The 102,353-nt window shown below is 37.4% G+C and overlaps 4 protein-coding genes across 9 annotated transcripts; 3 read left to right on the top strand and 1 right to left on the bottom strand.

Annotated features, from left to right (window-relative positions):
• Nucleotides 1-7,438: 7,438 nt before the first annotated feature.
• Nucleotides 7,439-31,373, top strand: FAM133B (family with sequence similarity 133 member B). 2 transcript variants are annotated; one of them, XM_058525514.1, is made up of 11 exons: nucleotides 7,439-7,538; nucleotides 14,505-14,602; nucleotides 16,416-16,494; nucleotides 17,432-17,506; nucleotides 17,902-17,934; nucleotides 18,367-18,429; nucleotides 18,905-18,997; nucleotides 20,563-20,613; nucleotides 25,605-25,697; nucleotides 27,586-27,633; nucleotides 29,582-31,373. In XM_058525514.1, the coding sequence occupies exons 1-11, from the start codon at nucleotides 7,515-7,517 to the stop codon at nucleotides 29,666-29,668; spliced, it is 744 nt and encodes a 247-aa protein (XP_058381497.1). In that variant the 5' UTR covers nucleotides 7,439-7,514; the 3' UTR covers nucleotides 29,669-31,373. The 2 variants fall into 2 exon arrangements, with proteins under 2 accessions (XP_058381497.1, XP_058381507.1); XM_058525524.1 differs by lacking the exon at nucleotides 20,563-20,613.
• Nucleotides 31,374-31,458: 85 nt separating this feature from the next.
• LOC131394292 (calaxin-like) lies at nucleotides 31,459-50,399 on the top strand. Its single transcript, XM_058525534.1, has 6 exons — nucleotides 31,459-33,183; nucleotides 42,460-42,615; nucleotides 43,658-43,762; nucleotides 45,927-46,078; nucleotides 48,420-48,524; nucleotides 50,326-50,399. Exons 1-6 carry the CDS (start codon nucleotides 33,126-33,128, stop codon nucleotides 50,380-50,382), a joined length of 633 nt encoding a protein of 210 aa, XP_058381517.1. The 5' UTR covers nucleotides 31,459-33,125; the 3' UTR covers nucleotides 50,383-50,399.
• Nucleotides 49,514-57,877, bottom strand: RBM48 (RNA binding motif protein 48). 2 transcript variants are annotated; one of them, XM_058525492.1, is made up of 5 exons: nucleotides 57,641-57,877; nucleotides 56,918-57,108; nucleotides 55,200-55,345; nucleotides 52,884-53,452; nucleotides 49,514-51,096 (listed from the first exon to the last, which is right to left on the bottom strand). In XM_058525492.1, exons 1-5 carry the CDS (start codon nucleotides 57,749-57,751, stop codon nucleotides 51,010-51,012), a joined length of 1,104 nt encoding a protein of 367 aa, XP_058381475.1. In that variant the 5' UTR covers nucleotides 57,752-57,877; the 3' UTR covers nucleotides 49,514-51,009. The 2 variants fall into 2 exon arrangements, with proteins under 2 accessions (XP_058381475.1, XP_058381484.1); XM_058525501.1 differs by lacking the exons at nucleotides 56,918-57,108; nucleotides 57,641-57,877 and adding an exon at nucleotides 55,966-56,154.
• A 186-nt stretch (nucleotides 57,878-58,063) lies between these two features.
• On the top strand, nucleotides 58,064-100,984 carry PEX1 (peroxisomal biogenesis factor 1). Of its 4 annotated transcripts, XM_058525472.1 has the most exons (25): nucleotides 58,064-58,238; nucleotides 58,508-58,582; nucleotides 64,362-64,505; nucleotides 66,672-66,755; nucleotides 66,953-67,067; nucleotides 67,166-67,932; nucleotides 69,859-69,978; nucleotides 73,021-73,144; nucleotides 73,380-73,483; nucleotides 74,659-74,741; nucleotides 75,917-76,049; nucleotides 80,163-80,259; nucleotides 81,803-81,973; nucleotides 83,470-83,624; nucleotides 85,751-85,940; nucleotides 86,156-86,322; nucleotides 87,710-87,844; nucleotides 90,518-90,582; nucleotides 93,333-93,475; nucleotides 93,559-93,662; nucleotides 94,484-94,660; nucleotides 95,789-96,019; nucleotides 97,433-97,630; nucleotides 97,916-98,046; nucleotides 100,474-100,984. In XM_058525472.1, the coding sequence occupies exons 1-25, from the start codon at nucleotides 58,110-58,112 to the stop codon at nucleotides 100,556-100,558; spliced, it is 3,927 nt and encodes a 1,308-aa protein (XP_058381455.1). In that variant the 5' UTR covers nucleotides 58,064-58,109; the 3' UTR covers nucleotides 100,559-100,984. The 4 variants fall into 4 exon arrangements, with proteins under 4 accessions (XP_058381455.1, XP_058381453.1, XP_058381464.1 ...); XM_058525470.1 differs by lacking the exon at nucleotides 100,474-100,984 and having other exon boundaries at nucleotides 97,433-97,625; nucleotides 97,916-98,003; XM_058525468.1 differs by lacking the exon at nucleotides 58,508-58,582 and having other exon boundaries at nucleotides 58,065-58,238.
• The last annotated feature ends 1,369 nt before the right edge of the window (nucleotides 100,985-102,353 follow it).

Raw genomic sequence — 102,353 nt, 5'->3', positions numbered from 1 at the left:
GCAGATGGAGCAACCAGAATATCCCATGGGATGTGGGACCAAGAGACTGACTGTGTCAATCTCTTGTACGTCTGTAAATTCAGGGCTGAAGGTGGCCACGTTTCTCCTCATGTGCACAGAGGATCATGGGGAGCCAGTCTGTGGAGAGAGAAGAAAATGTGCAGAGACGGAATCCAGACAGCCTTCTGGTTCCTGTTTCCTGGGCTCTGAAACTCCCCATATCCCTATAATGAAGTCTGCCTCCAGCTTTTTTTTTTTTTTTTTTCCTTGACTTAGGTAGCTCAAGTAAATTTCTATTCGTTGCAGCAAAAGCCCTAATAGAGCGGCCTGCTCCTGTCTATCAGCAGTGCAGCCTGGGGCCCCTGCTCTACATTGTAGTTTCAAGCTATTGAAAAGCTAAGTGGAAAAATAGTGTCTTTATTTAAGTGTGGATGAGAGCAAAATTAGTAGGGCCTGCATTTTTCTTTTTTTTCCTCTCTATTTCTTTTTTTGGTGAGAAAGATTAGCCCTGAGCTAACATCTGTTGCCAATTCTCCTCTTTTTGCTGAGGAAGATTGGCCCTGGGCTAACATCCAGTGCCCATCTTTCTCTACTTTATATATGGGATTCTTGCCACAGCATGGCTTGATGAGCAGTGCGCAGGTCCGTGCCCGGAATCTGAACCTGCAAACCCCAGGCTGCTGAAGCGGAGCATGCGAACTTAACCACTATGCCACCAGGCTGGCCCCAGGCGTGCACTTTTCAAATTGGAGTTCCCAGAAACCTGAGGTATACAAGGGAGGATACAAAGCTCCCAATAAACAAGGTCTACCTTCCTTGAGCATCAGTTTTACTTAAAAGAGAAAAATGTTTTTTATTAAAGAAAAAAGGTATTTTTAAACTGTATAAAAAAGACATTGTGGAATAGGATGCAAAATTCAAATTTTTAAAATAGTATAGATGACTTCAAAGACATTTTATGACTTTAATAACTGCATAGTACTATACCACCAGATCCCTCGGTACAATTCACTCTCTTGGGGAAAATTTTGAGAAGCACAGTATCAGCCAAGAGGAGACCTTAGTGCTTGGAATGGGGCCCATTGTTCTAAATGCTATACCTCTTGTGGTCTCTGGGATTCCTCATTGGAAAACGACATCAATTCTGACAGTGTATTCAGAATGCTGCAAAGGCAAGTCAAGTTTACTCATATTCACTGAACGTCTACTACTGGCCTCAACTTGAGGAAGATTAGCCCTGAGCTAACATCTGTTGCCAGTCTCCCTCTATTCTGTATATGGGTCGCTGCCACAGCATGGCTGCCAAGCAGTGGTGTAGGTCCATGCCCAGATTCCAAACCTGGGCCGCTGGAGTGGAGCATGTGGAACTTAACCTCTAGGCCACCAGGCTGGCCCCCTGGCCTCAACTTTCAAAGAGCATCTAATACAGCAGCAGATGTGTCAAGAGGCATTGGTTCAATAGTGATGGTTGATGATAATAGATCCTCACTCCTCCTCGTTGGATTTCATTGTGATACAGTTTTACTTAACTGTGGGTGGAGCAAAAATGGCACTCTCAAGAGGAAAGGGGAGGCAATTAACATTCAGTGAAACCCCCGAGTACCAGGCGTTCTGGTACAAGCCATACAAACTGTATCTTATTTCATCAAGTCATTCTTATCTCCAAGTGAGAAGCAGATGATGTGGTCAGCTCCAAACAGTTCTGGAATAAGGCTGCATATAACACATAAGAAGGAAATATGATTGCATGCTCTAGGGTCTAGAGGTGCCTGGAACAGAGTAGAAGTTCAATTAGTGTTGAATGAATGAGTGAATGAGTTTCCACTGATGGGACAACTTATACGTAAGTGCTGAAATAAAATGATTACATGCTTACTATAAAATACCTAAAGAATAGAAAAACTATGAAGAAAAAAATTATTACTTGAGGGGCCGGCCCAGTGGCGTAGCAGTTAAATGCCTGCGCTCCACTGCGGTGGCCCAGCGTTCGCAGGTTCGGATCCTGGGCGCCCACTGATGCACCACTTGTCAAGCCACGCTGTGGCAGCGTCCCATATAAAGTAGAGGAGGGGCATGGATGTTAGCCCAGGGCCGATCTTCCTCAGCAAAAAGAGGAGGGTTGGCAACAGATGTTAGCTCAGGGCTGCTCTTCCTCACAAAAAAAAAATATATATATATTACTTGAAATCTCACCAGCTGGATAAAATCACTGCTAATATTTTGATAATTTCTAGATACCTAGCTTTACATAGATACACATAAGATATGTGAATATAATTTTACACCATGAAGATAGGCTGTACACCCCATTCAATAAGTTGTGCTTTGGGGGTTGTTTGTTGCTTTACATAATATTCTGGATAACTTGTCATTTCAACAAATACAAATCTACATCGGGCCGGCCCCGTGGCTTAGCGGTTAAGTGCGCGAGCTCCGCTGCTGGCGGCCCTGGTTCGGATCCGGAGCCAGGGGCACACCGACGCACTGCTTCTCCAGCCATGCTGAGGCCACGTCCCATGTACAGCAACTAGAAGGATGTGCAGCTATGACATACAACTATCTACTGGGGCTTTGGGGGAAAAAAAATAAATAAATAAAATTATATATATAAAAAAAAAAAAAGAATCTTCTGTAGAGCCTTCACAACGATCATGGTCCTGCCGACACCTTGATTTAGGACTTCTAGCCTCCAGAACTGTGAGAAAATAAATTTCTGTTGCTAAAACCACCCAGTCTGTGGCACTTGGTTGTGGCAGCCCTAGCAAAATAATACAGTAATTCAACGGGGAAAGGACAATCTTTTCAACAAATGGTTCTGGAGAAATTGGATAGCCATATGGGAAAAAAATGAACTTTAACCCTTACCTCACACCATGAAAAAAAAAAAGTAATTCAAAATGATTCATGGACCTAAACAAAAGAGCTAAAACTATAAAACTTGCAGAAGAAAACATAAGAGGAAATCTTTGTGACTTTGGGTTAGGCAAAAATTTCTCAGGACACAAATAGAAAATTGATAAATGGCACTTCATCAAAATTTAAAACTTTAGCTCTTTGAAAGACATTCTTAGGAAAATGAAAAGGTAAACCACAGATGGAGAAGAAAAGATCCCAAAATGTATTTTGGCAAAGTATTAGTATTCAGACAAATAGTCCACTTTTTTAAATGGGCAAAAGATTTGAAATAACACTTCACCAAAGAAGATAAAACAAGTACTGAAATATGAACAATTGCATTAGTCATTAGGGAAATGTCAATTAAAATCACAACGAGCTATCACTACACACCTACTAGAATGTCTAAAATTTTAAAATTTGACAACACCAAGTATAGGTGAGGATATAGAATAACCAAAACTCTCACCATTGATCTCATTAATGCAAAATGATGCAGCCACTCTGGAAAGAGTTGGGGAGTTAAAGTTAAATGTACACTTACAATTCAATTCAATGTATTTACAATGTATTGTAAATACATTCTAGGTGTTTACTCAAAAGAAATGAAAACAGATGTGCACACAAACACTTATATATGAATCTTCATAGCAGCTTTATTCATAATAGGCAAAAACTGGAAACAATCCAAATGGCCATTAAAAGGTCAATAAATAAGCAAATTGTGATTTATAAATACTACTACTCAGCAATAAAAAGGAACAACTGTTGATACACACAACATGGGTGAATCTCTAAAGCATTATAAGTGAAAGAAATCCGACATAAAAGGCTACCTCCTATTTGATTCCATTTATATGAAATTCTAGAAAAAGCAAAATCATGGTGACAGAAAACAGATCAGTGATTTCCAGGGGCTGGGAGACAGGGAAGGGGATTAACTGCAAAAAGTAACAAGGAAACTTTTTGGAGAAATGAAAATGCTCTCTATCCTGATTGTAGTGAGGGTTACATGGCTATTTATTTGTCAAAACTCATCAAACTGTACGTTTTAAACTGGTGAATTTTATTATATGTAAACTATACCTCAATAATGCTGATTTTTTTTTAAATTAAGGGTGTTCTCTTTCAATGCTAACAAAAGCCAACCTGAAATAATTGGCCAAGAACTTTTATAGCTTGTGAGTCACCTCAACAGGGATGGAACAAGAGGAGAATTATAGTGAAACTATAATGCACTGATTCAGTTGAAGCTCTCATGAACATTAGGAATTTTCCTTTCTGACTCATTTTACTTGGTAACTTCCACTGCCTTCGTCCATTAACAGTACTGAACCAGGGGTTTATTAAAGTGAGTGGCTACTTGGTTTTCATGACTCAAATTCTTTTTCAAAAAATCCTCTTTATATTTTTTACAGTGAGAAATATACCAAGAGCACAAGAGCACAAGATAATCATGTCTAACGGTCATTGTTTTCTCTCTGTGTAGGCAAAATTACATCCAGAGGTTACGTGATGAGTGTGGAATCAGAGAAAGGGGAGTTGGTTAGCTGAGCAGTCTTTCATAAAATAAATCAGAAAAGAAGGGGATACGGTGAAAAGTAAAAATTCCTATGCTCCCCTCCAACTCATACTATTATGAAGCAACCACCACTAAGAGTTTCTTGTGTGACTTTTCAGATATTTTCTTGGACATATTCAAGCATATATATATGTAAGAAGTTGAACCACATGAAATTGCCATTTTTATAGGTTAGAAATTGCTGAATATCAACAATTTCATATGGTTCAACTAATATATCCTCTCATTAATACACATGCTCTCATATTCTATATACTGTTCTATAATTCTCTGTTTCTCTTAATAATGTATAGTGGCCACTTTTCCATATCAATACATACAGCTGTACATCACTTTCTAAATACCTGGATAGTTTGCTATTGCAGGGTTGTACCATACTTTATTCAATCAGTTCCCTTGTGATGGATATTTGTCTTGTTTCCTGTCTTTTGCTCTCTTGGTTAATATAGTTGGATGATCACAATGGCTATTGTCTTCAAACATGAAAGCTCTCTTCTGCCATCTCCAGTTTAGGAATATGCCCACCCAAAGAACAGATACTTGGGTTTGTGGATTGGGTTTCTGTGTCTCTCTCCATTGTTGAAATTCTTAAACATCCACACAACAATGGAAATTCAACTATATTATTAAATTTGAACACAGATCCCAGTTCGTCCAAGTGTACTTAATGTTAAAGATACCATTTGAGTTCAAATCTTTGAATGCTACTCAAGTGGAAAATCCCTCCCCCAGCGAACTGTTATTATTATTATTAGACTGCCACTATTTAAAGCTTTGCCTTTTATCAATGTTCATGTTACTCCCTTGTTCAAAAAGCTTTGCCTGCAGAATAAAATAAAACTTCTTCCCTTGGCATTCAAGGCCGTTTGCCCCCAGCTCCAATGTACCTTTCCAGTCTGGTTTCCCCTCTACCACATGTGGTCTGTGCTGCCACACCTGATCGCATGGCCTTTCCTTTTACTCAGGCTGTTCCCTCTGTTGGAAATGTCCTTCAGTCTCAGCTCCTCTGTGGGAAGTCTGCCTACCTTTGCAGTCCACCTGTAAAGCCACTTCTCACTCCTCCGGCACCCCTCCACCAGCAATGTGATGCTGTAAGGAAAGCACATGCTTTGTCACACTTGCGTTTGAATCCTCAGCTCCCCACTTTCTAACTATGGGAACTGGGGCAAATTACTTGGCTTCTCTTAGCCTCAGTTTTTCTCATCTGAAAAATGGAATCTAATCACTTGGTTTTGCCTGCAACATGTGGGAGGGCATGCGGTCCATAGATGGAAGATAAATGTGTTTATGAGCAGATCACACATGAATAGAGGATGGGTAAAGGATTTCTTTATTCTTCTCATTGAGTCACTGTGAGTGATATCCTGAGGAAGCCAGGACTGATCCAGTCTTTATGTAGTCCACTCAGATGAGCTCTCAATAGCTTTGGCATTCTTCATTACCTCCACACGCTTCTCAGTCATTTTCCTGTTTCTCTGTTCTCCTCTCGGATCCATGCTCCACCTGGGAGGGGCCGTGTATACTGTCAGAGGGGGAGACATCTACAGGAAACAAACCCTTCTGTTGACTTATAGCATTATTATAATTTTAAAAATCTCTGTATTCTGTATAATCAACCAAAGGAAGTGAAAGGTAAGAAAGAGCTGAAGAGGAAAAAAACTATATTCTCCCACAGGTGTTATCATACTATGTTGGAGTGTCAAAAATAATATCTGTAAAGTGTCTGGAACATTAAAAACACTATAACTGAGCCATGAAAAAAACCCTTAATATTCACAGGTTCTCCTCTTCCTCTTGTGCATACAGAGTTGCCTGTCTTTGGTCAGAGGTCCCAGCTTAAGTCAGGGGTAATGGAAGAGGAAGAGACATGAAGGACTGGAGGCCCACTTTACAGTAAAAAGCAAAGTGAGTTACTCAGGAGAATGAACACTCAGTGGGGAGTAGAACCACCAACGGCTGCATTTGAAAGAGTTTGGGAAAGTTTTGAGAGAGAAAATGGGAGTTGGGAGCATCTGTTGTGCAATGTCATGTGAGAAAGGGAGAGAGGGAGACAAATCGGGAATGATGATTTTAAGGAATTTTCTTGTATGTAATGAGTTTAAGCCCATTTTGCCATTTTCCAAGTGTCCAGAAAAGATCCAAATTAATTTTCAATTACTTCCTAATGACTATACTAAAATGGGCGCAGAGGGGCCCAGCTTTAACCAGGTCTATAAATACTTAATAAATATAGTGACTCCTCCTCTGGAGCCTCGATCACCTCCCTTGAAGTTTTAATACTATACTGACAATATTAGGACATGCCATGTAGTAAAGTTGGCCCTGTGTATGTTTATCTCCCCTACTAGGTTATAAACAGTCCCCTCGAAGCCTACCTTCGATTGTGTCTTAACCATCTTTGTGTCCTGCCCCAGATCCAGCTTCCAGTCACCCGGTTAGTGAATTGCACAAAGTAGATTTTCAAAAATTAGTGTGAAATGAATGCATGGGTGATGGATGAATCAAATTGAACTTAAAGGGCGATTTCGTTAGCAACATCTATGACAGCACTGTATTCTCCCCCTCACGTTCTACCTGATGGACTCTGTGAGGGACCACATCTGTCCTGGTCCTCACTTTATCCACAGCACTAGCATTACGTTAAGCACACAATAAGCGTTGGAATAATCTTTGCATTCCCTAGAATGCGTATTTCCACGTATCAGGAATGGAGGAGAGAAAAACAATCCAAGGCCAAACGGAGGTGAGATGCCGTGGTGAGGCTGCTGTACAGAAGAGCAGTTCCCGCCTGCTCCTAGGTGGGTGATAGGGGATAGGAATGCCCCAGGAGACCCCTGGGAACCGCGGGTGATTGCCGGCGCCGGTCTCTCCTCCGCGGCGGTAGATGGCGCTGTGGCTGGGCCCAGCCGCCCGGTCCGCACGGCGCCGCTCTCTGGGCGGGGTGGGGAGTCGACAGAAGGACTTGCGGCGGGCCCGCTTCGGCCGCCTTGCTGGCCTGGTCTGCTTCTTCGTGTGACTGTGCGCTCAGTCCGGCACCATGGGGAAGCGGGACAATCGGGTGGTGAGTACCCGGGGGTAGCAGTGGGGCGATGCTGGGCCCGGCGGCAGGAGAGTGGGACCCCTTGCTCTTCCCGGCCTGGCCTAAGGGTCAGCGGCGGCGCTCGGACCTCGAGCCGGGAGACCTAGCTCCCCCAACCGCCGCCGGGCCCAGACGCGCGTGCGCCGCGCATGCTGTTGGCGCCTTTTGGCCTCACAGCCTTTGCGCCGTCTTTCTTCTTGCCTCTTGTCCGCATCTATCCTCTGCCACCTCCAGTCTCGTCGCACCCTCTGGCAGTGCTCCCTGGCTCCCTTCCCTCCCGCTCTCGGGCCAGCAGTGTCCCTTTTTAAGAGCTGCAAAGGCTCAGGGAGACCTGTCCCCTCCAGTATGTTTGTGCAAAGTCTGAGGCCCATGGAGGCGGCCGGGACTCGCTCCCGCCTCAGGGTTGCCCACCCCATCTCCGCGTCCCTCTCGTGCGCGGGTGGGACAGAGGCGCGGAGGCCTCGGACGCGCTCCCTGCACCCGGGAGCCTGCAGCGCCCGCCAGATCTAGCGGCAGGCGTGCTCCGTTTGAGAACTAGGCTCGAAGCATTTGGCTTTTTGTACCCAGCGTCCAGCACTGCCTGGCATCTAGTAGGCCGGCCCCGTAGAAGAATGAATGGCGTGAAAATAGTTGAAAGTACTTTTGACGGGTGGAGATGGGAAGAAGGCACTCTAGATGGCTACTAGGTTGGTTTGAAAAGCCCAGGTTATGAATCAGATTGGATGGGCAGTAAACATGAGCAATTAGCAATGAGGTTAGGTTACAGCCTCACAGTTCCTGGGCTTGTCTGTGATAGAGTTTTAACCACTGAGTAGTAAAATGAAAAAAATATATGCAGTTAAAGCTCATGTACTAAATTTAATGAACTACCTTTTTAATTCAACGATTGTCTCCTTTGCGGTTTTTTGGGTGGGTGGGGAGTGCTACAAGAGCATTACTTTTACGAAATGATGACATTTTCCATCTTCAAAACGTTTGTTTTAATTTTATGTAGTTTTCATGATCAAAGATGTCTGGGAACCACAGTAGTGAACTTTGATTACAAGGTTGACTGACGAATGTTCTTTTCTCCTGCTTTCCTGGCTGTAGGTCAGACCTTGTTGTGGTATCCTGGTTCTCATAGAGTTGAAATGGTTTCTGCTGGAGCATCCTTAGGCTTGAAGTGTTGAGTGTTTTGGCTCTTTAATGCTCTTGGGTCTTGAATCTTGAAATTGCCAGACCTTGGATGCAGGTTCATACAGAGGCCTAAGATGTTTTGTTTTCCTGGGGAAAAGTGTTGGTTTATACGTCTCTTCAAAGCACTTGAAAAACTTTTCAAATGAGGTTTATTTACCAGAGCATTTTGATAATAACTCTGGGCTCTACTTATTATTTAGTATGCTGTCTTGGCACAGAGTGTTCTGGTAACGTTTTGTTTGCACTTCGAAGGTTGTGGGAATGAAAACATGAAATTAAGAGGTAGAACACGCAGATTGTTTAATTCTGTCTCCTCATTGCATGGAGGAGGAGATGGAACTGTTTAAACTGGGACTATAATTTGAGTCATCTGATGCTTAGTTCAGTACATCATAACTCTTGATTTTGAATAACTAAATGAATGTTTCCCTCTGAAAATACTGGCATTTTTTTCTTCTTACATTGATGATAAAATCATAGTTTTAAACATGACAGAATTGCTTTCTTAAAACACCATTAAATTTCAGTTTGAAAGTTTTTTTAAAAATAGACTTTATTTTTTAGAGCAGTTTTAGGTTCACAGCAAAATTGAGCAGAAAGTACAGAGAGTTCCCACGTACTTCCTGCTCGTAGTCCGGCACAACCTCCCCCATTTTCAACCCCTGCCCCAGGGTGGTACATTTGTTAACAGCGGACGACCCTACATTGATGTCATTTTCACGAAGTCCCTAGTTTACATTAGGGTTCACTTTGGTATTGTACAATTCTTGAACACTTTTTTTTTAACTTAACATTTTAATTCTCAAGATTCGTAAAGGGCTCTTGAATTCACGCTGGTCACCCTTTGTGCCCATTGTTTTACAGAAGTTTCCGTCATGTTCTTTTCTGTTACTTTGTGTCCTCTAAAACAGCTGTACCCTCTAGATAAAACTAGATAATCAAAGTAACTAATGAAGTTCTGCACATTTTGTCTTTAGCAGTTTTACTGCATTGCTCTTTTCAACCTGCCCACTTATATATTCCTTTGTGCCCAATTTGCCATCCTGAGTTTCAAAAACAAATTATTTTGTGTTACCCAAACTCATGCAGCAGTTTGGAGCCACAGACAATTCTAGTTACATACAAATATGAGTATTTGACTCTATAAGGTCACAGTACTTAAAGCGAATAAGTCATAGTGAGATGTTTCAAGAAATTGCACAATTTATTTATTTTAACTGATGCCTAACCACCCACCCCCTTAATGTTAGGAGCATTATTTTTCCCACTGATGGATAAGTGAAAAAGCTTTACCTTTGTAAAATAGTTATTTTTTTTTGTTTTAAAAACCTTTCTGTTGTGCTTAGGAAAAAAAAGCATGAGCATAAGCATGCTTTGATTATGAGCACAAACTAGCAAGTGTTTTGCAAGGAACCTAGCACATAAGAAGCACTTAAAAATATTGCTGTTATAATTGAAATAAATAATGGAGATATTTGGAGTGTACTTAGCAGACTGAGGATAGTGTTTATGGTCAAAAGCTTGTAAGTTAAGCCTTATTGCATACTCAATGATAGCTCATGTAATTGTACCATAAATTGTCTATAACTAATAGTCCTAGCATGCGAATATACTGCTTTACTCTTTAATTTTCCTCTGAAAGATAAACAGTAAGATAGGCCAGTATGTACTTTGGGAAAGCAGTTTCACAGTAGACATTAAGACACATAAAAATGTTAATATGCTCTTAAGATATATGCTAGAAAATTTGAAGACTGTAAAACATGGTAAATGTTGTGATTTTTTTTTTTAATTAGAATGAAAAATTACCACTGTACTATTTGTGAATTTTTACTTGAAGACAGTTCAGCTCTCTGAATCGGAGCAGCAGAACTGTGGTTGAATTTTTCTTATTTTGTTTACTGTTAATATTATGATAAGGTTTGTGTGTAGTTTTTTGTTTTGTTTTTCTTTTACAAAGGTAATGAGTTACTGGGGCCAGCCTGGTGGCGTAGCGGTTAAGGTTGCACGCGCTGCTTCAGCAGCCCGATGTTTGCGGGTTTGGATCCCGGGCGCAGACCTATGCATTACTTGTCAAAGCCATGCTGTGGCGGCATCTCATATAAAGTAGAGCAAGATGGGCACGGATGTTAGCCTAGGGCCGATCTTCCTCAATGAAAAAGAGGAGGATTGGCAACAGATGTTAGCTTAGGGCTAATCTTCCTTTAAAAAAAAAAAAAAAGGTAATGAGTTACTTAAAAATTTTTTTTCTCCAGTGTATGAAATGATGAAAGTAGACATCTCCCTTTACATTTTAGTGCACATGCATCTAAATTTTTTAAAAATTATAGCTATTTATTAAAATGGTATCTTATTTTTTGGCATCTTGCTTTTGCTTTTCCCTTGAGAAATCCTGGACATCTTTGCATATCAGTAACTATAGATCTACCTCACTTTTTAATGACTATATAGTATTTCATTTTGGGGGTATATGTTAATATATTTAATGAATCTCAATTTGATGGCTATTTGAGTGTGTTCAATTTTACCTATTTTAGTAATTTAGTTTTAAACATCTTGTATATATTTGCATTCTTTGGAAATAAAGTTTTTACAATTTTAAACTTAAAATATTTTATCATTAGGTATTGCTAAAATTATGACATAATACCAAAGAAATGAGAAGGTGGTAGATATTATGCTCCTGTTTTAAAAACAATGAACTTAGCTTGCACGTTGTACTCACTTCTGGTTATTAGGATTGTCAGTATCATTAGCTGAGCCACAGCTCCTCTATTGCAGCCTCCATTGTTTGTCATACTTCCACAAAATGATTGAAATTCTCTGCAAAGGCAGTTGAATGAAATATTTGAGGGTGTAACAGTTGATATAAAAAATATCACTATATGCCTCTGTCTTTAATGTTACATTTGATATCCACATCTAGCCCTTACTCTGTAAACATTTCTGACATTAGCTCTAGCATTCATTCCAACCTGTAAGAAAATTATGTTAAAAGTTTAACTTTTTCATCCCAAATAATTAGGCAGTGACCAATTGAATGGAAATAGTTCTCAGTATGTGTTGTTTATAGTGGCTTTATATTGTTTACTCTGCCAGAGAAATCTGGGCATATATAACTAATATTTGTTATGAAGGTGGGAAATATTGGTCATTTTTACAGATTTCGTTAAGTAAAACATGACAAGTACATTGTATCCTTTCACTTCTTTTGGCATGTTAAGTATTAGGTTTATGGCCTTAAAATCAACCTTGACAATACAGTCGTATGCTGCATAACGACATTTCGGTCAACAATGGACCGCATATACAACGGTGGTCCCATAAGATTAGTACCATATGGCATAGGTGTGTAGTACGCTATACCATCTAGATTTGTGTAAGTACACTCTGTGATGTTTGCACAACGACGAAATTGCCTAACAATGCATTTCTCAGAATGTGTCCCTGTCGTTAAGCGACACGTGACTAGTCATTTTCAACCAAAATTCTTTTTATTTAAAAAATAGAAGAGTTTTTATAAATATTTGTTGAATTAAATTTGGAAAACTGAATGTGAGAATCAAGAGGTTGAGACTGAATTAAAGATCAGATTTTCTCTCTGTAGCAGAGTGAATTTGAATAAAACAACATCTCTTTGCTAGATACTGTCGTTAACAAATCTGCTTTATTTTGTCTCAATACGTTTTTGAAAAACGTGTCTAAAAATGTGTTTTTCTGCTATAATAAGTGCAGTATACAGAGCATAGTTTAATTTTTTGTAGATTTTTTTATTGTGCTAAACTGTACATAAAGTTCACCATTTTAACTTTTTTTTTTCCTTGGTGAGGAAGATTGGCCCTGAGCTAACATCTGTTGCCAGTCTTCCTCTACTTTGTATATGGGATGCCACCACAGCATGGCTTGATGAGTGGTGTGTATGTCTGTGCCTCGGATCTGAACCCGCAAACCTCAGGCCGCCAAAGCAGAGCATGTGAACTCAACCAGTATGCCACCGGGCCAGCCCCCTAACCATTTTTAAGTGTATAGTTCAATGGCATTAAGTACATTCACAATGTTGTGCAACTATCACTATTCATTTCCAGAACTTTTTCATCATCCCAGACAAGAAGCTCTGTACCCATTAAACAGTAACTTCCAATTGCCTCTTCCTCTCAGCTCTGGTAACCTCTTTTTACCTTCTGTCTCTGGATTTGCTTATTCTAGGTACCCCATTATAAGTGGCATCATACAATATTTGTCCTTTTGTGTCTGGCTTATTTCAGTTAGTGTATTTCCAGGGTTCATCCATGTTAAAGCATGTATCAGAATTTCATTCCTTTCTATAGCTGAATAATATTCCATTGTATGCATATACCACATTTTGTTTATCCATTCTCCTGTAGATGGACATTTGTGTTGTTTCCACCTTTTGGCTGTTGTAAATAATGCTGCTGTGAACATGGTATACACATATCTGTTTGAGTCCCTGCTTGCAATTCTTTTTCAGTTCCACTTAGAGGTGGAATTGCTGGATCATACGGTAATTCTCTGTTTAACTTGCTGAGGAACTAGCAAACTTTTCCACAACAGCTGCACCACTTTATATTCCCACCAGCAATGCATAAGGGTTCCATTTTCTTCACATCCTTGACAACACTTGTTATTTTCTGTGTTTTTGATAATAGTCATCCTAATGAGTGTGAGGTGGCATCTCATTGTAGTTTTGATTTGCAGTTGCCTAATGACTAGCGATGTTGAACATCTTTTCATGTGCTTGCTGGACATTTGTATATCTTCTTTGGAGAAATGTCTGTTCAAGTTCTCTGTGCTTTTTGTGTGTGTGTGTGTGTGTGTGTGAGGAAGATTGGCCCTCACTAACATCTGTTGCCAGTTTTCGTCTTTTTGCTTGGAGAAGATTGTCCCTGAGCTAACATCTGTGCCAGTCTTCTTCTGTTTTGTCTGTGGGACACCACCATAGCATAGCTTGATGAGCGGTGTGTAGGTCCACGCCTGAGATCTGAACCCATGAACCCAGGGCCGCCAAAGTGGAGTGCACGAACTTAACCACTATGCCTCTGAGCTGGCTCCTCTTTGTGCATTTTTTGATTGAGTTGTTTGGGCTTTTTGTTGTCAAGTTGTAGGATTTCTTTATGCATTCTGGATACTAATCCCTTATCAGATATATGATTTGCAAATATCTTCTCCCAATCTGTGGATTGTCTGTTCACTCTTTTGATAGTGTCCTTTGATGCACAAACATTTTTAACTTTGAAGAAGTTCAGTTTATCTATTTTTTCTTTTGTTGCCTGTGCATAATTTAATTTTTAATGTTAACAATTTGTGAATAAAATTGCCATCAGTATGGCACAGTATTTCCTGAGACAGAAGATATAGTGGAATAAGCAGTGAATTTAGAGTTACATCTTCTTTCACTTTGGAACTGAGTTTCTTTATTTGCCAGTGAGCATAGTGTTACCACCTTCACAGGGGTATTGGGCTTTAGGGGAAAGCACTATAAAGCCATCTTACAGTAAGAAAGAGATATCATTATTTTCATCAAATCTCTGGTAAAAACACATTTTCTATGAAGTAGCGATATTACTCATCTCCCAAACTTGTGAGGATTATTAGAGCGTTAAATTTATTTTTTGTAATGAAAAGTTGGTTGTCAGATTGTTCATGCTTAGTTGGACATAGTTTGCATTTATAATAAAGATTGCTTGATAAATAAGTGAGCTTTTGCATTTTTAATGTTATTTTAATGGAGTTAAATTTTCTTCTTTCCTCAAGGCCTATATGAACCCAATAGCAATGGCCAGATCAAGGGGTCCAATCCAGTCTTCAGGGCCAACGATCCAAGATTATCTGAATCGACCAAGGCCTACCTGGTACTTGTGAAACAATTTACCTATTTATAAGATTTTCATGAACTTTTTAAAGGTTGCTGTTACAGCTTTTATTGATTGCCAAGCAATTGCCAGATATGTATATTTGATATGTGCTTTCTTTTGAATGTATGAAATACATGGATGAGTGTAAACCAAATATTTGAGAACCCACCGCCAATAAAGCTAAAAGCACTACCTGATAACCTTTTCATACCAATCTCTTCTCTGTCCCCTAAAATAGACCTTAACCTTCCTGTATCCTAAGCTGTTTAAAATGGTAGGTTTGAATAATCTTGCCCTTCATTGAGGTATAACTTTGTGTTAGGAGGGATAATGTTAGGCCTTATTTCTAGTGTTATCTGTTAACTTTTCAATGAATTAGAATTTCCCACTATAAAATTTTTGTTTTAAATTGTTGTTTTGGGGGTTTTTTGCCCTCGTTGAGTAGCTCTGATCTTTTGTAAATAAAGCATCATAGCACTGGCTTTAGTATTTTTTAGGTATGTCTTCCTTATTATTAAATACCATACTCCTGAGGTAACACAACAAGCTTCAGAGTTGTTAGCTTTAGAATCATTCTAAGTGCCTCTGAAAGCTGGGCAACTATAGTTGAAAGTTGTGCTTACATATAACAGGGAATCTTGGAATTAAATAAGAAGTAAGCCGTGTCCACCTCTTAATAGTGTTCATGAGTGCTGCCGTTGACTGTTGCAACATACCAGAAATTACAGTATCCCAAAGTATATTTGTCTGTAAAATTGGGGAGAAGGAATGAACTTTAAAGGGGAAATGCTCAAGCAAGTATATTACATGTGTGTCAGAGTCCCCAGGACAGCCTTCACGTTGGGTAATTTGCCAGAAGGACTCACAGATAGGTATACCTGTGGGTAAGATTTATTACCGTGAAAGGATACCAGCCATAATCAGCAAAGGAAAAAGGCGCATGGGGCGAGGTCCAGGGGAGACCGCATGCAGGCTTCTAAGGCTTCCTCTCCTGTGGAGTCACACAGGACACGTTTAATTTTTGGTAACACATGTGAGATGTTGCCAACCAAGGGTGTTCATTAGAGACTGTCAGTGTGCCCAGGGTTTTTATTGGTGGCTGGTCAGCCTCTGCCTATCAGGTGCCAAAATTCCAGATTCCACAAGGAATACAGGTGTTCAGCATAAACTCTAGTGTTTGTACAAACAGTTAGGCACAGTGAGCCACTCTTATCAGGGAGTAGTAAGGACTCTCCTGAAATCCAAGTTCCCAGAGGCCAGCCAAAGCCAGTTTTGTAAGCAGGCCTTTCTAAGAATAAGCAGTCAGGTATGCTGTATTAACTCTTTTCTGCACATGTGAGGTACCTTATAAAATGAGTGACTTAGTAATAGAAGATAATAGTTCGTCAAATAGACCATAGGTCACCCTAATTCTGAAACTACTAGCTTTGTGAGCTTGGGTAGATTTTTTACCTTCCCCAAGCTTCAGCTTCTGTATCTGTAAAATGGGGATAATACTACTACGTTTTCTCACAGTATTGTGAAGATTAAAGGAAAATGTATTTAAAACAGTGCCTGTTGTATGTTTTGGTGTATTGGCTTTTATAACCCGTGTTTAGAAGAGGAGTGACTAGTGTTATCTGATAGGCTTTATTATGATAATTGATTTACAAGGATGTGAACAAAGTAATTTGAAATGTATCAACACGAGAATGGAGGTTTATTAGGATATTAAGAAAAATTTATTTATGAAATTTTTTTGTCTTGTTTGTAACCATCCATCTCTAACTTGAATTGCTTGAAACCTTATTTGTATGTTCTATATTTTAAGGGAAGAAGTGAAAGAACAACTAGAAAAGAAGAAGAAAGGCTCCAAGGCATTGGCTGAATTTGAAGAAAAAATGAATGAGGTTTGTAAATAGTATCTTTTAAAAAAATAGACTCATCTTTTTTCCTATAATAAGAAAAATGAAATCATTTTTTAATAAACCAAGGGTTTAGGCATAGCTCTTTAGGTTAAGGGGATCTATATTTTAGAAGTGTTTTTGTTATATTGAATACAGGTTTGTATATAAATGTATGATTTCTTTAAAAAAAAATAGAGAAAAACCATCTTATGGTAATTTAAACCATCTTAAAGTTTTCTAAATATTAAGTTCTCCCCCTTCTCTCCCCATGCCCCCATCTTACCCTGGGATTTCCATGGTGATGTTTTCTTTTTTTGCTTACAAACATTTATGTAGTATTTCAGCCACAGTATAGGTTAATTCAGCTTTTATTGTTTGGAAAGAGAATCTGACCATCTTTGTTAAAAAGAAAAGTCTTCAGCCTCAGTAATATAACTTCTTTTCTCAATGTACAGTGGAGAACTCTCACCCCTTAATACCCTCTTTGAAAAGAGATAGTAGAGGCTCATTTGGTGGTAGGGTAAAGGATTCTGACACCTGGAGTATCTTTTTTTTTTTTTTTTTTTGTGAGGAAGATTGCCCCTTAGCTAACATCTGCCAATCCTCCTCTTTTTTGCTGAGGAAGACTGGCCCTAGGCTAACATCTGTGCCCATCTTCCTCCACTTTATTCGGGACGCCGCCACAGCATGGCTCGCCAAGCAGTGCGTCAGTGCGCGCCCGGGATCCGAACCGTTGAAACCCAGGCCTCTGCAGCAGAGCACACGCACTTAACCGCTTGCACCACCGGGCTGGCCCCTCGAGTATCTTTTGACTGTAATTAGAGGCTAAGATGAGTGAGAGGCAGTAGAAGATGGAGGAAAAGAAGTAGTGGCTCTCTATATATTAAGTGTATTAGAAGGGGATAGATAGCCTCTGATGGTGTTTATAACCTTTTTGCAGAACTGGAAGAAAGAACTAGAAAAACACAGGGAGAAATTATTAAGCGGAAGTGAGAGCTCATCAAAAAAAAGACAGGTAAAACCATTTTTAGTTTATTGCTATTTTCTTTTTTTGTGAGGAAGACCAGCCCTGAGCTAACATCTGTTGCCAATCCTCCTCTTTTTGCTGAGGAAGATTGGCCCTGGGCTAACATCCATGCCCATCCTCCTCTACTTTCTATGTGGGACACCTGCCACAGCATGGCTTGCTAAGCCGTGCATAGGTCTGCACCCGGGATCCGAACCCGCTAACCCTGGGCCACCGCCGAAGTGGAGCACACGAGCTTAACCACTACGCCACCAGGCTGGCCTCAGTTTATTGCTAGTCTTAATCTCATAGTTGAGTTTTCATAATAATGCTGTGTACTACTATTAATAAATACATTTGAAAACTCACATCATCTTACTTAGATTTTATTTGTTTGCTTTTAGAGAAAGAAAAAAGAAAAGAAGAAGTCTGGTAGGGTGAGCAAAAGTTTTCCATTTTTCTAAATGTTACGGTTAAGATCCGACAAAAAAAGTAAGAATAATTTATATAACCTGTATGCTAACTCTAGATGAGTCAGGGAGCCTGGAGGTCCTTTGGTAGTTATGGAGATTTTGTTCTATTAGTGATATAAAAGAAAGGTGCCAACCTCCTTATAATGTAGTATGCTCTCTATTGCTATTAAAGAGGGAAAGTTGACTACTGTTGCCACATCTGTTGTTACTTTTTGAGTTTTTTTTGTTTTGTTTTTTTGGTGAGGAAATGTGACTTTTGACATTTTAATATTTAAGTCTTATGAATATGGCATCTGTTTCTCAGACACTAGATTGATTTCATTAAGTATTTGAGAGACTTAGTAAAAAAAAAATTCCTGCATCTCACAAGCTTTAATTGTTTTGTGCTTGGTCAAGTATTCATCTTCTTCTTCATCAAGCTCTGATTCTTCCAGCAGTTCTTCTGATTCTGAAGATGAGGTAAGGTTTGCCTATAATACTTCATGAAATATCTGTCATTTCTTTAATGACAAAGGAAACATGTTATAAAATATCTGTTAAAAATATTTACTTCCAGGTTTTGATTGATTATCCATAACTGAGAGCCCTGACATGAATAAATAGATATTTGAATATTAGTATACGTATTTTTTAGATTCCTAAATTTGTCTTGTTCATTTAAAAATATCAGTAGAAGAAATGGATTTTAAAAATATAAAATGCCATTTGACTAGATGCTAGGAATTACATGTGACTCAATTCACTTGACTTTTTTTATAAAACAGGAAAGTGATATAATTTATATTTTAACTATTAGTTATTAAGCATAATGTATGTATTTACAAGCTAGTTCTTTCATTAAGTTTTGTTCATTGATAAAGTTCTGATATTAATAAAATACATCAATTATATTTTTGAAGCAGAAAGCAAATGTTTCTAAAAATGTTTTATATAGGATAAGAAACAAGGAAAAAGGAAAAAGAAAAAGAAGAACCGTTCACATAAGTCTTCTGAAAGCTCCATGTCAGAACCTGAATCAGACGATAAGGTAAAATTATTTAAATTAGCAACATTTTAGACCGCAAAGACATTTAATTAGGTTTTCCTTTTAGTTCTTTCCTATCTTAGTTGCTATCAATTTAGAAATGAGATACTGGGGGCCGGCCCCGTGGCTTAGCGGTTAAGTGCGCGCGCTCCGCCGCTGGCGGCCCGGGTTCAGATCCCGGGCGCGCACCGACGCACCGCTTATCCGGCCATGCTGAGGCCGCATCCCACATACAGCAACTAGAAGGATGTGCAGCTATGACATACAACTATCTACTGGGGCTTTGGGGGGAAAAAAATAAATAAATAAAATTAAAAAAAAAAAAAGAAATGAGATACTGTTTTTTGTACTTTGATGTTCTGTGCCACTTAATTGATGTACTTAATATCTTAGATGTGGCATTTAATTGTTCTCTAATTACTTTCACATATATGTCTCCATGTCTCAGCATTTCCATGACAGCTTTATAATACATGGCAGACATTATTTTTTCCATTTTCATAAAGAAGTCATAGTTCGGAGACAAAAACATCTTGTTTAAATTCATATAGCTAGTGTTAGAATTGGAAGTTGAATCTATCTTCTGCTGTCTGGTCCAATGTCCTTTCTACTATACCTAAATCTATTCTGTACTCTCTACAATTGTCAGACACAATTGGCTCTCAAACATTAGTGGTCATAGGAAATACATGCAGGTTGCAATAAAAATGCAGATTCCTGGGCCTCATCTCCAGAGTCTGGTTTAGTGAGTCTGGTTAGGCTCAGAAGTCTACATTTTTAACATATGTCCTCTATGATTCTGATACAGGGTTGTCCATGGACCACAATTTGATTTTGTCCTAGGGTCGCAGGAGGACAAAGCAACTGTCTGGTTTTGTGGTAGATATCTACTTGCCCTAGTGAGATTTCTTCTGACAAAACGCCTGTTGTCTAGAAAGTATTCAGTAAATATTGGTTTTCTCTTTGTCTTTTAAAGCAGAAGAGCCAGTTTAATGATACTGATAGCTAACATTTATTGAATGCCTATGTGTTAAGCACAGTTCTAAGCACTTGACATGTTAACTCAATCCTCTCAACAACCCTATGAAGTAGTTATTTGTTATCTCAATTTATGGATAAGGAAGGCCCAGGGAGGTTAGTAGCTAGAACTGAGGGATTCAAAAGCAGAAATTCTTACCTCCTTTCCTTATAAGGAGAGTAGGGAAATCAGATCGGTAGATATGTGAGCACACTGTGAATTAGAACTCCAGTACATATGACCACCACAGGCAAAAATAGGTGATAGCATAAAGTCTTATTTTAAAATAAACCATGTGGTATTACAGACAATATCTGTCATTTTAGGTGTACATGGTTTTGATATATAGCCAGATAAATGAAGAAGCCTCATTTCCTTACAAGCACTTATATATACAACATACATTTCTCCTATGTTTTCAGAATAAAATTCTAGTATTGAAGTAAACTTTTCTCAGTCGTAGAGCCAATCGCCTTTTTGGTGTTTTGTCCTTATATTATAATGCTGCATCTTTTACATTTAAAATTGATATATATGTTTATTTGTTTAGGATAGTTTAAAAAAGAAAAAGAAGTCAAAGGATGCAACTGAGAAAGAAAAGGTAATTATAATTTTACATTGCCTTAGGATAGTCTGTCATTCAGTTACTTCAAGAAATTAACATGTTCCCTTTTTTTTTTTAATTTTTTGTTTATTGCAGTAACATTGGTTTATAACGTTATATAAATTTCAGGTGTACATCATTATACTTCTATTTCTGTATAGATTACATCATGTTCACCACCCAAATACTAATTACAACCCATCACCACACACATGTGCCGAATTATCCCTCAGTATGTTCCCTTTTTAACTTGAGACTTCTTTTGCTTTTATGGCATTTTGTGTTGATTTAAGAAAATTATTTATTGGATTCGTTATTGAAGGTAAACGATCAGAAGAGTATTCCTGCAGAGAGTTTGGATTTGTGTAGATTAATGGATTATCTCAGATTAAAAATTCAAAATAATGGGGATTAAATATTTCCTTTGTTTCCTCAAGTCATTTTAAACGAGGCCCTTTTAATTAAAGAACATGGACTTCTATTTCAAATTGAGTGTACCGTAGATAAGTTTTGGAAAATCTTTTTTAGTACTGTAAGTAGATGTTTTATCTTCATTTAAAACTTAACTATAATTAATGCTAAATTTATCCCTACCCTACATTTCTGATATACATTTAAAAATCTTCTGATTACTAAAAATAAAAGCCTAAAGAAAGCAATTACCAATGAAAGAAAACTACAGACCATTGTCACTAAATTTTACTGTCTTTTTATATCATTTTTTAAAAATTGAGGTGAAATTCACATAATATGCTATTAACCATCTTAAAATTATAATTTGGTGGTATTTAGTGTATGGATAATGTTGTGCAATGACCACTTCTCTCTAGTTTCAAAACTTTTGCATCACCTACTTAAAAACAACCTGTACCCATTAAGTAATCAGTTCTCATTCTCCCTTCCCCACATCCCCTGGTAACCTCTAATCTGCTTTCTGTCTCTATGTATTTGCATATTCTAGATATATCATATGAAAGCAGTCATACAATATGTCACCTTTTGTGTCTGGTGTCTTTCACTTAGTGTAATGTTTTTGAGGTTCATCCAGATTGTAGCACGTAGCAGTACTTTGTTCCTTTTTATGGATGAATAATATTCCATTGTATGTATATACCACAATTTGTTTATCCATTCATCTGTTGATGGACATTTGAGTTGTTTCTACCTTTTTACTAATGGGGTAATGCTGCTGTAAACATTCATGTACAGGTTTCTGTATGGACATAGGTTTTCATTTCTCTTGGGTATATACCTAGGAGTGGTTTTTATTTCAATTTGCAAATAAAAATCCATTAAGACACTAAAAAAAGGAACCACATGACCAAGTTGGGTTAATTCTAAGAATTCAAAGGTAAGAAATTTATGGCCAAATGAGAGAAACCATATGATTATTTTAATAGTTGCCAAAAGAGTGTGATGTAATTCAACATTAATTCCTGGTCTTCAGAACTATTATAGAATAAGAATAAGTGCTTATTTTCCTGTTTTTTTTTTTAAAAATGTATGTGTGAAACTAAAAACTGGTAATATACAAACATGAAATACTAAGACAACTGCACTGTGATTTTGAAATACTTCAAAATAATATATGGTACAGAGTAATATACAGATATATAATAAACAAATACCCATATACATACCAGCTAGAATTAATAATTTACATTTTGTCATATTTGCCTCAAGTCTTGTTTTATTAAAAAAAAAAGTACCAGACACTCTCTCCTTCCTTACAGGCAGCTGTTTCTGAAATTAGTGTGCATCCTTCCCATCCACATTTATACCCTTGTAACGTAGAGTATTTTGTATTTTCAAAGTGGTATCAATGTGTTTCCTTCTGAAACTTGCTTTTTTCACTCACCATTGCTGTTGACATTTATCCTTGCTGATACTCTCAAGTTTGTTTCTTTTGCTCATTGTATTCCACAATTGTATGCCACAATTTTTCTCCATTCTCCTGTTGGTGGACATTTAGATTGTTTTAATTTTTCAGTAATGCAAACAGTGCTGCAATGGCTACTCCTTACCTATTTTTCCTTTTCACAAGTTACTGTTAATTTTCAAAGATATACCTGGGACTGTAATTTGTAGGTCCTAAGATGTACATTTAACTTGTCTACATTTTGCTCACCAAAGTGTTTGTTATTAATTTACATTCCCGCTAGTAGTATGTGCCAGTACCCTCGTTCCACATACATACTTGTCAACACTTTGAGCCTTCGTTTTTGCCAATCTAATGTATAGATGGTTGAGCCTCTTCATTTGCTTGTTGGCCATTCAGATTTCATTTTCTGTGAATTGCCTGGTATAGTCTTTGCCCGTTTTTCTGTTGGATTATTTTTGATTTTTCTGATTTATAAGAGTTACATATTTTGGATACTGTTCTTTTATACACATAATTAACATCTTCTGGTCTATGGCTTCTCTTAATCTTGTTTAGGGTGTCTGTTATAATCATAAAAAGGTTGTAATTTTAAGTCATATGTATCAGTCATTGTTTTTAGCCTTATTTTTATTTTAAGTTGTTGTGCAAGTGCAATGCAGTACCCAATTAGAAAATATAATGGAAGAAATTATCCCATTTATAATAGTAACAAAGGGTATATAGGAAAATTTTTAAGAAGTGATGAGCAGGATTTATTTGAGGAAAACTATATCTCTTCTGAGATGCACATGAAGATTTAATAAATGTTGTAAGTATTTGTGCAATTTAATATATGATAAAGGTGGCTTTTCTTGGGACACAAGACTAGCCATTTGGAAAATATAAAGCTGGACAGTCCTTAAGGCCAAATGAATCCAAAATCAAAGTTTTAAATGTATGAAAATACCATTAGAGAAAGACAAGGGTGAATATAAGATTGGGGTGGCGAAGGCCTATGCCTCAAAACTCAGAAACTTTTAACCACATAATTCTAACTCTGAATGGCAACAAGAGATCACAAAAAATAAACCACGAACAAAGTTTAAATACAATGAATAGACTTAAGAAAAACTACTACAAGTCCATAATTCCAAAACTTAGTGACCTTCAGTAATTAAAAAAGAATACCACATACACAAAAAGTTGGTAAAATACATATTTAGGCAATTCTAAAAGAAAATACAAACTATATTCTAATAATCTGAGATTGATACGATTGATGAAAGAGCCTGATTAAAGAGGCTTCTGGGTAAAGTGTGATTTATAATGAGTGAAATAAAAAATGACTATGGGGTGGTGAGCGAGTGAGAAAATAATTAGGGCAAAGGCTACTCTGGTCTTTGATTTAGTCATTATTAGATAAAGATTTTGTACTCACATACCCTTCGCTCTATTTCAACTTTGTTTTTAATAGCAAAGAACTCATATGCCTGCCTTCCAGAAGGAGATGGGTTGAGTAAATTGTGGCATATACTTTCAATGAATGTCAAAAGTGGCCATAATGACACTGTAGTTGGCATGGTAAGATACTATTGGGTGAGAAGAGCAGGTTCCAAACAGCTAATATTTATGTAAAACTTTAAATATACACTTAGAGAGATGTTTCCAAAAATCTTGATGTTTAATCCCTGGTAATGGGATCTGAGTGAATTTTCTTACAATGAGCATTTATCATTTCTACCAAAATAGTAAAGCTGTTTGCAGAAACTAAATTAAATCACCTATAACCTAACACATGGATCATCACTGTTCGTTTATTTTCTACATGGTTTTTTTTTTTTTGTATCTTTAAAATTGGGTTTGTGCTATATAAAGTTTTGTGTCATTTTTTCTGTGTAAGATAAAGTGGTGAGCATTTTTTCCATTGTGTTGTTTTATGTTTTTGTAGTTAAGAACTACTTCAGACATACAGAAAAAGTATATGGAAAACAATAAAATGACAACCAGTATATCCACTCTGAAGGTTTAATAACATTTTGCCATGCTTGCTTCAGATCTTGTTGAAATTTTTTATTTCTTAAAATATATATTTAAGTCCCTGAGTACTCCAGTCTTACTCCCCTCTCCTTCCCCAGAGTTATACACTTACTCATCATTAAAAATAGAGATGAACATTTTTTATGTGGATTTAACACTTTTAATATACTAAAGGAATGACTGTGTAGAGATCCTTTTAGATTATCGCAAATGATTACCCATTGATTTTCTTTTCTGCGGCACTAGACCTGTCTCAGCCGACATGGGGTAGAAACAAATGAATTAGAATACGATGGGTTGTAATTAGTATTTTGGTGGTGAACATGATGTAATCTATGCAGAAATAGAAGTACAATGATGTACACCTGAAATTTTTACAATATCATAAACCAATGTTACTGCAATAAACAAAAAATTAAACAACAACAAAAAAAAAGAATACAAAGGCCCCCGGCCGGCCCCATGGCTTAGCGGTTAAGTGCACACGCTCCGCTACTGGCGGCCCAGGTTCGGATCCTGGGCGTGTACTGACGCACCACTGCTCCGGCCATGCTGAGGCCGCGTCCCACATACAGCAACTAGAAGGATGTGCGACTATGACATACAACTATCTACTGGGGCTTTGGGGGGAAAAAAAAAGGAGGAGGATTGGTGATAGATGTTAGCTCAGAGCCCGTCTTCCTCAGCAAAAAGAGGAGGATAAGCATGGATGTTAGCTCAGGGCTGATATTCCTCACAAAAAATAAATAAATAAATAAATAAATAGAATACAAAGGACCCAAATCTTATACCAACTATATGGTTTCTTGTGACTCTTTAAAATTCTGTCATGTTTAATTAAAGAAATTAAGGAGGATATTACATCTAAATGGATATGTAATTATTCTTTTCAGATTTTTTAATAAAAGCATTACTTTATTGGAATTAAAGACTGAATCCTGGTAAATGTCACCAATTTTAGACATTTCTAGAATGAAAATGGATAATTTTTGTGATAATTGGAAGAATTGGTAAATAGAACTTAGAAACATAAAATTTGTGTGGCACAGTATTATATCTTTTTGAGTCAAGATACATGTATTTTTCATAGGACATTAAAGGACTCAGCAAAAAAAGAAAGATGTATCCTGAAGATAAACCTTTATCACCTGAGTCCTTATCAGAATCAGATTATATTGAGGAGGTAAGTATATGATCAAATCTATTTTATCTACTTTAAAATGTTTAGTTATTTGATTTAATAAATATGAATTAGTAAAATGAAATACTTTATAAATATTTGATTTACTCACTTTTCTAGTATGATATACTATGAAAAAGAAATGGAAGTTGTTCCATTTCAGGTTAAGTTTTGCATTTTTCCAGAAAATAATTATATGGCTCTTATTTTGATAATTAACCATATTTCCACATACTTTTCCAATCTGATATATTTTATTTTTATTCTTCTAATGTTTTCTTTTTATTGTACTACCATTTTGATTTCATGAAAGATGCTATGTAGTGTGGAGTATTGAAACCCAGCATTCCCTTGTTTTTGTACGGAGCTACTACTGTTTAGGGAGTAGAAAGGTGATGAGGTGGAGCAGCCACATTGGCGTGATCTCAGTGATCTTGTCTGTAAAATGAGGGAATAGGATTAGGTCATCTGTACAGTCCTTTTCAGCTCTAATATCCCTATCTTAGATTTTGTACTCTTTTGGAATTCGAGTCTATTCTTAGTTAATTTTAGGTCTGTAAGTTATCATCTGTAAAGTATTTCTCTCTTGGACTTGGTTTCCTCATTTGCAAAATAGGGCCTGTTGCCCCCGTTTTGTAGCAATATTTTGTAATGCCCCCTGAAATGAAATTTGTAGCTAATATTACATATATATATATCCTACACATTTTTATATTAATATCCTATGAAGAAATACAAGAAAGTAATAATGTATAATTTTATCAAATTATATTTCAATACATAAAATGCTTGAATGTGATAACACCAGAAGACATAAAATCTTAAGACATAACAGGTGCATTACATATGCCCTTCAAAAACCGTACGATAGCATTGTCATCAGTGACATTTCCAAAATGGTGAACAATTTTCAGTAAAGCTCTGAATGAAACAAAATACAGTCTTCCCTCTATTTATATGACATTTGCACTTCTGGGACATTCATTGTATCTTAAAACCCTATACAAATTACTTTGTGTTCATATTACAATAAATTTAGCTTCTGTATTATAAATAGGTTAACTACATGGATGTCTAGCAAGCTATTCAAAAGTCATGTCAGGGCTCTCCTAATGTTGCGTGACAGTATCCCCTGTCTTGGCCTGGTTAAATGTGGATGCAACAAAGCTACTACCACCCCGGTCATTGTTATGACAAGAATAACAACAGTAAACAATAATTTCCTAAGTACTCTCTAGAGCACTTGTCTTAATATGAAATGTGTTACATTTGGACTTAACATTAAATACACATGAGCTTTATCAACTTTGAGTTTAATTGATATTCAATGTACCACACTTTAAAAGATTGAACTAAAATATTAATGGGGTGATAATTGTTACTTAAAAGGATTTTAGTCAGTTGGTTTATACTGAATACACTGTATAGCTACCATTTATTGAACATCAGAGAGTAAGAGAAATACCTACTTTATTCCAGGCACTTTCCCTTGAGAGTAGTTATTATCTCCATTTTACAGATGATGAAACTGAGGGTAATACATAGCAGAGGGAGGATTCAGAGTTCAGTGTGTTTTGTTTCAGAGCTCATGTTTTCTATCCATTGTATCTCACTGCTAATTGTAGATGCTAAAAAGGAATATAAGAGGAGCCCTCTAGAGATTTAAAATCTTAACTTTCTTTCTTTTAAAAATGTTTTTCATTGAATCCTCATTGTGATATAACAGGAATTTGAGGTATAACAAAGTATTTAAAATGTCATTTGATTGTCAAAATGTTTTTTACATATAAATTTTAAAGATGCCAGGTATATTAGGGAATGAAAAAAAAATGCTGTGAGTACAAGTTACATATTTGTCTTCTGTTCCCCACAAAAATTTTAAACTTTTTAGGTACGAGCAAAAAAGAAGAAAAGCAGTGAAGAACGAGAAAAAGCAACAGCAAGTATCACTTATGTTTTTATAGACAACAGTGTAGCTGTTTTCGTTTAATGTGAAATGAGTCATGTTAAAGCATAATTGCATTTACTGGGACCAAATAAATATTTATTGGGAATGGGGTAGTGTTGAGCAGCTTCACTTAATGGGTTGGAGAAAGTTAAATAGGCTCAGGAACAAGGAAGAATCAGTATCCTGGTAGCAAACATCTCCTGTTTCCAGTTCCGTATTTTACTGTTAGAAATGTAAGCTCAGACTTCTTTTGACTTTCTTAAACTGTAATATAAAATATGAGCTTAAAGTATGGTGATTCCCTCCATCTTCAATAGTAGTTACTTCCAGATCAACCAAACCCGGTGATAACAGAAAAAGCCTCTCTAAGCACAAGCTGCAATGAATAATAAGCAGGAATGTGGCAACATAAATGATTCATTAATAAAGATGATTCTTTTGATCATTGCAAAGCCAGCTCTGCTATTATGCAGATTGAGAAGTAGGAAAGGAGAGAGAAGGAAGAGGAGAACAGGAAAGTGGAAGTGATATCCAGATGAGAAGCAGACCAACCTAGAGCACGTGGATAGCAGATTATCAAAGAGTAATGTGGATCTCATCAGCAAAGTAACTTAGGAGCACTCAGTATGAATGTGGGCTATGGCCTTTAAAGGCATTTTCTCAGGGAGAGGTAATAGATAAATGAGAACGGCATCATTTGTAGGCTTGAGGGTAAATACTCCTTCCCAGAATTTCCCTAGCTCTTAAAGTAAGGGTGCTTCTCTGATAAGACAGTTCACCTGGTAATGTATGATTCAGAATTAACATTTTATATGCTTCAAGGTGACATTTGAGAGACTTTTTTTCTGAATGGGAAAATAATTTGGGTAAAGACTGCTTTGATCCTTGGTTCAGATTTATTAATTAAGACATAAAATTAATTTTGGGTAATTCTAATTTGTATTTGCCTACTTCACTGTTTCATGCATTCAGCTAGCATGTATTTATTAAGCATCTCTATGCAGGCACTGTTCTAGATCTTGGTAAAACTGTTATAATGGATACAGGATAAGAGGGTGATATGTGAGAGAGTGACTTTGGGGAAGGAAAGCCTCTCTGAGGAAGTTGTGGAAAGTTCTAACAGATAAGGAAATGCACAGGAAACTTTGTTTTTGCTACCCTTATATGTCTCTTCTCTTTTCTTGGTCTTTATTTTCTTCCGAATATCAGCTACTAGTCTATCATTTGATACCACCTTTCCAAGTATCTGTTTCTAAAAGTTCTACCTTCTCTTCTACATCAGCAACAGTCATGAGAGTCAGAGTTCAGCAAAATTCTTGCTCCCTTTATCCAGTAACAATTTGACTACTTTTACTAGGCTTCAATGGCATTTTCTTCTAAAAATCAAACATCTGTTTTACTAAGCTAAATAGACTTTTCAACCTTACATCAACATTTTGTACCAGTTAGTTGTTGTTAATTTCATAATTAAAGCAGTGCTACCAGTCTAAGCAGTACATAATATCTGTGATCCTCTTTACTTAAAAATAGCAGCTATAATATATCTGTTCTCTGAAAACTTGCATTTTACAAAAACAATTGTGTTTTGCTCTGGTTTGAGGATTCCTTTGCAGTAACTACAATTACTTCAACTTTAGAAATTATATAACATGAAATATAGCAATTGATACCATGATTCAGTTGAATTTATCTTCTACAGGAAATTGTGTTAGAAGCTACATTAATGTGCTAATGACTTAGAGTTTTTCCTTATCTTGACAAACACTCTCTTAGTCCTCATACGATATTGATTATTGAGACTTTTTGAGAAATGTTTTGAGTAGCTTACTTGGTTTTGTGAATTGTTAGAAATAACTATGTAGTGGTTTAGAAGTACCATGGTAAAGTTGTTGTTTTTAATTTTCATGTAGAAATGGCTAACATGGATCTGTCTTTACAGGAAAAGACAAAAAAGAAAAAGAAGCATAAGAAACACAGTAAGAAGAAGAAAAAGAAGGCTGCTAGTTCAAGTCCTGACTCACCGTAACATTAAGAAAAATCAGGATTCCCTTATAAAGAAAGTGCAATGCTAAGGAAATTTCAACTGTGAAAATTATGACATATTTACTAAAATGCATGAATTTTCTTGTTTTTAGAATTATTCCTGGACTATTCAGTAGCCACTAAGATGCCGCTGTGTGAAAGGGCCATAATTGTTGCCTGCTGCTTGAACATCTTTTTTTCCTCTTCCAGTGCTTAATAACTCTGGGAGATAATACACTGCAGTCGTACTAGTGGTTAAGGTATTTGGGAATAAAGTTAATATTTTTGACTAGAAGTATCTAATGATAAATCAACAGAAACTGAATCTGGATACATCATTAAGATGTGATCAGAAATGACCAGATGACTCTAGTTAACATTTTTGAAGGAATGATTACATTGATAATTCAAAATCCTTACTCTGTAGATAAGTGTATTTTAATTTTTTTCCCCTCGTATACTTTTATTTACCTGGGGAAGGACCTTTTAGGGTGGGGGGTGGTTTGCTATCTCTTTAGCTAGCAGAATAGCGTGCCTTTTATCCTCACACATCCTATTTTTGTGGACACAGTAGCCATGCTTCATGGGGAGGTCAGAGCTGGGTACAGCAGTCTTGCCCTTTACTGAACTTAGTGACATCCTTGGATTCTGTCATATGCTGCTTTGAGTGAAAGAGAGAAACAGGTGTTTGCAGCATAAGAAAGCCCAAAAAGCTCTGGGATTTACCTCCACTTCAATAATACTGAATGTTTTTTAGCATTAGAATGTTATAACATTTGAATTGATTTTGACTATACTTTGGCTTTGGAGAGGAATCATTTAAAATAGACACTGGTACTTTTTGAACTTGATAGCTAAAGATTCTAAAATGCATGTTTTATACTGTTTTAACCAGTCAAGAAAATTTTATGCAACCAGTAATAGTTATTTTATTTTTTGTACGAATTTCGTTTAGGCTGTAATGTTTAGCTTTTTATTAACTCCTTATTCTTGCTATCTTAAATTCTTTACTGTGTTTAATGGCATACTTGCCAAGATATTTAGCATGTAAAAAGCAAGTTTTTGATTTTTTTTTTTTTTTTTTAACAGCTTCATATTGAAGCTGAGACTTACCATAAACAAGTTGAGTGGCAGGCCTGGTATGCTGTGTCTTGTTACATAAAGCTCTTGCCAGAATCTTAGTAAATATAACGTTTTACAAGTTTGTCTTTGTATATTCATAACAAATTATGAGAAGTTAAATTTAAGTGAGAATTACGTTATTGCTCTGTGTCATATTTTACTAAGATTTTGTGCCTCCTATCTCCTGCTGAATTGTTTACTAGTAATGTTAAAAGAAATTGATAAATCATTTTCACTTACATTTTTATATAATCAAGTAACATGAAATATAATTTGATGTACAATTTTGCCTGTTACAGAGGGTGTGCTGATTATAGTGGTATATGCACAAACATTTTGGCATGACAAGAGGCTGAATAAATAGCTATTTTACTTAAAAATAGCTGTGTTCTTATCAGCTCCCTTTGAGTCACAAATAAAGTTATAAAGATTCAGAAACCATACTAGGTGTTAAATAGTAGGTGGATAAGACATGTACCTAAGTTTTTACCTGTAAAAATAACACAGTTCTTGGTAAGTTTCCTTAAATTTTATGCTTAAAGCTTCATACTATTTTCTAATAAAAGATATCTATATGCTCTTGAGTATACAGCAAGTTTGAGGGACATTTTGTATCCAAAAGGAAGTTTAAGTTTCTTAAAATTGTTCATGAAAATGCTAAAAGATAAGTTTATCAGGTTATTTGTTGATCAGTTTTGCTATGAACATAGAAGTATACCTTTTCACACTGGTTCAGTATATGATGATGATGTCCCACTAAAAGCAACTGTTCATTTTATTACACTGGGGAAGAAGGTGATTTGGCAAAAAATTGTTTTCTTTCTAAACTGTTGACTGTCTGGGGAATACCTTTTTCCTTGTTTCTCTGATGGTAGCCTTAACAGTCTTCTGATTGGGTATAAGAAGAAAATTTGACCGGGTGATGTTATGTACAAGTTAATAACATCTCTTACTTCCTCCTTCCACCAAACTACCCTTTTTCTTGAATAGTTTTACACCAATTTTATAAATACAAGGCATGTTATTTGGATAATGATGCCAAGGTAACTACAGCAAAATTGATGAGTGTCTGGATAGAAACATTGAATTTATACCAGTGCTACCTCTTTCTGATTTAGATTCATTTGAGTGCCCTTAGTATATTTAGGTGTTTTAAATACCATAACAGTGTCCTGAATTTTTTTTATACAGAGTAGGTTCATATTCCTTCAGTCAAAATGTGCTAAAAGCGTTTTGTCTAATTTTCTTTCAATGCATGGAGAACAGTAGACTAGCCTCAGAGAAACTGAGAATAGTTATTCTTCAGACTTAAGTGACAAATTTCACACTTTTCCTTGAGAAAAGTGCAGGAAGTTTTTTTCCCCAATTATTTTTGGCTTACTTTAAAATTTGTTTTATATTTTATTATCTAGTAAGAATATAGTGTCTTAAATTCTGAAAATCATTTTAGTACCTTTTCTTGCCTTACCACAGTGAAGGCCAGAAGACACAGATGATGTTTGTTCTCTGTACCAGGATTTGACAGTAGACGAAAGTTAGAACAGTTGCCATTTTGGCCAGCTTTGGCATAATCACACCATGTTTTCCTACCAGTCAGTCAAATACAAGTTGGAGGGATAAAAGTGAGGTTTTACATTTCTCTAGAAGTTCCCAGATTAAAGCTTCTGTTTGAATATCATGAGAAGGTGCTTGGTTAGAGTTTTCAAAGGAGGTTATAACCTTTGAAGGAGCTATTTATAGCCTGAGAAATTATTTTATTTCAACTTAAAGAATAAGGTCTTTATATTAATTATGTGTTCAAATAGGAGGGAGACATTCTCAGCTGTAGAATTTTTGCTGAGGAAATGTAAATGGCAATAATATCAAGTACCGCTTTTAAGTGTTTAGCCCCAAAGAAAAGATAAATGCTGGAATTGCTGTAATATTTCAGATCACAATACCAGTGAAATCACTGCATTTGTATTGAGTGGTAACACCTGTTGTTGCGCATTTTTCCAGTTACAGTCATGTGTCACTTAATGATGGAAATATGTGTTGAGAAATGGTTGTGTGAACATCATAGAGTGCACTTACACAAACTTAGATGGTATAGCCTACTACATACCTAGGCTATATGTACTGATCTTACATGACCACCATTGTATATGCAATCCGTTGTTGACCAAAACATTGTTATGCGGCACTGAGAACCTTCTGTGTTTGGTCACTGGAACGTTGCCATGGTCACATTCTGTGTTGAGCGTGGCATAGTGAACTGTAGCATCAGTGGCAAGCCAGGACGCCCAGGCTTGGAGCTAGGCTATCTGAGAAGTCTGTAGTGTGTTGAAACTACACTTGACATGGACCCGAAGGCTCTGAAGAAACTGGTGGAATCCATCAGTAATACTGTCAAGAGCTGTAAGTACTGACCAGACATCCAGCACTGCCCGAACATCTTTATTCACTCAGATAGAAACATCGCTAGACATATTAGTTTAACATTAACAAGTGCTTTGTAACGCCAAAAATAGAGTTTGTCTATTTTCTATCTAATATTTTGGCCATTTTAAAAAATAGTAAATGAATGATTATCCCTACCCTTTCACTAAAAATACTTTAATCATCAGGTGTCCTGAAATATATTGGTGTATGTGGGAAGAATAGCTTGAGAAGTCACATGACATCCTAAGTGCTAGAGGATTATCTGCCAACCAGGGGCTGATTTTATTATAGTCTGAAATTTAATAAGAGATCTCGAAAAATGAAGGTTTACCTTGATGAGTTCTCTGGCACAAAACCTGTAGAAGCAGATGATTGTTCTACTTCAGGGGATTGACAAGAGATACATAAAATACTTTAGATGTTGAAAAAATAGCATGGTGCTTTGCACATGGCAAGTGATTATTAAAGTTAATCTAACAGAGTTTGTGGGATTCCTTACCCTGACAGACCTTAAAAAGTAATCTTGTGAAGTTTGTCTCAGGCATGACCACAACAATCCTGCTAATGATCCTGAGTATCTGTTTTTAGACTTTGAGGAAGTTACTTTTATTTCAGCCACTTTTACAGCCTCATTACTGGGCACTTTGTCTAAGAATCTCATTGTAGACTTAATTCAGTTTTCTTATTTCAGTTGGATTTTAAATGATCTAAGCTCCTCAAGCACTCCTCTACGTCCTGTGTTCCAATCCTGTTGTACAACCCTTAAAATCCATCTGGCAGGTTTAGCCACTGTTGAATGTAGTAAGAAATATCTGCTGTCACTTGCTACTTTCTTAACAAACAGCCTGAGTTTTATAACATTCCAAAGGAAATTTTGCATACTTTAAAAATCTAACTCCTCTCCCCATCATAATGAAATTATTTTTAGCAATGTCTGTTACTCATATGTGTTTAATACCATAATTTGTTATTTGAAAGCAATTCTCTGAAATACTCTAGGTATGAATATGTAATACCTGATCAGACCCATATCCCATATAGTCTTCTACAAAGAAAATACTTATAATAATTGTTTGAAAAAAGGAATGAGTTGCATTCTTTTCTTTTTCCAAAGCTGTTGACACTTATTAATTCTTATGTTATGATCAACAGTTCAGGCCCTGGATGCTTAAACATGGCTATTCAGCAGTGTAACCAGATTACTGTTTTATACTCAGATTGCTAACAGCTGATATTTATTGAGCTCTTCATTGGTGAAACACTATGCTAAATGGTTTATGTTTAGGTGGAGCTAGAACTCAGGTAGTCTGATGCCAGAGCCTGCACTCAAATAATCTTTATTTCTCAAATTAATCCTACTGATCAGCATTATAGACCCTCGTGGTCATTCTGTATAGTGTTGCCTTGGCCTTCTCAAGAAGAGACTGTCTTTTTATTTCTCTTCATATGCAAAGTTGTAGTTGTCCCATGTGACAGAAAGTTGTAGTTTTTCCTGGGCTTTGCGCTAGACTCTAGAGCTGTTTGGGAGGGAGCCTTTATAATGTGCGAGACCCTCATGTGCCACATGGCCTCTTCCAGTTGAAACCGCTACCGCTGCAGGACTCTCCTCTGAGATCCTCAGCTGGTTACCTCATGACCTCACAAAGGACATTCATTACCTTACCAAGCAGCTGTTTCCTTTTTTCTTTTTTTTCCAGACAGATCTAGAATGTTTTATATTCTAGTATAACTTCTACCTATTGATCTTTGTACTGCTCTCTAGAGCTTCATTGTCCAGTATGGTAACCACTAGCTGCATGTGGCTATTTAAGTAGAATTTAAAATTCAGTTTGGGTTACACTAGCCACTTTTCAGGGCTCAATAACCACATGTGGGTTGTGGCTACCAAATTAGACAGCACAAATGTAAAACATGTCCATCATCTCAAAAAGTTCTATTAGACAGGGCTGCTCTAGTGTCACACAAATCTATTCCTTTTTCCAAATCTTAATCTAGTGTGGAAGGCAGGTAATTACCTCAGGGTGTAATAAAGGGCTTCATGGATGTGCAACCTCTGTGTCCTCCTGGCCATGCTTAATTTAATGCTCTGCTAAGACTGACTTAAAATTAATTTTTTGAACAAGGGACTTGCATTTTCATTTTGCATTGGGCCCACAAATTCTGTAGTCGATCCTGGCTGTGTACCCTTTATTCATAGTATGGTAGAAGTGTCTTCACCATCAGAATCATGTAAAGGTTTGTATTGAAAATACAGATTCCTGGGTACCACCTTAGGAAAAAAATCTCTGAAAGTGGAGACAAGCATCCAGATTGTTCACTCCATGTATTCTTAAGACACACTCAAGTTTGAAGATTCCTGATCAAAATTGGCTTTTCCAGTTGAAACTTCAGTTTTGTCAGCCTAATATCAATCCTAGCTTGATTGATAGTGAATTGGGAATTGACCCAGTCTTTTTCACATGTATTGTTGTTTAGCCATAATTTTTCCACTTAAAATAGATTAACAAACTTTTTTAAAGCTAAGTGAAGAATTTAAAAACGATTCCTAATAACTTCATGTTGGTTGATAGAACTGATCATTTTGGCCTCAAGAGGTTACTTTGGATTCTGACTCTCATCCAGCATATTCCTTAACCTCTCCAATTTACAAGTGGTTGATTATCATTTATTTAGCAGACATTTATTGAGACCCTATCATTGTGCTAGGCACTACTGGGTAGTGAGTAGATATTAACATAAGAATGATAAGAGATTTTTGTCAGATGCTTTGCTAAAATCCAAATACTTTGTGAACTGCTTTTCTCTGATCCACTCCTACTAGAAGGAAAAATAAGTTAAATCTAGGTTGATTTGCCCTTGTGAATTTATGAGCTCCTCCTCCCTGAGTGTTAATGAGTTTTTAATACAATTGATCATCTCTTCTGGGACTTAGCCCAGGACCACCTACAGGCCCACTAGTCTAATATTTGGCTTTCCCTTTATTTGTGAGACATAACATGGACTGATATGGGTGAGTATATAGGTTAGTATTTTCCTAGCTATGTCTGCTGAGATGGCTTAGAATTAACACCCCATGGGCCGGCCTCTTGGCTTAGCGGTTAAGTGCGTGTGCCCCGCTATTGGCGGCCCGGGTTCGGATCCCCAGCGCGCACCGACGCACCGCTTCTCCAGCCATGCTGAGGCCGCGTCCCACGTACAGCAACTAGAAGGATGTGCAACTATGACATACAACTATCTACTGGGGCTTTGGGGAGCCAAAGGGAAAAAAAAAGAGGAGGATTGGGATTGGCAATAGATGTTAGCTCGCAGTGGTCTTCCTCAGCAAAAAGAGGAGGATTAGCATGGATGTTAGCTCAGGGCTGATCTTACACACACACAAAAAAAGAATTATTAACACACCAGTGGCAAACAGGTATACCCAGTGCCTAGACGTTGGTTTCTTTTTTTTTTTTTAATAATTTTATTTATTTATTTTCCCCCAAAGCCCCAGTAGATAGTTGTATGTCATAGCTGCACATCCTTCTAGCTGCTGTACGTGGGACGCGGCCTCAGCATGGCCGGAGAAGCGGTGCATCGGTGCGTGCCCAGATCCCAACCCGGGCCGCCAGCATCGGAGCCTGCGCACTTAACCGCTAAGCCACGGGGCCGGCCCTAGACCTTGGTTTCTGAATACCAATCGCCAATAAAAAGAACCAGGATTCCTTGAACAAATAGATGAACAGAGTGTCGAGGAGAAACCTACTCTACTCTTGTGTGTTTCTTTTCCTCTGACACTACCACCACACAGGCTTCTGACACTTCTGGTCACCAACTGTGTGGAGGTTTTTCCTAACAAGCAATTCTCTGGCACCAGCTGGGTGTCCTCCAATTTAATTCAATTCTGACACTATGTTGGTTGTAGCATCAGATCCCACAGGTTATAGAGTTCAGTCCCACGAGATTGCTCTCTGCTGCAGATGCCAATCACAAGTCCAGGTTGTTACCTGTGCTGCTGACTGACTGGCTATAAATCAGAGGTTTATACTGACCCCTGCCTTGGGTTCAATTAATTTGCTAGAGCAGCTCACAGGAAAATAGTTCTCTTAGTGGATTACTGCTTTATTATAAAAGGATATAATCAGAAATAGATCAGAGAGATGCATAGGGCAAGGTATGTGGGAAGACATATGGAGCTTCCGTGCTCTCTCCCAGCACTTTTATGTGTTCACCAGCCTAGAAGCTCCCTGAACCCTATCCTCGGGGGGGTTTTATGGAGGCTTCATCACACAGGCATGATAGATCATTAACTCAATTTCCAGCCCCTTTCTGGAGGGTGGTGGGTGGGGCTGAAAATTCCAAGCTTTTAATTATGCCTTTTTCTTTCAGGTGACCAACTCCCATCAGGGAGCCACCAACAACTCATTAAAACAAAAGACATTTGGGGCCGGCCCCGTGGCTTAGCGGTTAAGTGCACGTGCTCTGCTGCTGGCGGCCCGGGTTCAATCCCGGGCGCGCACCGACGCACTGCTTCTCCGGCCATGCTGAGGCCGCGTCCCACATACAGCAACTAGAAGGATGTGCAGCTATGACATACAACTATCTACTGGGGCTTTGGGGGAAAAAATAAATAAATAAAAATAAATAAAAAATAAAACAAAAGACATTTGTATCACCCAAGAAATTGTAAGGGATTTTGGGAGCTTGGTTTCAAGAAACCAGGTCAAAGACCAAATAGAACAAAAGATGCTCCTAGTGCTTTTATCACTTAGGAAATCCCAAGGATTTTAAGCACTCTGTGCCAGGAACCAGAGGCAGAGACCAATACAGCCATGCGTCACTTAACAATGGGGATACATTGTGAGAAGTACGTCGTTAAGCGGTTTTTTTCACTGTGATCATAGAGTGTACTTGCACAAACCTAGATAATATAGCCTACTACACACCTAGGCTGTATGGTACTAATTTTTATGGGACCACCATCGTATATGCAGTCTGTCACTGACTGAGACATTGTTAAGCAGTGCATTACTGTATTTTTTCTATCATCACACAGGGATAATGCAAGATGAGCCTGGCAAGTAAGAAAGTAGGGAAGTGTTGAAAAAGCAAAAGGATGAGGATATGTGAAAGATACAGGAACCAACTTGAAAACTCCCAATGGCCAAAGTTGGAACAATTTGAGCAACAAAATTAATAACAGTATTGGTATAAAATAAATATATGTGACTCCATACTGACATAAATAATTGAATAAGTAAATGGAAAGAAGACAAATCTTCCTTATAGAAGAATTCCAAATAATGGTATAGATACCCCTTCCCCAGAAGTGGAGCTTAATTCTCTTTTCATTGAGAGACTGGATAGATGGTGGAAAGGAAAAATAGTAACTATAGTGAAGAAACCTGTAGACTAGCTTAACCAAATGATTAGGGTTATCATCAGCAATGATACGTCATGTTAATATGTCTCCCCTCATATGTGAAGAGAACAGCACTTCATCTCTGTGGTATTCTTCCCCAAAACACATAATAACCACAGTCTAATCAAGAGAAAAATATATGACAAACCTAAATTGAGGAACACTCTGTAAAATAAAAACTCAAGGTTATGAAAAGCAAGGAAAGACTGAAAACTATCGCAGATTGAAGGAGACACGACAACCAAATGTATCCTGGATTGGATCCTGGAAGCAAAAAAAAAAAGGGACATTAGTGGAAAAACTGGTAAAATCTGTGGTTTACTTAATAATAATGTGCCAATGTTAGTGTATTAGTTTCAACAAATGTACCATGGTTATGTAAGATGTTAACATTAGGGAGACACTGAAGAGTTTATGGGAACTCTGTACTATCACTACATCTCTTATGTAAATCTAAAATTATTCCAAACTAAAAAGTTTAATAACATAGGCCAACCTCTAGCATCTCAACACCATTCTCATTAACTACCATTTCTTTTTTTTTTTTTTTTGTGGTGAGGAAGATCAGCCCTGAGCTAACATCCATGCCAATCCTCCTCTTTTTGCTGAGGAAGACCGGCCCTGAGCTAACATCTATTGCCAATCCTCCTCTTTTTTTTCCCTTTTTCTCCCCAAAGCCCCAGTAGATAGTTGTATGTCATAGTTGCACATCCTTCTAGTTGCTGTATGTGGGACACCGCCTCAGCATGGCCAGACAAGCAGTGCATCGGTGCGCGCCCAGGATCCGAACCCAGGCTGCCAGTAGCAGAGCGCGTGCGCTTAAGCGCTAAGCCACGGGGCCGGCCCTAACTACCATTTCTTAAATATCATTTACAATGGTTCCTTGACCACATGTGTAAGGTTTTTAGATATAATGAAATGTGAACTACATGGATAAAACTCAGAAAAAGTTATTACCTGCTGAAGATTGTGTCTAAAATCCTTGGTTGCTTTGTTGGATAACTTGTCGATATTTGACTCAGAGCAGCTCCTGACTCTTAAAACCTCACTTTCCTCAGGGATCCATTTTCACACTACATTGGTGCTAACGTTTCCACTCAGATGATAATTCTCTGTCAGAGTTGAGCAGGACCACTCATCAGGCAAGCTTTAATATACTGTGCACTCCGTACAGTGCATCCACGCCTGAGTTTCCCTTTTCTTCATATCCCAAAAAAGAAGACTTTCCAAATTTTTGTCCTCAGAGAAGCTGCATCTTCTTCTATGGCCTAGCCTTTAAAAGTCACATCACCTCATTTCCAGTGTACTCTCTTGGTTGAAATAGTCACAAAAATCCCCCTGGTTTCAAGTGAAGGAGACATAGACCTTATCTCTCTAAGGGAGGATCATCCAAGTCACATGTAAGAAGAGCATATGGGATGGGAGAGATTGTTAGGATTGTCTTTGGGAAAATACAACCTGTCACATCTGGATTCGCCCTTCAGAAGGTAGTTTCAAGAATCTACTGCCAAAGTGATCGTCTTTAAATGCAAATCTGATCCTGTTAACTTACCAGCCAAAATTTTTCAGTAAGCTCCCCAGTAGAAAGTCAAACAGTTCTGCCAGCTGGCCACACCAAACCATCTGCAGCTCTCAGAGCATGCCTCCACTCCTTCAAGCTGCCTCCTCTGGCAAATGCTTACTCCTTTGGCAGGGCTTAGCTCAAGTGACACTTTCTCCTTGGGACCTTCTTAATCTCTCAGTGCCTCCCCTCAATTGATTATTCCTCTCTTTGGGTCACTGCCAAACACCATCAATCATGGTGCTTGTAACACTTGATTGCACTTCTTTATCTCTTGACCAAAGTGTAGCAAATTTGAGGGCAGGAACCATGCTGTATTCATTGCCCGGTTCATGAGAGGCCCTTAATAAATGCTTATTGGATGGATAAAAATGACCTTTACATCATATTTCAGGGCTTAGAGTTACAGTGTGAAGCCTGAGAATCTAATTCAGTTCATAAAATAGAATTATTAGGTACCTTTGTAATTGCTTATTCTTTAGGTTTATCAATCATTACCCTAAAAATCAAATAATTCTTCTGACCATAGTGGAAACTCTAATGTTGTAAACTTCATATTTGCTATGTGTTGTCATTGATTTCATTTGGGAGCCTGAAATCAAAGACAGCATCTATATTTCTTAACCATTGCTCTTCCCAGCCTTTTATTTATTTATTTATTTTTTTGTGAGGAAGATCAGCCCTGAGCTAACATCCATGCTAATCCTCCTCTTTTTGCTGAGGAAGACCGGCTCTGAGCTACCATCTATTGCCAATCCTCCTCCTTTTTTTCCCCAAAGCCCCAGTAGATAGTTGTATGTCATAGTTGCACATCCTGCTAGTTGCTGTATGTGGGACGTGGCCTCAGCATGGCCGGAGAAGCGGTGCGTCAGTGCACACCCGGGATCCGAACCCGGGCCGCCAGTAGCGGAGCGCGCGCATTTAACCGCTAAGCCACGGGGCCGGCCCAACAGCATCTATATTTCTTTCTCCTCACCTTCCTCACACACAAAAAAAAAAAAAAAAAAAATGAGGGAGGAAAAGGAAGAGAAAAAGAAAACTAGTAACCAGCTTTCCATCCTAACTCTTCTAGTTCTCTCAAACAATCTTTGATTCATAGCATTAGACTTTTAGACATTGAAAGAATCTGAGAGATCATCTAGGACAATACCCAATTTTTATAGGTGAGGACTCTGAGGCATAAAGAAGCTCTATGACTTGTCTAAGTCTCTCACCTATTTAATAGGATAAGAAACAGGAGTGAAACCCAGAGGCTTAAGTCTAATACCTCCAACCTGTTAAGTCTAATCCCTTAGTTCTCAGTCCTGACGGTGCATTAGAATCACCTGTGCACTTCTTAAAACTACCATTAGTTTACTTACAGTGAGATCCAGGTATATGAATATTAAAAAGTTTTGGTTTGAAAATCAGTCACCAAGTCCTACCGACCTTCTGCAGCATCTCACGCTCCCTTCCCGCTTTCTGATCTCATGTCCACCTCCCTAGCCAAAGCCCTATCACTCCAACCCTGGCTTCTATGCTGCCAGTTTCCCACTTCAACTTTGAGAGATGAATTTTCCTAAACAACTTCTCAACCCTTACGGCATAGAAGAGTCAACCAAGCCCTTATTTAGAAGCTAATTCCTGGATCCGCTGTTAGCAATTCTGACTTCGTAGGTCTGGGGCAAGGCCTGGGAATCTGCATATTTAACAAGCAATGGAGAGGGGGTTGATTCTCATACAAATGGTCCAAAATGACACCATGAGCAACAGTATTCCAGTAAAATAAATGTTAATCCTCTGACCAGGCATTCAAGGCCCTCTACCACTAGCCCATCCTCTTCAATCTTGTTTTTCACTTCTTCCCAACTTGCTGTGTTCAATTCCAATTCTACCTCTTTCCTTTACTCATGTTGTTCCCTCCTCCTGGAATTCTCCACTTCTTTACCACCCCCAACACATTCCTTCCTATATAAATACCATGCATCCTTCAAGGCCCAGTTCAAAGTCTACTCCCATGAAAATGGCCTGACTCCTCTTTCCCATACTGATTTCTCTTTCTTCACATGTCTATAGTGGTGAGCATTATACTACATAATCTATCATTTATATACTGTCTTATGAGACTTCTGAGTGATGCCCATCTTAATTGTGTAAGCTCTTAAGTAACAAGTCTATGTCATACTTTTTTTTTAATCACTAGAGCACCTAGTATCATAGGAACAAAATAGCTGCTTAGTAAAATATTTTTAATTGGGTTGGAGAACTCAATGATTAAATCTAAGTTGTATTTATTTATATTTTCATTTTACAGTCAAAAAAAGTGAAGTAGAGTGTCTCATAAGACTTTTTCACAGCTTGGTGGAAAGAGCTGATGTAAGACATGATAACGTTGGACTAGATCGTAACGCATTTCGAAGGATCCTGCACAGCATATTTGGAATGACTGATGATATGCTAATGAATAGAGGTAAGAAGTCATAAGAAGCTGAAAAGGGCCAAGCTGAGATGGCAAATATAGATATATGGCATATATATTTATATATATTAATATATGGCAAATATATATATGTTCGCTTTTCATCAAAGACTTTGAATTTTTTAATGCCACTCTAGAAAGACATGATTGTGGTAGTGCTGCCAATATAAAATAGTTGATTTGATTGTGAGGATGGTTTTTATTATAAACTCACTCAGAATTTCATATCTGATAGCTGTAACACTTTGAGTGATAACCAGTAATGAACTAAATAAGTTAGCAGTATTGTTTTTTAAAAGATAAGCATATGGCTTTTAATCATGGTGTCTCTGGATTCACATGCTGTAGACATGTAAATTATTAAATTATTAGATCTCTTTCCTCATAAAAATGAAGAATGTATCAGTACAAAGGATGATGATTACTCATTATACTGAAAAAAATGAAAGATCATATATTTAAAATGGGAAATTATTTAATGTGATACAGTGAATTTCACTAACAGATTTTTAGTGTTCAAGTTGGTAAGCTTTGACATATGTATATACCCTTGAAACCATAGCCATAATCAAAATAATTAATATATCTATCAACTCCAAAAGAGTCAATAATATCTTATTTTCTATAGGCTAGAATTAAGATGTCATTGGTAATTTTAAAAACAATGTGTTATTTTAGTAATTTTTCTTTAGGTACTGTATAAACTCTTTAGAACAAAATTTTACCACTCTTTTTAGAATAAAAATTATCACATTGATTAGCTCCACTGTTTGTCTTCTTGGCTCAGAGTAACCATACAAACATCACAAATGAAGCTCATCATTGATCATGGAGGAGAATGACTCTTTTCTTTCTATAAAAATGTGGGGGAAACATATTTCCAGTATTTTTGACTCTTTTAAGAAAGATTGTGCCAAAACATTTTTTTCCCCTCAATTTGGGAGGAAAGTATTTTTTTAAATCTATTCATACATACATACTCTTGAATTATAAAACAGGTGTAAAAGACACTTACACGTTTTCTTTTTTTCAGTATTTTTTGCATTTGACAAAGACAACGATAACTGCATAAATGTAAAAGAATGGGTTAAAGGATTATCAGTTTTTCTTCGAGGGACTTTTGAAGAAAAGCTGAAGTGTAAGATTTCTATATGTGATTACTGACTTAGTAATACATATTGTCAATTTTGTATTTCATGAATGCTTAAATAGTTTTTAAAAATATAAAATCAGTGTTCTCTATAGCAACCTTGCAAAAATAGTTCATAATAGCTTTAAAAAAAAAAAAATGAAATGAGTGGCCTATTTCATAGGAGAGTCTCTAGTACCAGGGTCCCCAGACATTTCCTTCACTGGTTCTGTAATGCCCAAATGTCACCAGGATGGGTCTTTGGCTTAAGGCCCAGGCTAAGAACAGCAACTAAGGGTCAGGGCTTGTGCCAACTCTGATCAGCTGGCAAGGCTGAGGTTTCTGAGGCTGCCTCCGGGCTCAGCAGGAAATGGGCCTTGATATGGGGCAGCGTATAGGTCACAGTGGGGCCATTCCTTGTCTTTTCATCAAAGAAAATGTGAGGGATTGACACTAAATGAGGTAAAACACACATTAACCACCAGACACCAATACTGTAGTGTTAGAGTTAGTGTAGAGAGAGGGAAGAAGGTTGAGGACAATGAAAGCCCAAAGGGAGGAAGATTATAAAGGAAGCTTCCTACAGAAAAGGAACGTTAGGAATTCCAACGACAAAAATCTTCCAATTCACAATTTTTCCTAGAAATAGCTCTGGCCTCACCCTACCTTTACCATTAATTTAGAGATCTTCTTTTGAACATCCCAAATCCAAATTCAAGTGGAAGCAAAAAGAAGGGATAAAAATTTGTTTACTTACTCAGAACTCTGCAGTCTTTTCTTATGCAATTTGACACTTCACACTTCTGGTGCCAGGATTTGGGGTAAGGAACCCTGGAAAGAGAATAGGAACAATTTTAAATAGCGATTTTCAAGGGAACAAATTGCTTAAAGTGTCAAATTGCTTAAGAAAAGACTGCAGAGTTCGGAGTAAGCAAGCAAATTTTTATCCCCTCTTGTTCTTCCACTTAAATTTGGATTTGGGATGTTCAAAAGAAGATCCCTAAATTAAACACACGTTTTTAAAATGATAACAGCATTTAAAAAAATCACCAACTTTCTCTGATATTTATGACTTTTTGTGTTTTTTTCTTTTTGATTTTTTTTTAAATTGAGGTATAATTGACATACATTATGTGGCTTTTTTCTTAACTTTTCTCTGGTCTAATTTTTCACAGGATAACATTTAAATATAGTTGCCACTTAAGTTTGTTGAAGCTTTCTTACACAGAAGTCTCACTGAGAAGTGAAAAGCTAAGTTTTACGGATATAAATTCTTGTGGTAATACTAATACATGGTGAAAATGGTCGTGACACTGAACACAGCTGTACGTGGTTGAAGAGCATCACACTATCAAAAAAAATTTCCTCCTCTAATCCCAGTTCCTAAAAATGTTTCATATACATACATATCAAGATGTGTCAATTTGGGGAAAATACTACTTCTACTAGGGTTGTGTTGCAAACTCATATGTTTGCTAGACATGTGAGAAACTCAATAAAAACACAGCAAATCTGATACTCTGGAATTTTATACCTGGTTCTATTGCTTTTGCTAAAACACTTAACTAGATTACAAACTCCACAAGAGCTCTTGCACTGCTGTATTCCCAGGACCTGAGTGAGGTCATCTGTGGGATGAATGAGTGAACTGTGGTAGTGCTTACACAGTGAGATGGAAGTCACTCTCCAGGGAGAGAGAGATTTTGGATAGTGCAGATGGGCAGGCCCCAAGAAGATGACAGACTCACTACCCAAATATATTGAAAAATGTTCTTTGTCAGGGACATAGTCAAGTGTGTACCTAGTTTTTGTACTCTATGTAAGAGAATCATAATACTGAGATAAACATACACACACATATATATGTATATATATGTGTTGTATGATGAAAGGTTTAAAAAATATGTATCTCCTTTATTGCAGCTTCATAACATTTTTAAACCCTCAATTTCAAAATCCAGAAATTATAAGTCTTTCTTTTCACATCACAGGGGGTATTTAATCTTGTGAAAAGAAATATAAAAGGGTGCTTTATTTTAAAATCTACCATATAGACCAATAATTGTAGGTTGTAAAAACTGTTTTTATCTTTATTATATATTGAAATAACTAAGGAGAAGACTAATAACATTTTAACTTATCCAAGTCTTTAAACTTCTTATGCTTTGAAAAGTTTGTTTTGAAGTTTATTATCTGAATGGTGATGGTTACATTTCTCGAGAGGAAATATTTGACATGTTGAAGAACAGTCTACACCAAGCGTCAACTGAAGAAGAGACTGATGAAGGAATAAAAGAGTTAGTAGATATAACACTGAAGAAAATGGTAAGAATGAAAAACTATAATTCATTATATCCAATCAAGTGGCTGTTGGATAAAGCTGAAGATGAAGAAATAAATGACTTCTTTCCCTCCATAATGAATGTAACCTTTATGAGGGCAGGAGTTTTTGTTTATTCTCTGCTCTATCCACTGCCTAGAACAGTGCCTGGCTGATAGTGGGTGCTCAATAAATATTTATGGAATGGCTGAGTGAATAAAGGAATCACTATACAAAATGAATTTAATTTTATTATTTTAAAATACTTTACTATCAGTAAAACCTCATTAATTAGGGGAGGAGCAGATTCATGTAAAATTCGATGCTACTCTGGTCTGTCTTCATGACCTTAGCCCTCCAATTCATCTAAATGCTCCTTATAACAAAATAACATAATAATATAGGTGGCCCTTACAGAGTGCTTTCTATATGCCAGGCCCTTCACAGAACTTTAATATAGGAACTCATTTTATCCTCAAAACAACCCTATGAAGTAGAGAGTATTCCATTTTGCAGATGAGAAAACTGAAGTACAGATGGGTTTACCCAAGGTCACACTAGAAAATTGGATGCAGAATTCATCTTTCAATGAAACCAATAATACCTCTTTATTATGGACATAGTGATTTCTCTCCTTTTCTTACTGTGACCCTAAATTGGCTACCAGTGAAGGTTTGTGACTCCAAGGCAGCCTGCGGCCAGCTCACTCCCATTACTCTGGAGTTCAGGAAAGAAGCAGACAGATGAGGCGGCTGCCAAGTCTCAGACTCAGCTAACACAGACTCCCAAGTATCTTCTTCCATTAGAAATACTCTCACTAGCCACTGCTCTAGGGCTGAGGGTAGACTTCTTGAGAGACAGTATGTTCCCCAGTACCAACCCCCCCGCCTTTGTTTTTTTTTTGCTGAGGAGAATTAGCCCTGAATCTGCTGCCAATCTTCCTCTTTTTGTACATGAGCCGCTGCCACAGCATGGCCACTGACAGATGAGTGGTGTAGGTCCACACCAGGGAACCGAACCTGAGCTGCTAAAGTGGAGCACACTGAACTTAACCTCTAGGCCGCCAGGGCTGGCCCCCCACCTCATTCTTTTTTAAAAGGAAATGTTATGGAGTGAACCTTTTTCTGACAATTATTCAAGCCTTTCTCAAAATAGACCCTCAGCAGCCCTGAAATCAGGGCTGAAATCAGTTATGCTCAGAAGTCAAAAAACAAGGACCCATCAAATCAAATCCAAATTCAATTAAGTAGTTAATAGCATTCATAATCAACACACATGCTCTCATGATTTACTTAAGCATCCGTAGTCCCTGCCACGAACACTCCACCCCCGGCAGGCCTGTCTTCTTCCTGACTTACACTCCTGTTTACTGTTGTAATTCAGGTTGGGCCATTCTTCTGCATTTCCTCCTCACACCTCTCCACCTATCCAGATCCCAACCATCCTTAAAGGCCCAGCAGTGGTCTGCAAGCTTCTTTTCATGACTCTAGTCCATCTTGGAGTGTTACTGCTCTAACGCCCAGTGCCTTGTTCCTTAACTGAGCAACTTCACTTTTATCCTTTCTATGTGATAGGCTCCCAAGTAAGAGATCTTTTGAGGAACAAGTTCTACTACCGAAAATTAAGCTTGAGAATCTTTGCCCTATGGCACTTATTTTGTCACAAATATAGCAATGTAATAATGGGCTTCCTCTAATTTTTTGTCTTATTTCCCCAATTAGAGTATTAGACCTTTAGGGACAGGAATACATTTTATATATCTAAGGTAACTCAGGTGTCTTAGTCTGCTTGGGCTGCTACAATATCATAGACTGGTGGCTTAAACGACAGAAATTTATTTCTCACAATTCTGGAGATTGGAATGTCCAAGATCAAGGTGCCAGCAGATTCACTTCCCTCGTGAGGGGCTCTCTCCCTGGCTTGCAGACAGCCACCTCCTCAATGTGTCCTCATGGCAGAGAGAGGGAGCTCTGGTCTCTCTTTCTTTCTACTTATAAGGACACTAATTGCATCACAGGGGCCCCACCTTCATGAACGTATCCAAACCTAATTACCTCCCAAAGGCCCCCACCTCCAAATATCATCACATTGGGGGGTTAGAGCTTAACATATGAATTAGGGGAGTGCGGACACAAATATTCAGTTCATAATACCAGGTATGCCAATTAGATTAACAGGAATCAAGTTAAGTGGCCTCCATAAATAAGTACCTTTTGATGTATGTAAGTAGTGCTTACAGAAGTATGAGTGTACAGTTTTACTTGGTAAAACCTTTTATTCTAGACATTTTCCATGCAAAACTAAAAACTACTCTATCATTTATCAAGAAATCATCTTCCTCTCTAGGATTATGACAATGATGGCAAGATATCTTTTGCAGACTTTGAAAAAGCAGTCAGAGAAGAGAGACTTTTATTGGAGGTGTTTGGACCATGTTTACCAGAAGCACAGGTACAGTGCCAACAGTCCAAATTGGTTGAGGGAAAATTTTAAAGGATCAGAAAGTAATACTTGCTAGACACGTACATCTGTAGGGCTTCAGCCCACTGCTGAAGTTCTGGCAACCATGAAGGGCTCAGCCCCACCCTAGCATTTTGGGACCCAAGACAGCAGTGACTACTAAGTAATTATATTCAACAGACGTTTTTGAGCTTATAACCTCTTTAGGTGTACACAATTGCTAATTTCCTGTTATGTTAATGACATTTTCCCAAAGAAAACCAGGGTATATTGGCTTGCTTAAGGGAAAGAACAGTGAATAAAGAGTGAATTCAACAGGTGCCCACCATAAACTGCTAGGAGAAAACCTGATCTCTTTCAACTCAAATGTTTTCCTTTCTTAATTCTTCCTTTGATCAACTGTGCTTTGTGAACATGATATACAAAGAAACTTTTTATTCTCTGCAGTAGTGATTTTGTGAATTAATCTGCATAATGTAAAGCTACGTCAGACATCTCAGCTCGTCTAACTTGTCTAACTGTAGTTTACTGCCACACCTTAACTGTGTAATGTGTGGTAAAAAGCAATGGGTGAAAGGTAAACTTCTTGTTTTAAGAGACTGATGGGTGAAACAGTATAGAATAACGGACTGGATTGGAGTAACTATTTTGGTTCGGATGGAACACCAACAGTTCCTCAGCTGCTCCTGGAGAGCCCAGTTATCCAGAGCCTTGCTACTCAAAGTGTAGTCCATGCACCAGCAGCAACAGTATCACCTAGGAACTTGTGAGAAATGCAGAATCTCAGACCCCACTCCAAACCAACTGAATCAGAATCCTTTTTTTAGTGCTTGACACAACAAAAGTTTGTTTCTTTCTCTCATTATGGTCAAATATTGCATGTTGGTGGGGATGGGGAGGGATGCTGGCCTCCACAGTCACAGAACAGATCAGGAATCCATTCAAGAACACAGAACCCACCTTTATGGCTGTAAGAGAATTTTTTTTAATTGTGGTAAAATACACCTAACAAAATTTACCATCTTTACCAATTTTAAGTGTACGGTGCAGTAGTGTTAAGTACACTCACACTGTTGTGCACCTAATCTCCAAAACTCTTCATCTTGCAAAACTGAAACTCTATGCCCATTAAACAACTCCCCATTCCCACCACCTGCCAGCCCCCTGGCTGCCACCATCAGAATCTGCATTTTAATAAGACCCTGGGGTAAAGATTCATAGCACCTTAAAGTCTGAGAAGCCTGATCTAGATAGCACCTTGGTCTTTCCAATTCTATGCTCAACTGTCTAATGTATCTTTTACCTGAGACTTCAGCAAAAAATATATCTAATTACCTTATAAGGAAGTGGGCCCAAAATCTGCCTGCAGCTTCCTTTAATACCATCTGCCACTTAGTGCCATCCTAGCAAGCTGAATCCGTAGGTCACAACTGAAGATGGACCTTATTAACTGATATCTTCAAATTCAATCCATTAGACAAGAGGGCCTTAAGGATAGGAAGAAAGAAAAGAAAAACAGACACCATTTGGTATGGGCCTTCTCAAGTTATTTTTATCAGTGGGGAAAAAAAAAAGGAAACAGCCTAGATATACTTGGATTTTCAACTGTGTGGTCCACTGACAGAAAAAAAAAATGTGACTGCGCTAAATGTAGTGGTATAAGTCTAATATTTACAAATACTGATTTGTTTCTGCCACAGATCAAGTAAATTCTTCTTAGAAGTTAACTAAAGCATGTAAGTTTCTAATTTCAGCTTTGTTCTAATAGTTTATTAACTTTTTTACTTTACAGAATTGTCTTGATTTTGAAGCCCTGGCATTCAAACACATCCTGACTTCTGGTTTTTGAATGTGAATCACTCAATATTTATATTAAAATTAGAAACAGATCCTGGTTGCCTATCTTTGTAAAGTTTCTATATTTGCTTCAATTAATTTACATATAGTTATTGCAATGTGAGAGGTAAAATTATATGAACAGTTTCTGTAATATTAAGTATGGATCAAGATAATATCTATAATAACTAATGATAAACTAATTTTATTTTTTAAGTTAGCTATCAACCTTGGATCTTGTGGCAAATACTGTGAATTAGCCACAGACTGTCAATGGACAGCCTCTTTTCTCTCGCTTTCTCAACCACAGAAGTTGGAAACATAAAACACCATTCCAGACTCCTCAGTTAAGAACAGCCATGAGCCCAGTTCTAGCCAATAAGATGTAACCAAAGCCACTGAGTGAAGCTTCTGAAAAAAATTTTTTTTTTTTAAGGAATATATTTGGATGAAATGTATGTTGTACATGATAAACTAATTTTAAAAGATAAAACTATATTAGACAAGTAGTTTAAATGAAATTACAAAGAAAAGTGCATTAAAAAAATACCAGCAGTAAAATCTCTTCAAGAATTAAAATTACAGGCTAAAAATAGAAAATAAATAGTCCCTTAGAAAATATTAATTAGTTGCTGACAATCTATATTCTTCTTCTTTGTTTTAATGGACGACTTGTATGGACATCTTCCAGCTTGTCCTCTGGAGGCTTTGGCACAGATGAAATTACCTAGTTTAAAAAAAGAGAACCAACAAGACTTAATTTTTATAGTAGAGGAGTAAATAAACTATCAGAAGAGACAGGATATATATCTAGTAGTTCAATCCTTGTCATCACAGTTGAGGCAGAGTTAGCCCAAGTTCAAGATAACAGCCTATGCTCTGGGCACGGAGCAAAGTTTTCTGTCCAAACGTTGATGAGAGTAAAATTTCTAAAGCAATTTAACAAGAAAACAAATTCGAGGGGAGAAAAGTAAACATATGCTCTACTTTAACATTCCTTTATAGATCTGAAGTCACTTGTTATTTTATGGACACAGACAGATATCCTGGTTATGCATAAAATTTGGAGAAATAAGCAGAAAATGGCATAATCCTCAATTTCTCAGGGAAAAATGAAACCAAATACATCATCAGAAAAAGAGTGGACAATAAGTTAAAGCAGAGTTAAGACAGTCTTCTCTTAAAATGGAAAATTACTAGAAACTGTAGTAAATTCTATTTAGTATTTCTCTTTTTTGTTGTTCTAGTATTTCTGTTATCTAGGATTTGGACCTAACATTTTTTTTCTTAAAAAAATACAGTCCACTCTGGCTGAGAGCTACGTATCAGCTACATACAGCTCAGTTCAGCTGTATCTGAAGGAAGGAAAGGTGCCCGCACAAACTATAAGAAATTTAAAAAGAGGCTTAAGCATAGAAATTGTGTCCGTGGATTTTTATTATTATAAAACAATCCCTCTTCCTTAATCAGATAATTTTCAGGTAAAAAAAAAGATATGTAAAATAAACTAAGCTACCTTAGCCTCCCTTCGTCACACTGTAAAGTATATGCACAACTGTGTGAAAAGCGCTTTCTGAACCTCAGAGTTGAAGTATAAGAGAATGGTCTTTCTCCCTGAGTTTATGATTTCTAAAAGGCTTCCCCCACAAAAAGGCATCTTTCAAAAGCTTACTCAAATGTTAACTTCCTTTTATTTGTGCTTAGAGAATGGAAAACAATTATGTAAATAATTAAAAAAAAATTACTACCTAAGTAGCACAATCTGTGCTAGTCTATTTAAGAAGTTTACATTTGAAATGCAGACCTTAAGGACTAATCTTTAGAATTTTCACCTTCTTCTATGGCTATTTTTATCAAAGAAGCAAAATAAGCATTTTGAATTTGATGTAATTTGTAGTAACTGAACTTAAGAGAAATAAATTGTAATAATTTTCCTTCAATGGAATTGTTCTCTACTTTGGCTCATAACAGATCTGGGGAGCTTTAAAATAGGGAGGGCCTGGGCTCCACTCTAACAGACTGATCTAACTGACTGAAACCACTGCTGTTATATCTTATATCTAGAGTGATATGAACTATGTTCTGTCACTGTTTAAAGCAAGGATTAATGGTACTGAAGCAAATAAATTTGTTAGTCAAATTCAGTTAATTAAACAGAGAATTGTAGGAAAACACATCAAAACACTAAAAATGAAAAAGATGGGCCGACCCCGTGGCTTAGCGGTTAAGTGCGCGCGCTCCGCTGCTGGCGGCCCAGGTTCGGATCCCGGGCGCGCGCCAACGCGCCGCTTCTCCGGCCATGCTGAGGCCACGTCCCACATACAGCAACTAGAAGGATGTGCAGCTATGACATACAACTATCCACTGGGGCTTTAAGGGGAAAAAAATAAATAAATAAAATCTTAAAAAAAAAAAAAAAAGATTAATGACTATACGTAGTTCCTACAAAAAATTCTCCATTTAGTTGTCAGTTCTATGATCAAATAGTCTCTTAAAACAGTTAAGTGATCTTACCGCTTTGAGTTTATTCCGAATTAAATTTGCTGTTGTATTCAAGGAGTCATCATGCATATCCACTTTGGGTATGTCTGGCAACAGAGGCCCAATCATAACCTCATTACTGCTCGTGCTTGTTTCAAAAAACGTTCCAAGTTTACGATCATCTTCTCTTCTTCTTTTCCGCTCCTGCAGTTGTGTTGTCCTAGGCATAAATCTGTCAACTGCCTCTGAAGGAGTGATAGCCTTCTGTGCACCAGGGCAGGCCACTGAATTTCTAAAAGTTTTCATCTGCATTTTCTGCAAAGAGTCATTGTGGTTACAATACTCCACTGTTTCATCATGGTTTCTACAATCCTGAAAGGAGTTTGATGCTCTGTCCACATGTTCCCCTGATGAACACGTACATTTTGAGGAGAAATAACATAAAGGCAATTCACAAGAATAAGGAAGACAAGAATCTGAGTTCCCAATAGAAGTGTTCACAGCAGCCGCACAAAATCCAGATGTCTCTGAATGGAAGTGCTGTCTAAAATTTTTTGTGTCTTTATGCTCTGTAACCAGTTTCTTCTTTGTCATGTAATGATCTTTACAATTTAAAAGGTGAGGGGAAGGGAAAAAGAAATGGTTCATTTATTGTTTTCATCATTCAGAAATGTGTAATTTTAAAAAACATTACTTTAAAATGTTAACAAATGCTACTCTGAAAAATTTATTTCTTGAGCAGGCAATACACTCACGTGTTTAAAAGCTAAAAAGGATAAAAGGTATTAGTGTCAAGCTTCACTCTTTCCTTGCTCCCCATATGCCTGGTTTCCACCTCCCATAAGTAATCACTAGTCTTTTTGTTGTTGTTGAGGAAGAGTCGCCCTAAGTTAACATCTGTTGCCAATCTTCCTTGTTTTGCTTGAGGAAGACTGACTCTGAGCTAACATCTGTGCCAACCTTCCTCTATTTTGTACGTGGGTCGCTGGGACAGCATGGCCGCTGAGGAGTGGTGTAGGTCTATGCCTGGGAACCAAACCCAGGCCGCTGAAGCAGCGTGTGCCGAACTTAACCACTAGGACACGGGGCTGGCCCTAGTAATCAATATTCTTATTTATCTGTCCAGCATGTCTTACTTTTCCTCCTCCCACCTATCCCTCTTTTTCTCTGTAATATCCATTTCTCTGCACCTTTGCATTTTCTACTTAACTGTAGATCTTGGAGAGTTTTTCCATGTCATTACATAGAAAGCTCCTTTTTTTTTTTTTTACAGCTTCAGAGTATTCTACAATATGAACGTATCATGCTGCTTAGTTTGCATTTGTTAGTTTTTAAAGGAGGCAATATGCTGGGCCCATATTTTGTAATTTCCTTTGCCATGCACACATACATGTTTTCCTGGAGCTAGTTATTTACATATCCCACAGGTTAAAGTTCAGTCTCTACAAACGACCAGGGACTCTCAACAGCTCTCTTGCCAAATTTTTAGGTAGATTTTCCAAGAGTCTTCCCACTTTATTTCTCTCTTCACCTCTGCCACATGCCCCTTCCCTAATCAGCCATAAACTCATCATATTCAATAGCTGTATGAATGCCAACTTTATCTTTCAACTAAAGGGTGGAAATCTGGTAATCTGAGCCTCTAGTACTATTCAGATTTCAGACCACACATATTTTCTTAGTCCAATTCTGACTGTTCTAGTCCTATAATCCATGTACCAGATCCCATGACTCTATTTCAGGCAATTGGAATTTGTCCAGAGAAACTCAGTTGGGCATATGGGGCATCTGGCCAGCTGCTGGTCAAAAGTGGAATTTTTCCACTTTTAGCAGTTTTAGATTAGCAGTTGGTAACTGGTCTACAAATCATAATTGTTTCTCACTGGCTTTAGGTCAAAGCCTTAATTCCTTAGTACGGGACACAAGGCCCTTTATGATTCACTTCCTGTCTGGCTTTCTAATCTTCTCTCTCACTGAAGCCCCTGTGTTGTGGTTACCCTGTACTACTCAGAGTTCCTTAAAATGTATGATGCTCACTTATTCTTCTGGGCCTTTAAACATGCTACCTGGCCAACCTTTCCATCTCTTCCTCTCCCCTTCTGGGTAATATCTCCCTATCCTTCAAAACTCAGCCACCTCTTTCGTCCTGTAGGAAGTCTTCCACCAAGCAGCCTCTCTCTCTTCCCAGCCCAGGTTCTGCAGACTGCTGCACAGAACTCTGTAGTTTACAGTTATTGAATATTGTGATCATTTACTTGCCTCTCTTCCCACTAGACTGAGAGCTCCATGATGATATACCTAGCAGAGGCCCTGACACATAGGAGGTGTTTAGTAACAGGCTTTCCATACCTTTATTGTTAGTAGTTCTTGCTACATAAGCCTTTCTTTCTTGTAATTTTTTTCTAGTTTCTTCAACAGTCTCAAATTCTGGAGCGTAACACACATGAAGCAATCCACCAAAGAAACTCTGTTCATCCATTTTCCTCTTGGCTATCCTAAACAGAAGTACATGATAGCATGGCTGATTAATCTAGATTTACTTAGGATGAAAGCTTAACTAGTATACAATGCATTGATCTAAAGACCAAAGTCCAGCTTTTGCTATGTGTATGTACATCCCATGGTTTGGGGATTAAGAGGCTCTGCTTATGGATGGTATTGACCCTACTGATTCAGTGTATACTCTTAGAGCCTTCCCTGCCCTCTCCCAATAGTGTTAACAGGTTTTGAGCTAAGTCATCCACACATATCCAGACTCCTTTTAACCAGCTCAGGATCCAGCAGTTAGCCGGAGGTACACAGTCTGTGATCATGAAATAGAAATCTTCTCTGTGTTAAGTTAAATGGCCCTTCAGAGTTAGCTCATACCCAATTTAGCCTTTTCAGCACAATGTATTCCTATAAAGGGATTCATATATAAAAAATTAATTAAAATACTGTAATTGTAAAGCTTTCAATAATTGAGGAAATATTGAATATATAACTAATCAACGAGAAAATGAGAGAATAGTATTCATTCAACAAACACTTATTAAACAACTACGACTGGCCAGGCACTACTATAATAAATACTTAAGTACTTATATGCCCAGGGATAACGAAAAGAAATACTTACAGAGATTTTACCATGCACCAAGCAGTGTCCTAAGTGCTTCACTTGAATCAACACTTCACAACAACCCTATAATACAACTGAGGACTGGGGAGATTTATAACTTGGCCACACTCACATTAGTTTATGGACCTAGGATTCAAATCCCAATGTTGAACTCCACAGCATACTGTACTAGGTGCTGCAGGAGATACAAAGAAAAGGTAATTCCTTAACCATGAGGAGCTGGCAAGCTGGTTAGGGCAGTGAGATTACATATAAGAGCAACCTGAGAACAATACATGATCCCATCAAGTGTTTTTGTGGCAGACTACAACTGCTATTTGTAGCACAGAAAAGAAAATATTAATTGTAATAGCCAGGGAAGGATGGGTGTTGGAGCAAATCAGTGACAACAATAGAGGTATACCTAAAAACAGACAATGCATTTCATACTTCAGCCTTGTTGGAACAGAGAGTTCATGTTACACAGAAGGCTGGAAAAGATGGGGTCCATCCTCATAGGCACATAACAATAAGAACCTCAATAGCTAATGTTTATTGCGTTCTAAACAGGAGGCACTATGCTAAGCCTTTTATAGGGATTATCTCATTTCATCTCCACACAACCTCAGTAAGTAGGCCCTTTTACCACATAGATTTTAGAGAATAGGAAAAACAGGCTTAAAGGAATTAACTTGTCCAAGGTCATGATGTTAGTAAGTAGGGGAACTGGAAAACTTACTCCAAACCCAATTTTTAATCTACACACTACACGACAGAAAACTGCTATGCATGGGAATGACATGATGGAAATAGTTTTGACAAGGCTAACATTCAAGAAGAAAGGAGGAAGATAATACAACAGGGCCATGTTAGGTTATTGGGTAATTCAGGTATGAATAAAAGAAACCTTGGGCCAAAATGATAGCAATGGAAATAGAGGAAATGAGACACTGCTTAACTGGCATATTACCTTGCACTTTGTAAATTCATAAATTTAATAAGATAAACTTCTGTAAAGTCTTCTGCTGGATATTCATCTAGAGCATTATACTGTTCAATTGCACCATATAGAGCAAATCGCTCAACTAATTCCTTCATCGCTCCCACTGCAGGAACTCCTTGTATTAATAAGTATCGAGATTCCAAATTGACTGTATATACCTAAAAGAAACGCAGACACATTAAACGTATTTTCTAAATAAGCCTAGGACAAATCTGCTGTTTTTTAAAAAAGCTTTGAAAACAACAAATACTCTGTTCAGTCGGTCTGCAGGAAACAAATCAAAAATTCTGCCCCTCTCTCTGCATAAAGAATAATTCAGCCCACGTGTGAGGGCCTCTAACTAAAGCACAGACAATATTCCTTCGACATGTATTCCAGAAGTGGGCTCCGTAGAAGTTACTGGAAAGAATTAACAAATATTCACTTGCCGTATGCCAAGTACTACTGTAAACATGGAAGATACAGTGACTAAAATAAAGGCCCGTTCTCGCGGAGCTGACGTTCTAGCAGCTGACCAAAAGGGTCGTGAGAATCTTCGGTACCTGAGTACCAGTGTTACTCATACCCATCTCCAATGAGTGACGGATATGACCGCAGCCTTTCAAGCTTTTATTTACGTAAACTAGGCTTGTGGAGCTAGAGCTCACATAAAGTTACCGAGGACAGCGAAGGAAACCAAAATCACTTTACCTTGACAGCGCGAGGCCGTCGCCCCTCCCGATACTTGGCCCTTGTGTCGCATACGGCCCGCTGGACGTGGTGGTCGAATACGCCCCCAAGCTCCCGACCACTCGACGCCATCTTGCCGGTTTGGGCTCTTGCAAAGACGACAACATCCGCCTCGCCGCACTGCCGTGTATCCAATAAGAGAGAGGGATAGGTCAAGGCGTGCCGGGATTGGCTAGAAATCGACAGCGGGGGGCCATCGTTTCCTGCGAGCGAGGACTCGGTGCAAGAGGTGCCGCCCCCAGCGGCGCGGCGGAGAGGCGCGCAGAGCGGCACAAGGCTTGCTTGGCCGTCCCCCTAGCGGAGCGCGGCGAGAGGCGCCGCGGGCACAGGGGGCGGGGCGATCGGCCGCCTCCGGCTCCGAGGCGCTCGGCCTGCCCGGGCGTCCGGCGTCAGCTGGCGTGGGCGGCCGGGGCCTCCGGGCTTGCTGACGATGTGGGGCAGCGATCGCCTGGCGGTTGCGGGGGGAGGCGGAGTGGCCGTGACCGTGGCCTTCACCAACGCTCGCGACTGCTTCCTCCACTTGCCGCGGCGCCTCGTGGCCCAGCTGCACCTGCTGCAGGTAACGCGGCGGCCCCAGACGAGGTTCCCAGCCCCGACTCGGGGCACCTAGTCGGCAGTCTGGGGTCGGACGGGGCCGAGGTCTTGCAGGGACGCGGCGGCCGCTCAGGCCTCTCCCGGCCGCGGCCGCGGGCTGCCTTCCCGGCGCCGCCGAGCTTTCAGAAGCCAGTCGGAGGGCCCCTCGAGGGCAGGGCCGGTCTGGGCAGTGTCTGCAGCCCTCTCCATGTCCAGTGCAGCCCCGGGTCTTCGCGTTACCTTGCCTCATTCCAGGTCTTTTCACTCGGTGAAACTGGGCTTTCAAACATCCTAATATTCTACCTCTGCCTTCAGATATCCTCACTCCAGGTTGGAAAAGCTCTTGAGAAGTCGTTTTTGTTTTTGTTTTAAATGTTTTCCCCGGCAGCGATTTCCAGGTGCCTGCACTGCTGTGGTCCGGGCCCCCGGGGGGGAGTGGTGTGCAAATATGTTCGCGGAGCCCCTGTAGGTTAACAGGGACTAAGCACGGTGTCCCGTGAGCGGGATAGGTTAATAAAATGAAGGTTCTTCTCTGTGTCTCCAACACTCAGAACACCTCCGAGGGGTGCCAGGAATGTGCAGTGGGATTATGCATATTTGGATGTATGTAATTAGGTATACTTGAACCTCTGCTGTCAGTCGCCCTGGTGGACGTTGTGGTGGTGGTGGTTCATACCTCTAACCACTGGTGGAGTAACATCAGCCTATTTTCATAATTAAAACTAGAGGCACCTAGTGTACGAGTTTGAGTGTGCTTATGGGGACAAAAGGATAGAATATTGGAAATCCTCGGAAATCCTGGATGCATGGTATCCACCACTGGCTAATCCATGCAGGAAATATTTAAGAGTTTGCAGTAATTTCAAGTATCCAACCTTTCCACGTTAGCTACTTCCCCATAACTATTTTTCTAGATTATTGCGCCCCCCCTCCCTCCTTTTAGAGCATACCAAATTCAGCAGATCCTTCCGTTATTTCTTTTACCATAAAGTAGACGATCTTTTGGCCCTGATGAGCTTCCTTCATGGCTGGAAACGAGTTAGTTAGTGGCAGCAAGTCTCAGGTGGACCCTGCCCCGTGCTCTGGGCTTTGATGGAGATTTTCAACATGCCTTCAAATCCCCACCTAACCAGTTTATAGGAATAGACTCCCCACCTAATGAGTTTATAGGAATACTTCTTTACAGCAACTCTAATAACTTGATCTTAAGATGTGGATGCTCTGTTACATTCATCACTATTTAAGAATTTAGTGGTCTTGATCTTTCTTTTAAATTTTGACCCTTTAATAGTTATTCATAAGGGCCGGCCCCATGGCTTAGCGGTTAAGTGTACGCGCTCCGCTCCTGGCGGCCCTGGTTCGGATCCCGGGCGCACACCGACACACCGCTTCTCCGGCCATGCTGAGGCTGCGTCCCACATACAGCAACTAGAAGGATATGCAGCTATGACATACAACTATCTACTGGGGCTTTGGGGGGAAAAAATAAATAAATAAAATCTTTAAAAAAAAAAAGTTATTCATAAGAATTAATTCATGGATCTCTTTTGAAACTTAAATCTTTTCTGCCTTGGAATGAATTGTTTTTTCTATCCAGCCTACATCAGCAGAATAGGCCAACTTTTCTCCCCAATTATAAAATTAATACATATGTTTCATAGAAAATTTAGAAAACAAAGAAAATTATAAACAAGAAAATAAAAGTTACCCATAATCCCCAAACCTAGAGGTAACTAATATTAGCAGTTTGGGCCACATCTTCCAGTTTTGTTTCTAATCTTTATTTTTAACGAAATGAAGTCCTACACACACACGCATATACAGTTAAAGGTAATCATCATTTTTAGTGGTTAATTAGTATTCTATCATCAATTTGCCATAATTTGTTGAATTGTTCACTGTGATTAAACATATATGTTGTATTCAATTTTTAGACATTAAAAGTGATACTGTAGTTACATTTTAATAAAAAGTTAAAAATAGGGCTGGCTGGTGGTGTAGTGGTTAAGTTTGCATGCTCTGCTTCGGAGGCCCGCGGTTCATGGGTTCGGATCCTGGGTGCAGACCTACATGCTGCTCATCAAGCCATGCTGTGGTGGCATCCCACATACAAAGTAGAGGAAGATTGGCACGGGTGTTACTGCAGAGACAATCTTTCTCACCAAAAGAAATAAATAAGTAAATAAAAAGTAAAAAATAGCATATCTTTGTTTATAAAACATTGTTTTCACTTCTGGTTATTTAGGTTCTCAGAATTATTGGTTTAGAGGGCATAGATAATTATTAAAGCAGAAAGTCACGAGTTGGGAGTTAGTAGGTTGAATTATTTGGGCTAAAGTATTGAGTACATAATACACATAGTGCTGTAATGGTAAGAGGGTCAGAACAATGGTTTTCTGGCCTGTGTGAGACTTACCTTGAAGCTTTGAAAAATACAGATATTCTGGCCCTTCTGTAGACCTACTGAATCAGAATCTTGGGAAGTGGGCTTCAGGCATCTGTAATTTTTAAAATATCTTCAGGCTACTTGGATGCACAAAAGAGTTGAGACTCACTCTTCTAGAATCATAGATGTTGGTGATGAAAGGGACCTTAGGTGTCTAGGTCATTTCTGTACACATAAGGAAACTGGCACTCTCAGGCTGGTACCATTTGCATGCTGTTAATTTGCCATCTTGTCTAGAACTCACTCTGTGTCATTCAGACTAGCCTTCTCACTTCTCACCCAGCTCTCTTCCACTTCTGTACTCTTACTCACACTATTCTTCCCCAAAACATTTTTCCTTATTCCATGCTGTTAAAAACTGAGCGTAATCCTACCTCCTCCACATAGCTTTCAGATTCTCTCTTGCCCACATTTGTCTCCTTTTCAGAACTTCAGTGCTGTTTATGTGACACATCTCACTTGTTACACTCTGTTCTGTGTTTCAAGTATTGTCTTCTTTTGTTTATCCAAGCCTTTGTTTCAGGATTAGGTACGCAGTAGATCCTTTAACTCAGGATTTCGTCACTTTGGCACGGTTGACATTTTAGGCTGGATAATTTTTTGTTGTGGGGGCCTGTCCTGGGTATTGTAAGATAATTAGCAGCATCCTTGACCTCTGTCCACTAGATGCCAGTAGCACCCCTCCGCCCAGTAGTGACAACCAAAAATATCTCCAGACGTTGCTAAATGTCTCCTGGGGATCAAAATCACCCTCAGTTGAGAACCACTGCTTTAGGTCGGTTACTTTGTCTGTACTCTGGGCTCACTGCTTGCTCTAATTGCTAACGGGGGAAAGGATTTGTATCCATGCTGAATGCAAACAAATGAACCTAAATCGCCATCCAGAAATGGCCGGGTATAGATTTGTCATTTCCTTTGTGTTAGCAAGAGATAACCCAGGCCTCAGACCTGGCCAGGTACCACAGTGTCTGGCCACACACCCAGTTATGCAAGGAGTGTGAAATAGGTAGTGAAGAGACCAGAGAAAAGACCTGGAGACGGCGTACGAGACATATAGGTTTATTGGGACTTATGTATAGGGAGTGTCCAGGGGCAGCTGGCTGGACAGAGTTGTGCACCTGCTACTGTGGGCAGAGAGGGGTTGTTTATATAGGCAGGGGACAAAGTCTATGTGCTTGCCAAGAGAGACTGCCCTTGGTGCAGCCAGCGTTCCCTGGAACAGCAGCTCACGTGGAAGGGCTCTGTGTTCCTTCAAGACATGATGTTCTTTGAGTGAGATCTGGGTTGGCCAGGCCATCCCAGCTGGTTGGCGTCCTGCCCAGGATGGGGCCAGGAGGACACAGGATTGTAATAGGGCACGTAGGTTATTGCTGAGCAGGCAAAGCCCTACACACAGGTTCGGGCAAAAGCGGGCAGTCAATCATTTGTTGATTAATCTCCTGGAAAAGAGACTCCTTTCTCTCCAGTCTGTTTGTTCCTCCTCTCTACCTGAGTGCCCAGGGGCTCTGTGGTTCAAGTGAAAAATTGTTGACATAAAAATGGACTGAGGACATTAGTCTGCAAAGTTTACTAAATCCCACTAAACATGTGTTATGACTTGATGGAGCTGGTTACTACATTTTGACCAAATGAATAATTGAAGTATTTTTCCTGTTTAATAAAGTTGATTTTTCCTTTTTCCAGTGTGTTGGTGGAATTCTCTTTTTTGATATTTCAGAGTGTATTTCATATTTCTTTATTTAACCTCTGGTTTTAAATGTTTCTTCGTATGACCTGAGTTGATCTGGATTAGACATCACTGACTCTGAGGAAGCCCCTTGGAAAGCACCTGGAGGGTTGGTCGCCTTCACTCTTGTGACCTCAGCTCACACTGTTATAGCTGACATAGTAACTTAGGACTTTTGGCTGCAAACCTAGGGCTCTTTCTGCTGTATCACACTGTTCTCAGTGGAAAGATTTTGTCTGCCAGAGCAGTTGGACTATCCTGTGAAGAACTGTGAGAGAAATTACACAACTAAATGATACATGATGACTTTCTTGTATACAAAGTTTTAATATCATTTTAATAACATGGTTAATTTAAAGTCCATTATATCACCTCAGAAGTGGCTCCAACATCCTTTGAAATTTGTCCTGTTTAAAGAAACACAATAAGCAGCCTTTAACCAGTTTTGAGGTAGTAAAATTTGATGTAAATGAATCAATTTAATCATTTAAACTTAATGAATTTATTTTAATATAAATAAATGAATTTAATAATAATAAAACTTGCTGAGATGGTAAGTCTTGATAGCTATTAATGAAATCTTTACATTTTATTTTAAAAAATGACATATGTGTGAAAATGCTTATGATACAAGGTTAAGTGGGTGAAAAGGATACTAAATCATGACTATAATACACAACTATGTAAAAAACTAACTTTCATGTAGAAAAAGGATTAGCTGGAAATAGACAAAATTGTTCACATGGTTGTCTTTTCGTGGAGGAAATATCAGTAATTCCTTTTTTCCTTCCAAGTTTATATATTTTCCAAGGTTTCTATGAGTTTGTAATTCTTTTTTTTTTTTTTTTTGTGAGGAAGATCAGCCCTGAGCTAACATCCATGCCAATCCTCCTCTTTTTGCTGAGGAAGACTGGCCCTGGGCTAACATCCGTGCCCATCTTCCTCCACTTTATATGGGACGCCGCCACAGCATGGTTTACCAAGCGGTGCGTCAATGTACTCCTGGGATCTGAACCCCGGGCTGCCAGCAGTGGAGCGAGCGCACTTAACCACTATGCCATGGGGCCAGCCCTGAGTTTGTAATTCTTTAATCAAAGAAAACATTGTTTTTTAGTGCTTAGCCACAAACTTACATATTTTATATAATTGCTCTTAATGTGAATAGATTTTATATTTTGCTTTTTTTACTTATAAATGTTTCCATAGTTCTAGAACTTTTTAAATGATTTAAGAAGCTGCATAATATAAAATTTCTAGAAGAGTACATGAGAAGCTATTAACAGTAATTGCCTCTGGGAACAGGGACCTGCCTTCAAGTTTTATGCTTTTGTACTTTTTGTGATTTTACCTTGTGCATTTATTACTCTTCTAATAAATACTTTTACATTTTTAATGATCATGATATGTTTCTACTTACTGAGCCAAACTTTACTAAAATAGTAAATTTATAGCTTATTTAATAATTTCCCTATTGATAGACATTTAAGAGACTCCTAAGCTTTCACTATTATAGAAAATACTGCAGAGAAATGTTCTGGTGTAATTTTTTCTTCTTTGAGTCATTAATTCAGAATAAATAAATATATGTGTGTGTGTATATGTATACACACACACACACATATATATGGCTCAAGGGCTATGTAAGTTCATTGGCTACCTATTTGCCATTCAGAATTCTGGAATGGTTGAATCAATTTATAATGCCATCATGAGACTATAAGGGTATTGGTTTCACCCATAGCATCACCAGCATTGGGTGTTGGAAATGGTTATAGCTTTTTAAATGCTATGACAAATGTGGATAACAGAGCTATCAACTACCTATAGAACTCTTTTTGTATGTGTTAATTGCAATGATAGTTTGTCTTTTATGTGAATCAAGAAAAGCATGTAAAAACTTTTATATACCCCCCCTTTCTTATCTCTTGAATAAATAGAATCAAGCTATAGAAGTAGCCTGGGGTCACCAGCCTGCATTCTTGAGTTGGGTGGAAGGCAGGCATTTCAGTGATCAAGGTGAACATGTGGCTGAAATTAACAGACAAGTTGGTCAGAAACTTGGACTCGCAAATGGAGAACAGGTAAGCGCAAAATGTGATGACAGTGACTTTCATCTGATGTCACATAATATAGCCATGGAAATAAAATGGAAAGTTCAGATTTATTTTTTTTTAGGGGGTGAGATGATACCTAACTTGCGTGCTACTATAACCAGTCCAGGATATTCAAGTCGACTGTGTACTGCATTGTTGAGTCATTATCTTGTAGTCCACCATGCTCCCTAGTTGATTTTGTATTCCACTGTCTATTTCACTCACTTTTCAGGTTCCCTAATTTTGTTTTTGTGCAATTATTTTTGCTTTATGAATTACTGAATTTTATCTACTATTATTGAACTTCGTTTCATTTGTTTATGACAAGTTTTCTAACTTTGAAGGGTCATAATTGATTTTTAAAAATCTATCCTACAAAAGAGGGTTATTATTTTACCATTTTTGTCTTGCCTATAAATTTAGTGTGCTTAGATTGCAAACTCCAAAGCTTAAGGACTCATCTGTTTTGCCATTTTATTATATTCACCAATTTATTCCTTTTTAAATATTTTGAACTACAGAAGTAATACGTAGTCATTACAAATATTCTACAATTGATAGTAAAAAATGTTTTTCCCTTTCTCTAACCCCAGCCTCAGAATGAGTGTGTACTGTATGTTGGGATCTCACTAGACCTTTACATTTAAGGAATGAGATCATACATATTTTCTGCAATTTTTTCCCCACAAACTGTATCAGAGATGCCTTTCCACATATTACAAACAATTGAACATCTCTGTGAGTATGTATACATGGAATGGAATATTAAAAATTTAATTGCCAAGGCCAGAGGGCTGCACATTTAAAAATTTGATAATTGGAGCTAAATTGCCTTCTATTACCAGTTTCCCACAACAGTACACAAGAGTTGTCACATCTTTTTAACTTGTTTTGAACACAGACTGATTTTGTTCATGCATGCTTTTGATAATGAGAATACACCACTGATGAGAAATTCATAGGCCTAGCACTAGTCCTTTGCTTACCCTAAATTTTTCCTAGAATCTTAAAACTTTAGCACCAGAGTGACCTTCGAAATCCCTAACTTGGGTGCCTTGCTTTACAAACCTAGGGCAATGGAGTGTTTTCCCCAGGATTGCATAGCAAGTTACAGTTCTGCTCTCTTTGAGTATGTGGCACTTCCCTGTGGGAAACATCGGCTTCCTATTCCTGATCTTGATGTTTTCATCAGCACTTTGCACAGTCCTACTTGCTTTTAATTCCCCTTTGCTTCAAAGTGGTCTTTTACCTGATTTTCTGCAGATCCTCTGTATTGTAACGATACCACTAAGGGACTGTCTTCCAAAGAATCATCGATAGGAACAGAAAGTAGACTGACTCGCCCATGACTCTAGCTTCTTGGTGGGCAGGAGCTGCTTTGTGCTCCTCAGAATCACCCCTTTCAAAATGGGTATACAGGAGGTACTGAAGGGAAATTCATGGAGGAGTCCAGAGAGGCACTTGGGGAACTTCTGCTCCAATTCACAAAAGCAGAGAAGGAAGGGCCGGTTACCTGGATTGTACCTCTAATCCCCAGAAATGCCTGTAGAAGGGGAAAGAAAGTAAGATGATGGATTCCAGCTTCTTGAGACACACTAGCATTTCATATATATCCATAGACTGGAAGAGGAGATACTTGTTTTACTTTACTTTTTAGCTGCTCGTGATTATACTTCTAAATAATTGTAAATAATTGGCTCTGATTTTTATTTCAATGTGTTTTTTACTTTTCTAGAAGCAGCATGGCTTGAAGTTAGTTATAAAATGAACAGTTGCAAAACTTCTAGAAATAATTGAGTATGTGTATACTAGATCAAGCCATGACTTGATGACGTTGGTGTTTCTTCTTCCATTTTTTATTACATTTCTTTTGTTAATGGTTATCTGTTTTATTTTTTTAAAAACATGTGTTGTGCTTGGATATATTTTCCTTTATTCTATAATTAGTTGTGAAACAATTTTTCCTAAAATCTTGAGTATATCAAGGCCTAGCTAAGAAGAAGTGCTTAGTAAATATTTGTCTAATGAAGAATGACACAGTACACACATGCACACACACGCACGTGCAATTAGTTACCTAAAGAGAGAACGTCTTATTTTCTAGGGATATGAAAAAGTCTTTTAAAAGAGTTTTACATTTTAAATTTTTTTCAGGTGTTTCTCAAGCCATGTTCCCATGTGGTGTCTTGTCAACAAGTTGAGGTGGAACCCGTCTCCGCAGATGATTGGGAGATACTGGTAAAGAAAACAAAACGAGAACTATCCCATTTTAAGCTTACACTACTTCAAAATATCAGTGTCTTTAGATTTCTTTTTTTGAGCTTCATTATATATTCTGAGTTGGTTTGAGTAATAAGAATGGATCAAGATTTTCTTACTAGACATAGAACAGACAAAATGTAAAGTGAATTGATCTTTTTGTTTGTTGCTTGTAGGAGCTGCATGCTGCTTCGCTTGAACAGCATCTTCTAGATCAAATTCGAATAGTTTTTCCAAAAGCCATTTTTCCTGTTTGGGTTGATCAGCAAACTTACATATTTCTCCAAGTTGGTAGGTGCTATTACAGTGTTTGCCGTGACCCTCTGCACCACAGCACTGCGTCCATAGTAGAGGTGAACGTGCACTAATGAGCTTTATTTCCTACACAGTTGCACTAATACCAACTGCTACTTATGGAAGGCTGGAAACTGACACTGAACTCCTTATTCAGCCAAAGACTCGCCAAGCCAAAGAGGATACATTTTCAAAAGCAGATAATGCACGTGGAAAATTTCATAATTATGGAAGAGACCAAAAAGAATTGACAGAAGAACTTCAAACCAAGCAACTTCAATCAAATACTATAGGAGTCACTGGGTCTAATGAAACGGATTCAGAGGTTACAGTTGATTCGTCATCAACACCAAGCTTATGGACTATGATAGGAAGCATTTTTTCATTTGGGTCTGAGAAGAAACAAGAGACATCCTGGGGTTTAACTGAAATCAATGCATTCAAAAATATGCAGTCAAAACTTGTTCCTCTAGACAATATTTTCAGAGTATGCAAATCGCAGCCTCCCAGTATATGTAACGCATCGGCAACTTCTGTGTTTCACAAACACTATGCCATTCATGTATTTCCATGGGACCAGGAATATTTTGATCTGGAACCCAGCTTTACTGTGACCTATGGAAAGCTAGTTAAGCTACTTTCTCCAAAACAACAGCAAAGTAAAACAAAGCAAAATGTCCTGTCACCTGAAAGAGAGAAGCAGGTGTCAGAAGCACTAGATCAAAAGCAAATTAGCTCAGACCATACTCAAGAAGCTGGTAAAGCCTGTGTGCTACAGATAGTCTGGAATGGACTTGAGGAATTGAAGAATGCCATGAAATATGCCAAAAATGTAGACGCTCTCCATCTTGGGAAAGTCTGGGTTAGTATAAATTTCATAATTAGGGAGGAAATAATTTTATGTTGCTTGAACTTCCTCAAATTATGAATTAGAATAATATATATAATTTGAAAACCAGTATAATAAGAAATAGTGTCTCAAGTTCCTGCCGGGACAAATTTCTGATTGCAGGGTGAAGTCCTTATTTGGGTAGAGATTGTGTATTTTCTGGCTAAGTAAACTTGGACACATATAAGCTTAGACAGGTACAGGCCCAGAGAGGTCACAATTACTTGCCTGAGGTTACATAGCTAGTAAATAGAACTAGGATTCAAACCCAGGCAGACTGACTCCAGAATTCACGCTTAGCATGGAGTGTCCTACAGAGCCTCACATTTTTTTTTTTTGCTTGAGGAAGATTGGCCCTGAACTCACGTCTGTGCCCATCTTCCTCTATTTTGGATGTTGGTTGCCACCATGTTATGGCTTGATGAGTGGTGTAGGTCTGCGCCTGGGATCCGAACCTGTGAACCCAGGGCACCAAAGTGGAGCGCGCTGAACTTAACCACTGTGCCACCGGGCCAGGCTAAGCCTCACATTTTTAATACCTGCTGAAGATTTGTTCCCAAGTTCTTGAAAGCAAAGGAAGGACTTGTTATGTATTGGGGAAAATGCCCAGTGTAGGGAGAAACCCATGGTGTGAGATGACCTTCCTGTCTGTGATGGCTCCTGGATTGATGTGTCCCCAGAAGGTGCTTAGCCTACTGGTGTCAGCTCTTTAACTTGTGTGGAACTGGCAGAGGAAGTAGAGCAACTAGTGTTCCACCTTCTCATCTTGGCTTCAAATGTTAATGCTGAATTTTATGTGAAATGAGTCACCAGCCCCTTTGATTTGAACTTAATTTTTTTTTTTGGTGAGGAAGATCAGCCCTAAGCTAACATCCATGCCAATCCTCCTCTTTTTTTTTTTTTTTTTTGCTGAGGAAGACCAGCCCTGAGCTAACATCTATTGCCAGTCCTCCTCCTTTTTTTCCCTTTTTCTCCCCAAAGCCCCAGTAGATAGTTGTATGTCATAGTTGCACATCCTTCTAGTTGCTGTATGTGGGACACCGCCTCAGCATGGCCGGACAAGCAGTGCGTCGGTGCACACCCGGGATCCGAACCCGGGCCGCCAGTAGTGGAGCGCACGCACTTAACCGCTAAGCCATGGGGCCGGCCCCTGAACTTAATTTTTAACCATATAGAAATGAGACTTTGTGGTGATAAAGGGAGGAAATTGTGAGGAAAGGGAAGAAAAATAGGAAGGGAAGGGGGGGTCTCCTTTGTAGATTTCTTTTACTCCCACAGTTTTATTTGTGACCTTTATCCAGGCAACTTACAAAGTTTTAATCTCATTGGCTTACATCGTTTTCTAAAACTCTGGCCATTCGCTCATTATTTTCTGTTACCTCTAAACTCTTAGTTTAGGAGATCCCGCTACATCTTCAAAATCGAAATGTCTGAGCTGAACTTGTTATGATTTATCTGTTTCTATTAATGGTTCTACCATTAGGGGGGAACACCTTTTTATGTCCTTGAAATTGTACGGTGGGGATGGGGTGAAGAAGTGCTGATGGTCAAGTCCTGGGGACCATTAAGATAGCAGGGAGGAGCCTGCACTTCCCACTCGACCGTAAAGGTTGGGCGCCATGGGCAATGGGGAGTGGCAGTACTGGCAGCAGTTGCCATGAGGTACTCAAACAGACCTGACGTGAGAGGTCAAAATTGATCACATTATGAAGAAGATATACGAAGAAAGAAATGTAGGGGAAAAATTGAAATGTTTGTGACAATAACAATGCCTGAACCTGTGAATCGTGATAGCTTCTATAATTGCACTTGAATCCATAGAAGTTAATATTTATGGTATGGAATATTTTTAATCAAGCTTTGAATATATTTATATTTTTGTTTATTTTTAAATTTCAGATTCCAGATGACCTGAGAAAGAGACTAAATATAGAAATGCATGCAGTAGTCAGAATAACTCCAGTGGAAATTACTCCTAAAATTCCAAGATCTCTAAAATTACAACCTCGAGAAAATTTAGTGAGTTCAATTTTATGTTATGTCACAATTGTTTTTCATGGGTAGTGAAATTTCTAGTTGCTTTAGCTAAGTGATAAGAATGTTCATACTCTGTTTTGCTAGAAAGTGAAAGAGGTCTTTTTTTTCCTTTTTATTTTATTCTGGTAAAATATATATAACATAAAATGCTTTTTTAACCATTTTTATGTGTACAATTCAGTGGCATTAATTACATTCATAATGTTAGGCAACCATCATCACTATCTATTTCCAAAACTTTTCCATCACCCCAAACAGAAACTCTGTGCCCATTAAGCAATAACTTTCCATCCCCTCCTCCCCTAGCTCCTGGTAACACTATATTCTGTCTCTGTGAGTTTGCTTATTCTAGGTATTTCATATAAGTGGAATCATACAATATTTGTCCTTTGTACCTGGCTTATTTCATTTAACATGTTTTTAACGTTCATTTATATTGTAGCATGTGTGAGAACTTCATTCCTATTTATGCCTAAATAATATTCCATTGTATGTATATACCACATTTTGTTTATCCATTCATCTGTTGGTGGACACTTGGGTTGTTTCCACCTGTTTGGCCGATGTGAATAATGCTGCTATGGATGTAGGTGCACAAGTATCTGTTTTGAGTCCCTGCTTTCAGTTCTTTTGGGTCTATACCTGGGAGTTGAATTGCTGGGTCATATGGTAATTCTAATGTTTAACTTTTTGAGAAATCAAGAAGTCTTTAATAAGCGATACACATATTATGTATACTGTACCAAGCAAATATGGATAATTTGGCTTTTAAAAGATTGATATTTTGGCTACATCCGTATAATTTTAAAAAATTTCTCCTATGTTGTTTTGGTATTAATTACAGCCTAAAAGAGTGCTAGACTGTTCTACTTGTCTACTCTGTTAATTCTTTAGAAACTGGTGTGGTCAGGAAATGAGTTATTGAACTTAATTTTAAAATCTTTTTGATGGAGTATTATTATCTGTACCAGTTTAGGTTACCAGTTCTCAGAGAATTATAATACATGAAAATTATTATATTATATGTTTAAAAAATTGCAAACATGATTTAATCCTTCTCTGATAATTCAGGTGGTACTTTTGGTTCCTCAGGATCATGATGGTCATTATGTCATGGAAGAACCATTTTAAACTTTCTAGTTGATGAAAACCCAGATAAGACAGATTATATTATGTGAGGAAAACAAATAGAATAAATATGATTTCCATAATGGTATATAACTGAGCATTTAATGCATTGGCTGAATAGTCACAGTGATTTGTAGTTTTGTTTTAACTTTTTGGTTATTGGTCTTGGTATTTTCAAAAGTTAGATCTCATGTACAAAAATAATTAGCCACTAGTCATTAGATTTTTTTTTTTCACTCTCTGTAATGGGATGTTACTACAGAATTCCTTTCCTGTCCCGAGTTGCATATTTTAGTGGAAGCTTTATGACTTTGGCAGGGCTCTCTGGGCTGATTATATCACTTAGGACAGAAGGATGTTTGATTCTAAAGGAACTGTGAGTTGCTTTCTGATTCTGAAAGTCTTGATTTTAAATAGTTTTCATTTTCATTTTATGACTGCCTTTAGGTCTTTCATCCCATTGCCCAATAATATCCAAAGAAGTAATTGACTATTTCTGTGATTTTTAAGAATGGGAAAGTGATGTCGTTTCTTAAGTTAGCCTGCTTTTGGTGATGATCAAGTTCGGAACAGAGCTAATCAACAGATCTAAACTTGACTTCTGGATGAAGAGAGATAACAGAAATCGGCCAGTCAAGAAATGGTAGAATAGAAATTTATTTTCCTAGGCAGATATTAATCATCTTTCTATAGAATTTTTGTTATTCCCGTTTTTAATTTCAAATAGGCTTTAAAAACTTAATTTAAAAGCTTTAAAAATTAGCAATGTTTTTCTCAGAATTTCTTCATACTTCTTTTTTGTTTTTTTGTGAGGAAGATCAGCCCTGAGCTAACATCCTTGCTAATCCTCCTCTTTTTGCTGAGGAAGACCAGCTCTGAGCTAACATCTATTGCCTATCCTCCTCCTTTTTTTTTTTAATTCCCCAAAGCCCCAGTAGATAGTTGTATGTCATAGTTGCACATCCTTCTAGTTGCTGTATGTGGGATGCGGCCTCAGCATGGCCAGAGAAGCGGTGTGTCAGTGCACGCCCGGGATCCGAACCCGGGCCGCCAGTAGCGGAGTGCGCACACTTAACCGCTAAGCCACGGGGCTGGCGCTCTTCATACTTCTTGACCAATTTATTAACCCCCTAGTTATCGAGTAAATCAGCACTGTGGCCAGCTTAACAGAAAAAAAAGAAAAAAAAGTGACTTGAACATATAAAGAGTTTATTTTTCTCATGTACGAACAAGTTTGGAGGAGCTCATAGGTGGTTAAAACTTGTCATCAAGGCTCTTGTCTCCTTTGGTCCTTCTCTTCCGCCATCCTTAGGCTGTGACTTTCCTCCTCTTAGATGCGAGATATCTGCTGTACTAATAGACATCACGTCTGCATTCTTGGCAGCAGAGGGGAAGGCACATAGCAGAAGCCTTCTCCTTGCAAGATTTGTTGAATTAGGAAGAGAAATCCTTCCCAAGGATTGCTGATTGTACACCACTGGCCAGAGTTCAGTTATCTGTGTTTGTGCACATGCAAGCACGTGCACACACACACACACGTACACACAGCTGCAAGCTGGGAATCAAGGATTTTCGTTTCCCACTTCTGTAGTAGAAGGAGGCAGGAGAATGGGGTTGGAATCGTTATCGAGTGAGCCAAATTATGGTACATGTATCACTGGGCATAGAGAAAAGGAGCATTTAAAACTTTGCCACTTGTATAAATATTTCTTCAGGCTACATTGTACTCGTTGTACTGTAATGTCAAATCCCAAATCTGTGCCTGTAGAGTATGAACATCCTTCCTGGTTTTGTAATAAGATTTACATTTTATTAGCAGGATAAGGTGTTAAAATAAGGTATTATCCTAATACCTAAATCCTTAGGTCACTGCTGTTCTTTCCTTTTCTCTGGCAGCCTAAAGACATAAGTGAAGAAGACATAAAAACTGTGTTCTATTCATGGCTACAGCAGTCTACTACTATCACACTTCCTTTAATAGTATCAGAGGAAGAATATATTAAGCTGCAAATTAAAGATGGTGGGTAAATTTTATTTATTTTGTTATTTTTCCTGTTGAAGAAGTCATAAAATTTTTAGTCTTTTTTCCAACTTGTGACGTATGTGAATAGGAAACATAATTATAAATAAATAGTAGATTTTACATATCAAAGAATGCCTTTATTTAAATTTACATAAATTTGAAATTTAAAATGATAAATTATTTCATCTCAGCTTCAGTACTAACTCTACATTTATTGCTTTCTTTTCAATAGGGTTGAAGGAATTTTCTCTAAATATAGTTCATCCCTGGGAAAAAGAAAGAGAAAAAAATATTTTTCTGTTGAGTACTAATCTGCTGCAGAAGACCACAATACAAGTAATATTATTGAATTGTCACATGTGTATTATTGAATTGTCACATAGTATTGAATTGTCACATGTGATTGATAACAGAATGTGAATTTACCTGTAAGACCTTGCATCTTGAAGTGTATTAGAAACTTGGATGATAAGAGTAAGGAATAACTTAATGTAAAATATTTTATTCTATAATCTCTTTAACTTATCTAAACAAATTATTGATTTATCCTATATTTAAAATGAATACCTCAACATAATTAAGTTTCAAGAATAGAATTGATTGTGTTAACCGGCAAATGGATCATTATTTAAAATTCTTCTAGTATTGAAATGAAGGAAAACTTAGCTCTAGGGGTTTGATTTTTTTTTTTTTTTTTGTGAGGAAGATCAGCCCTGAGCTAACATCCATGCCCATCCTCCTCTTTTTACTGAGGAAGACTAGCCCTGAGCTAACATCTGTGCCGTTCTTCCTCCACTTTATGTGGGACGCCGCCTCAGCATGGCCTGACAAGCGGTGTGTCGGTGTGTGCCTGGGATATGAACCTGGGTCGCCAGCAGCGGAGTGCACGCACTTAACCGCTATGCCACGAGGCCAGCCCCAGGGTTTGATTTTTAAAATTCATGTTTTTACTTGAAGTTTTGCTGCACAACCCGTATTATTTTGGCAATTCTTAAATTCTCAGCTCTTCAAAAAATTACTTTTCAGATCACTTTTCTTCCAGAAGTATTTTAAAAGTGGCCTTTTTAGAATGTTGTGTTTTAGTTAAGATATTCACTCTTGTCCTCATAGAATTAAGGATGCTCTAGTCACTTAAAATTTCAGTGATTTGGAACTAGACATCGTTTCTTTACTTTTGAAATATAATTGAAGGAATACCGTTCAGAAAAGATACAAATGTAGGAATTGTGAAAACAATAAATGTGACACAAATCAAAATTGCAAATAAAGATATATCTATAAAATGTATTAAGGAGATGACGTTCTTTACTGCTTGTTCACCGTAAATATTTATGTTCCTTGGATGGGTAAATTATTATTGTCAAGGCTGTTTTAAGTAATGATCTTGCATGCACAATATATCTTTTCTTTCTGTTATAACAGAATCACCAGTTTGGTTTCCTGGGACCCGAGGAAAACAGGCAAAAGATGTAACTTGGAAATGTAAAACTGATTTTTCCTTGCTACTCTAGGTCCTTCTAGATCCTATGGTAAAAGAAGAAAACAGTGAGGAAATTGACTTTATTCTTCCTTTTTTAAAGCTGAACTGCTTGGGGTAAGAAGTTACGGCCAAACTAGCATGTTTAGAGACATGTTTGACATTATCTCTGGCTGGGTTTTTATGTGTAAATGTTAAAGTAGATGTTCATGTCATTGAATACTCTTACTAATGCATTAGTAGATATTTTTTCAAGGATTGCTTCTGTTTTCACACCTAGCTTAGTAATTTGCCTGGTCTTCTTAGATAACTGAAAAGTCTGAAGCTTATTAGAAATTTTACTTTGAGATTTGATTTGTGAGAAGAAAGTAACTAGATATGACCTGGATCATACGTGCTTGAATAAAACAATACTTCTTAGAGCTAATACATTTATTTTAAAAATTAAATCCAGAAACATTAGATGAATGTTTAAAAATATTTCAAATTAAGTTATTCCTTCACTATATTATTAATGTACTAATTGGGATTGTTTGTGTTTTCCTCAACTTTTAAAACAAACAAATCTGAAAAGAAACTCCTCTTAATTTCTTTATCTTTATACAATATGAGAATCTCATATAAACATTACCTCTTAGAATTCTTCACAGAGGCTTTTAATAGATGTAGTAGTAGTGATTTGATTTCCTGTAATAGTATAATCTATAAATATTTTAGTAAAAGGATTAAACCATAAAGTAACAATGTTTAAATATAGCATAATATTGATGTATAAAGTAAAATCTCTTTAGTTCAGACTCTGATTTTAGGAATTAATGATATTTATCAGAAATAAAGTGGCAGTCAGAGTCAAGAAGTAGGTTGAAGTTCATGTTTGTATAATCTACAGATTGAAATGTGGATCTCAGAGGTGATGTTTAAGAGGAAATAAGTCTTCAATTATCCCAGCACTTCAAAAGCACCCATTTATGATCATGTTGATTACCAAACCAAAAATCATTTTAAGGGGGGGTGTTTGTGTGTGTTAAGACAAATTCCTTGAGGAATCCTATTAGAACAAAACTTTTAGTTACTGCATATGTTTGAAAGTAATAAAACTAGTTTTAAAAGCTGTGACTCAGATTTGGCATTAATTTAATAATTAAATTATTTAAAGCACAAGGGAGAATTTCTAAGATTTTTCTCTTTTAAAAGTGATTAATTAGCCTGGGAGGGAACGTTTCAGAATTTTTTATAGCTAGATTTTATCCTGCTTCAGTGTTTTATCATGCAACAATTTATGTATTTTGCAGAGGAGTGAATTCCTTAGGCGTATCCTCCATGGAGCACATCACTCATAGCCTCCTGGGACGCCCTTTGTCTCGGCAATTGATGTCCCTTGTGGCAGGACTTAGGAATGGAGCCGTTTTACTCACAGGAGGAAAGGTATGTGGTTAAAATGTGCTCATTCACTAACTAATAACTTTTAATTCCTCTCTCTCTGGGTTTTGATCATCTGTTACAGAGGGTTGTTAACACGAGATGTGGAAAGCATTCCTTCATTCATTCACTAATGTTTTTGAGTGCCTGCTATTAGATATTGAGAAAGTGGTGATAAGATGCATAAGGTGATGCCTTCCCTGCCCTTTTTCTGTAACAATTGATACGATTGTATGATTTTTCTTTTTCAGAGTGTTGATAGGGTTGATTGATTTTCACATGTTGAACCAGCCTCTGCGTATCTGTAATAAATCTCACTTGGTTGTGGTGTATAGAATACGTTCTATAAAACTGTGCTCTGTTTGCTAATATTCTGTTGAGGATTTTTGCATCTAAGTTCATGAGAGATGTTAGCCTGTAGTTTTCTGTTTTTGTACTGTCTTTGTCTGGTTTTGCTATCAGGGTAATACTAGCCTCATAAAATGAGTTGAGAAGTATTCCCTCCTGTTCTGTTTTCTGAAAGAGACTGTGTAAAATTAGTGTTCATTCTTCTTTAAATGTTTGGGAAAATCCCTAATGAAACCATCTGTGCCTGGAGATTTGTTTACTGTTAACTTTTTAATTATAAATTCAATTTCCTTAATTGTCTATTTCATCTTGGCAGACATTAGGTAGTTTGTAGTTTTTGAGGAATTGGTCCATTTCTTCTAAGTTGTTGAATTTATGAACATAAAGTTGTTTGTAGTATTCTCTTATTATCCTTTTAATGGCTGTAGAATCTGTTGTAATGTCCTGTTTCCTGATATTGCTGATTTGTGTCTTCTCTGTTTTTAATCTTTGTCAATCTTGCTAAAGATCCCCTGCCCTTTTAAAGAGCTTACGGTTTTATTCTCTACCAACACAGTGTTGTTTCCAGGGGTATAGTGTGGTCTTTGTGAGTCTTTGTGATTTTTTTTCAATTCAAAATTTTAAGGCTTTTTCATTTCCATTCACTTTTAACTTCAGTATAATAACTTTTTTTCTCATTACCAGCTCAGATACTTTCTTCTGATTCTTATTTAAAATATAGTAACTGCTCCAGTAATCTAAGTTTCCACCTTAGGAAACTAGAAAAAGAAGAGCAAATTAAATCCAGTGGAAGCAGAATAAAAGAAATAGTAAGAATTAATAAGAATTTCCTAAAAACAGGAAATCAGTAGAGAAAATCAATGAAACCAAAAGCTGGTTCTTTGCAAAGATCAATAAAATTGATAAGCCTCTAGGCAGACTAAGAAAAAAAGAGAGAGGACACAAATTGTTAGTATCAGAGATGAAAGAGGGGGACATCACTACAGATCGCATGGACGTTAAAAGGATAATAAAATGGTAATGGTAATAGTAATAAACAACTATATGTCCAAAATTTGATAACCTTTATGAATGGACCAATTCTTTGAAAGACACAAGCGGCCAAAACTTACACAAGAAGCAATAGACAATATAAAAAGGCGTATATTTATTAAAGAAATTGAATCAATAATTAATAACCTTGCAAAACAGAAAGCACTAGGCCCAGATGGGTTCACTGGTGAGTTCTACCAAACACTTAAGGAAGAAATTTATACCAGTTCTGTATAATCTCTTTCAGAGGGAAATAGAAGCAGAGGGAATACTTCCTGACTCATTCTATGAGGCCAGCATTACCCTAATACCAAAACCAGACAAAGACATTACAAGAAAAGAAAACTACAGCCCAATATCTCCCACAAACATAGATGCAAAAATCCTCAACAAAATATTAGTAAATCAAATCAACCAATGTATAAAAAGAATTATACACCGTGATCAAGTGGGATTTATCCCAGGTATGCAAGGCTGGTAAAATATAGTAACTACTATATATGGTTTCCAGATTACCTATGTGAAATTTCAAAATGCATCATCATGGTAGAATATTTATTTTGAAAAAGCACTGACCTACTGACTCAGAAACCAGATGTCCACAGTCTTACCTGGGGGTGTCATGGTTAATAGGAAGAGAAAGCAGGAGACCTGGATTTGAGTCCCACCTCTGTCTTGTCCTTAGTGGCTGTGACCTCAGGCAGTTTAAGTGTTAGTTTCTGCCTTCTTAGGATTAACCTCACTTGAGGAAAATAATATATATGAAAGGGCTTTGTAAACTAAAACGTACTATACAAATGTGAATTACTTTGAGTGAGGAGAAAAGGCCCTCTGTCTATGCAAGATGATTCTGACAAGCGGGGCCTATACCCCAGCACCCCTAATTTCTTTGTTCTTTGGAGCCCATTGATTTTAAACATAAATGCAATTCTGTAAACTATAATGATGGTAGTATTTGTTGAATACCTGCTAAATTTCAAACTTTGCACAACAAGCTTGGCTGTTTTTCCAGTCCACAATAATGAAAAACAAATGTTAGAACTGGTACGGGGCTGTTAAGCTAGACTAAAGAACAATGGTAAGAAATAATAGTAGATTGAGGGAGGAAACTTATATTAAAAGAACTATAAAAACCTACCAACGTCCAGCCTTTCTATGGGGCACTATGGCAATGTTTAGCAAAATTTTAAATATACATACTTTTTTTTTTCATTTTAAATATGCATACCTTTTGATGTAGTAATTCCACTTCTAGAAATTTATCCTAAAGGTATAAGATGACAAATAAGTCAACTTATATGTATATGGATATTTATTTTAGCTTTACTTATAGTTGTTAAAAATTGGAAGCAGCATAAATATACACTAGGAAGGGCCTTACTAAGCATATTATGGTCCAATACCTCCCCACAGTGGTGGTGTACTAGGGAGCTGATGCAGCTCTATGTTGATTAGAAGAACAGTGATTTATTGTAAACCTGTATGAATACTGTAATCCCATCTTCATAAATTCACAGAAAATGTATGTGGAGTGTCTGGAAGGATGATACATCAAAATGTTTGACAGTGGTTACTTCTGTGAGGTGGGGTGATTACAGAAGATTTTTTTACCTTTCTCTGCTAAGTGTTTATAATTATTTTGTATTTTTTACATATTATGTTATAATCAGGAAAAAATAAAGCTTGTACTTGAAAACAGAAAGTGCACATTGGATCAAAAACCCTTCGTGGTCTGGAGTCACGTAATATAAAAGTAGACAGTTCTACTCACCTTAATAGTCTCTGAGGCCCACACTGTACAGTAATAGGTGATCACAGTAATACTGTAAATCACCAAGAAACTGTGAATTAAAATTACATTAATTTAAGGTATAGAGAAGTGGGTAATAAATTTTTTCCATTAAAAATAGTTGAAATTAAATGGGAATAAATTTCATTTATCTAGAAAAATTATTTAATATTCACATTATTCCCTTCTAGTAACAAATAATGAAACATTACCTGTTTTTAAAGGTAAAAGATTTAAGTAGTAGTGATTGTTTTAACTAACAAATTGTAAATGAAACAAATTAGATGTTTATTTTCTATCTATGTACTATAATGAACATAGGATACAGCCAGCTCTTAGCAGCTTAAAAGAAAAACTGTATTTTGGTAACACCTGCATATCTCACACAGCAACTAAACTGGTATATACTGTCTTTTTTTTTAACTTTCTCAAAGCAATTGGTTATTTTTAGTGTTAGTACAAATTGAGGTTGGAGCTGGAGTGGAGAAATGCTTCTTTTTATGGTGTTTATATTCCTGAGATTGTATTGTCATCTGTTAACCTTGCCTGTGTTTATATAATACTTGAATCCTGCCATTAAGGCTAGGAGGCTGGAGCCTTCTGGTTTCTTCATAGAACATTATGTATTTTTCTTTGCTCGACTTGAGTATTTAGCAAATAATTCTTTCCCACTTATCCTGCAGTGCTGTCTTACAACTTCCTCAATCCAGGTTTTCACTCCTTCCTGTTAATTTACTTTATGCTGAATGTCACCCACCATAATCTGGTCCCAGACTCCCAGGGATGTGATTTTTGTTTTTTTTCCCCAGCTTTACTGAGATATAATTGATATATAACATTGTGTAGTATATACTTGATTGATGAGGCTGAATCTTGTTGGTTGCCACAGTGACAGGAGTTATTTCTTGAATGAATATGTTGAGAGTTCTTATGAAGCAGTTATTTTCTAGGGGAGTGGAAAATCAACTTTAGCCAAGGCAATCTGTAAAGAAGCATTTGACATATTGGATGCCCACGTGGAGAGAGTCGACTGTAAAGCTTTACGAGGTATGAATGTGGTTAACACTCTACATAAATCTCTTTTTTGGTAGAAAGACAGAAATGTTATTATTTAATGCTGTTACTCTAATAAATACAATCTAATACTAATCTAATCTTTATTTAACTTTTCTGTCTGTCGTTTAGTCATTGAAATTCCTTAGAAATTTTAAATCTTTGGCTTTCTAATGTTTTTAATAAAATTTTTAAAACTCTCTGTATCTGATGGAGGCCTTTTTTTCCCTAGCCAAAGCTCTTTGTAGAGTATATTCCTGGAAAAGCCAACTTACACCACTCTGAGAAATTTAGTATTTAAAATATACTCTAATGGGTATAAATTATCTCTGAATCGCTGTGGGAACTTGGTAGAGTGGTTGGCTCAGGGGAGGGAAAGGGGGTGGCTGTGGACAGCAAAGAGGAGAATTACAGTTTACCATATACACTTGGTACTTTTAAAAGTCTTAATAACATTTGCGTTATTACCTATTCAATTAAAAAAAAAGATTGGAAAGATTTTACTTTGAGTAGTTAATTTTCTTTTCCCTTAGCTTCCACTACCATATAGTCCCAACTAGTCCTTGTACTCAGTTTTTTTTTATCTAGTATACAATAAGCAACTGAGAAATAGCCTTTGAAATCCCATTACTTCATAGGCTGTAAAGATGGTTTTAGAGACATTGTCCATCTCTCAGAGTTCTGCTTGAAGCCACATGGTGAATATTTTGTTATAGAGCTAAGTAACAGGAACTCTTTACATTGGCTTGTGGATTGGTATGTTTTCTATTATTTGAAAATTAAAGCTTTGTAATTCACCAGAAAGTTCAAAGCCAAATTTATGATTCAAATATAGCAACTCTAGGATCTCTAGGCAGCTACATTTGTGTTTGATTTTATCTGAATTTTGATTCCCTACTCTCATTTTTTTTTAAATGCATTTTTTTTTTTTGAGGAAGATTGGCCCTGAGCTAACATCTGTTGCCAGTCTTCCTCCTTTTTTCCTTTTTTCTCCCCAAAGCCCCAGTAGATAGTTGTATGTCATAGTTGGTACATCCTTCTAGTTACTCTATGTGGGACGCCACCTCAGCATGGCTTGATGAGCGGTGAGTAGGTCTGCACCAAGGATCCAGATCGGTGAACCCTGGCCACCAAAGTGGAGCATGTGAATTTAATTGCATATGCCACTGGGCTGATCCCCGCACTCTAATTTATATTTTCGCACATCCTGCTTTTATTTTATTATTATGTTGTAAGCCATCTGAAATTCTCTATGGAATGATGCTAGGTATAAATAAATACCTACATACATAAATTGTAGTAGCATATTCCTTTTTCCAGTTTTATAAAATTCAGTACTTTACTGAGTCCTTTGACGCTGTGTTAATTAAACCATGTTAATCTTTAACAAATTTTTGTGATTGGTGTATTAACAAAATATGGATTGAATTTTCGTAGTTAAATCAATATTGAGGTTTTCTAATGCTTTCCAAAGGGTAGCCTAAACTTTCCCAGCTCTGAAATAACATTAAAACCATTTCTTATCTTCTGTATAAAGGAAAAAGGCTTGAAAACATACAAAAAAACCTAGAGACAGCTTTCTCAGAGGCGGCATGGAGGCAGCCTTCTGTTGTTCTGCTGGACGACCTCGATCTCATTGTGGGCCTGCCTGCTCCCCCGGAACACGAGCATGGTCCCAACGCTGTGCAGAGCCAGCGCCTCGCACATGGTAACGCATCACTTGCTGACTTCAGGCCTTGTTCTTTTGTCAGACAGCATTCGTAGTCTTCATGGTAAATCTGCTCTCTTCAGAGAATGGAATATATGCTACATTATGTTGCTGTGGAGGCCTCTGGTAGCATTCTACAGTTGTCCTGTATTAGCAACATTGGTAGAGTAAGAGCAATGTGAAAATTCTGCAACTTCATGGTTAGTCTTTTGGGGCCTTTTCATTCTCCTTTACTTATGAGAAATTGTTTAATTGTACAGATTTACTCTTGCTTTTGTTCATTTGACAAATATTTGTCGAATGCTTGTGTACAGTCTGTATTCTCAAAGTCTAGGAGAGGAAGGAAAAGTACACAGACAATTTTAGTGCAGAATACCGATAGTAATAATGATAGCTGCCCTGTGTTGAGTGCCCTCTCTGGGCTAGGGGTTTCTTTGTGCTCCACATGCAAATAATCGCTTGATTTTACAGACGAGTAAATGAAAACTCAAAGAGACGAAGTAATTTCACCACGGTGACACAACTAGGAGGTAGTAGGATATGCTCTGCCAGAAGTGTATGCAGGGTACAATAGGAGCGCATACACTAAACTGGGGCTGGTGTGGGGGTAAGAAGTTGTTAGGGAAGGCTTTTTGAAGGAGTCGATAACTGAGATGAGTTTGGTGGAGAGTAGGAATTAGCATGAAGCAGCTTCATGCTGGTGAAGAAGCAAAGGAAGTGTGGTCCACAGGCAAAGGCACAGATGTACAAGAAATCATGTAGGGACTGTTCCACTGACTGGAGCTTAGAGTTCAAGGAGAGGATGAGGTGGGGAGGGGGAGGCTGGGGGCTAGAGGATCTGGTAGCATTCAGCTACCTCAAGATTCTTGAGAGCTGAAATATATACAAAATGCAACCACAGTGGCTTGGGTTGTTATAAACTAGTGTTAGTCTCACATTTTGAATCCTGTAGCATCTGTGAGACTTGATAGTCTAGTGTTTAAGGGAATGCTACAAATTTCTAGGTCAGGACTCAGATATATATGATTACTGCCTGTTTCAGTTCCAACTTCATACCAACCAAACCTTGCAAGACCTGGGGTGGAAAGAGATTATTCAGGAAGTCATAGGAATGTGAGCTATATTTTGCTTGATTAACAGAACACAATATTGAAATTTATCATCCTTCTATAATATTTACTTCAAAGACTCCTTTTCATTTACTTTAAGGATCCAGAAGTAAGGAACCTCACTAGGCTTTGTTCTGATTATACAGACTGAGTTTATAGTGCCTCCTCTGCCTCCATTTGATTGACTAGAGCCTGGCCAATATTAGGTCTTCAATAGAGAAACCAGTGAATGAATGGAAGGTTTAATTTTTAAAAAGTATGAATGAACCATACCATTCATACTCCACCTTAAAGCTTGACTTTAGGTCATTATTTTTAATGAATGTATAATTTTAAAATGTCATGTTTATGTTTACTAAGCTTTTACACTAAATTCCTCGATTCTAGCTTTGAATGATATGATGAAAGAGTTTATTTCCATGGGAAGTTTGGTTGCACTGATTGCCACAAGCCAGTCTCAACATTCTGTGCATCCTTTACTTGCTTCTGCTCAAGGCATTCACATATTTCAGTGCGTTCAACATATTCAGCCTCCTGATCAGGTAACATACTACTTGTGGTTGAATTGTTGAATTGTTGAAATCTTGATTGTTGAAATATGTCTCTCTTTATATAAATTATTTTTCAGTTGTATTAATGATTTATGGCTTTACACTTATGCTTATGTTAATGTTCTTAAGAATATTTAAAAGTTGACATTTGGTGCATGTTTTGCTTAGATGCACAATTTTCATTTATAACCACCTGAAATGTTACTATGTACTTTCCAAGGAAATGGCTTTTTTGAAAAAAGCATTTCTTCTTTTTTTTTTCATTAAAGTCTTCTTTTTCTGTTACATGTAAAAAGAAACAAAAACCCTAAAAATTCTGAACTGCTTCGTTTCCCATTGGTGAAATCTATAAATACATCATGGAAATTAGAATTTTTTTCAGTTTTATTGAGGTATAACTGACAAATAAAATTGTATAAATTTAAAGTGTACAACATGATGATTTGATATATGTATACACTGTGGAATATTTACCACAATCAAGTTAATTAAGACATCCATCACCTCACATAGTTACCTTTTTTAAGCATTTCTTCTTAATGAGAAAGAGCAGTGAGAAATGCAAATAGCTGTCTTTTAAAAATTTGATTAACTAAACATTTTTTTTTACCTACACTAATATTCTGCACCTACTAAGATTCTGGCACCCATTTTCAACGTGTGGGACTTTTCCCCCATACCACCAAGCGATTTTCAGACACCAGCTGGGTGTCTTACAATTCAACTCAATTCTGACACTCTCTATCTGGAGACAGCATCAGATGCCACAGGTTAAGAGCTCAGTCCCGCAAGACTGTCCTCCACTTCAGATGGCAATCACAAGTCCAGGTTGCTACCTGTGCTTCTGACTGACTGGCTGTAAATCAGAGGTTCCCACCACCCCCTCCTTGGGTTCAATTAATTTGCTAGAGCGGCTCACAGAACTCAGGAAACTAGTTTACTCACTAGATTACTGGTTCATTACAGAGGATCTTAAAGGATACAAATCAACAGCCAGATGAAGGGAGATACACAGGGTGAGGTCCCGAACACAGGAGCTTCTGTCCTGGTGGAGTTTGGGGCCCCGCACGGTGGCACGTGGAAGGGTTTTAGTTCATCAACTTGGAAGCTCTCTGAACCCGCTCCTCTTGGGTTTTTATGGAGGCTTCATTACAAGGCATGATTGATTAAATCATTGGCCATTGGCAGTTGACGTAACCTCCAGCCCTTCTTTTCTCCCCGGAAATCAGGGGGTGGGACTAAAAGTTTCTGGTTCCCCTGGCAGTCAGCCCCCATCCTTAGGTGCTTTCCAAAAGTCACCTCATTAACATAAGCTCAGTTGTGGTTGAAAGGGGTTTGTTATGAATATCAAGACAGCTTTATCACTCGTATCACTTAGGAAATTCTAAGGTTTTAGGAGCTCTATGCCAGAAACAGGGACAAAGACCAAATACATAATTCTTATAAACCACAATATCACAAGCACATATGGCCCATCGTCCCCTTTGGGGACTCATGTTCATGATGGTTTTAGTGGCAGTGAGCTCGAAGAAGTATATTCCGGGACTGGCAAGCACATTTTAACTTCTTATTGAAGATTCTTACCTAGCATCTACCCTAAGTATTCAGACCCTCTGCTAATTAACTGTTATCGAAGAACAAACCTATTATACCTATTACTAAGCATAACAGAATGGTAGTGGTATTGGTCATTGAATATGTTTTTAGAAATAAGTTTTATGGGAACAAAAAAAAACACTCTTAAAGGAACCAGATATTACTAAGAAGGCTTCTTAGCTGAGAAAGAAATAGCAATCATTTATCAATGTGTTTTTTTTTTTTACAACTTTATTGAGGTATAATTGAAGACAACAAACTCGGTATGTAAAGTGTATAATTTGATGAGTTTTAACATATGTATATACCATGAAACCATTACCACAATTAAGGTAGCAAATGTTCTCATCACTCCCAGAAGTTTCCTGGTACCCCTTGGCGTCCATCCTTCCCCCACCCCACATAGCATCAATCTGCTTCTGTCACTATAGATTGCATCAACCTGATTTTCCTCAAAATATATGTACTAAAATTTATAGGTGAGTAAAATTATAAATTTGAATTTTGTGCTTTTTCTTTAGGAGCAAAGATGTGAAATTCTGCATAATGTAATAAAAAATAAACTGGACTGTGACATAAACAAGTTCACTGATCTTAACCTGCAACGGATAGCTAAAGAAACTGAAGGGTTTGTGGCTAGAGATTTTACAGTGCTTGTGGACCGAGCCATGCATTCCCGTCTCTCTCATCAGAGTATATCCACTAGGGAAGGTATGTGTTACTATTAAAACTAAAATTTGAAATCTTCCTTCCGTTGTGGAGGAATGTAATTTCAGTAAGGTAAGAATTAAATATATTCCATTATAGTATTCAAATAAGCAGTTATTTGAGTAGAAAAATCGTATTTAGAGCTAAGTTGATGGCATATTTTGAAAATTCATATGCAAATATGACTACCAAAAGAAGTTTTGTTCATTTTTAAACAGAATTAGTTTTAACAACATTGGACTTCCAAAAGGCTCTCCACGGATTTATTCCTGCATCTCTGCGAAATGTCAACCTGCATAAACCTAGGGATCTGGGCTGGGATAAGATTGGTGGATTACATGAAGTTCGGCAGATACTCATGGATACTATCCAGTTACCAGCTAAGGTACTTAAGAAAAAAAAATCAAGTACTTACTCCCAGAAGAACCACTGAATCATTGGCTTTAGCTTTATGTGTTGGCTTGCCCAATCTCAGTTTGATTCAACAGGTATTTTCTGAGTTACCAAATAAATGTCCAGCACTATTTTTGGTACTGTAACAGATTTTTAAAGTATTTAATATACTCCTTGCTCATAAGAAACTTATAAAGAATTAACTGTCTGCTGGAATTTGAACAGAAACAAATAGGAATAAGCTGAGAGTTGGAACAGTCAACTAGGTCCACAGCGCCAGATTAAGCCAGATTTCCAGACTCTGGGTGTCAGTCCTAGAAAAGCAGAGTTAGCAGACAGCATAGATCAGGCAGACGGCAGGATAAAGGGGGCAGATGTAGATTGTTCTTCGGAAGATCAGAAGGTAGAGTCTAGGAGGTAGTGTGTTTGAATCAGAAACCTGAGAGATAAGGATCATTGCATGAGATCAGGGATCCATGCAAAGAGGTAAAGAAATGAGTAAGGACCTCAGTTACAGGTAACTAGATGGTAAGTCCTGGGAACTGTGGCCCGTGGAGCCTGGGACATATTGAGTGCAGCCCAGGACTGTGGGTTGAAGCCTGTTTGAGAGAACATGGGCATGGAAGGACGTGGCAGCAGGATCATGACCCCAGTGCTGGGAGTGGGCACCAAGCATTAGCATCCAGGTCTGTGGAGGCCTTCTGCATGACTGCTGACTTGGGGCCTTTTACAGATTAGAATGGAGGTAGGGATGGGGTTAGAATTTTCTCAACAGGTGAAACTAAATAGGCATACCTGCTAGAGGAGACCAGGATATTGCTGATACTAGCCTGATGTTTTCTCACCTGTTCAAAAACTTTTCTTGCTCCCTGAGAAGCTGGTGCTTTAGAAACAGTTAATTGCTTGTTCAGCATGGAGACTCTTGGGAGATTTTACTGTCTGTTATCATTATACATGCTTCTCTATTATTTCTTTTCTTTCTTTGATTGATATATTTGAATATACATAGCTGTCATAACTTGCTCTGTGAACCATACAAGTGTAAGGCAGTATACTTGTTAAAAGATTGGTTTTAATTTTTTTAATTTTTATAATGTTTAAAATGTTTTATACTGTTTAAAAAAAAACAGGAAAAAATGGAAAGAAGTTCTGATGTAGTTATATACATTTTATGTAGACTGTATTCCATGGTCCAATTGGGAAAAATCTGTGGTAGTTTCTTCGAGTTCATTTATTGCTTTGAGTAGGAATTTTATTTTCTATCATACTGTTAATAAAGGTGGCAGTTACTACCATCTGAATACTTTTTTCTATACATTGCTCTTTGGCTGCTGCTTAGTCATTTGTTGAGTTTTTTGTCATATTTTAATATTTTTCAGTACCCAGAATTATTTGCAAACTTGCCCATACGACAGAGGACAGGAATACTGTTGTATGGTCCTCCTGGAACAGGGAAAACCTTACTAGCTGGAGTAATTGCACGAGAGAGTGGAATGAATTTTATTAGTGTCAAGGTATGTTTTACATTAATCTTTCTTTTTTTCTCTTCTTTTTCTTTTTATTGAGGTAAAATTTACATAACATAATAATTAACTATTTTAAAATGTGCAATTCAGTGGCATTTAATGCATTCACAATGGTGTGTAACCACCACCTCTCTCTAGTTTCAAACTTTTTCATCCCATTCTCCATCCCCCCATCCCCTGGCAACTACTAATCTGCTTTCTGTTTCTATGGATTTGCCTATTCTGGATGTTTCATGTAAAAGGAATCACGCAAATATGTCACCTTTTGTGTCTGGTTTCTTTCACTTAGCATAATGTTTTCAAGGTTCATTCAAGTTGTAGCATGTGTCATACTTCAGTCTTTTTTATGGCTGAATGATATTCCATTGTTTAGATATGCCACAGTTTGTTTATCCGTTCATCATTGGTGGGCATTTGGGTTGTTTCCATCTTTTGGCCATTATGAATAATGTTGCTATAAACATCTGTGTACAAATTTCTGTATGGACATATGTTTTCTTTTTTTTTAAATATATACCTGGGAGTGTAATTGCTGGGTCATATAGTAATTCTATGTGTAACTTTTTCAAGAACTGCCATTTTTGTTTTTCACAGTGATTGCACCATTTTACATCCCTACTAGCAATGTACAAGTGTTCCTATGTCTGTGTATCCTCGCCAACACCATTTTTGTTTCTTGATTGTGGGTTAGTTTCATATTTGGAAAACGAGTAGGAGCAGTGATCCATCTGTTAGTTAAAGCTGTGTTGTGGGAGACTGAATAATGAGCCACCTCTCTTTTGTTGGGCTTATTATGTTCTTCTTTAAGGCAACTCTTCATGCATTGTAAATAGAATTATGTATAAATATTCAGGTAAAAGAACAAACTATACTTGAAGGATGAAGAAAACCTAGAATAGGGGCTAGAGACCACACTGAGGCAGGCAGCTGGGGTTTTTATAGTTCTGTTATTTGTTGGCTGTATTTCACCTTTGCTTGTGTCACACTAGGTCTAAGTTCTTTCTGATATAAGGTGAGTGTGGTAATTAAAGGACATGCTAACAGATCATTTCAGGTAGTACTTCACAGTCCACCACTGGTGTGTCATTATGGTCTAGGGTCCAGCATCTTATTTGCATAGTTTCAGCGCCTCAGCAATATTAGTTTACCAAAGAGTGATTAGATTTCAAGTTAAAGGAATCATATATGGTAGCCTTATTCAAAATGGATTTGTAATCTGAAAGTTTAGTAATTTGCAATTGGGTTATGCCTACCTACACCTCTTCTTATACTTCTTTTGTGAGCTGGCTACATGAGTACCTTGGCAGTGATGGAGAAACACTGTAACTTTTAAATATTCTTATTTTTTTTTCTGGATTCTGAAAGAACTATGACCGTACTCTTCTTTTTTACTTGTCACTAGAATATAGTCTCACTATTTTTTTTTAAAAAACATATAATTTTCTAAGTAATGGGGATGTAATGTGCAGCATAGGGAACATAGTCAAAAATATTGTAATAACTCTGTACGGTGACAGATGGTTACTAGTCTTATCAGGGTGATCATTTCGTAACGTATATAAATGTCAAATCACTATGTTGTACACTAATACATGTTAGTAATATGTTGAAACTAATACAACACTGTATGTCAACTACACTTCAAGCAAAAAAAAAAAAAAGAATGAAGTGACACCTGTGCAGGGTGCCCTGCAGGGTGACTGGCCCCTGGTACACAGGAGGCGCTCAGTGAATGTGAGGGAAAACATCTCCCCCACAAGCTTGGTTTCAAGATTAAAGCTTGTGAAGATTGTTGTATTTTAGATTGTTCCGTTAGGGAGAATGTCTTATCCCTTTAGTAAATCTTCCAGTCACAAACTGGGATGAGTTCTCAATGGGAAGGTTCCAGCAGAGAGCTAATTCTCTCGGGGTGGGTCACGGTGGGTCCCAGGAGGCGTGCGTGAGAGATGGGGGCCTTTCCCTGACACCATCATGTTGCCTTGTTCCTAATATTTTGCCTTAGTTATTTCTTCTTCCATCCTCTATAGTTCTCTGTCTGTGTTGAGGAAATGAAAGTAATTCACATCTCATTACATAGTTTTTGGAGTCTCCAAAAGTTTGAGATAGATGGAACGTTTTCCCTTTTTAAACCATTCTTTACTAAACAAATAATTATTCAGTACTTATTATGTGGCAAGCACTGTTTTTGGCATTGGGGATTCAGTAGTGAACAAAATGCCTTTTTGGAGCTTACATTCTACTGGTGGAGAGAGACAGTAAACAGTCAGGTTCAGTATATAATATGGTGTCAGGTGGTGGTAGGTACTATGTAGGAAGACAGGCGGGATAAGGAGATGTCGAGTAACTGGAGTGGGCATAGATGGGGCAGTCAGGCAAGGCCTTTCTCAGGATGTGGCATTTGTCAGAGATCTAAATGAAAGGAAGCAAGGAGCCATGAGACCAGCTGGGGACAAATGTTCTAGGTAAAGGAAACACCAAGTGTAGAAATTGTGTTAATGATATTTATTCCAGCCATGTAATTTTTAAAATGTATTTGAGACATCCATTTAATCATATTAAACATTTTCCATGACTGCATTTAGACTGACATAAACAAAACTTATATTTTGTTTTTAAATAATTTTATGTTAATTCTAATATTAATTTTATTTTACCTAATAGGGACCAGAGTTACTCAGCAAATATATTGGAGCAAGTGAACAAGCTGTTCGGGATATTTTTATTAGGTTGGTTCCCTATGAATGTTTTTTAAGTAACTAACTCTATTAATATGTATGTATCAGTCAATGCTTTTTGGTCTGCACTTGTTTTTTTGAATAACTGATGTTTGAAACCTGTGATTTATGTGGTTTATTAATAAACTAGAGAACAAAGATTCTGTTTCACCAAATACCATTTAAATATAAAACATTTTGATATTAAATTTTGGAAATTATTTGGTATATTTTTACAATAGAAATATTCCTGAAATGCTGAAAGTGGAATCATAAATGGTTATTCAAAGGAATCTCAAAGTAGGTCCTTGTATGAAGCACATAATTATTCCAGTTTATCTCTTTTCTAACTTAAGATTCCATATGGCCAACTTAATAGAGTGTAACTATCACTGCATTTATATAAAAATACATGAAATATATATATGAATACAGAAACTAATATTTAAGAATGAAAATACTTATTTAAATGTGATGACATTATAGGGAGTTTTCAAATGAAAAAGGTACTTTACTCCGTTCTCCTAAAATTTTATTATAAAATATGCAATTAGGAGAATATGTATATAATGTACATATACATTTTAAAGAATAATAATAAAATGAACTCTTGTATATCCACCACCCAATTTAAGAAATATGACACTACCAGGAGAGCATTATTACAGATACAGCCACCAAATATTGACCAAAGGTTCAATTTACCAGGAAGATACTACAATTCTAAAATTTTCTGTATCTAATACTCTAGCTTCAAAATATTTAAGCAAAAATTGACAGAACTGCAAAGAGAAATGACAAATCCACCTTCAGAGTAGAAGATTTTAACGTAGTTTTCAGTAATTAGTTAGATTGAGGTAAAAAAAAAATCGTAAAAATTCAGAAGATTTAATAACATATTCAGCAAGATTGATCTAAGCATGTTTAGAACATGTACCCAACAATTAGAGAATACACATTCTTTTCAAGCACACCTGGAACATTTTTGAAAATTGGCCACATGTCAGGCCATACTTAGCAATTGCAGTAAGTTTCAAAAAAACAGTATCATACAGACTCTATTCTCTGAAAACACGAGTAAGTTAAAATAAACAACAAAATGATAATCTCCTCCCATACATTTAGATATTAAAAAAACCAAAACTCTTCTATATAATTCATGGGTTAAAGAAGAGATCATAATGGAAAATACTTGGCACTAAGTAACAATGAAAATGCCGTCTAATAAAATTGTGAGTTGCTGCAAAACCTGTCTCAAGGAAAATTTATAGACTTAAATTTTTAGAAACAAAAGTTGCAAGTTAATCGCTAGGTATCCATCTTATGAAATTGGGAAAATATAGATATAAACTTAAAAAAATAAAAAGAGAAGTAATAAAGAGCAAAAATTAATAAAATGGAAAACAATTCAGTAGAGTAGTTCACAAACCCAAATATTTCTTGAAAGCCTAATATAGTTGACAGATTTCCAGTAAGATTGATCAAGAAGAAAGAAAGCATGAATAAATAATATTAAGGATAAAAAGGGGGACATGACTAAAGATATGCCAGAAATATAAAAAGATAAAAAGGGAATATTATGAAACAATATTGTGAACTTTATGCTAATACATTTGAAACTTGGGTGACATAAACAAAAATATAATTGGCCAAAATCTAGCAGAGAAGAAAGAAAATCTGAATAGTCCTGTAACTGTAGGAAAAATTGAGTCACTGCTTAATATCTTTATGCAAATCAAACATCAGATCCAGTTGGTTTTCTAGGAGAGTTTTGCCAAACATTCAAGGAAGAGAGAATTTCCATCTCTTGTTGGCCCCAGAAGATTTATCTTACTTGTCATGCATTTAATAGGATATCTGTTGTTTTTTTTCAATCAGTGTGATAGGTGTTTTGCAGTCGGGGTGATTCTTTAGACATCTAGTCCACTCTGTTACCACAGATGGAATTTATATTCTCTTCTTTTTAATTAAAACAAAATTGGTTAATAAGTTAATAAAATTAAAAGTCAAAGTTCAAATTAGAAAAAAAAATGTAACATACGTAACTAAAATATATTTTATAGAAAGCCCATACAAAACAATATGAAACTAATGAGCTTACCAAATTTTAAATGGACAAAAGACATGAATAGACATTGGGCAAAAGCAGTACAGGTGGCCATTAAGCATATGGTCATGCATTGCTGCACGACAGGGATACGTTCTTTGAAATGCGTCATTAGGTGATTTCATCATTGTGTGAACATCAAAGAGTATACTTACACAAACCTAGATGGTATAGCCTACTATACACCTAGGCTATGTGTTACTAATCTTATGGGACCACTGTCGTATATGTGGGCTGTCGGTGATTGAAACGTCATTACTCGGCACATTACTGTATAAAAAAATGTTTACTTGTAGTGTAGTAAGAATCAAAGAAACATTTCACTTCTTGAATAAGACTCTGATTTTTGTTTTAGTCCTTGTCCAGAAGGCATGAGTCTTAGGCAAACACCGTGACTTCTCTAAGACTCAGTTTACTGAAAACAAGGATAATTACAGATGCCTTGCCTTCTTTAAGGGTTTGGTATGAAGATTTAAATAAATACATAAATACATATATATGTGTGTGTATACAGATATATATATTTATATCTGTATAAATAAATAGATTTATATATTATATAGATTTATATTTATTTATATATTTATATCTATATAAATTACTTTGCAAACTGTGAGGCCCTACTCAAATATGAAATATCGTTTGTTTTTCCCAGAGCACAGGCTGCAAAACCCTGCATTCTTTTCTTCGATGAATTTGAATCCCTTGCTCCTCGGCGAGGCCATGATAATACAGGAGTTACAGATCGCGTAGTTAACCAGCTGCTGACCCAGTTGGATGGAGTAGAAGGCTTACAGGGTAATAACTGTGAATACAGAGATATCTTATTATAATAAAATTTCAGCAGGATTTAGTAAAGAATTTCTATTTTTTTTCTCCAGGTGTTTATGTATTGGCTGCTACTAGTCGCCCTGACTTGATTGACCCTGCCCTGCTTAGGCCTGGCCGACTAGATAAATGTGTATACTGTCCTCCTCCTGATCAGGTGACAATTCATATTTAGAGTCCAAAACCCAACAAATGCTACACTCTTTCCTTGTGAACTTTACTTCTGCCAGGTAATAGCAATTGTCCTTGGAAGACCAGCTTTAGGCAAAGGCCTTAGTCACTGTTTGCTCACAGCATGAAAAGATTATGAATTAGATGTAAAGCCTCTCTTTGGCCCAGCCATTTCCATGCAAGTCTGAAAACTTTATAATCTTTCAGTGTTGACCAGTTGGAAAAAAAGGAAGGAACCTCAAGTGTTTCATGTCCACATTCCCTGTGTTCAGCAATCACACACCTCTTATCCTGACAGAAGACTCTGACACAGAATCAAGCATATAACTAGTAAGCATGGAAGCAGGTTACACAGAGAGAGGGTTTAACTGTTCCCAGTCCTGTGTTGTTCCAACTCTTGTTCTCAAATTTAGAAACTAATGAATAAATGAGTGAAAGGACAAGTAGAGAAATGAGTAGCCAGAGGTATAAAATATCTAAATATATGTCACATGTAGCTATTAGTTAAATTATTTTAATTTTCTTTTTGAAACACTTTTTTGGCACATTTGCTCAAATCTAGACAAGAAGCACTGTCTGAATAAGAAGTGACTTACACTAAAGAGTTAAGAATGTTGATTTTCATTCATTTTTCTCCCTATATTCTTTCTGTTAGGGAAAAAGTTCCAAGAATAGATAGCAGACTGGTGGTACATTTCTCAACTTACTTGTAAAGCTTATTAGATATATAATTTATTAAAAATCATAAGATACATAGTTTAAAATCATACTTAATTTTATTTGTTAAATCAGTTTTTCTCCCTTCAGGTGTCACGTCTTGAAATTTTAAACGTTCTCAGTGACTCTCTACCTCTGGCAGATGACGTGGACCTTCAGCATGTGGCGTCAGTGACCGACTCCTTCACGGGCGCTGATCTGAAGGCTTTGCTTTACAATGCCCAGTTAGAGGCCTTACATGGAAGGCTGCTGTCCTCTGGACTCCAAGTAAGTTACAGGAGGAGATCGGTACTATGGTGTTTTATGAGTGAAAAGAGCAGTTCAATGTCAGAATTTCAACCTTAAAAAATCCTGTTTTTTAACAACTCTGGTACAACTGTATAGAAATTTACCTTTAGTCGAATCTTCCACAGTTGGAATATTGGCTTTGCAGAGAATTTGTAATTATGCAGAGTTGGTGTCTGTTTCTTTAATATTACCTTACTGTTGGCAAAATATGTTGGTGTGTGGAAGGATATTATTTAAATTGTGGTAAGATGAATTAGATAGTATAAACAGAAAAATATTGGAGCCTTCAGTTTGTCCTGTACTTTAATTTTTAAAAAATAATCAAAGTTATTTATTTTGAAGCTCAAATTGTCCCAGATCTGGCCAATAGGAGCTGCTTTGGGATGGCTTTTGTGTCTTTTTGATATGTCCTCATAATTCTTTGATCACTTAGTTATTTCCCGATACAACAAGGTGTTCTAGGTTTATCTTGTACTCTCTGTACTTAGCCCTAGAATCAGCCTTTTCTCTAAGGTTAGTATTTTGATTTTAATTTTTGCAGCAGATAGGACTACATTATGGACTTTACCATATATTTTCTAGGAAGGATTTTCCTGTATACTCCTCTCCCCTCCATTTTGTTGGAGATTCTTGCAGGGCCTTAAGTCGTAAATCAGGTACTATCAAGTTTTTGCTATCTGTTTTGGCAAGCCATTGAAGTTCTTTATTTTCCCTCTTTCACTACTAGAAAAGGTGTTTACTTGTAAAGCACTCTATAATGGTAAAGCACTCTATAATGTGGTTGACTCGTCGTTTCAGAGTAGAAAAATATGAATTGAAAGACAGAGACATAAAAATAAAATCCAGAAGTCTGAGTCCTAGCTTTGTTAGAGTTTTTGGGAAAGTGGCTGGCAAATTATCTACACATTCCGTCTTGTCTTTCCTTATTTTAATAGTTAAAATTTTATTATTATGTGCCTCAGAACCATTAGAGAATTAATAAGAGCTTTTTTGAAAAATGCCTTGGGTTTCATTGTACTGGTCTATTAGAATGCTGTCTGTGTTGTTTATTTCTGAGTTATGGATTATTTAGATCTTTACAACTGGTTGTCATTTTGTGTATTTTAGGATGGAAATTCCAGCTCTGATAGTGACCTAAGTCTGTCTTCAATGGTTTTTCTTAACCACAGCAGTGGCTCTGATGATTCAGCTGGAGATGGAGAATGTGGCCTAGAGCAGTCCCTTGTTTCTCTCGAGATGTCCGAGATGCTTCCAGATGAATCAAAATTCAATATATACCGGCTCTACTTTGGAAGCTCGTATGAATCAGAACTTGGAAATGGAACCTCTTCTGATGTGGTACCTTGTGCTCTTGTCCTTGTACAGTTCTGAAATACACAGCTGTATGTTGGTGTACAGTTGGACAGTGATTTGTCTCCTAAGCAGCCCCCCATGTTCTTTCTGGTTGGTTGGTTCTTCAGTAAAATAGTCTTGGTTTTCTGACTTACACTGATTAGTCGTTTTAAATTCTTGTTAAGAACTGTAAGACAGAGCTGGCAGCAAAGGGGGAGCCAAAGTTGTCGGTGGTTGGGATCACCCTTTGGTTTCTTTCAGGTTTCTCTCCCTTTATTGGTGGTTTAAAACATCATTAGTACCAGATCCATTTTATATTAAACTTAAATTCTGTTATCGTAGAACAGTTGAGGATAATGAGAAATTTGGTACAATAATGTCAAAAATTCCTGACAACAGGGCCAGCCCCGGTGGCCTAGTGGTGAAGTTTTGTGCAGTCTGCTTCAGCGGCCCAGGGTCGGTTCCCAGGTGTTGACCTACATCACTCGTGGCCATGATGTGGTGGTGGCTTACATACAAAATAGAGGAATACTGGCAATAAATGTTAGCTCAGGGTGAATTCCTCAGCAAAAAGAGGAAGATTGGCAACAGATGTTAGCTCAGGGTGAATATTCCTCAGCAAAAAAAATTTAAAAATTCCTGACAACAGAGTGTTATCTATTTGTCATACTTTTGGTGGAAAGTATAAGCACAATGAAATTGTTGTTAGTAGTAAGAATGTTTCAACAAGGAAAATGTTTAGATTAAATATAGGCAGTATCATTGTTTTTCTAAATTAAAATAGCATTCAACATATATCCTCCCCAAATTAACAGGAGTTCACTGTTACTGTAATGGTACCCGTAACATTTTTACATATATTTAGTTATATTTTTTATAAATTTGCTTTATTAATTCAGGTTTTTAAAAAGATAAAGGTAACCCATTTTTATTCCTAAGAATAGTAAGCTGTTTAGTCTTTAATTCTGTTTTCTATTTCTTAACTTCTATGTAGAAATGTCCCTATGTAGAACCTTAGTATTCTAGTATTCTTAGTATTCTGTAGAACTCTATTTGCTGAAAACTAAGAAAAAGGCTCATTTGGAACCTATCCTAGGGCATTAGTGTGGTAGGTTTAATAACAAAGCATTAAAGAAACCTTGTGTTATGACAGTTTCCACTCTACGGTGGTTCAACAACATAGCTGTAAGTGAACCTTTATAGAATATGAACATATTTTAAACTTGCTTAATTTCAGTTAATTAAAATGTAAGCTTATCCATGTTAAGGTTTTATTGCTTAAAATTTTTAATTTTATCTTTGATAAATACATACTTGTTTTTTTCTCCCTCTCTCTTTTTCCCTCCCTCCCTTCCCTACCCCCCCACGCTTTCCTCTCTCCCCTTCTTCCTTCTTTGATTATTATACTTAACCGTGCAGAGCTCACAGTGCCTGTCTGCTCCAAGCTCCATGACTCAGGATTTTCCAGGAGTTCCTGGGAAAGATCCGTTGTTTTCACGACCTCCAGTGTTCGGAACAGCTTCACAAGAGGCTTACCAGGAGCTTACACAGGAACAAAGAGATCAACTGAGGGCAGACATCAGTGTTATCAAAGGCAGATACCAGAGCCAAAGTGGAGTATGGCTTTTCTCACCCCTATTATAATTATAAAAACTTTTTAAAAATTGTTTTTCCTTTTTTGATATGTATCTTTGATTTGTAAATGAGCTATATTTATAAACAAGGGACTGAAACACATTGAGAAGTCAAATGGTTATGTGCTTCCTGCTTTCAAACAATTTTTAGTAATCGTAAGAGAAAGGGAATGTATAGTCTCTTGGAAAACGGACAAAAAGAAATAACACTTGGACTGCCTCTTTTTTCATCACGTCCCTAAGTTAACTTTTTGTCATTTTCTTTAAGGAGGATGACTCCCTTAACCAACCAGGACCAACCAAAACCAGTCTGGCTATTAGTCAGTCGCATTTAATGACTGCACTCAGTCACACAAGGCCGTCCATCAGTGAAGATGACTGGAAGAATTTTGCTGAGCTGTAAGTGACAGATTCTGATTCAAAAGTATAGTTATTATTACAGGTGACAGTTATTCACTTAAACGTTACAGTTATTATTTAAAATCACAAATAATATTTTGAATATTGTAAAAGCCAATTCAAAAAATTTGTTTAGTAGCTATGCATTTGAACACCCTGAAATTTCAGGAGTATAGAAGTCAAAAATGAATTTTCATTAAGCAATTCATTTGATTATATTTGGATTATTTGATAATAAACTGATTTAATTTTGAAAGCTTTGAAGAAATAAAAGGAAAATTAAAAGCTCAAAATGATTCCAGGGGCCGGCCCAGTGGTGTAGCAGTTAAGTTTGCACACTCCACTTTGGCGGCCCGGGGTTCGGATCCCAGGTGCGGACCAATGCACCACTTACCAAGCCATGCTGTGGTGAAGTCCCATATCAAGTAGAGGAAGATGGGCACGAATGTTAGAGGAAGATTGGCAACAGATGTTAGCTCAGGGCTAATCTTCCTCAAAAGAAAAAAAAAATACTCCAATATATAGTTTGCAAAAATTGTTATGAAAAATACACATTTTGCTTTCAAAATTATATATATTAATCTCAAGAACATGTAAATACATTTAAATTTTTTCACTTGTGGACCATGTTTAGTACACATTTGGATTTATAGGCTTCTTGCAATCGTCTCTGTAGTGACTTAGGAGTTTGAGAGGCATAGACTGGGCACCATTCTAGGTCAGTGATTCAACTTAATTCAAGAAATGTTTATTCTTGGTCTTTAGAAGTTGCAACTCTTTTATGTTTAATTTTGTAGTACTTTGGGTTATGCATGTGTGTGTATGTTGTAAGAGTGGGAAAATTTCCCCTTCTTCCCTTCTAGGCTCTTTGGCTGGTCTAATAATTAAGTTGACGTAAGACAGATTAACAGGAGAAAAACAAATTTAATATCATGAACCTCATAAAAATATGAAACTCAAAGGCAGTCAGGCAGTGGAGGCTTATATACTATCCTGAGTGAAGGAAAGGGTCAGGGGCCTGGCACTTCAGAAGGGCGGAAGGCGATTCACAAGGAGATGAGAAGAGCAGATGTTTGCCCTGCCATGTGGATAAGTCTTTCAGATAAAAAAGTTCTCTCTGGGGGCCGGCCCAGTGGTGTAGTGGTTGTGTTTGCGTGCTCCACTTCGGCGGCCCGGGGTTCACGGGTTTGGATCCTGGGTGCAGACCTACACACCGCTTATCAAGCCATGCTGTGGCAGCATCCCATATAAAGTGAAGGAAGATGGGCACAGTTGTTAGCCCAGGGCCTGTCTTCCTCAGCAAAAAGAAGAGGATTGGCAGCAGATGTTAGCTCAGGGCTGGTCTTCCTCACACACACACAAAAAGTTCTGTCTGGTAATAGCTCTCTTTCTGGTGCAGGCCCCCTATCTAAATTCTTTTAGGCAGTTCAGGGAGGGGTAAAGAGCTTTTCCTGAGTCTGCTGGGTTTTGATTCCCTTCAGTTCAAAATAATCCACCTGCCAAAGTGGCACATGTTGAAGTGGCATATTCTGCTCCCCTTCAACATACATAAGTAATATGTACCTAATGTAGAAACAAATCAGAGAACAAAGAGAAGGAAAAATAAGAAAACAGAAATTTCCCTTAGTCCCACTGCCTCCCAATGCATTCATTTGTATGCTTATCTATTTTCTTACTAAAATAAGACAGTCTGCACATATTGCTTTATAGCGGTCACCCTTTCATGCATCCATACATCTTGAACATTCTTTCACATTTTAAATATGTCACTACTTTGTTTTTAAAGTCATTTTATGGGATAGCTATGCCACAATATCCAATTTTTGGACATTTAAGTTGCTTCCAGGTTTTCACTATTATAAGCAAAGTGATAAAGATCATTCTCAGAGCTGAATGTTTGCACGTATCTTTAATTATTTCACTGGGATAGAGATAGAATTGTTGCATCACGGAGTTGCATCACATTTTTTAAGGCTTTTGAAATCTGTTGCCAAATTGCCTTCCAGAAATACTGTATAATGTATATCCCAGCAGCAATATATTGAGAACACTAGTTTCATCACACCTGCACTAACATTGAGTATAGTATTTATCTAAACTTGGCCAATTTGACTGGAGAAAAATTATATCTTATTTAAAAATTTACATTTTTTTGATTAAAACTATAGAGGTTATATTTTTATATTAATCATTGTCATTTGCCTTTTATCTTTTCTAACTTGTCTCTTCATCCCTTTTGCTCCTTTTTCTATTGGAGTGTTCAACTTTTAAAAATTTATTTGTAAGAACTTTAATTTATTTTACAAATATTTTTTTCCAGTTTATTTCCCTTTTGTTTCTTAAAATATAATTCTGTTTGCAAACAATCCATTGTTTTGTAATTTTAGCATTTACATGTATTAAATATTATTTCTCACTTTTTTTAAGGTATGAAAGCTTTCAAAATCCAAAGAAGAGAAAAAATCAAAGTGGAACAATGTTTCGACCTGGACAGAAAGTAACTCTAGCATAAAATATGCTTCTGATTTTTTTTTTGCTGACTTGTCCCTATGTTGTAACGGTAAAAATGATGTCTGTAAATTTCTTTTTAAGTTAAGAAGTTAAGGTTATCTATAAAATCACAGATTGGTAAACCTGTGGTTATGTAATGATCAGGATTACTTGAGATTAATACTGTAGAATAAATTGGGATATTTATAACAGATCCTGTATTTTATTTCCTATAAATCTATGTTAAATCTTTAATGAAATAATATTGGCCAAATGGTGTAACTAATTTTTTTCCTCCTTTGAAGAAAAGACAATAGAGGATGTAATTAAATCCATTTCTTAAAACTCACTGACAGTTGCACATTTAACATCTTTCTTGCATTTGACACATTTTATGCTTAGCAACTTCTTGACTGTTTTGGAAATAAAATATTCTATTATTTACTGATCCAATTAGCTGTTCTTCTTATGTCAGAAAATGTGGACTTTAAACACAATTCAAAGAAATTTAATTATTCCCTCAATCAGAAATGAGATCACAGTCCCCTGATATACTACTTCCAGCTCCAAGGCCAGCATCTTGAATGACGTCCGTGTCTCCCTCAGCTCCTTCATGACTTTATCTCCATAGTTAGTCTCTAATCTATGAGCTAAGTTGTAAAGTCAGCCACCGTCAACACAAACTATGTATAGTAATTCGGTAAGAGGCAAGGAAAAAAGAGAAAGTTGGGTAAATATACAAGTAAATACAAGAGACAGCAAAGAAAAACGTACGGGCAGCAGCCATTGCCCTTTCTACAGCTAATCAGGAGGCCGTGGCCAGTTATTTTTGACTTTTCCATTACTTATTCCTTGTTCCTCTTACTTAAGCCAGCGCCTCAGTGGATTAGAGTCCTTTACTAGGTGCGGTGGTCTCAACCTTCATTCCTCTCTGAGCCATTGGTGACCTAACATTGCAGAAGTCTTCCATTAAGTTTTACCATAAATGTTCAATATTACTACAAGGTTTCATCCATACTTCTCCCATCCCCCATTGTGTAGCAGCAACTCAGTATTGTCAGCCAACATCGTAACCCTCCCCTTCCAAACCATTGCAATCATTGCTGTGTTCCCCTCATAGAAGCATTCCTCCTTTGCTTAACTCGAAATGAGCAAAGCCCAGAACTGCAGGGAATGGAAGCAAAGGTTTTGGGGTCACTAGGTATTAACTGAGGAGTGCTGTTCTTCCTTGCACCTTAGTTCCCAGATCCTTGTATTCAGGCCCTGGTCACTGGTTCACAGCATATACTAAACATACCACAGTGCAGAACAGCACTCCAACCTCACAGAGTTGTCTCCCCAGAAGGCCAGCTGTTTCAGGGTGATGGGTGTTTAGGTTACATCCAGTATTCCAGAATTCCAAAATTCCATAGGTAGCGCACTGCCTTACTCCTCACTGGAAAGTGAGTTTTGTGATCCGAAGCAAGTGTCATGTGGGAGAGCATAGCAACATAAAAGCATGTAGTGAGACTGTGAAAGATGCTGTCGGCAGAAGTTTGGAGGACAGACAAAGCAAATCCAATTCCAGAATGTGTCCCCTCCACGGAGGACAAATTGCTGTCTCCTCTCTGATAGAAGAGGGGCAAATGTAATCATCTTCCCACTAGGAACGGGCTGGTCTCCCCTGGGTGTGCACTTACGTGGTTGGTCACTGCTGCTGAGCAGTAGGCTGTCAGGATGGATGGTCAGGTCACCCTGGTGAGGGGAAATCCACATTGTAGAAGCCACACACAGACTCCCCATCCCTGCCACCATGGCCACTTTGTACATGAATCTAT

The sequence above is a fragment of the Diceros bicornis genome, chromosome 3 (genome assembly GCF_020826845.1).
Source record: "Diceros bicornis minor isolate mBicDic1 chromosome 3, mDicBic1.mat.cur, whole genome shotgun sequence".
Classification (NCBI taxonomy): domain Eukaryota; kingdom Metazoa; phylum Chordata; class Mammalia; order Perissodactyla; family Rhinocerotidae; genus Diceros; species Diceros bicornis.
The sequence above is the reverse complement of the archived record's forward strand: the minus strand, read 5'-3'. Positions and strand labels throughout refer to the sequence as shown.

Coding starts and splice junctions, on each gene's coding strand:
- FAM133B (XM_058525514.1), top strand. CDS start 7,515: ATGGGGAAGCGGGACAATCGGGTG. Junction 16,495..17,431: donor TTGAAGAAAAAATGAATGAG/GTTTGTAAATAG, acceptor ACCTTTTTGCAG/AACTGGAAGAAAGAACTAGA. Junction 27,634..29,581: donor AAGAACGAGAAAAAGCAACA/GCAAGTATCACT, acceptor CTGTCTTTACAG/GAAAAGACAAAAAAGAAAAA.
- LOC131394292 (XM_058525534.1), top strand. CDS start 33,126: ATGGACCCGAAGGCTCTGAAGAAACTGGTGGAATCCATCAGTAATACT. Junction 42,616..43,657: donor TGATATGCTAATGAATAGAG/GTAAGAAGTCAT, acceptor TCTTTTTTTCAG/TATTTTTTGCATTTGACAAA. Junction 48,525..50,325: donor CATGTTTACCAGAAGCACAG/GTACAGTGCCAA, acceptor TTTACTTTACAG/AATTGTCTTGATTTTGAAGC.
- RBM48 (XM_058525492.1), bottom strand. CDS start 57,751: ATGGCGTCGAGTGGTCGGGAGCTTGGGGGCGTATTCGACCACCACGTC. Junction 55,346..56,917: donor ATGAATTTACAAAGTGCAAG/GTAATATGCCAG, acceptor ACTTCTGTTTAG/GATAGCCAAGAGGAAAATGG. Junction 51,097..52,883: donor TTCGGAATAAACTCAAAGCG/GTAAGATCACTT, acceptor TTTTTAAACTAG/GTAATTTCATCTGTGCCAAA.
- PEX1 (XM_058525472.1), top strand. CDS start 58,110: ATGTGGGGCAGCGATCGCCTGGCGGTTGCGGGGGGAGGCGGAGTGGCC. Junction 64,506..66,671: donor GACTCGCAAATGGAGAACAG/GTAAGCGCAAAA, acceptor AATTTTTTTCAG/GTGTTTCTCAAGCCATGTTC. Junction 96,020..97,432: donor ATGGAACCTCTTCTGATGTG/GTACCTTGTGCT, acceptor TTAACCGTGCAG/AGCTCACAGTGCCTGTCTGC.